Source organism: Cavia porcellus, unplaced genomic scaffold, assembly GCF_034190915.1.
Source record: "Cavia porcellus strain 051 isolate PalLab524CR breed Dunkin Hartley unplaced genomic scaffold, mCavPor4.1 scaffold_5, whole genome shotgun sequence".
Taxonomy (NCBI): Eukaryota; Metazoa; Chordata; class Mammalia; order Rodentia; family Caviidae; genus Cavia; species Cavia porcellus.
This window is the reverse complement of record NW_026947488.1, coordinates 51,832,805-51,969,013: the sequence shown is the minus strand read 5'-3', so window position 1 is coordinate 51,969,013 and position 136,209 is coordinate 51,832,805. Positions and strand designations below refer to the sequence as shown.

Genomic DNA, 136,209 nt, shown 5'->3' with positions numbered 1-136,209 from the left:
TTTGGTCCTCTGTCACGTTTGCAAGGCGGGCAGCAGTCATCTGTGAAGGGCCTCGTGTGCCAGCTGAGGGTCTCGGGCTCTTGTGTGCATGTGGTGTGCTGGTCCCGGGAGGAACAGCGGGCAGTGATGATGCTGGGAACCCAGAGACTCTAGATGGAGACCAAGAACCCTGGACCCCAGTCCCTGCGACACCCACTCTTCCCACCACCTCAGAGGCTAATGGGAAGCTGACCTCATGATGTCAGTTCTGCCACCAAAACCAGCTGGCTCTGGTTCCTTCTGCCCCTGCCTTCTGCCAGGCCTTCCCAAAGTGGGTCACTGCTCTGAGTCCCCAGATCCTTGGTTCCTTCCCACGACTCCACTCCCCTCTCAGCTCAAGTGGCTGAGCCCCAGCATGGAGACAGCTTCAGACTTGCCCTGTATCAGTGTTTTACTAGAGAAACAAATCTAAAAGGTGTACAAATGTATAGGAACAACAGGCTTACAATGCCGGCCACAGAGTTGGGGGAGGAAGAGTGCAAAGGGCGTCTGCACACCGGACCGAAGGATTCAGTCCAAGGTCTGGAGCTCACTGCAGTGTCCTGCTGAGTCTGTATCAGGAGGTCAGTGGGTCTGCCATGGAAGGCCAAAGTGTGTGCTGGAAGCCAGAAGATGACGTCCAAGGGGAAGAGGAAGCCGAGCTCCTCTGAAGAACAGAAGTAGATCCGGCCTTCCTCACTTACCTTGTACCATCCAGGCATTGAGCTACCTGAGGGTGAGTCTCCTACACTGTGGGGAGTGGAATTGCTGAACTGATTTAATTAAGCTTCTGAACTTTTCAAGTTGAGGCAATCAACCATTACATGCCCTGATGCCTGAATGACCCCTGTCCCCATAGGCCCAGAAGAAGAATGACCTCCCCAAAGGGGCCTTTACCTCTTTCCTCCCTTCCACTAGAGGTGATCTGAGTTGAGTTGGGCCTGAAGCACACGCATCTTTATGACATCTGTTTTAGAACACATTACAAATTCAAAAATAGTAGCAGAGGTACATTAAAATACAGTGAGAACACAGCTAGACAGTGTAGTTCAGTAGTAAGCCTATACTTAGCACATGTGAGGCCTTGGGTTCTTTCCCCAGCACGCAAAAAACAAAACAAAACAAAAAACAGCCAAACCAAAAGCACCTAGATGTGTGGTGCACACCTGAAATCCTGAGCACTCAGGAAGCTGAACCAGAAGGACCACAAGTTCAAGGCCAGCCTAGGCACCTTAACAAGGCTGTTTATCTCAAACCAAATACATAAAAAGCCCAGGGCTGAGCTCAATGAAGGTGTGTCCCCAAGTTCAATGCCCAGTGTAGTACTGGGGAAGAAAAGATGGGATGTGGGGGGGTGCATAATAAAGGACTGACAAATACTACAATAGGAAATCCAGAAAAATAACATTTGTGGGTGTGCTGATACATTCCTGTAATCACCTCCCACCGCAATACACCACGCACACTTGTGGCTTCTTACTTTTATGATCTGTAAGGAAAATAGTTTTAGCTGAGCTATAGTCCTAGCACTCGGGAGTCTGAGGCAGAAGAATCACTGAGTTCGAGGCCAGCCTGAGCTATAGTTTAAGGTCAGCGTGAACTATATACTGAGACCCTGTCTCAAAAAATAAAAGCAAATTATTTTTACAAAGTATGTCATGTACAGGTACAAATTCCCTATGATGGACATGATCATTGTATATACCTGAATTATACCAATAAACTTAATTGAATTTTTTTTTTTTTTTTTTTGGTCTTTTTCCTTTTTATCGGTACCGGGGATTGAACTCACCACTGCCTGCTTGCAAGGCAGGTGCTTATGCCGCTGAGCTAAATCCCCAGCCCCAACTTAATTGAATTTTAAAAAAGATTTTATGGAGGCTTTCTTTGGGAGCATATATTTTTCATATTGCAAATAGAAAAATAATTTAGTCCTTTTAAAATACTTTATTGAAATTTGTGTTTTAATTATTAACAGTCTAGGAAAGTTAGTTTTACTTCCTCACTTGTCTTGGTGAATTGTCCAGGGTGGCCTCCAACTTGTAGTCTTCCTGCCTCAACTTTCCAGGCAGCGGGAATTACAGGTCTGCACCACTAAATCGGTTCAGATGAGCTTAATTCTTCAAGTTTTATGAAAATACTCGCCTCTCGGGGCAAACACGGTGAGGCTTCTCCCAGGGAGAGCCACAATACCCTAGCCTAGGGTCAGGTCCAACTCTGCATACTGCGAGGTGCGGTGAGCACCGTTTGCTGGCCCTGTACTGTGATGTGCATGTACATCAATGGCCACGAGAGGCCTGCCCCCCCCCCCACAGAGGGGAGTGAGGTGAACACACTTAAAAAGACAATGACTGGACGGCTGGGGCCTGAAGGACGAGTGACCAGAGGATGAGAGGGAGCTCCAGTCAGGAGCAGCAGATAGCAGTGCCAGGTGGGGGACACAGCCACATTCCCGGAGCCATGAGGTGCTCAGGATTTCACAGCAAAGGTGCTCCAGGGGCAGAGGGATGGGCTGGGGAGGGACAAGTTGGTGACTCCTACAGAGGGCGTGGTGGGTGGAATAATAATTACATGAATATGTCCAGGTCCTGATCCCTGGAACCCATGACTGTGTCACCACAAGTGGGAGAAGTAACTTTAGGATGGGATTAGGGAGAGGAATTTTAAAAGGCGCGATCACTGTGGATTATGTCACAGGCCCAGTGTGCCTCCATGAGTCCCAAGAAAGCAGAGGAGGAGACCAGAGCTGGTTAGAGACTCGCAGTGTGAGATTCACTTGACCCTCCACATGTAGCTTAGGATCCCAGAAACCCAGAGGGTCCCGGAAGCAGGGAGTACCCTCAGGTGACAGGCAGCCCAGAAACTGGAACCCCAGTCCTCCAGCCAGTGGGAATGAACTGCTGCCAACATCCTAGGGTCCCCTAGGACCTCTGGAAGGGATGAAGCCCTGATGATGCCTGGAGTTCAGTGCAGTGAAACCTACATTGGAGGCCGGGGCACAGATTGGAGAGATGATAAATGTGTGCTGTTCCAAGTCACTAAGCTCGTGGTAATTTTGTGTGTGTGAGTGTGTGTGTGGTACTTGGATTTGAATCCATGGCTGCATACATTCTAGGAGAGCACTGTACTACTGAGCTCATCCCCAGCCCAGCGACAATTTGCTATTACTGCAATAGAAAATTAATGATGAAGGGGCTGGGGGTTTAGCTCAGCGGCATAAGCACCTGCCTTGCAAGCAGGCGGTCGTGAGTTCGATCCCCGGTACCGATAAAAATGAAAAAAAAAAAAAAAAAAAGAAAATTAATGATGTGTAATCGCCAGATCTTGGAAACAACCCAAGTGTCCATCAACTGAGGAATGGATAAAAAAGCTGTGGTATTTCTATACAATGGGGTACTACTCAGCTATAAAGAAGGATCACATTGAGATATTTATCAATAAATGGGCACAGCTTGAGACCATACTCAAGCTGAAATAAATCAATCTCACATGTGTGAATACTGAATAGTTTCCCTAATGTAAGTAATGATTCAAATATATAAAAGTATGTGGTAATCATGATTCCCACTATGTGGCCTTGAAGCCTTATAAAGTTTTCATTTATTAATTGGAAAGGCTTTATTCTGGGCTTCTTGATATGGAAATATTTGAAGCTATAGTATATGAAGTTATATTCAAATATTTCAAGGAAAAAGACACTATGGTAACTACTATTAAATCAGGTTATTTGGTGGTGAAGCACTAGGTTGCTGAAACAGTCATGCTTTGACCTGTATTGTTATGTTGTTATGTCCTCTTTTTTTTTTTTTTTTTTTTTTTTGTCTTTTTCCTTTTTATCGGTACTGGGGAATGGAACTCATGACGGCCTGCTTGCAAGGCAGGCGCTTATGCCACTGAGCTAAATCCCCAGCCCCTGTTATGTCCTCTTTTATCTCAATCTCTCCCTTATTCACTAAAAAAAAATTATTTAGTTATTTTTTATGGTTTTTTTTAATTAAGGGGAAAAATTTAAAAAATTAGCAGGATATATTATAGTAACTTTTTTTGATTTCCTATTAACTTGTTTTGAAGTCCTGTAATACTCCCACTATCTTGTTTTGACTGATTAGACTCTGTTCCATTCTGTATGATAGTATCAAGTTTGGGGGTATAGGCAACTACTTTGAAGGCAATAAGATTCACTAAGATGCCCATTCTGGTTTGACTATTATCTCCTTTGGAAGTCCTGTAATGTTTACAATGCTTAGATTTTATTGGTCTTGTTCTCTACTGTTTTGTTCAACTTTATAATACCTAATGAGATAGACAATTCTTTTTAAGGAAACAAGAGACATTATGGTAATCATTGTTGATAACCTTGTACTCTGTTCTTACATCATGTACTATGTCTATCCTTGGTTTTGACTGACAGCTTTGTTTTGCCATATTTGACTTTATTCTCTTCCAAAAAAAAAGTAATAAGGACTAAGGAGTAATAAAACCCAAAATGTGTACATTTTATTGTAAAAAAGAGAGGGGAAAAAAGTGCTCTAAAGGATACAACTGCAAGTGTGTTTAGGGGTGTTAAATAGCTGACCATATTAATGTTTTTGGTTGGATCATTAAACACAACTGTTTGCAGTCTTCTCTGTTTGAATGTCCACTTTGTATGCTTTGATACTGTGACTTGAACAACTATCTCTAAGACGATAATGTGTAATCTATTAACTGGTGATTTCTTACTGTTTTTTTTTTTTTTTTTTTTTTTTTTTTTGTAGTTCTGTATTACTTGTACCCTTACACCGCTCTGTTTTGTTTTATTTTTTCTCTTTTTCCTTTTAAATAAAATTTAAAAAAGTAAAGAAAATTAATGATGTATATAGCAAGAAGAAGCACTACTATAACAAACACCAAAAATGAGGATCTGACCGTGGAATCAGGCAGTGGCCAGAGACTGCCCAAGAGAAGAATACCGAGGAGCAAAACAGAAAAAGTCAAGACAAAGCTGGATGTGGGGCACTTGGGGAAGCTGAAGTAGGAAGACTGCAAATTTGAGCCCTGCCTGGGCTACTTAATGAGACCCTGTCTCAAAACAAAAAATATAGAAAGGTCTAGAGGTGTAGCTCAATGGTAGAGTGCCCCTGGGTTCCATCTCACAGTACTGGAAAAAACCAAACCAAAACAAAATAAAATAAAACACAACGTAAATTTGCCTTCAGTCAACCTTTAGGAGAAATCTGAACTTTAAAAATGGTCTGATGAGGGCTTAGAAGGAAGTGAAGAATATGTTTTTGAAACTTGGAAAGAACAGAAAAAATCCTTGATATATAGTCACAGGAAGTGTGGAGGAATTGTATTTCATAGTATAGTGAAAAGCAGAACTTGTAAATTATGAATTTGGACCAAAGCAGCAGAGATTCCCAAGCAAAATGTCACAGGTATAGCCTGGTTCTTCTTCTTCTTCTTCTTCTTCTTCTTCTTCTTCTTCTTCTTCTTCTTCTTCTTCTTCTTCTTCTTCTTCTTCTTTTTCTTCTTCTTCTTCTTCTTCTTATTTTTCTTTTCTTATCTTTTTGAGACAGGGTCTCACTGTGCAGTTCAGGCTGGCCTTGAGATCACTTTGTACTGCATTTGCAAAAATCCTCTTGCCTCAGCCTCCTGAGTGCTGGCATTACAGGCGTGAGCCACCACACCTGGTTTAGCCTAGTTTCTTCTTGCTACTCAGGGAAAATGTAAAGGCAGGGAGATAAATTGAGGAAGAACTGATGTCTAGACTTGTTATTGGAAATTCTCTACCAACTGTTTGGAAAAGCAGTATACTCTGAATGTTAGAGTTGATGCGATTTTTAATCAACTTATTTTCTTTGTGATTGATAATGTATTTATAGATATAACATAGTAGAAGGGTGTGATTTTTCAGGACAGTGGGTTATGGAGTTGGAGCTTGCAGAAACTACCTGAAACCTCTGTGAACACTGGCCACATGCAGCAGAGAGTCTAAGGAGGAGGCTGGCAGCTTCCGGATATTTCATTATTTCCTATCATTTCAACACTTGGCTAAAGTGGCTTTCCTGTCACAAGGAATTTAAAGAGACAGTACTTCCTTCTCTTCCTTTTGGCAACCAGACATTTAAGAAAATCTTTGTCAGATCATTGACTGATCTCAGAGACAATGGAACAGAAATTTTGGTGATCAAACACAACAAAGAATATATGTTGCAAAATAGTATGGAAGAGCTACAAACACGTGGCCCCAGGTTTCAGTAAATAAAAGTCAGCAACCTTTGAGAAGAGGCGACACATGTAATACTCATAAGTCCAGTTCAGAAAATACTAATAGAAAGGTAGAAAGAAAGAGAGAGAGGAATTCAGGGGCTGAAGAGTGAAATAATTGAAAATGAAAATTTTTCTAGAAGGTTCAACAGCAGCTTGGAACAGGAAGAAGAAAGGATCAGTCTGAGATCAGTAAGAAAACCAATGAATAAAAAGGAACAGATCTTGAAGGGCCCCGAGGACCTGTCAATCAGAATAAACAGGCATTGTGGGGTTTCCAGAAGGAGACAGAAAAAAAAGAGAAGAAACTTGGTGCAGAAGGAAGCGATCCCATAATCAAAGAGGACGAAGGAGGAAGCTAAGCACATCCGAAGCGCAAGATGTCCTCCGGAAGTGCCAGGTGGGCGCCTGACCCTGCCCTCCGGGCCACAGCTCCAGTCGATGCCAGATGCCTGCTCCCTGCAGTGGAAGGAGCACTGTGTTCTTCTGCTAGCTCCTCAGCTTTGTGTCTTCCTCAGAGAGCGCTGTGGGGAGAAGAATGCAAAACTCAATCGCCAAATAATCAGTGTTTCTGTGTTTACCACCTCAGTCATCTGGGGAGGACAGATGCACCCAAGAAGTGAGGAGGACTCAGACCCACGAGCATTCCCTGGGTGTCAGATCCAGTCACACCATTGTTAGGAACATGGGGTCTTTTATTGTCGCTTAATCTTTTTGTTTGTTTTTTGAGAGAGTCTCACAATGTTGTCCAGGCTGGTCTTGAACTCACTATGTTCTGTTTGGTTGGTTCTGGTTTTTAAGACAGGGTCTCAAAAGTCCAGTTCTGTAGCCTGAGTTGGCCTCAAATTTTTGATGATCTTCCTGCTTCAGCTTCTTGAGTGCTGGAGTACACCAGAATGCCCACCTAATTTAATAACAATTTTTTTGAGACACGGTCTTGCTATGTAGTCTAGGCTGTCCTTGAATTCACAGCATCCCGTCTCACCCTCTCAAGTGCTGGCATTAAAAGTGTGTGTCACCATGCCTATTTATTCTAGTTTTAAAATTTTTTATTATTTTATTTTATTTTGAGACAAGGTCTCAGTTATGTTGTCCAGGCTGGCCTCGAACTTACTGTGTAGACAAGGCTAACTCTGAATTTAGGGCAATCCTCCTGCCTCAGCTGCCCTAGTGCTGGGATTACAGATGTATGCCTGTTTTCTTTATTATTATTTATTAATTAATTTACTTATTGTGGTATTAGGAATTGAATCCAGGGCTTTGCACTGAGTTATATTCCCAGAATTCTGAGATTATAAGTGCATGTCACCATCTCCTGCTAGGATCATGGGATCTTAAAGAAGATGTAATTGGGGGCTGGGGATTTAGCTCATCGGCATAAGTGCCTGCCTTGCAAGCAGGCAGTTGTGAGTTCGATCCCTGGTACCGATAAAAAGGAAAAAGCCAAAAAAAAAAAAAAAAAAAAAAAAAAAAAAAGAAGATGTCTTCTCAGGGACTTCTTCTTTAAAGATGATAACAGTTCCCTTCTGCAGGCTCTGAGACAAGTTCAGGGCTGTTCACTGAAAAACCCAAGGAAGTGCTGAATGGCTAGAAGCTGACCAGTGTTAATACCAGACCCAATGTCCAAAAGAGCAAAGAATATATTTCTCCAAGAAGTGAGTCTTAGACCTCAGCAGGTAGCCCTGATTAAAACCTCTTTTGTAGTTTTTTTTCCGCTTAAAACACAAGACTTCAGATTCAGCTAAGATGCAATGTGGTGAGATAAGTCTTCTCCTGTGGGCACTGGAGAGGCTGTCCATTTTCGCTGTGGTGAGAATGGCCTGAGCCATGTTGTGGGGCAGGCATTGGAGGTATATGACACACAAGTCATGGGACATAGCCCATTGTCCTGCTGAACTTGAACTGAGAAAACAAATAATGGCTAAATGCCAAATGTGATGAAGGATATGAATATACATATCCAAGAAAGTCACAGAACTTCATACAGAATAAACTCAAAGAGACAAACAGCGAGACACATTAAAGTCAGACTGAGATTGTCAAAATCCAAAGACAAAACATTTTGAAAGCAATAGAAGTTACTTGTTGTTATGATTTGTGTCTGGATGTCCCCTCACAGCCTCATGCAGTTATGGGGGTGGGCTCCTAGAGTTTGTGATTGATTCATGGCTCAATGCTGGGATTATGGGCGTGAGTGCTACACCCACTTTAGGATGGGTGACATACATACAATATAAAGGACAGAAGGAGTTTCTCTCCACTTTCCTCCCTTTCTGCTCTTGCTGCTTTTGCTGTTTTCTGCCACCATGAAGGGTTGCCCCTGTGCCATGCCACCCTGCCTTGGAACCAGGGATTATGCACTAAAACCTCTACAAACTGCGAACTACACAAACCTTTCCTTCCTTAGTTTTGAGCATTGAGTATTTTGTCTAGCAATGAAAGAAAAGTAACCAAGATACTTATTACATACAGTAATTCTTTTTTTTAATTTTTAAAATTTATTACAGTAAATGATATATTGTCACCCCCCCAAGTATTCCATCCCTCTTAGATATATACAGGAATTTTAAGTAAGACTAATAGCTGATTTCAGAAACTAGGTTTGCAGGTCTGACAGCATAAGAATGACATATTTAAAACAGCGAAGGAAAAAAGTCAATCAAAACTTTTACATATAGCAAAACCTATAGGTGCACACCTATAATCTCTGCACTCTGGGAGGCTGAGGCAGAAGGATCTCAAGTTCAAGCCTAGCCTGGACACCTTAGTGAGACCCTGTATTAAAATTATACTAGTAATAGTAATAAAAATGGTAATACAATAAAGGACCAAGGGAGATGGAAACTTGGGCTAAATTATGAGAACCACAAAAAACCAAAATAGGCTGAGGATGCACCTTAGTGGTAAAGTGCTTGCCTAGTATATATGAGTTCAATACTTAATACCAAAATAAAACAAATCACAGTTTATATGCAGATGGAGGTACACGTCCACAGTGTCAGATACTTGAGAGGCTGAGCAGGGAGACTGGTTGAATCTAGGAGTTCAAGAACAAACTGTAAAACATAGGGAAAATGTATCACAAAAAACAAAAACAAAATCCCACTTGAGAGGCTGAGGTAGGAAGATTAGCACAAGTTTGAGGCCAGCTTGGACAGCAGAGTGAGTTCAAGGTCAGCCTGAACTACATAGCAAGACTCTGTCTCAAAAATGACTGATTTAAAAGAAAAAGACAGAAAAAGGGGGAGGGGGCCCTGGGGATTTAGCTCAGTGGCATAAGCGCCTGCCTTGCAAGTGTGTGGTCATCAGTTCGATCCCCAGTACTGATAAAAAAGAAAAAGACAAAAAAAAAAAAAAAAAAAAAAGTGACCGAACTTAAAAAAATAAGAAAATACAGAACTAAACAGTAAGGACATCCACCTGCCAAAGAATGAAGGTGAGGGCTTAGTGGTAGAACAACTGCATACCATATGCAAGGCCAGGGACTTCTCCCTTACATCATATACAAAATTAACTCAAGATAAAACAGAAGCTTACATTTAAGAACTAAATTAAATTTTAAAAGATGGTAGAGCAGTATGCAGCAGAGAAAACAGCCTCTCTGAGAGTCACTGTCGAGATGCTGGAATACTGCATTGGGCAGAAGACAAGGAAGGAAGTGGGTCCCCTGGGCCCAGGAAGAATCTGCACCATGAGTTCGATCCCTGGTACCCACAGAGAGTAAAAAGGAAAACTTCAGTGAAGAAGAAGGTAGTAGCTGGCGGTGCCTTCCTCCAGAGCCAGATTCACTGCACAAGAGGAGCTGTTGGAACGTGGGGATGCAAGGTCACAAGTCACAGGTGATGGTGGCGGTTGGCAATCCCCAGATACCTCTGCAGAGAAGAGGCAGCAGTGTAGGATGAGTTTTCGGCATGGTTAGAGGACAGAATAAAAAGTAAAGTGGCTTTTATTTTATTTTTTTGTGTGTGTGGCACCAGGGGTCAAACTCACGAACTTGCGCTGGCCAAACAGGCACTTATGCCACTGAGCTAAATCCCCAGCCCCCAAGTGGCCTTTATTTTAAGAATATGGAGAGAACCCCCCCCCCCATCACCACCATTGAGGTCTGGCTTTCTCTCTGCTGGAAATGTGATGTAAGGGTATACATATAGCTTAGGTTTGGGGTGGAGCCTAAGGGCATTACTGATGCATAGGCAGCTCATTGGAATTTATTTTGCACCACAGGTAAATTGCTTAGGGGCGGGGAAGGTGACCTTTCAGCTCCCAGCCTCCCACTGCTGCAGCATCCCCTTTAGGGCAAAATCCTTTCATAGGAGAGCAGCAGATGTGGAGGACTGCACTGGCTGGTGGTGAGTACACAGGACTTAGTCCACCTGCAGGAGACAGCAATAAACCAGGAGTCATTTTGGAGATGGGCTGGCTGAGCTTGAAACCCAGCACTGCTGCCGGCTCCCTCTAGCAGCTCCCAGCTGGGCTCACATCCACGGAAATTCCTTGGACTGCAGCAAACCCAGTGAGTCTGGGTTTGAGGCAGGCCTGCTGAGATTACCCACTACCCCACCAAAAGCTACTGCTGGCTTGCTGAGATAGATCAGCATGATTCAGGACCCTGTCTCCATAGATTGTTTAACAGTAAAATCAGAGAGTATCCTGGAAGTGACTGTTTAGTTTTCTTTATCTTTCTTTTTTTCCCCCTCTTTCTCCATTGTTTTTATCAGTGCGAAAGTGGTTCCTGGGGCTGGGGATTTAGCAGCGGCATAAGTTCCTGCCTTGCAAGCAGGCAGTCGTGAGTTCGATCCCTGGTACCGATAAAAACGAAAAAGACAACAACAACAACAACAACAAAGAAAGTGGTTCCTAACTTCTTTGTGGGTGTGGTTCTCTTCAGTTCTTTCTATCTCTTCCATCTCTCTTTTCCTTCAGTCTTTTGTACCAGTTTCCAAAAGTTGATGTGATCCCTCTTTGTCTTCCAACCTTACTTCTAACCTAATTCTCTTCTTTCACTTCTCTATTTTCTCCTTAATCCATTTTAAATTTTAACTCCTGAGAGCAAAATTGGCACATTAAGGACTTACGCATTGCATATGCTTCTCTGGTTTGGTTTACATTTTGCTGTATAGTCACAAATCTAGTTCATACACTTAAAAGTTGCGACTTAAGAATTAGGTCAGTTTGTTGTTTTCTAGGCTGTGTTTGATGCTATTGGTATCACTATAGCCAAAATTGACATAATTTTTCTAAACAGCTATTGGTTCTGGTATACCATGAATGAGGGTCACAGAAAATAATGTGGCACAGTGCTGAAGAACCAGGGACTAGGCCAAAGAAGTAACAACTTCTCATCTCCAACAAAATGAACAGGAAAGATCTTCTAACAGATTCAAAATCCAAAAACCGGGGCTGGGAATTTAGCTCAGTGGTATAAGTGCCTGCCTTGCAAGCCTGTGGTCGTGAGTTCGATCCCTGGTACCGGTAAAAATACAAAAAAAAAAAAAAAAAAAAAAAAAAAAAAGAAAGAAAAGAAAACAAAATCCAAAAACCAGCTACACCTGGAGGATACCTCAGAGATGTTATCATTGCTTAAGGTCTTAAATACTACCTTAAAGCAATCCACCATAGGCAACTTACACCCCAAGCATCACCCCAGGAAGTAAACTAAAAAACGAGAGAAAAGAAAATGAGAAGATATTTAAGCAAAATGCAATCCCAGGCCACCAAAGGCAAATGCTGTTCACCAAAGGCAAATCCAGGTGGCAAGAAGATGGGACAGTCTGAAAGCCCCACACCTAGCCTCTCTGAAGTGGAAACAACAAAGCAATTGAATGAGGCTCTGGTAAAATGAAATCAGAAATAACCTCTCAAATAACTACAGAGATTACCAAAATACACACCATGCTTAGCGACATTAGAGCAAACGGACAAAAAGTAAATGAGCTTAAGAAAAGTATGGGGGGCTGGGGATTTAGCTCCGTGGCATACACACCTGCCTTGCAAGCAAGTGATCATGAGTTCGATCCCCGGTACCGATGGAAAAAAAAAAACAAAGACAAAAAAAAAAAAAAAAAAAAAAGAAAAAGAAAAGTATGGAAACTCAGCATAGGAAAGAAATGGAATCCATAAAGCAGATTCAAGCAGACATCTAGGAGAACAAAAATTCCACCAAAAGTATTCTAATCAGGTTAGGCTGATGTGAGGACAGGATCTCAGATATTGAAGACAGGTTGCAGTTAGCAATCAGGAAAAGAAAAGATTTCTCAAAAATAGCAAGAGATCATGAGAAATCAATCCAGCAGCTGCTAGATGAGACAAAGAAGAATAACTTAAGATTCATTGGAGTCAATGAAAACGACATTTAACAATGTTTGCAGACATCATGGCAGAAAACTTTCCTGGTAGAGAAAAAGAATTTGGGGTTTGGGGATTTAGCTCAGCAGTTTAAGCACCTATCTGGCAAGTATGAGGTCATGAGTTTGACCCCTGATACAAAAAAAACCAAAAAAAAAACAAAAAAAAAAAAAACAATTTGACATACAGAGAAATGAGGCAAATAGAACTCCAGTTATCAATGATCAAAAATATCTACAGTCAGGCAAATTATAGTATTGTAGTAAGATTCCAGAAATTCAAAACAATAATAGAATACTAACAGCTGTTAAACAAAAGAAATAAATCACCTATGAAGGGAAGCCCATCAGAATTACAGCTGATTTCTCAGCACACACCCTCAAGTCAAGGATGTTTTGGAGTGAAGTACTCCAAGGTCTAAAGAAAACAACTTTCAACCCAGATTGATGTACTCCACAAAACTATTCTTCAAAATTGATGGAGAAATAAGACACTTCCATGACAAAGAACATCTGAGAAAATTTATGACCAACAAATGGCACTCCTAAATGTTTTGAAGGACATTCTAGAAAGAGATAATGGTTACATTCCCATGAACCTCAACAGGAGGAATCCACCAGGAAAGGAAACAGCTAGAGGGAGGGGAAAAAAGAGGGTGCCAACAACAGAAAAATAACAACAAAGGATAAGTCAATACATGTCGGGTATAACTGTCAGTGTTAATGGTCTCAATTCACCAGTCAAGAGACACAGACTGACAGAACAGATCAAGAAGCAAGATCCAGTGATATGCTGCATACAAGAAACACATTTAACTCTAAAAGAAATTCATAGACTGAAAATCAAAAGATGGAAAAAATACTCCATGCAACAGGACCAGAGAAAAGCAGGGGTAGCTATTTTATTTGCAGACAAAGTGAGTTTCAAGCCAAGATTGATTAAGAGAGATAAGGAAGATCACTACATGCTTGTAAAGGGAGCAATCCAAGAGGAAGAGATAACAATCATAAATCTATATGCAACAAATACCAGTGCACCCAACTATATAAAACAATTACTAATGGAAATGAAAAATCAAATAAGCCCTAATACAGTTGTATTGGGAGACCTCAGTACTTCACTGTCACAAAAACACAGATCAATTGGATAAAAATCAATAATATTAGATTAGGAATATTAGAACTACATCAAACTTTTAAACAAATGGACTTAGTAGATGTCTGTAGTGTTCCACCCCACATCAGAATACACATTCTTCTCAGCTGCACAAGGACATTCTCCAAAATAGACCATATAGTGGCTCATAGAACATGCTTAAGTAAATGCAAAGGGACCGAAATTATCCCAAACATACTATCAGACCACAGTGCAATGAAATTGGAAACCCTTGGAAAAAGAAAGCACAAGGGCTTCATAAACACATGGAAATTAGCACCCTACTGAACAACCAATGGGTCACAGATGAAATTAAAGAAGAAATTAGGCAGTTTTTGAATGATGATGATTCAACATATCAGAATTTGTGGGACATCATGAAAGCAACCTTAAGAGGGCAATTTATAGCAGTAAATACCTATGTCAAGAAAACAGAGCAAGTGCATATAAAAACTGAATGGTGAACCTCAAACTTCTAGAAAAACAAGAGCAGGCTAAGTCAAAAGCTCATACCAGGGAAGAAATTATAAAGATCAGAGCAGAAATTAATACACTGGACACTAAAAAACCATACAAAGAATCAATGAATTGAAGAAGTGGTTCTTTGAAAGTTTAATAAAATTGATAAACTTTTAGCCAACCTTATGAAAAAAGGAAAGACTGAAACTCACACAATTAGGAATGCAAGTGTGAAACCATGACAGATCCTGCAGAAATCCAGAAGATCATCTATGCCTACTTTGAAAACTTATATTCTAATAAGATGGAAAATATAGAAGAAGTGGACAGATTCCTATATACATATGAATTACCAAAGCTGACTCAAGAAGATATAAAATCCTAAATAAATCAATGAAATCAAGATATAATTTAAAATGTATCAACAAAGAAAAGCTCAGATCCTGATGGATTTACTTCTGAATTCTACTAGAAATTTACAGAAGACCTAACACCACTACTTTTCAAACTCTTCAATGAAATTGAAACGGGAACAATCTTTGCAAATTCATTCCTGGAAGCAAGCATTACTCAATACCCAAACCAGAGAAGGACCGGAAGAAGAAAGCAAATTACAGACCAATTTCCCTCATGAAACTTGATCAAAAATCCTCAGTAAGATACTGGAAAATAGACTGCAGCAAATTGTCAACATACATAATACATAAACATAATACACCATATTAACAGAGCCAAGGACAAAAATCACATGATCATCTCAATAGATGCAGAGAAAGCTTTTGACAAAGTCCAGTATACATTCATGATAAAAAAAACTTACAGAAAATTGGAATAGATGATCTTTATCTCAATCTGATAAAAGCCATCTATGACAAATCAACAGCCAACATCATACTAAATGGGCAAAAACTGAAAGCTTTTTCTCTAAAATCAGGAACAAGACAAGGATGTCCACTGTCTCCACTCCTATTCAACATAATGCTGGAAACTTAAGGTGGAGCAATTAGATAAGAGAAAGAAATAAAATGAATAAAGATAGAAAAGGAAGAAATTAAACTACTGTTATCTGCAGATGACATCATACTCTACATTGAAGCCCCCAAACACTCCACCAAAAGACTATTAGATTTAATAAGCAGATTCACTAGTGTAGCTGGATACAAAGTCAACACTCAAAAATCAATACCCTTCCTGTACCCTAATAGCAAATTTACTGAGAGAGAAATCAGGGAAATAATACCTTTTACAATAGCATCCAAAAAAATGAAATACCTAAGAATCAATCTAATAAAGGCTGTTAAAGACCCTACACTGAAAACTACGGTACTCTGAAAAAGGAGATTGAAGAGGATGTTAGAAAATGGAGAGATAGCCTGTGCTCTTGGGTAAGAAGAATCAATAGAGTGAAAATGGCCTTTCTTCCAAAACTGTTATACAGATTCAGTACAATCTCAATCAAAATTCCAAACGCATATCTCATAGAATGAGAGAAAACAACCTGAAAATTCATCTGGAACCAGACCTAGAAGAGACCTAGAATAGCAAGGGCAATCCTGGGCAACAAAGACAAGACAGAGGGCATCACAATCCCTGATTTGAAAATACCCTATAAGCTACTATGATAAAAACAGTGTGATATTGGCAAAACAAACACAAAAACAGGCCCAAAGATCAATGTAACAGATTAGAAGATGTAGAAATAACTCCAGACACACTAAGCTACCTTATCTTTGACAAAGCTGCCGAACAGATTTGCTGGAAGAAAGATAGCCTCTTTAATAAATGGTGCTGGAAAAACTGGCTCTACACATGCTGAAGATTAATTCTGGACACATATCTTTCACCATGCACGAAGCTAAAATCAGAATGGGTCAAATATATTAATATTAAACAGAAACATTAAATTTGCTGGAAGATACAGTAGGTAAAACTCAGGAAGACACTGGTGTAGGCAAAGATTTTATGAATAAAACCCTGACTGCACAGGAACTATCACAAAGAATCAACAACTGTGATCTCACTCTACTGAAAAGCTTTTTCACAGTCAGAGAAACCACCAACAGAGTGAAGAGGTAACTCACAATGTGGGAAAAAATATTTTCCAGCTATTCCTCAGATAAAGGATTACTATTGAGAACATTTAAAGAACTCAAAAAACAAAAACAAAAACAAAAAACCCAGTCCTCCCAGATTTAAAGACCCAATTCAAAAATGGACACTTGAGATGAATATACACTTCTCAGATGAAGAAGTACCCACAGCAAATAAGTATGTGAAAAATGTTCAGCATCGGGGCTGGGGATTTAGCTCAGTGGCATAAAGCACCTGCCTTGCAAGCAGGCAGTTGTGAGTTTGATCCCTGGTACCGATAAAAAGGAAAAAGACAAAAAAAAGAAAAAAAAATGTTTAGCATCACTGGTCATTTGAGAAGTGTAAATTGAAACAATACTAAGATTCCACTTCATCCCATAAAGAATGGCTATTATCAAAAAATGAAGACAAAGGAATGAATAAAAAAAGATGTGTTACAAAAAAAAGATGTGTTATTTTTATACAGTAGAGTACTAATCAGCCATAAAGAAGGATAACTGGAGACTTTTATAGGTAAATGGATGCAACCTGAGACCATACTCACTAGTGAAATAAATAAGGCACACACTGTATAAACATCATATTGTTTTATTAGTGTGAAAAGTTGAGAAACATATGTATATGTGTATATATATGTATATGTACATAAAAACTAGTTAAGATAGTTATACCAAAAAATTAAATTTAAAATTCTTAGAAGAAAATGCAGCTGAAAATCCTTATAATGTTGAAGGCAATGCTTTCATATGATACAAAGAGGTAACGAAAGAAAAATACATTCATAAAAAATTTTTAAAAAAAAAAAATGCATTCATTAGACTTTATTAAAAAAAACAACAAGGAAGGTAAATCAGTACTGAAAACATGTACAAAAAAATACGGAAAGGAATCAAAGGATGGGGAGGGCGGAGGGAGGGAAGGGAAAGGGAGGGATGGCACAATCCTGCCTGGCAAGCACAGGGTCCTGACTTCTACTCCCACTACTGAAAAAAAGCTTTTAAGATGTGCTGTGTACATGCACCAACCCCACACAAAGAATGTACATACTATGTACTGCACACAGGTAGTAATAAACTAAAATATTAAAAAATAAAATTATGCTATAAGTTACATTGAAGAAAAACTTTGTATAGCAAAAGATCCTGTTTAGAGCTAATAAAACAATACAAACAACCTAACCAGCAAGGTAGGTGTGCATGGTGATACAGGTCTCTAGAGCCAGAGCTCAAAGCATGAACCAGGAAGCGCACAAGTTTAAACCCTGCCCAGGTGATTCAGTGATTTGGTGAGAGCCTGTCTCAAAATTAAAAATAAAATAATAAAAGCCTGGCAACACAGCTCAGTGGCACATGGCACTGCCTCAGAAGTGTGAGGCCCTGGGTTTGATCACCTGCACTGAAAAAACCAGTACTGAATTTCTGGTACCTGCTATGACATGGATAGATCATGGAGACACAATGCTAAATGAAATTAGCAGACACAAAAGGATCAATACCTTATGATTCTATTTATGTGAGGTGCTTAGACTAGACCATTTCGTAGAAACAGAAAATAGATTAGTAGCAACTAAGATGATGGAGAGCAGGCAGAGAAAATGCAGAATAACTGCTTAATGATTCCCGGATTTCTGTCTGGGGCCATGGGAAAGCTTTGTAAACAGACGATGAGGATGGTGAACGTAATTAATGCCTCTGAACTGTACATTTGAAAATGGTCATGATGGTGAATTTGGTTGTGTTTTACCACAGTACACTTGCTGAACCACGGGTAATCTTGAGGCCGTTCACTGTGTTAAGTGAAATGAGTCGGATGTAAAAGCACAAATAAGAGTTCACTCGTGTGAGGCAGAACACGCAGTCATAACCATCTGCAGTTGCAGAGGCCTTAGGGGGCTGGGGAGGAGAGAATGAGTCAGTGCCTAATGGGTACAGAGTTTCTCCAGAACGCTCCAGAAACAGATAGGGGAGATGGTTGTGCAATATGTTCAACATACTTAACGTCCCTGACCTATGCACTGATTCATAATTTGTGTATCTTTTTTTTTTTTTTTTTGTCTTTTTGAGACGAGGTCTTACTATGCAGTTCTGGCTGGGCTTGAGCTCACTTTGTACCTCAGGCTAGTCTTGAACTCCCAACGATCTTCCTGCCTCAGCCTCCCAAGTGCTGGAATTATAGACATGCACCACTATGCTTGGGCTTTGTTTTGTTTTATGCTGTTTCGTTTGACATCTGAAATTGAACTCAGGACCTTGTGCTTGCCAGGAAGGTGCTTGTGCTGCTGAGCTATATTCCAGGCCCAGGTACCTTTTTAAAGGTAAAATTCAAAACAATAGAAAAAGAAAACTAGCAAAATAAACAGATAAATGTGTCAAATAAATGTTGAGCCCTCGTAGCCATAGCACAACCCAGCAATTAGGATTTAGAAGCTGGGGTGTGTGTGCATGCACGTGTGTGTGTGTGTGTGTGTGTGTGTGTGTGTGTGTGTGCATGTGTGTGTGTATGTATGCTATAATCTCAGCAGAAGGTTGAGGCAGGAGGATCACTGTTCACGGTCAGCTTGAACTACATAGTGAGATCCTGTCTCAATTAATTAAATTAAAAAGGGCTGAGGATGTAGCTCACTATAGGACTATTTCTATGAGACCACACACACACACACACACACACACACACACACAAAGGAATCTCATGAAGACATGGGTTTCATGAGAAAAGGATATTTTGACCCCACCTCATGTCATATACGAAGTAAATTCCAGAAGTTACCAGTGAGTCACCAAAGACTTGCCCAACAAAGTATTGATTGAAATAGTACTGACCTCTGACTTAACCTGCTTGATGTGTTTCTTCCTGGTGCGGAGGCAACTTGACCTTGAACATTTTTTTGAAACACACACCTGACTGTCCCCATCACTGGCCTTCCCTTCTCACCCTAGGGTGCAGTGCTGTGGGGTTGGTGGGGAGGTGGCCAGGTTCTGGGTTATCTGGGGCAGGCATGGGAAGTCTCTAGTCATCTGGCTGCAGCTAGGTGGGAGACTGAGATGGAGGATTGCTGGAGTCTGGGAGTTTGAGACCAGCCTGCTTCCTCTCAAAAAAGTAGGGGAGTTGAGGGGAGTAGGACTTGTCGAAGAACTGGGGTGGATCTGGAGAGTCAGGAGGCTGGGATAGCGCCTGGGTTCTTAACCTGAGTAATCGCACCATTTGCTGAGGGAAGGCAGCAATGAGGACTAGGGGTTTGGGAGGCCAAGGAAAGAGTTTGCTGGCCATGTTCCATTCAGGTGGCCAGAGTACACAGGGAGAAGCCAGGGGAAGGCTGGGTCAGGATGGGTAGGACAGGGGGTGGGTGTGGGAACCTGGAACATGAAGAAAATGTGCTCACCAGGGAGGATTTGGCTGATCATAGTAGAGACAGTTGCCTGCGGAGTCAGCAACGTGGCATTGTTATTTTGACAGGTGTGTGTGTGTGTGTGTGTGTGTGTGTGTGCACACGCATGCGCGTGCGTGTGTACAGAAACACTGAGCTCCATCCCTTACCAGACTGGACATTTTTTCCTCCTCAGCATCCTCATAACACCTACGATACTTAAGAGTTTTTTGAGACAGCAGTTCTCCTGCCTCAACCTCCCAAGTGCTGGGATTACAGGTGTGCACTGGCACTCTAGGCTAGATTTTGTTTTCTTCTAGTACTGGATTACTCATTTGAATTTGCAGTTGTCTTACCTCAGCCTCTCCTGGGCTGAAATCACAGGCATATGCTCCCAGGCCTGGCTTACAAGACAGTTATAAATGAATCCTTTGTTTGTTCTTCCTGATAGGATTTTCGGCAGGGTAAAAGAAAGAATATAAAGTAAAATTGGCCTTTATTCTAACAATGTGGACAGAAACCCCATGACCACTAGGGGCCTGGCTTTCTCTGCAGGAAACGTGGTGTGGGGGGCATACATATAGTTTCCGACTGGGGTGGTGTTTAAAGGTGGCATCACTGATGCACGATTAGCTGACTGGGACTCTTTTCGCACCACAGGTAAGTTGCATAGGGGAAGGGAAAGTGAACCTCAAGGTAAATGTCCCTTGGTCCCATGTCTCACTGCTATAATATCCTATCTAGGGCAAAATCCTTTCATTCTCTTCTTTGTATTATTAGGAAAAGGGTGAAGTTTTTCCACTCTCTTACTATTTCCTGCTGAAAGGGGGCATCATATTGGGGTTTAGGAGAGTTGATGGGATGATGGTTGATGCTCACGCAGAAGCTGATGCCAGGTGTTTCACCCAGGACAACTTCATCATTGGTGAATGCCTGCACGTTAGACTGGAAAAACAAAGAGACAAGGTGTCATGAAGAGGCAGGCCACTATTACATTTAAGGACCCAGGTGAAGTAGAAGGAAAGGTGTCTTTGATTTAGATATGTCATTTAATCAGGATCATGGTGAGGTAGAATTTTGAAAAATAAGTGTGGGGTTAAGAGGAGTGAAGTTATGAGAGGTAATTATTTCCCCATCTGAAGGGTAAAAGTTAAGAGTGTAGGTAGGTAGGGCTTGTCTCTGGTCCAGGAGTCGAGCTGGAGCTGGCGGAGAAAATGGCGACACAGGGGGAGACAAAGAACCCTCATACAGAACAGATGGCCCAGGTGGGGGGGGGGATTGAGAAGTTGGAGACTGGGGAGACAGGATAGGGGGAGGATTAGAGACTCTAGGGAAGGATTAAAAGACGCTAGGGTAAGGATTAGAGATGCTAGGGGAGGGAGGAGGAGAGGAAAGAGCAGCAGGTACAGAAATCTTTGGCTGAGAAGGCTGTAGGGTTTGATCTTGGGAATAGGGAGAAGGGGGAGTTAAAGACGGGGGCACATTGTCTAAGGGGTCTTGAGGGCAGGAGGGGAAAGTTTGTAGTACAGTAGAGCTAGCTAAAAATATTTGAGTTGCTGTACATGATTTAATGAGAGAAGAGCACGTTCTTAGGGTAAGGAAGGCTGGTACATACGGAATTTCTGCTAACTCATAGCCAATGTAACAAGTCATATAAATTTTTGAGAATACAGGGGTCAAACATCCCCTCTTTAGGCCATGGGCTGTTGTTAAGTTCGTAGGTCGGCCAAGTCTCCTGGCAGTAAGATTGTTTAATTCTTTTTTTTTGTCTTTTTCCTTTTTATGGGTACCAGGGATCGAACTCACGACTTCCTGCTTGCAGAGCAGGCACTTATGCCGCTGAGCTAAATCTCCAGACCCTAAGATTGTTTAATTCTTATGGTTTTCTTTAGGCCAAGGGTACCAAGGTTATGAACCAGGCACCCCAGAGGTGTGTTTTTTTGGGGAGAGGAAAATGTATTTCCCATGACCGAATTAAAAGTGAGCCAAAAGGGACAATTTTGTCTAGACCATGGCTAACCAAAAGAGATCATCATCTATTTTGGAAGCATGGTTAAAGGAACAGCTCCAACTCTTGCCCTCTGGCCGTCACCAAAAGGGCACTGGTGGGGTCCCAGAAGACCACAGTAAGGGCTCTGCCTTGGACTGTCCAAGGCACGTGAGAACTGCTACCCCAGTCCAGGGACAGAATGGATAATCAGGCCTGAGCCTGGCCCACGGTCTCGGAGAAACCCTCAGACAGAGGTTGGCTCACCTGAGGTAAATGAATTAGGCCGAGCCAGGCATGGTGGCTCACGCCTGTAATCCCAGCACTCGGGAGGCTGAGGCAGGAGCATCATTGCAAGTTCGAGACCAGCTTAGGCTACAAACTGAGCTCAAGGTCAGCCTGAACTGCATAGAGAGACCTTGTCTCAAAAAGACAAGAAAAAAAAAAAAAAAAAAAAAAAAAAAGAAAGAAAAGAAAAAGAAAAAGAAAAAAGAATTAGGCCAGTGTTGTTTGCAGGCCAGTGGTGACAAGTTTAGCAGCTCCTATGTGTTGAAAAATTAACCCTCCTGTTGAGGAATTAATCCAAGATGCAGTCCAGTCCTTGAATTGGCAGGGAGACTCAAACTGGGGAGTCACTCACACTGCCTTCTCTGTCGAGGAATCAAATGATAGGATTTTCAGCACAGTAAAAGAGAGAATATAAACTAAAAATGGGCTTTGCTCTAAGAACTCGGAAAGAAACCCCATGACCACTGGGGGTCTGGCTTTCTCTGCTGGAAAGTGGTGTGGAGTGCATACACATAGTTTCCAACTGGGGTGGTGCCTAAAGGTGGCATTGCTGATGCTCGAATAGCTGATTGGGATTCTTTTTGTGCCACAGGTAAGTAAACTCAAGGTAAATGTCCCTTGGTCCCGCCCCCCACATAGAACAGGCCCCAGAACATGGCAGGTGCTTAATCAATTTGCAGTGTGAATGAATGGAAAGAGAAAGTATGAAGCAGAGAGACTGGGTATGGAAATTACGAGCTATTGTTCACCTTCAGAGAGGTAAAGACTTTCCCGTGAAGGGGAGGGGAAGAACGATTTGCTCTGAAGAAGCCTCACCTTGAGGCCCTTTTCCTGAAGCCATCTGAATGGAGACCAACTAATGAGATTTCAGCTGTTGGAGAAACCACTGGCCTCCTCTGAGGCTGGATTCCTTACATGCCTTTCAGGAGTCGGGGTTCACCACCACACCCCTCTGGGGGAACTCGCTCAGACCTATTTTTATAGTTCCTTTACTACTGTGATTCCATGTAACCAGCCAGTCAGTCACTGAGACAGCCATTCCGGCTCCTTCTTCATCATTACTGGAGATGGAAGTTAGGGCTTCACACACACAGGCAGGTGCTCTTCTTCTGAGGTTTGTCTCCAACCCTTCTTTCTTTGCCTCCCTCCCTCCACACAGGGTACCTGACCTCCACTTGGCCTCCCACGCCATCCACCGCATCCTGACTCCCATTTTCCCACCTTCCAATTCCTGCTCCCGACCTCTCTCCACACTTCCTACACTAGAAAAGTCCGTCCCCCGTCGTGGCCAGTCCAAGTTCACTCCCCTCCTCCCTCACCGCCACTCCTTATCCCTCACTTCACACGCTCTCAAGGCCCCTCACCTCCACACCTATCCCATTAGTGTCCCCTGAAACTCAACTCCTTTCTCCCGCTGCCCCCATCTGTATTTCCCAGGTGCACGAACTCCATTTCGCTCACCCTTGCGGTTTATTTACCATCCCACAGCGCAGAGCCAGATCTCTTCGCCACACACACTGCCCTTCCTCACGGTTTCCATTTCACCCCAAACCCCTCATGTTCAGCCCCTGCTCCAATCACGCTCCCCTCCCACTCCATATCCCTCTCCCCTGAGCACCCAACACCTGCGCCTGCCTCCTTCTGCCCTGACCCGTCAACCTCTGCACCTTCCTCTCTCGGGGGCTCCCTGAGTACCCCTTGGCCAACACCCTCTGGGGTCCAGAGCCCCTGGGGTACCCTCATACACCTTTTACCAAAGCACCCTCCATTTCCCTGCCGCCACTCAAGGGAACCCCTGCTCGCCACCAGAGCCCCGCTTCCCCTCCGCCCCTCGGAGCTCAGACTGCACCCCACGGCCACATCCCCTCCCCCACCGTCCTCCTTCCCCCTTCCGGTCCGCTCCACGCCCTGCCTTGCACGCAGCCTGCGCGCACCCGGCTTCAGCTCCCTCCGTTCCCGCCCGGGACCCCCAGTCCTCTCCCTCCATTACCATCGCGCTCGCCCCGACCTTCCCAAGGCCCCGGCGCCCCCAAGCCTGCACGAAGGGACGTCCCCTCCACCGGGCCGGGCCCGACCCTCGGATCTTCCCCGAGCCTGCCCGCACCCTCCGCGCGCCCCCAGGGACCCCTAACACTTGCACGGAGCCCCTCTCCGGCACCCTACTCGGTGAGCCCGGCGCCCGGGGCCAGGCCCAGCTCCCCGCCTCGGCCGCCGCTAAGGACGTGCAGCAAACAATGTGGCCAGGCCGGCCCCACCCCGCGCCTCCCGGGATCGCCCACAGCGCAGGCGCCGCCCCCGCCGCCGCCCACCCGCGCCGGTTCCGGCTCTCGCCGCGTCGCCTCGCCCGCCCGCATCTGGGGTCCCTCGGCCTCGAGGCTGCGGCTTGCCCTGGTGGCGCACTTCCATCTCTTTAAATTTTATTCACTAAATTGCCCAGGATGGCCTTGAACTTGTGATCCTCCTGTCTCAGCCTCCCTGTGAGCTGGGTTTATAGGCATGCACTGTGCCCAGTTGTCAGGCCTGATCTGATAGTGACCTGAGAGACATCTGGACTGCCCACTACAAACAATAGATTCTCCACTATTCTTTGTTTTTCCTTCTCTCTTTCTTGTTTTTATTTGGGTCGCACTATGCAGCTCAGGTTGGCCTGGCCTGGGCTTTTTTTTGGTACCGGGAATCAAACTCACAACCTTGCTCTTGCAAGGCAGGCGCTTATGCCGCTGAGCTAAATCCCCAGCTCTAGGACTGGACTTAAAGTCATCTTCGCGCCAGTTCTATCTACACAGCTAATTGCAATTTTGACTTCAAACAGTGCATCCCTGTCCTGCACCGTCAGTGCATCATGACACCACTCTAAACTCTATTATACACTCAGCCTACCCTCCAGAGAGCTGCAGACATCACTTCCATGCCAGCCTGCCTGTGTGTAGATAAATTAAAGCTGATGGTTCCTCAGCCTTGGTTTCTGGGTACTGCCTTTCACCTCCATTTACCCAACACCCATCTATTCTTCTCTTTTGCTCAATGTGTGTACTTAATCCAGTTAAAAAGTAAATTAACACATCCAAGTGTTTGTTCTTTTTTTCCTCAATCTTTTTTTTATTAATGTGCTTGCAGTCCACACTGTTTAGAGTCTTGTGAGGAGTTAGTACATGTACATAACACATCTTAATTCCTATGACTTCTAGAATTTTACCTATCTTGTCTTTCAGTAGGTTAAGTGTTTCTGGTTTCACATTTAGTTCTCTGATCCATTTTGATTTTAGTTTAATATATGGTGAGCAATATGGGTCTATATTCAATCCTGTGCATATAAGTCACCTGTTTTCCCAGCACCATTTTTTTTTTTTTTTTTTTTTTGTCTTTTTCCTTTTTTATCGGTACTGGGGATCGAACTCACGACTGCCTGCTTGCAAGGCAGGCGCTTATGCCGCTAAATCCCCAGCCCCACCATTTATTTTTAATTAAACTTATTTATTTTTGTGTTTTTGAGACAGTGTTTCTCTATGCAGTTCAGGCTGGCTTGAGCTCACTTTGTAGCCCAGGCTGGTCTCAAACTAGAAAAGATCCTCCTGCCTCAGCTTCCCGAGTGCTGGGATTACAGGCTCAAATCATAATTTTAAGTGAAATAAATCAGACACACAAGTTTAAACATTGCATTGTTTCTCTTGTGTGAGAAAATCTAAATAAGGAGCAAAGTGGAGGATAGATATTAGGAAGTAGGAAGAACTTGTTCAAGTGGGAAGGGAAGAGAGGGAGGGAAGTAAAAAGGAATAAAAAGAATGGGTGGGAAAAATGGAAACATTTTGTAAATGGGGAGGGGAAGAAGGCTTGAAGGGTGGGGGGAATCAGGAGAAAAGAGTAAAGACATTATGTACAGATACAAATTCCCTCTGATAAATGTGATCATTATGTATGCAAATATGTGCTAATAAAATAAATAAATTCCAAGTCCTTAAAAAACCTAAAATTTAAAACTGTTTTAAAAACTAAAATTGAGTCAGGCATGACATTGCACATCTGTAATCTCAGCTCTCAGGAAGCTGAGGCAAGAGGATTGGGGCAAGTTCCAGGTCAGCCTGGACTACATAATGAGATCCTGTCTCAAAAAAAACCCCCAAAACCCCAGTAAAAACTAAATTTGAGTGGAGAAATGGACAGCCTAGACAACTGTATTTCTCTGTTTTATTTTGTTTCTGGTTTTGTTATTGCTTTTCTTTTTAGTTCTGGGAATAAAACTCAGGACCTTGAGCTTGCCAGGCAGGTGCTTGTACCACTGAGCTACAGCCCTGATCCAACTCTATTTCTCTTACTTTGCATGTCCAAATCATAATTTTTAACCCATAAAACAGTTAATACACACCAAATACCTTTTTTTTTCTTTTTCCTTTTTATTGGTACCGGGGATCAAACTTACGACTGCCTGCTTGTAAGGCAGGTGCTTATGCCACTGAGCTAAATCCCCAGCCCCTTTTTGTGTCATTTTTATATACATGTCTTAGTTAGTGGAGTGATTTTTTGAAAGATCACAAATATGAAAGCAAAACAAAGCATGTACTTCTGTAAAAATTCAGAACTATGTTTTGTTATTTTGAAAGTAATGCATTTTGGTAAAAATACAGAAGTATTTAAAATAATACAGAAGTGCCAGTTGTGACATCGCACCCCTGTAATTCTAACACTCGGAAGGCTGAGGCAGGAGGATCACCATGAGGTTGAGGCCAGCCTGCACTACCCAGGGAGCTCAAGGCCAGCCTGGACTACAAAGTGAGACCCTGTCTCTAAATAAATAAATATACAGACATGTAAAAATGATACTCTCGGGGCTGGGGACTTAGTTCAGCGGCATAAGCGTCTGCCTTGCAAGCAGGCAGTCGTGAGTTCGATCCCCGATACCGATAAAAAGGAAAAAGACAAAAAAAAAAAAAAATGATACCCTCCTTTCCCTTGACCCACTTTTTGTAAGTGACCTTGCTAAAAGTTTACAGTGTGATGTTATGCTGCTTTTAGTTTAGTTTAGTTTTCAAACAAGGAATCTTAGATCACAAATTTATTTCTAACTTGCTCCTTTTTTTCCCCTTAGCAATCTATGGTTAACTTTTTCCAGGTCAACCATCAGAATCTATTTTTTTCTTTTTTTCTAGATACTGAGGATTAAACCCAGTGCCTCACACATGCTAGGCAAGCACTCTACACCTAGCTAAATCCCACCCATTTGTTTTGTGGTTGTTGTCCAGAGGATTCTCAAGGAGGAACTTGAACTCAAGTTGTCCAAGGTGGACGTGAACTCATGATTCTTCTACCTCAGGCTCTGGAAGTGTCACAGGGAAGTAACTCCCAATTTATTAGATGCCACACGTGCTCAGTTTGTCTTCTGATACCCAAGAATGAACACCAGGACAAAGGAGATTACCAGTAGATTAAAAGAGACAGCTCCTGAGAGAGAGGAGGATTCCTGAAAGTGGGTTGCCCCTGAGATTTTGGCCAAGGGTATTTTGTACAGCAAAACCACATTTTGAGTAGCTCGAACTATAACCAACCAATAGGAATTACAGGAATAGTTGCTTAGTTAATATTGATCCAATAGGGAATTGAGGTACGCAGCAAGAGTGGATAGTGAGCACCGTAAACCTTAGCTGGTCTCTAACTTCTAATATAGAAAGAACAGAGGCATTCCTGGAAAGGGATGGAAGTTGTTAGAGTTTTTGAGAGAGAAAAACATTAAAAAAAAAAAAAAGCCTTTATTGCTGGCGCAGGAAGACAGCTGTAAACTGCGAGGACCCTTGAGGGAGACAAAGCCGCGGGAGTTGCTTTTATAGGGTTGGGATAGGAGGGGAGACTATGTAAGTATCTCAGTATGGGGAGGGAACTGGAGGACTTCTGGGCCCAGGGGGTGGGCACTACCTGAGTGGATGGTGTTCCAGGGAGGATTGGAGGACCTTTAGCACACGCCCCAAAGGAAGGCAGGAAGTTATTTTTTGGGACTAGAAGAACAATGGGAGTTAGTGTAAAAGAGATACGTTGTTGTTTTAGGGGTCAGCGCCATGATAAGACTTGTGCCATGTCGAACCTGGCAGAGTCCCATGCAAGTAGAACCCCTCAGAAGTGCGAGTCAGGGTGTCACTCACCTGAGCATCTATCTGATGCTAAGCTGGGGCCCCTCGACCAGGTGGTGGTAATCACAGTTCAGTCTCTAACTGCTGTTAGTCTCTAGGGACGCCTGCGGGCCTGGCCTGGCCCTTTCTGGATTTGCCTCCAGTCTCAATTTTGACGTCTCTTCCTCCGCACTGACTCTCTGGAGGGCTAATACATCTCTGCCTATTAATTTCTGTCTAACAGCTGTCTGGGACAGTAGTCACCGCTAGGACCCGTGCATACACTGAGGCATCCGAGGCCCGCAGCTGGTAAACGTCTTGCACAGAAGGAAGAGGGAAATGGACTGGGTGGGCTCGTAGGCTGATCCGCAGGCAGGTTGACAGTCACATGCTCACCAAACTGTGTATGGTGATGTAGGTGTGTAATCCCACCACTCTGAGAGTTGAGACAGGAGGGTCACGAGTTCCAGTCAATGCAAACTGAATTTCGCAAATTAAATTTAGCAAACTAAACTCTGTTGTAAAATGAAAAATAAAAAAGAGCTCAGTGGGGCTGGGGATTTAGCTCAGCGGCATAAGCGCCTGCCTTGCAAGCAGGCAGTCGTGAGTTCGATCCCTGGTACCGATAAAAGCGAAAAAGACCGAAAAAAAAAAAAAAAAAAGAGCTCAGTGAGAAACCCCCAGACCCCCAGGGCTGCAAACAGAAATACGACTAGTCCCGTGATAAACCCCCCGCTCCGCCAGGGGGCGGCAGAGCGCCGAGTTTTCCGTACTGCGCCTGCTCCTGAGGCGCTGAGGCATCCATTCTACGCGTGCGTAGGGCAGCTTCGTGCTGACGGAAGCGAAAAGATGGCGGCGTCCGCGGTCTGCCGGGCGGCCGGATTTGGGGCACAAGTGCTGCTACGCCCCGGCTGCTGGGTAAGGTGGCGGCGCGGACGCGAGACTGCGGCGGCCTAGGTGTGGGACCCGGAAGGGATTGGACTGTTAGCGATGGCGGTTAGAGGTGGCGAGGTTGCGGAGCGCGGTCATGAGAAGGTCACGGCAGAGGACAGGATGCGCGGCGCGCTGCCAGTGGGGCGATGGTGGGGGACCGGGTGCTGGTTAGGGTAAGAGCGACTCCAAGCCCTGTCCTCTTGGCGCCGACCCTCTCCGCAGCCGGCCGTGTTGAGGACTGCAGCCTTGCGGGGCGCGGCGACCTTCGCGCAGGCTCTGCAGGCCATACCGGAGACGCAGGTCAGCGTGCTGGACAACGGGCTGCGCGTGGCCTCGGAGCACTCGGCCCAGCCTACCTGCACGGTGAGTAGAGGCCGTGGCCGAGCCGGCCTCCGTCGCCGTCCGGCGGTTGTGACTTTGGGTTGAGTCCTTTGCACCCTGTGTTCTCTGGATGGTCCCCTTTGCGACCTCAGTCCTGTCTTGACTCCACTGCACTCGGCGTTCGTGCACCACCTGCCGCCTGCCAGGCGTCTTTCCCAGCTTCGTGTTCATCCTGTGTGAGAGAAGTGATGGTGAAAAGAATGCGGAAAATGGGCTTCAGAAATGTTTTTAGGTGACTTAGAGGGGTCTAGGTCCGTTACTATCACAGCCAAGTGCAAGAAATGCAGTCACAGCCGTGTGCTGTGGAGAACACCTGTAATCCCAGCTCCCTGGAAAGCCAAGGCAGAAGGATGCCAAATTCAAGCCCAGTTTGAGCAGTTTAGCCACTGAGCCACACCTTGTTTCAAAAACCTGAGATTGGGAGTAAGGATGTAGCTCAGTGCAAAGTCCCAGAATTCACTCTCTAGTACCAAAAAAAAAAAAAAAAAAAAAGGCATTTAAGAGTCTGAGAATGTGATAGAGCTCTTGACTAACATGCCCTGGGTTTGAGCCCCAGTACCTGGAAAAAAAAGGTAGAAATGCATTTGAACATTACAGGGAAATGAGTGATTTAAAAAAAAAACCAAATATATATATATATATATATATATATGTATATATATATATATACATATATATATATATATATATATATATATATTTATTGAGAATTGAGCCAAGGATAAAAATCTTGACTAGGTCAGTGAATACGAGAGAAGATTCCCAAGAAGTAATCCCTGCCACCATTCACCAGTTCCTGGGCCAAATGTTTTTATTGGAAAGTTTTACATTTTGTTTTGAGACACACTCTCAGTATGTAGTTCAGGTTGGTCTTGACTTCACTATGTAGCCCAGACTGGCCTTGCACTCAGAGTGATCCTCTTCCCTCAGGCCCCCAGTGCTGGGATTATAGGTGTCAGTTGCCAAACCCTGCTATTGGCAAATTCAGTTTTCCAGGAACAAACAGTAATCTATGATGTAAATTGTTACTGCACACAGAAAAGGGTGGTAAACAACCTCCCTGTTAATATAAATTGGGTGTGGTGGGGCAAATCTGTAGTCCCAGCCCGGGAAAGCCTGAGGCAGGAGGTCCCCCTGAGCTATTTAGCAAGACCCTGCCTGTTTAAAATAATAATAAAAATAAAGACAGCAACAACAACAAAAAAAGAAAAGACACCTGTATAAACTGACCCAAAACCTGCTGAGACAGCTTAGTGGATCATGTTATATGTTGTGGAATCTGAGAAGCTATAGATTAGGAGGTGTAACACTGTGTTCCCATGCCAGAGACAATGCTGCCAGTTCTCACCAGAGAATACTGGGGGTTAAGAAATGGATTTGTTTTCTAAGGTGCTCAATTTGAAATACATATTCATCTCCTTTCTCACAAAAGTTGAGAAGAAAAAAAATGAAATATATATTCATCTAAGATTTTATTTTACTCATTTGTTTATGGTTTTTTTTTTTTTTTTTTTTTTTTTGAGGCAGGGTCTTACTGTGATTCAAACTGGCCTTCCACTCACTGTGTAGCGCAGGCTGGCCTCAACTCCTGCCCCATGTGCTGGGATTACAGGTGTTTGCTATCACCCCTGACTCGCACTCATCTAAGATTTTGCCACATGCAGTGTATACATCAGCATCTCTTAGGAAAGTAGATGTGAGAAACTGGAGACAGTTGTGAACAAATAATAAACTAAAAATGAGACCATTGGGGCTGGGGATTTAGCTCAGCGGCATAAGCGCCTGCCTTGCAAGCAGGCAGTCATGAGTTTGATCTCTGGTACCGATAAAAACGAAAAAGACCAAAAAAAAAAAAAAAAAAAAAAAATGAGACCATTGTGACTGGGGTTTGTTCCTTCTTTCTTTCTTCCTCAGATTTTATTGGTACATTTTAGATACACTTAACGAACATGGGTATTTCACAGCACACCAGAAGATTCTCTGATCTGGTGCCAAGGAGCTAGTTGGTAGTGTTCAGTGCTGGAGTCTGATTAAAAGCTCTTTCATGGCTGTTGGTGCAGCTCAGTGATAGAGCCCTTGCGTGGCATGTGAGGCTCTGGGTTTGATTCCCAGCACTGCTGAGTAAAGTATTGATGAGGCTATAGACAGTTCTAGCTACTCAGGAGATTGAGACGGGAGGATTGCTTGAGCCCCAGAGTTTGGCAGCAAGCTGGATAGCATGTGAGGTTTCATCTCAACAACAACACAAGTTAGTGGAAGGTTAGTTCCTTAATATGATGAAACATACAGTGCCTAAACAGCATCTTCCTTAGTGGTGAGAGGATACAATCATGAGAATAAAGGCAGGATATTCTTTCTACAGTACAGAAAATAAGTTGTTTGCAAATGGTAAATTTCATGCCCAGAAAAGATAGAAGCAACTGAAAAGCTACTAAATTTAAGATTTTCATTATATAGTTAGGTAAGTTAGTACATACCTGAAATTCCAGTTACTTGAGAGGCTGAGGCAGGAGGATTGCATGTTCAGGCTGGGCAACTTAAAAAGATCCCATCTCAAAACAAAATGTGTAAAAGGGCTGGGGGTGTAACTCAGGTCTTAGAATGCTTGCCATGAGGCCCTGAGTTCAACTTAGCACCCCCCCCCCCCGCCCCACACACAAATCATGGTGGCTGTGGGACCGAGTAAACAGGCATGGCAGTGTCTCTGGTGTCCCTGATGACAGTGATGAAACAGGGCAGGAAGGAGAGGGGGTACAGGGTATAGTCTTTGGTTGCCCCCATGGTGGGATTTTGTGGGGCCTCCCAGCACAGCAGATTTAGAGGGGCACTGCATCCCATATAGGCCTTTGAGCTCCAGGCTGGGGTTCATGCTGAGTCCCTTGGTGGGTTGTGATACAGGCTAGTGTGATCTGTGTGTTTCTTTTGTTGGTGGCTTCTCGTCCAGGTAGGAGTGTGGATTGATGCTGGCAGCCGATACGAGACTGAGAAGAATAATGGGGCAGGCTACTTCGTGGAGCATCTGGCTTTCAAGGTGAGGCTTATGAAGTCTGCATCTTCCATGGGCTTAGGCCTTCTTGTTTTGAGAAGGAAGGTCAGAAAAATAAGCCTCCTGAATAGGAGCCTCAGTGAGTGAGTGACCTCTCTGGCCTCTCCAGAAGAACACGTGGGCTTAGCTGCTTCTGAGTGAGCACTTACCTGATGAGCCCCTACATGAAGTCTCCGAAGCCAGGGAAACCCAAGGGGCCTCAGGAGCCCCACTTGGTACTAGGGCTGCTGGGCCCATGTTGTGACAGTGTACAAATGCATGCTTCTTATGAAGTATCCTACTTTGGTAGTACATCTGTACACCCTTGATTGCAGAGGCCTCTGTGTCTATTAGTGAATAAACAAAACGGGCAGGAGGGTGTGGGATAGGCAGAGTTGTGGAGACAGAACAGGTAACTCAGGCAGCTCCATTGTCATGATTGTGTGTGCGAACATGTGTGTGTATGCATGTGCATGAGTGAGGTGGCACACAGGACAACACCCTGCCCCTGCACACAGTCCCTGGGACTGCATAGGTCCTATAAGGTGACTGCTGGCAGGTGCAGAATCATAAATGGCACAGCTGGGGAGTAAGTCCCATCACTTGAACATGGGGTGTGGGCCTTTGGTATTTGGGGAGTATGGACTCTGGGCCCTGTATCTCCATGGTTGCTGCTGAGGGAGAAACTGTCAAACCACTTGTGAGGACAGGATTTGTGGGCTTTTGTGTGGCTACTGATTGGTTCTCTCATGTCTGGTTCTAGGGAACGAAGAATAGGCCTGGCAGTGCCCTTGAGAAAGAGGTGGAGAGCATGGGGGCCCATCTTAATGCCTACAGCACTCGGGAACACACAGCTTACTATATCAAGGCACTGTCCAAAGACCTGCCAAAAGGTAATGCCTGGAGGATGGGGTGGGAACCAAAGGATTGGACTAGGGGAGTAGGGGGAAAGGATTAGACTAGGGGAGTAGGGGGAATGTAGCTGCAGAATCAGATTACCTATGGGTCGTGGCCATGCAACAGAGTGGGCAACAAAAGAAACCAGGCTTGGGGTGATATGTTGTCATTTTTGGTCTCTACTGGGCCCTAAACATATCTTCCTATGTCCAGTTGTGGAACTTCTGGCTGACATTGTGCAGAACTGCAGCCTGGAAGACTCACAGATTGAAAAGGAACGAGACGTGATCCTGCGGGAGATGCAGGAAAACGATTCCTCCATGCGGGATGTGGTCTTCGACTACCTGCACGCCACGGCGTTCCAGGGTACCCCTCTGGCACAGGCTGTGGAGGGGCCCAGTGAGAATGTCAGGTGAGACTGGCTGAGCTGGCCAGATTTCTTCTTCCAGGACGTGTGTTCAGCTGGCTGCCATCTGTCTATGCTGGTCTCTGATGTCTGCAGTGGGACCCAGGCTCAGCACTGTCATGTCCCTATGAGCCTTCTTTATTTTTTTGGTAGTGCCTTACTTACTTTGATAGTGGTCCTTACTTGAATCTTGGGTATATTTCCATCCGTGTCTTGAAAGTCTGAGGTTGGAGTGTCTGGGTATCCCTTCTGTGTGGTTTCTTGTTGCCTGGGAAATTGAGCTGTGAGCACTGTGACTCTGTTCTTTGAGAATGAGTCCCACTATCAGCTTCTGCCTATCTCAGAGTGGAACCAGATGAGGGTGGGTGTCTGGGTCCTGGAAGATTGGGTGGCAGAGATGGGAGAAGAGGATCAAAGAGGATTAGAGGTCTGCCAGACCTCTGATGAGAATCCATGCCTCTTCCCAGCTCCTTTTGTTTTTTTCTGAGACAAGGCCTCACTATGTAGCCCAGCCTGACCTCAGATTCACAGAGATCCTCCTGCCTCAGCCTACATGTCTGGTTTTCAGCTCCATTTTGTGTGACCCAGCTTGTTATGGATTAGGAAAGGAGCTGATGTGTTGGGCACGTGTCTTGCAGGAAGCTGTCTCGCGCAGACTTGACCGAGTACCTCAGCAGGCATTATAAAGCCCCACGCATGGTGCTGGCAGCAGCTGGGGGTGAGTGAATGGCTCGTCAAAGCCTGGGTATTCTGAGTCCTGCTCTAACCATAGGGGGCCTTCTACTCCAGGGGATCCTGTGCTTGAGGGGAGTGATCTCCTTCTTCTGTCCCTAGATGGAGTAGGCTTCTGTCCTCCCCCCCACTCTGGAACTGGCCACTCGGGGACTGTCTCTCAGGCTTCTGACCCCCTACCTCATCCTGCCCCAGAAGGACTCTGGCCTCTCTTAGCTCCTCCTGCCTGCCTTGTCTTAGAATGTGGGCTGGTAGGGCTTATAACCCCTGTGCCTGTTCCTTGTGGCCATGCCCTTGAAAGGGCCAGGCATTGGCTGTGTGTTGATGGAGTCAGAAGCAAGTCAGAAGCAAGGTGAGGGTGGCAGGGGAGCTTTTGATGGGGAACTCAGCACCAGGGAAAGGGCTGAAGTGTGTGACCTTTGTGCCTGAAAGAGACTGAAAGGGATGGTAGCATGTAGTTCCATGGGGAATGGGCAGCCTGGCAGAGGGGAAGGTCATATGGCCAGATGCCTGAGTAAGGCTTGCTGCATGGTGGGAGCAGAGGAGAATCAGGCCAACTCAAGAGGGGCTGTGCAGGGACCATGTGGGAAGAGAAGTGATACTTTCAGGATGGTTTTCTAGGTCTGAATGTGGGTGGGGGAGCAGGCTCCAGGATGCTTCCTTCCTGCTTATGCCTTAATAGCTGCATGGTAAAAAAAAAAGCAGAACAGAAAGCAACAACAACAAAACAACAATAGGGAAGAGGTGACAGGACCTTGGAGCCAGGAAAGCTGGGACCAAGAATAGTGCAGGTTGCTGACTCCTAGCAGACTTCACTGACTCCTAGCAGGGCTGGGGGCAGGGTGCCCACAGACACAGCACTAGATGTTCCAGGCTCCAGGCTGCAGGGCCTCTTGTGAAGCGAGAGGAGGAGGTCTGGCAAGTGGTTCTGAGGGTGGGGGTTTGTCAGATTACCCTGAGTGCTCCCAGCTCTGGGACCACTGTGCTTACAGTAATCCTGCAGTGCCCCCCTCACGCCCTCTGCTGTGTCCTGCAGGGCTGGCACCTAGATCTGCTTGTGGTGGGGTTGAGGAAAAGGGCAGCAGCCAGGAGGCTCTGTGCTCAGTGAGCACCAGTGTTGTCCTTGATGCAGGTGAAACGCTGCTTCTAAGCTAAGACTCAGCGCTTGGTGGTAGTTTTCTCCTGTCCCAGATGCTAGAGGAGCTGTTTGATTCTGAGGTGCTTGTCCTGCTATGAAGCAAGGTCTCTGTGAGTGACCATCCTGTCCCAGAGTCATGTCTCTCCTGTTGCTCCTGCTGAGATGGGGCAGGGGATCCCTCATTTGTCCGAGGCCCCCACCCCTGCCCTGTGCCGTGGTCCTGACTGGCCAGTCATGCTGCTGTCTGTCTCTGCAGGGGTAGAGCACCGGCAGCTGCTGGACCTCAGCCAGAAGCACTTCAGCAGCATCTCTACGGTTTACCCAGAGGATGCTGTGCCTGCTGTAACTCCATGCCGCTTCACTGGGAGTGAGGTAACCAAGCCCCCCTCTGGGGGGACCTCATCTGCATGGTCATCCTGTGATTCCAGAAGTTGGGGACAGATCTTGTGACTGCTGCCTCACAAACACCAAATACATGTATTAACACAAGTGTGCGTATGTGTGCTCTGTGCACACCAGCCACCCTTTGTTCACCCTGGAAGTCTGGCTGTCACTCAGCCTTAACATGTGCTGTTTCAGATCCGTCACCGTGATGATGCCCTGCCTCTGGCCCATGTGGCCATTGCAGTGGAAGGACCTGGCTGGGCCAATCCAGACAACGTAGCTCTCCAAGTGGCCAATGCCATCATTGGCCACTATGACTGCACTTACGGCGGTGGCATGGTAAGTGCCAGGGCTGAGCATGGGACTTGCCTTCAGGACAGAGAGGGAGGCGGACTGTGTGCTCCTCAGCTTTGGACATAAGATGCTGATTGTCTCGGGCCCCGGCAGCACCTGTCCAGTCCACTAGCTTCAGTGGCTGCAGCCAAGAAGGTGTGCCGGAGTTTTCAGACTTTCAACATCTGCTACGCAGAGACCGGGCTGCTGGGGGTGCACTTCGTCTGCGACCGCATGAGCATTGATGACATGATGTTGTTCCTGCAAGGCCAGTGGTGAGCGCCAGCCTGGTGCTACTGAGTGGGACAGGGACCTTGATGTAGGGTAGCAGGAGGCTGAAGATGACACACTGTCTCTTAGAATGAACACCACGGCACCCCCATCTGTCACCCTGCTTTAGGATGCGGCTGTGCACCAGTGCCACAGAGAGTGAGGTGACTCGGGGCAAAAACATCCTCAGAAATGCCCTTGTGTCTCATCTGGATGGTGAGTCCTTATAACATGTGCTAGCAGTGACACCTGGACAGCCCCAGTGTGGCCACCATTCCTAGCCAAGGTTGGAAAGGCAAACATTGAAGTTATGTCATTCCCTCCTCCCCGACGTACCTGGGGATTTGGAGCTCCTGGTGTGGTTGGGGGTGGAGGTTGGTCCGGGGTCAGAGCAAGGTCCTGAAGGTCCTGTGGGTCCAGGATTGGACTGGGCAGGCCGCTAAGCCTCCCCCACCTTCAAAGGTACCACTCCTGTGTGTGAGGACATTGGGCGCAGCCTCCTGACCTATGGTCGCCGCATCCCCCTGGCCGAATGGGAGAGCCGAATTGCGGTAACGTGGGTCCTCAGGAGCAATTCTAGAGTCCCTTACCACTGGAACGGGTGGCGGGGCCCGACAGAACAGAGGCTGCCATCTCTGGTTGTAGGCAGCTGTCACCTGTAGGGCTGGCATAGTCTGGGCAGGGAGGCAGCATCTGGTGCGGGCACAGAGGGGCTGTGGATACTCTGCTGCCTTTCCCTGTTCCAGCTGGGGGTGGCTTTGTAGGGCATGTGGATGACCTTGGTCAGCTGTAGCAGGTTCCCTGGCTGAGGTGCTGTGGTGCCCATCAGCCACGTTCCTTTTGCTTCTCCCTGAAGGAGGTGGATGCCCAAGTGATCCGTGAGGTCTGCTCCAAATACTTCTACGACCAGTGTCCAGCAGTGGCAGGATTTGGTGAGTGGGCCAGGTCTGCTGTGTTTTCCTTAGCCGTTGTTTAGCCTCCCCTTCTACCTGGGCTCCCTGCCCCCAGCCTGCACTGTGAAAAAAGCAAGTTGAGGGTCCCATGTTGAGGGCCCCATGAAGCTTCCCCGTAGCCTAGCTGCTGGGAGTTCTGGCTTAGAAGACCTGTCCCAGCAGCTCCCCGACTGCCTGCCAAGGTGCCTCCATCAGTGTCCTCACCTGCCGGGTAACGGGTACTCTGGGCGTGGGCTGGAGTGCCAAGGCCAGAGCATGAAGGGACAGGCTCTGTGCCCAAAGGGCACGTTCTCTTCTCTCTTTGCTCAAAGGCTGTCTTGTGCAGTTCTGGGCACAGCTCTGAGCTGGGTGTGGCATGAGGCCAGATGTCCCTGTGCAGGCCAGGCACCACACCCTGATGCCCCACCCTGGATCCCCACAGGCCCCATCGAGCAGCTCCCAGACTACAACCGGATCCGCAGTGGCATGTTCTGGCTGCGCTTTTAGGCAGGAAGCCTGTGCAGGCTGAAGGGTGGGGCTGGGGCTCCTGGTCACCCACACAGACAGCACTCCAGCTCCTCCGGCTGCAGCACTGTACCCACCACCAATAAAGTGTCCTGTGGAGAAGTGTGTTGTCCTTCCTTGAGCACTGGCACAAAGTCTTTTGGGCAGTAGGTGGGGAATAGAGCTTCCCTCAGCTTTCACAGTCCCGCATCCTCCTGCCTTCCTCCTGGGCTGCTGTGTCCTCAGCCAGGGGCAAGCGTTGATGTTTGAGCCCAGATGTTTGCACTCAGCGGGGGGTGGGGGGGAAGGGATGTTCCTAAGCCAGTCTGTCCCAAGAGTGGGGCGTGGGTGGCCGTGGGAACTGCAGCCCCTGCTTGTGTCCAAGTGGGGGTTCCATCCTATAAACTGGGAACTTGGATGGAAAGTCTTTCCTGCAAACCCCTGTGCAGTGGCCTTCGTGAGTGGTCTGCTGGGATGGATCAGAGGGGCTGAGGGTTCCCTCAGAGGAAGCCTTCTTCTGGTGTTTATTCTGAATCTGGAGAGGATGGCCCGGGGCAGTATGCTCCTCTGGTTTCTAACTGCTGCCTGGGCAGGCAGGAAAAGAATCCTTTGCCTCTTTGCCACTGACTCAGGTTCTAAGAATAGTCGTGAGCTCAGTGGGGCCTGAGCCCCTTCCCTCAACTGGGTCTGTACCAAGTCCTGAGCTGTTGGCCCCATGCCCCGCTCCCATCGTCTGCCTAAGGCAGTCAGAACCTCAGCCACCTGGTCCTGTACCCCTGTGGGCCCTGATCCCCAGGGCCAGTTGTCAGGCCCTTCTTTCTGCACAGCTTTATTCCTTTTACACTCAGCTTCCTGGGGAGCTCAAGGGGGGGATGGAAGAAAGGGCCCCAGTCCTTCGAGGAAGTTGCTGGCTGGTGATCACAAGCAGAACCCTGGATCAAGGTCATTGAGAAAGGGGTTTTCAGTAGTCTCCCTAGCATCCTAGTGGAAAAGTAGCCCAAACCAGCCTGGAGTTACTCTTCTTGAGGTTCCTTTCCCTCACAACTATTTCCTGCCACAGGTTTGTCAATTACATGAGATCTGTCAATCACCAGAAGCCTAGGACAGTGCTCTGGGTCATTTCCTGCTGTAGAAAAGCTGTCAGGCAGTGTGGGATCCTGGCAGGCCAACCCTGGCTGTTTATAGCATTGTGGCACCCAGGCAGGGAAAATAATGGCAGGCATGTTGCTCTGAGTTCCAGATCTTGGAGGATGGGGCTGGATTTCCCTTCTAGGTCAATACCTGACCCCAGTGCCATAGGTGCACTGGATACAGGAGGGCTGGAGCTCCTAGGAGTGATCCAGTCTTGTCTGGTTCTTTTCCCTGGAGACATGCTGGGGAGATCCACCAGAATTCACTGTGAAGAGGAGGCCCAGAGCTGAGGTCTATTGGCACTGGGGCTCTAGGGCTGGGTTTCTGTGCTGGTTGTACAGTCTTATGCAGCCTCTATTCCCAATGTATTATTTCTACCCTTTTTTTTTTTTATCTCCATGTATTTTTTTTTTTGTTGTTGTTTGTTTGTTTCCTTTTCTTTTTTTTTTTTTTAAGAGGTGGTTTTTTTTTTTTTTTTTTTTTTTGTCTTTTTTCCTTTTTATTGGTACCAGGAATCGAACTCATGACTGCCTGCTTGCAAGGCAGGCACTTATGCCACTGAGCTAAACCTCCAGCCCTTGTTTCCTTTTCTTTAAATTAAAAAAAAAAAAAAAAAGAGAGAATAGCATCCCAGCTATACTGGGAGAGCCAGAGGGAGGAGTGGGTTGGAGGGGCAGCTGTTCAGCTTTTGCTGTGGTTCTGGTGTGGAATTGAGATGCACAGGACCCTTAGATGTGAGGAGGAGCTGGTGTCATCTGACAGAACTGGTGGCTGACAAGGGAAGAGAATGTCCAAGGAAGTACAGGAGGGAGGTCTGTCTTTGGTGGGCCCACTGCTCTGATGGGAGGAGCTGCAGGTAGGCACTGGGCCCCAATGCTGTGCTTGAGGCTGTCTGCTAGGATCCACCTGCCAACCTTCAGATGGCTGCACCCCTGTTCAGCCTCATGCCTCATGCCTCATAGGAGCTACAGACACATTCATCCCTGAGGAACCTTGCTTTCCCTGCCCAACAAGCTTCCCCAACCCCTCGAGTGGTCCCTCATAGCTGCCCTTCCTTTCTGAGGGTTCCTCGGTTCTGCTGAGCTTTACCCAAACACCCACACTCGCAGCTGGGTCTCTTGCCTTGGGTTGGCCCACCATGTATGGGTATCCGTCCTGTGTGTGCTGTCTGCTTGCCTGCCACTCTCACCTTCCCTTGCTGAGCAGGAGGTGATGGCTCTGGGGACTGACCCTGCCTCTGTCATGACAGCATGGTCTAGAGTAACTTTTCCAGGGATGGGAGATCCTGGACAGCTGAGGAGATCCTGTCCTTGGAAAAAGGTTCTGGATCCCCTGAGGTCACAGCATCATGTCCCAACACAGTTGGTGTGTTGGGAAGTCAGGATAAGGGGTAGCTCCAGCCCTAGGCAACAAGAGAGTTGGCAGTGCTGGGTGGGCCTCACTGCCCCCAGGTCTGGTCACACCAGAGTCTTCAGTCCTGGAGGACTCTAGGGAGACAAATATATCTGCCGTCCTGTCCCCATCTCCCCACTCAGTCCCTAGATCCCAGGGGAGGTAGGCTGCAGAGTCAGGCAAACAGGTAAGGGCCTAGTAGTAGTGGTGAGTGTAGAGTTGCTTTCTCCATGCCCAGAATACACCGGACCGGATTGGGAAGAAGACGGGCAGGGCTCAATTGGGAGGCTGGTTTTCTGGAACTGTGTCTCTGCCATGGCATCACCCTCCTAATAAAGAGATACGCATATACAAAAACTCCTTCAAGACAGCGGCGCTGGACTGGAGGACCAGGATGGGAGACACATCAGTCAGAGGAGAGGGCTGAGAAGTCAGGCTGATTAGGGGAGAGGAGCCAGGCAGTTATGAAGTGGGAGCTACAGGTACCCTGAGACAGTAAGAAAAGGAGACAGGGCCCAGGGTGACCTCAGCCCAGTGGGGGTTGGGTGGAAGGGATCTAGAAGCGCAGCTGAAGGAGGATAGTCCAGGCCAGAATGAGGACATATAGGTGGGGACCCTGGCTTGAGGCTTGGCCAGGTTGCCCCCTGGGGCACAGGCAGCAGGAGATGGATTTCTGAGGGATGAGCTGTCACCGTGGGTGGTCCTAACCTCCACATCTGGACAGGCCCCCACTGTAAACACAGCTGGATGGCATCTGCTTGGGAGGAGATCAAGGCATGATGGGGGGTGGGAGGAGGTAGTGGGATGGACACATAAGCATGAGCATGACATGGGTTCCTTCCTCTTCCTGCTGCCCCCTCCGCGGAGGGAGTGCATTTCTTAGATCCAGTCCAATGGAGCCTGGTGTCCCTAAAATAGGTCCAGAACCCCTGGTTTGCTGAGGGCTGCTCTGCCTGTCAAGGAAGTTGGGGTGGGGCCCTCCTCGGAGGCCCACCAGACCTATGGATGGCTGATTCACAGGCGCGGCGTGAGTCAGGACTCTTGGCCTAAGGCTTGTCTGGGCACCCCCACCAGGTTGGGGGTGACTCATCTCCAGCTGCAGTCTCCCCCTACCTTGGCACAGATACCCCCAGGTCTGAAGGAACCTGTCCACCCATCGGGCTGCAGCGGTCACTCGTCGGGTCATTCCGTGACCCACTTGGATTGGTCGGGAAGCTCCTTCCCTGACGAGAGCCTGGGGCTTCCCAGAAGCCACAAGAGGGGCTTTGACCTAAGTGCGTCAGAGTCTCTAGGGAAGGAGTGGGGGCAGCGACCTCTAGGGAGGTGTGTGAGGCGGGCACTCGTGTCCCCGCCCCGCCCCGCCCCGCCCCCTCCCCTGGGATCTGGGACTTCTACCGAGTTGTGCAGGGCGGGACTGCGGCAGCGGCGGCGGCGCTGGCGGCGGGAGCTGACTGAGGGGCGCGCAGGCAAGGCTTGGGGTGGGAGAGTGCTGGGTTCAAACCTGCCGAGACCACGGGGGCAAGAGGCCGGGGCAGGGATCCTGGGTGAGTGCTTCTATCGCGCAGGATGAGGCCGTGGCTCCTGGTGCCTGTCCTCTGCGCTGGGATCCTGGTGGGGGCGCCCCTACTGCGGGCCCAACCTGGAGAAAGAGGTGGGCACAGCGTCCAGTCACCCATCTCTCCATGTGACCCTCATCTCTGACACCTCGACCTCCACAACCCCTCCCCCTCCTCGGGTCCTCAGGCTTCCCAGGTCCTCCAGTCTAGGCCCCATCTGCATGCTGAACCCCTGCCTTCCGCTGCCCTCAGCTGGTCCCCAGAGGCTGACTTCAGTCCCAGATCCACACTGGAGCATGAATCTCCCTCCCTGCATGCTCTCACCCTTTCAGGAGAGTTGTTTTGGGCCCCATGAGGTTCCCTCCAAAAGCTCCCAGACCCAGGCCACCTTGCTGGGCTTGCCCTCCACCCCAGACCCAGGGCCAGGGCTCCACAATATTGGAGGAGGCCTGTGGACTCCCAGAAAAGGTCATGATCTTTCCTGGGCTCCAGTGACCTGCACGCATCTTTATGCCGCTGACATTGTTTTCCTGCTGGATGGCTCCTCCTCCATTGGCCGCAACAACTTCAAAGAAGTGCAGGGATTCTTGGAGGGGCTGGTGCTGCCTTTCTCAGGGGCAGCTAGTGCCCAGGGAGTGCGCTTTGCCACGGTGCAGTACAGTGATGACCCACGGTGAGTGTGGCCTGGGGAGGTGGGGACCTGTTGAGTTCACCAAGCAGGATAGGGAGTCTGGATGCGCCTGGGCAGGGTCGGTTCAGAAACAGTATTTGAGGAGTCCAGAGAGTCCCTAGCCAAGCTCTTCTCTGGAGAGGGTAGGGATTCACTCTAGAGGGCACTCAGTGCTGGGAGAGTACACTGCCCAACACAGGCAGCTCTGGCTTTAATCTGAATAGGCATGGAAGGAGGAGGGGCCCAGGAGCCCCAGATACCCAGTGCTGCCAGCTGCTCACTCTCAGTGCTAGCTCCCTGACCCCCTTCTTCCTCTCTGTTCATCAGAAGCTCCCTGACTAAACTTCCTCCAGCAATGATCTTACTAAACATACTGTCCCCCTAGGCTGTGAACCCCAAAGGCTCCTGACAGGATGGGCCCAGCCACAGTGGGGCACAGAGGTGTCCCTGGGAATCTGTAAACATGAGGGGATTCAAGCAGGGGAGGAATTACAGATGCAGAGGCCTATTAGGGCCAAGGTTGGGAGAGAAAGGTCCTTATCCTTTTCCTGGCACCATCCCTGCTCCATCAGGACAGAATTTGACCTGGATGCACTTGGCTCTGGGGGTGATGTGATCCGTGCCATCCGAGCGCTCACCTACAAGAAGGGCAACACTCGCACAGGGGCCGCACTGCTCCACGTGTCTGACCACATCTTCCGGACCCAGCTGTCCCGACCTGGCATCCCCAAGGTGATCCCTAGCCCAGCCCTGCCGCCCCTGGTGATTGCAAAGTAAGTGTCTGAGGAAGCCCTGACTTGGCTCCTGCTCCTGCCTCAGATCTGCATCCTGGTCACTGACGGGAAGTCCCAGGACCTGGTGGATGCAGCTGCCCAGCGGGTGAAGGAGCAGGGCGTCAAGCTGTTTGCTGTGGGTGAGTACAGAGCTGCTGTGTGGGTCAGCTGGGCGGGGCCATTCAGGGAACACATGGGTGAGGAGTCCTAATTGGCCTTGCCCTCAGGGATCAAGCACGCTGACTTTGAGGAGCTGAAGCGAGTTGCTTCCCAGCCAAGCAGTGATTTCTCGTTCTTTGTCAATGACTTTGGCATCTTGAGGACACTGCTGCCCCTCATTTCCCGGAGAGTGTGCACAACTGCTGGGGGCGTGCCTGTAACCCTGCCATGTGAGTCCTCACCCTTTCTGCATGTCTGCCAGCTTCGGGCTAGGAGTGCTGGGTCCCTCCCTTGTACTTCTGACACCTCGCCTTCCTATCTGATCTGCCTGATCACCTCTCTCCCTCTGCAGCTGATGACTTGACGTCTGGGCCCCGGGACCTGGTGCTGTCCGAGCTAGGCAGTCAGTCCTTGAGAGTACAATGGACTGCAGCTAGTGGCCCTGTGACTGGCTACCGGGTCCATTACCACCCTCTGTCAGGGCTTGGACGGCCACTACCAAATGAGCGAAAGGAGGTAAAGCTGCCAAGGGTGACGGGTGGGTGGCTGGTGCTGGGTTGGACCAGATAAGGTATCCTGTGACCCTGAGCAGGTGGAAGTCCCAGCTGGCGAGACCAGTGTGTGGTTGCGAGGGCTGCGGCCTCTGACTGAGTACCAGGTGACCGTGGTTGCTCTCTATGCCAACAGCATCGGGGAGGCCGTGAGTGGGACTGCTCGCACCAGTGAGTTCTTCTGCCCACCTTTGACCCCTCCACCTAACCGCTAGTCCCCATGCCCCTTGCCCTCTCCCACTCTGCTAATCTTTCCCCCAGCTGCCCGGGCGGGACCAGAGGTGACCATCCAGAACACCACAGCCCATAGCCTCCTGGTGGCCTGGCAGAGTGTGCCAGGTGCCACTGGCTACCGTGTGACATGGCGCACCCTCAGTGGTAAGTGGAAGGTGTGGGCCAAAGGCACCCCCATGCTGCAGACAAGGCCCTGGAGCCTCTAATCTGCAAGGCCCCTGGAGCCCTCCTCCATTTCCCTCCATTCAGGGGGCACCATAAAGCAGCAGGAGCTGGGCCCTGGACAGGGCTCAGTGTTGCTGCGTGACCTGGAACCCCACACAGACTACGAGGTGACCGTGAGTGCCATGTTTGGCCATAGCGTTGGGCCGGTCACTCCCCTCACTGCAAGCACTGGTGAGCAGGCTGGGTCTTTCTTCAGGCTGGGGTGGGCTGGCAGGGAAGGAGGAGAGGCCACTCAGGTCCCATGTGCCCTGGCAGACTCCTCTGTGGAGCAGACCTTGAGCCCTGTCATCCTGAGCCCCACAGCTGTCCTCCTGTCCTGGAATTTGGTTCCCGAGGCCCGTGGCTATCGGCTGGAGTGGTATCGAGAGAGTGGTGAGTAGGGAGTGGGGTGGGGGGTCTAGGTGTGTCTTTACCTGGCTTGATACCCTTGTTTTCTAGGCCTAGAGCCACCGCAGAAGGTGGTACTGCCTGCAGATGTGACCCATTACCAGCTGACGGGGCTGCAGCCTGGCACTGAGTATCGCCTCACGCTCTATACTCTGCTGGAGGGCCGTGAGGTGGCCACACCTGCTATGGTGGTCCCCACTGGTGAGGGCTCTGGGGGCCAGGCTGAGCCCTGGGGGAGATGGGTGGCCCCAGGCTGCCTCTCATGCTGTGCCATCCAGCAGGGCCGGAACAGCCCCTGGGCCCTGTGAGGGACCTGCAAGTGACTGAACTGCCTGGGCAGCGGGTGAGAGTGTCTTGGAGTCCAGTCCCTAGTGCCACCGAGTACCGAGTCACTGTGCGCAGCACCCAGGGTGAGGGTGAGGTTGGCGGGGAGCTCCCTGCATGCTAAAGTTCCAGCCCGTGGGTCTCAGTGTACGCTCTCCCTGTCTCCTTCCAGCGGGTCCCTACTGCCTCCTCCTCCTCCTCCTCCTAAGGTGACCTGGAACCCAGAATAGCCTCCACTCTGCCTGGCCCCTGCCCTAGAGGCTTGCTTTACCCGGCTCTGTCTCCATTCTTCCTTACCTCTTATGGCATTGGTTTTGTTTTTGAGACAGGGTTTTGCTGTGTAGGTCAGGGTGGACTTTAACTCACTGTGTAGCCCAGGCTGACATTGCACTTGTGGCGATCCTCCTGCCCCAACCTCCCAAAATCTGGGATTATAGGTGTGCACCACCATGCCCAGCTCTGTCTATGGCTCTCGCCCTCCCTTCGCCACCAGCACAAGCTCTGTCACCTTCCCTTCCATCACCCCAGCTATGACCACTGTTGACCCTGACCTCTCTGTTATCAGCCTTTCTGTGCCTGTTGACTCGGATTGCTGTCTGCTGCTGCTGTCATCCTGTGTGCCTTGTGTCTGTTCACTGACCTGTGTCACCAAGGGTTCCAATTTAGCACTGGTTCCTTTGGCCCTGCGTCCTTGCCTCTCATTCACCTTTTTGTCTGCATCCCATTTCTCTGGCCTCTGTCACTCTGTATCTCCAGCCTCCTCAATCTGTCCATGCCTGACTGCCACCATGCCACGTGTCCCTGCTAACCCTACCTGCCAATACTGCCTTCCGTCATAGGGGTTGAGCGCACCCTGGTGCTTCCTGGGAGCCAGACTACCTTCGACTTGGATGACGTTCGGGCAGGGCTTAGTTACACTGTGCGGGTGTCTGCTCGCATGGGCCCCCAGGAGGGTGAAGCCAGCATTCTCACCATCCGCCGAGGTGAGCACTGCAGGACAATGGTGGGGTACCTGATGGACTCACTCCTGCCTGGGGCTTGATCCTTGGTTCTTGTCTGTCTTTAACCTTAGAATCAGAAGCACCTCTTGCCATCCCAGTACTTCAGGTTGTGCTGTCAGATGCAACCAGAATACGGGTGGCCTGGAGCCCCATTCCTGGAGCCAGTGGATTTCGGATTAGCTGGAGAACAGGCAGTGGTCAGTGTGGGGTGTGCAGGAGGATTGCTGAGAGGAGCAGTCAAAGTGTGGGGACTGGCCAGGTGTGGTTGTGCACGCTTGTAATCCCAGCCTCTGGAGGCTTATATAGGAAGATCACCGTGAGTTTGAGGCTGGCCTAGGCTACATAGTGAGTTCAAGACCGGCCTGAACTACACAGCAAGTTCCTGTCCCCATCCCCCCTCAAATGTGGGGACTGCAGGGACAGGTGGGAGCCATGTCACCATGTCCCTCTGATCCTAGGTCCTGAGTCTAGCCAGACATTGCCTCCAGACTCTACTGCCACAGACATCCTCGGGCTGCAGCCTGGAACCTCCTACCAGGTGGCTGTGCTGGCACTTCGAGGGAGAGAAGAGGGCCCCCCCGGGGTCATCGTGGCGCAAACTGGTCAGGGCCTGATCTTGTCCCTTGGTTCTTTGCCTCTAGTGCCACTTCAGACTCTATGCCCCTCCCTCAGGCCCTTCTCCCCAGAATTTGTCCCCTCATTTTCCGCTGCCTCCACCTCAGGGCCCCGCTTCCCTCTTCAGTCCCCAGAGCCTTCCTTTCAGCCTTCCCTTCTTCACCCCTCCCTGCCTTTCCTCTAAGACCCCCATTGTCTTTGGCCTCAGATTCCCTCAACTCATCCCAAAGACCCAGATTTTTTCTGGGCCCAGCTGTCTCTTAGACCTACACTTTCTCTTTGCCAGATCCCCTCACTGCATCCTCACACCTCCACCAGACCACCCCTAGCCTGTCAGACCTGTTGTCTCAGATTCCTGCCACCAGCCACACAGGTTCCCATTATCCTTTCTGTCAGGAGGCTTCTTGTCTGCTCTCAGATCCCCTCACCTGTTAGATTCCCACAGCCTTCTGGTCAGATGGCCCTGCCGCCCTCTACTCAGACCCTGCGCTGATGTCCTGTCCGACTCCTCATGGCCTCATGGCCTCTCTCCTCAGATCCTCTGGGCCCAGTGAGGCAAGTCCATGTAACTCAGGCTGGCAGCTCATCTGTCACCATTGCTTGGACCAGGGTTCCTGGCACCACAGGATACAGAGTTTCCTGGCGCTCAGGACACGGTGGGGACCAGGGCTCTGGGAGGGTGATGGGAGGCAGAGCTGGATAGAGTGTGGGCTGGCGTCTCTTGGGGGTCTGCGTAGGAGGGACACTGTGGGGCAGAGTCTGGCTAGTCTTGGAGCTGGATCCATCTCTGCTCCCAGGTCCAGAGAGATCCCAGTTGGTTGCCGGGGAGGCCACAGTGACTGACCTAGATGGGCTGGAGCCAGACACTGAGTATATAGTGCATGTGAGGGCCCACGTATCTGGTGTGGAAGGAGCCCCTGCTTCTGTGGTTGTGAGGACTGGTGAGTGGACCCTGGCCAGCTGTGAGCCATACTTCCCTGGCTGGCCCCTGCCCACCCTGCTGTGTATTTCTGACTGTTCTGCCTGCCCAGTTCATTGTTGTCCAGTGAATGCCATGCCTGCTGAACTGCCCCTGTGGGTTGAGTTTCTACCCACAGTGCACTCATGGCTGCCCCACACTGTCCAGTCTGAGACACTGACCTCCCTTTTGCCGAGGCATCCACACAAACTGCATCTACCCTTCAGACCCTGCCTTAACTATGCTCACACTTGCCCCCCTCTTCTCTGTGCCAGAGACCCAGGCCTCCTGACCCCTCATTTCCACTCTGTCCTTAGCTCCTGAGCCGGTGGGCAGCGTGTCAAAGCTGCAGATCCTCAATGCTTCCAGTGATGTTCTGCGGGTGACCTGGGTAGGGGTCCCTGGAGCCACAGCCTACAGACTGGCGTGGGGCAGGAGTGAAGGTCTGGCTCCCTGACTGTACCCTTGCCCTTCTTGGCTGAGGTGCCCTTCTGATGAGCCACACCACCCATGACAGCTGACTCTTTGCTCTCCTGGCCAGGTGGCCCCACCAGACAGCAGCTACTCCCAGGAAATACTGACTCTGCAGAGATACAGGGTCTGGAAGGAGGAATCAGCTACTCGGTGGGAGTGACTGCCCTAGTCGGGGACCAAGAGGGAGCACCTGTCTCCATTGTTGTCACTACACGTAGGCAGAGTGGGGCTTGTATGGGTAGGGAGGGATTGCATTGGGGTACTGCAGTTGGAAAAGGCACCATGGATTGAGGGTGAGCCTGTGAGGGCCTGGGAGGAGAAAGGAGGAAGCCTGGGACAGGTAGCAGGGCTTGCTGGGGAGATGCCTGCATGAAGTTCCGTGGGGCCCACATTCTCGTGCTCGCTCCAGCACCCGAGGCTCCCAGCATCCCGGAGACCCTTCGTGTGGTGCAGCATGGGGAAAATTCATTGAAGCTGCAATGGGACCCGGTGTCCGGGGCACGTGGCTTTCGGCTACGCTGGCGACCTGAGGGTGAGTGGTGTCCCAGTGGGAGGCCTAGACTGGTGGGGTGTGGGCTGTAGGTGGGCATATAGTCAGCCCAGTCTTATCCTGGGAACTCCCAGTAGGCAAGGTCAGTTGGGTGGTGGGATCCCTGAGGTCACAGAGAGTGAATGGGCAGGGTCAGTGAAGTGGGCGATCAGTGAGGACGGGGACTCGGATGGTAGAGTCAATGAGGACAGTGGGGGTCAGTGAGGTTCGTGACCCATCAGTGATGCAGGAGTGTCCTCCCACTTGCTTCTGGCCCTTACCTTCATCTTGCCCTAGGTGGTCAGGAGCAGTCACAGGTCCTGGGCCCTGAGTTCAGCAGCTACCACCTGGACAGGCTGCAGCCAAACACACGGTACCATGTGTGGCTGAGCGTCCTGGGGCCAGCTGGGGAAGGGCCTCCCAGGGAGCTGACTGCATACACTGGTGAGCACAGGGGGCCTGCCTGCCTGGTTATGCTCCTCCTACTGGTGACCTGTCCTGATTCCCTGCAGATTCAAGGGACTCCCATCCCCTCATTTCTGTGCCTCTGGGGTGACCTCAGTGTGATCCCCCACGATGAACCTACCCTAGGATCTCAGCTGCTCCTCCTCTGGCTTCTCAGGGCACAGCCTCTGATCCTTGATCTTTGACTCTTCTTTCAGAGTCACCTCGTGTCCCAAGCACTGAACTCCGTGTGGTAGACACCTCAATTGACTCAGTCACTCTGGCCTGGACCCCAGTGTCTGGGGTGTCCAACTACGTTCTGTCCTGGTGGCCAATCAGAGGCACCAGCCACGGTGAGGAGGAGCCAGTTTGGGGTGGGCTGGCAACTGAGGTGCCCTTTTTTAACCAGGTCCTGTTCTCTGCAGATGTACCTACGACCCCACAGCCACTTCCAGGGACTTTGAGCTCCCAGAGGGTGACAGGGCTACAACCTGGGGTCTCCTATGTCTTTTCCCTGACTCCTGTCCAGGCAGGCGTACGGGGTTCTGAGGTCTCTGTCATGCAGAGCCCAGGTATGGAGGGACCTAAGAGCCCAGGTGGGAGAAACCTAAGCAGTAGGTTGGTGAATGACGAGCAGTAACTCGACTGCCTCCTGCAGCGTGTCCTCATGGCCTGGTGGACGTGGTCTTCCTGCTGCACACCACACAAGACAGTGCTCACCGTGCGGAGGCTGTGAGGCGGGTCCTAGAGCGCCTGGTGACTGCACTTGGGCCCCTCGGGCCTCAGGCTGCCCAGGTTTGGTCCAGAGGCAGCCAGACTCTATCTCCTCTTGCCCCTTCCCACCCCAGGCCCTACACAGCCCCTCTAGGTCTCTGCCCCACCATAGGTCGGGCCTTCTCCCAGCTGCCTTCCAAGCTGCAGATTATCCCACCTCTCCTGCCATGCCTGGTGGCCCCTGCTGAACTGTCCTGGTTTAGTTACACCTGCCCTCATTTCTCTGTTTCTCCAGCCCCGGTACACTTTTGTCCCTGCTCTATCATGCCCCCAGTGCTCTGTTTCTCCCACCCCAGGTTGGCCTGCTGTCTTATAGTCACCGGCCATCACCACTGTTCCAACTGAATAGTTCCCACGACCTTGGCATCATCTTGCAGAAGATCCGGGGCATCTCCTATGCGGACCCAAGTGGAAACAATCTGGGTATGGACTTGGGGCTTCCCAAGGGGAGCTCAGTGTCCTAGGGCTCTGATGTGTCCTTCCTCACAGGGGCGGCTGTGCTTGTAGCTCACAGGCAGCTCTTGGCGCCCGATGCACCTGGACGCCGTCAGCAAGTGCCAGGGGTGATGGTTCTGCTGGTTGATGAGCTGCTGAGAGGTGACATATCCAGTCCTATCCGTGAGGCCCAGTCTGCTGGTGAGGAGTATAGATGATGGGGCAGAGGCCTGGGAGTAGGGGTGAGCCCAGTGGGGTCCTCATGTAGGTTGCTGACCCCTCTGTAGGGCTCAAGGTGATGATACTGGGCTTGGCGGGAGCTGACCCAGAGCAGCTGCGGCGCTTGGTGCCAGACATGGACCCTCCCCAGAATTTCTTTGCGGTGGATGATGGCCCAAGCTTGGACCAGGTGGTCGGTGACCTAGCGAGAGCCCTGTGTCAGGCAGCCTTAGCCACTCAGGTTTGGAAGCAGCCTCTGGGGGGGGGGGCTACATGTGGGGTTCCTAGTAGCACTTCTTGGCTCAAAAAGACCTTGTGCCTGCAGCCCCAGCTGGGACCTTGCTCCGTCCATTGTCCAAAGGTGAGTGTCTGGAGCCAAGGGTGTGGGGATGGCTACCACGGGTCAGCCTCTCCAGCCTCACTGGACATGTCTTTCCTCAGGGCCAGAAGGGAGAGCCTGGAGCGATGGTGAGTGGTCCTGCGGGGGTGCAGAGTGGGCTGGCGTCACTGGGGCAGAGGCAGCTGGTGGCATAACACTCGAGTTTCTCCTTCCCAGGGCCCGGAAGGACGAGCTGGGGCCCCTGGCTCCCCTGGCTTCCCGGTGAGTGCCTTGCTGTGCCTGGCCCTGCCCTGACTGGCTTTCTGCTTTCTTACCTGCTCTGCTCTCTCAGGGCAGGACTGGTGCTCCTGGTCCCCCGGGTCCCCCTGGAAGTACTATCGCAAAGGGCGAGAGGGTAAGTGAGAAGACCATCGTGCTTTGCCTAGGGCCATCTGTGCAGTAGTCCCAGGGGATTTAGGAGGAACCAGGAAGCAGAGCCAGAGCCAAAGGCATTCCTGGAAACATGGGCAGAGACTTGGGAAGGCTCTGAAGTGGAGATGCCACAGGGTGATGCCACAAGATCCCTCAGAGAGCTTTGGGTGGCAGCTGTAGGTTCCAGAGGCAGAAGGGCTCTATGTCTCCCCACTGCCATGAGCCTGGAACTGAGATCACTTCAGCTTGGGGAGGCCACTTCTTTACCCCTCTTCTCTACCTGACAACACTTGGATCTGTGGGGTGGGCTCTTCCAGAAAACCAGGTCACTGGAGAGGGTCCCTTCCTGCTCTGACCACTTTGCCTCCTTAGGGCTTCCCTGGAGTGGATGGGCCTCCAGGCATCCCTGGTCAACCTGGGACTCCTGGGACCCCTGGTCTGAAGGTGAGAAAGCCTTACCTCGTGGGTCATAGTGGGACAATCACTCGAGTGGGTATGATGCTTCTGACTCTGTCCTCCATTTATAGGGCTCCCCAGGGCTGCCCGGCCCTCGCGGGGCACCGGTACGTACTGTGCTTTCTTTACCGTCCTAGCATCTTCCCAGGGTTTTCCTCCAATGTGGGGGCCCTGGAGAGGGAGGGCGTTGGCCTGTGGGAGCCTCCTCGGAGACTCATCTGAGCCTGAGAGCCTCCCTCTGCTCTGCTTCATCTTTAGGGAGAGCAAGGGCCTCGAGGCCTGAAGGGGGAGCCGGTAGGTGAAGATGTTCCAGGGAGGGACAGGGTTGCCTTGGGCCAGACCCTAGGCGGGGCCTGAGGTAAGGGGTTGGACATCCTACCTAAATCCTGTAATGGTCTTCTCTGCCCTGTAGGGGGAGCCTGGGTATGTCACTGGGGACTTGGGACCAGCGCTTCCTGGGAGAAAAGGGGAACCTGGACCTTCAGTAAGTCCCAGTGTGTGTGGGGACAGGTGATGTGTGCTGAGAGACTCATGGAGGGGTGAAAGCAAAGTCTGTGGGGTGGCACCTTACAGTCTGTTTGCTCTATCAGGGCCCCCCTGGACCTCGCGGCCCTTCGGGGGGCCTAGGACCTCGTGGCCCCCCAGGGCTTCCTGGATCAGCTGTAAAGGTAACAGTAGGACCCCATATGGGTCTCCACCTCCATATGACTCAGAGATCTGGTGACCCTATTGGAACCCACACATGGTCCTGCTTTCACCTTTAGAGCTGCACCCCTTTCATGCCTCCTCAGTTCCCCATGACCCTTACAGTCCAGTTTGACACTGGGAGCCTCATCCATTGTGTATCTTGGGGCGGGGCATGTCCAGGGTCACAGGATCTGATCTGTCTTTCAGGGTGACAAAGGCGATCGTGGGGAGCGGGTAAGTGAGGGACAAGGAATGCAGGGTATGACTTAGAGTCAGATTCCCCTGGTACTCCCTGACCTGCTGTTCTCTTCCAGGGTCCACCTGGACCAGGTGTGGGTGGCACTGCTTCTGGAGAGCCTGGGCTGCCGGTAAGGACTGAGAGGACATTCTCAGGGGCATGGGTAGGGACAGGGACAGGGCAGCCTTTGGGTCATGGGCTTCATAGCTCTTAGCTCCCATGTTCCTTCCTCTTCTAGGGTCTTCCTGGAAATCCTGGACCCCAAGGCCCAGTTGGCCCTGCTGGAGAGAAAGGAGAAAAGGTAGGACATCTTCCTCTTAATGCTCCAGTTCTAGAGCAGGGTGCTAGGGGCAGAACATACTCTGGACCTTCCCACTCTCTCCTTCAGGGTGTCTGTGAAGATGGAGCCCCAGGCCTCCCAGGGCAGCCTGGCCCCCCAGGTGACCTGGTAAGTTAGAGGCCAGGGTTCCCCATGTGGTGGGCATAGTTCCAGTCCCCACACTTAACCATCAACCCCTCCCCAACCTGTATACCAAAGCTATGTCTCTGAACTCCCAAACTGATCCCCTCCAGGGTCTTCGGGGACTTCCTGGATTCACTGGTCCTAAAGTGAGTGGGGGATCAGATGTGAGGGGTGATATTCTGGGACCCCTGTGGTATAAAGGGAGGCTGGAAGATAAGAAGGTAAAGGTTCTGCTCAGGCCAAGCACTGTGATTTCAGATGAGGACTGCTGGAGTTTGAGCCCTTGTTTGGGGCTCACTGGTTAAGGCCTCTTCCTATCCTCTCTTTCCTCAGGGTGACCGGGGGCTGGCAGGACCCCCTGGAGAGACTGGAGCAAAAGTAAGTGGGACCTGGGGGCTCTTAAGGACCAGAAGAATCTGGGGCCACAGTCCACTCTGACCTCTTCTGTCCCGCAGGGTGAACGGGGACTCCCTGGTCCAGTGGGACCCCAGGTAAGCCCACTGACCTCTACACCAGTGCAAACTGTCAGCTGCCAGTGGGCTCTGTGTCCTCTCCTGGCTTTGACTTTGTGCCCCTGATGCCCACTGGGCCTTCCCCAGCCCCCATCTTCCTCTGACTGAATCCGCTGATCAGGCTTCAGCCCCCACCCTAGGCACCCAGCTTTCACTGTCCGACCTGCTGAGCTGATGTGGTCTCTGCCCTCCTGCTGAGTCTGGCTGGTGCCTCTCTAAACCCGAGTCCTCCACTGCCTCTGTCCAGCTGCCCCAGTTCTGCCCCTTCCCCTATATTTGCCTGGAGTCTCCCACCCACCTGGGGTGGCATTTATGGTTTTCTTCCCCAGGGGCCACTGGGGCTTGCTGGAAATCCTGGAGCCAGGGGTCCTGAAGTGAGTGTGACTGGCAGGGCCAGGCATGGGGCTTTTGTATGGGCTCCCACCCCTGCCTTGAGCTTTTCTTAGGCTCACACTTTATCCCCTCCAGGGGCCACCAGGACCTGCCGGCCGCCGAGGAGAGAAGGTGAGTCACGGGTGGGGTATTCTACCGCTTGGTAGTAGAGATATGGCAGGTGGGACGCTGGGACCCGGGGTTCCCAGATGGGTCTCTGTCCTGTTTCTGCCCCTGTCCTCTTTCTACAGGGAGAACCTGGCCGCCCTGGGGACCCTGCGATAGTGGTGAGTGAGTGGAGAGTGGAAACCCTGTAAGCCACTGCTCCAGGTGGCGACCCCATGGTACTGGGACGCAGGGCCAGCTCAGAGCTCTGTGGTCTCTTTCTGCTGTAAGCTACCCCAGATTCCTGGCTGTGATCTTCTGTCCCCATGACTGCCATACTAGTCACAGGCTTTGTGTTAGCTCATCTTACATCCCTAATAATACCTCAGTGGCCATCCCAGTGGCTGAGCTGGGGCCTGAGCTCTGTGACTTCTAGCTTTGTATAACAACTGTCCCAGTCAAGCCTTGGTCCTCTGATCCCCAGATGGGGCCAAAATGGATCTGTCCTGTTTGTTTTCAGACACCTACTGGTGCTGGAGCCAAAGGAGAGAAGGTACGGGGCTGAGAGGTTGCTGCCGGTTGAGGTCCAGGCAATAAGGCTGTTGATGGGCCTACCTGAGTGTCCTGGGATTGCAGCATGATTTCTGGCTTGGAGTTGTACCTGGAGCTGGGTACCAGCACTGATGGTTTTTGTCACCTCCAGGGAGATGTGGGGCCCCCTGGGCCCAGAGGAGCTGCAGGAGTCAAAGGAGGGCCAGTGAGTGAAGGGAAGGTCTTTCGGGGGTTGGACCTATGAAGGATATTCCCCCTGACTTCCCGTCTTTCTTCCCACAGGGCCCACCTGGGTTGGCTGTTCCTGGAGATCCTGGCCCCAAGGGAGACCCTGGAGACCAAGTGAGTAGATGTGAGGGTGGGCATCGTGACAAGAAATGGTATCTAGAAGCTGTGACTAAGTCCTGTTCTCCTCCTCACCACTTCAGGGTCCCATTGGCTTCACTGGCAGACCAGGACCCCCAGTAAGTATCCATGACCTAGGGTGACCTCAAGGTTTCAGGGATCCCTGCCTTTCAAAGGCTGCATGTATTCCATGTCGCCTCATTCTCGTCTCCCCCATAGGGTGACTCAGGGCATCCTGGAGAAAAAGGAGAGCCAGGGCGGCCTGGCCCTTCTGGACCTGTTGGCCCTCAAGGACGTGATGTAAGAGTTGGGGGAGTCATGGGAAACAGTGGAGCAGGGGGTGTTGGTAGCATCTCTGGGGGGTCTTGGGACCAAGGCTGAATCTCACATCTCACAGGGTCAAGTTGGAGAGAAAGGTGACGAGGGTCCCCCGGTAAGACTTTTCCCCACTGTGGTTTCTGACCCTGTACCCCTAAATTGTGATGCCTGTGGTCTGGGACCCCACCATGGCATCCAGGCTGTCTTCCGCCTTCTGTCCAGCTCATTCCCAGACCCTCTGTCCCCAACCCCTGAGGGAGTTAGTTCCTAACTCACCTGCTTCTATCACCAGGGTGACCCAGGTTTGCCTGGGAAATCGGGAGAGCGTGGCCTTCGGGTGAGTGTGGGCAGGAAGAAGGGAGGTGATGGGAAAACTGGGCATGGGGTGAAAGAAGTGTGGAAGAGGTTGGGGAGACCCTGCAGGGAGGTGTGGGATGATGGGTAACCAAGGTGTGGATTGGGGTCAAGCATAGGGCAGTGTAGATAGGTGTTCATGAGAAAGCCACAGAATGCTCGCAGGATCTTTTCAGACTGGCTGTTCTTAGGGGGTACCTGGAGCCCCAGGGCCTGTGGGTGAGAAGGGAGACCCCGGAGACCCTGGAGAGGATGGGCGAAATGTGAGTCCCAACCTTGGTTCTTTACTCCCAAACCCCACTAACACCAACCCCCCAACCATCTAATTCCAAGCCCTGCCTTGCTACCCCAATCCTGCAGCGTTGGCCCTCACAATTCCCCCTTCCTGTGACTCTTTAACCACAAAGGTCACCAGGACCCCATGAGTCCCTATGTGCTTCTAAAGATCCCCCACCTATTCCCTACCTTGAGTGACCCTGGCCCCTGGCTTTTTGCAGGGCATCCCTGGACCGGTGGGACCTAAGGGTGACCGTGGGGAGCCGGTGAGTGGGGCTGGCCTGGGCTTGAGTAGGAAGATTCCCCTAGTGCCACTGCTGCTCAGTATTTGCACGACGGGCCATCCTAGGCCTTCTGGGGGGTGGCATTGGGGTGCTGTGTGGGCTTTAGGGACAGAGCTGAGCCTGAGGCAAACTGGACTTCAGGGCTCCTGCAGACTGTGGTCATTGTCTTTCCCAGGGCCCACCGGGACTCCCTGGACCACTGGTAAGCATTGACATGGGTCTGGTCTAGGCATCCCCTTCACCTGCCTCTTGACACCTATACCTGTGGCCCCACTACACCTTCGGTAATTCTTGTAGTCCCTCACTACAAGAGGGGCCCTATGTCCCCTCACCAATCCGTGTTCGTCACTGAAGCATTGTTCTCTGACTCACTACCCCACAGGTGGAGGCAGCGCTTGGCGTCAGAGAGAAGGTACTGGGACCTAGGGCAGGATGAGTTCTGGGCTAGGAAGGACCCAGCATCCTCTTACTAGCATGCTTGTAGCTTGAGAATTGTTTTCTTAGCCTGCCTGTCTCTGCCATAGGGAGAACCTGGCGAGCGTGGCCAGGAGGGTCCTCGAGGACCCAAGGGTGACCCTGGCCCTCCTGGAGCCTCTGGGGAGAGGGTGAGTTGGTTAGCCCCTTGGGGTAGGCGGGCCTGGGAAAACCTGCTCTGACCCTGCCTCCTCTTCCTCAGGGCATTGATGGGCTTCGAGGGCCCCCAGGCCTGCAGGTGAGTGCTGCCCCCCACCCCTCAGCCTAAGTCCCCACCTTGCTCTCACCTCTTGTCTGACCCTCTTCCTTCCAGGGGGACCCAGGTGTCCGAGGCCCAGCGGGAGAAAAGGTGAGATGGAATTTCAGGAGGTGGGCTTGGCTCCCAGACCCAGCTCTGTCTTCAAGGCCTCTTGCTTCTCTGCTTTCCTCAGGGTGACCGGGGCCCTACTGGGCTGGATGGCCGGAGTGGGCTGGATGGCAAACCAGGCACACCTGGACCTCCTGGGGAGCCAGTGAGTTGTAGTCAGCTGCTTTTTGATCACTTCCCTGTAGCCCTCAGAGGCCGACTTAGGGTCCTAGCCTCATCTCAATTCTGAGCTCCAGGACAGATGTGCAGTCCGTCTCCAGAACCTGGCCTGGGTGGGACATACTGCTGGCACTGTTGGTCTTGGGTCCCATGAACCAGTGCCAGCAGTCGAGCCCTGGACCCCTTGATCCTGACTTTGACTCTTTCCTCAGGGTGCTATTGGCAAAGCCGGGGAGCCAGGGAGAGACGTAAGTGAGGGGAACCCTGGATGGAGGTGGCTGAGGGGTCCTCATGGTCACAGCACCCGTGACAGTCCCCAATTTGTAGTGCTCTGAGTTTGGGAGAGGCCTCAGCTCCAGGCTAGCTGGTTTTAGTATAGTTTCCCTTTCTAAAGTTCTTTGTCCTAGGGTTCATAAGAAGCTCCCAAGTTTGGGAGGTTTGTCCCTTGGGAGTCTCAGCAGGGGATCCCCTAACCCATGTATCTGTGCCTCAGGGAATCGAAATGGGATCTCCCAATCCTGGGGGGGGTCTCTACAATGGAGAGTTGTTGGGGTGGTCCTCCCAGCCCATGGGGTGTTCTGGAGAGATGTCTGTGAGGCCCTCTCAATCCTAGCCAAGACTTCTTCCAGGGGCTTCCAGGCCTCCGAGGAGAGCACGGGCTCCCTGGCCCCTCTGGCCCCCCTGGAGCACCGGTGAGTCCTGCTGCCCTCTGTCCCCTTCCTACCTTCTGCTGAATGGTGACACCTGACTGATGTCCTGTTCCTGCAGGGAAAGCCGGGCGAGGATGGCAAGCCTGGCCTGAATGGGAAGAATGTAAGTTCAGGGCAGCCGTGGCACACACAGTCCAGGCACAGATAGCACATAAAGCACTGCACACCCAACCGCACGTCCCAGTGTGCACACGGGCAGCTGTGCAGACACACATGGCTGTGACCTTGTGCCTGAAGGGGCTGACCCAGGCTGAGATAACCCATGAGCATGCACACAAGTACAGGTGGGGAGGGACAGACAGATAGGGCTGTGTCTGGCAACACCTCCCACAGGTGTGTGCTAAAACTTGGACCCAGGACTGCATGTGTTGAGATACAATGAGACACACATCCATGGCAGTGCCCTGTGACACACTTAGGGACATGCCGACGTGCATTTTTATCAGCAGTCACCATTCCCAATGCAGCATGTGAGATCTGCAGACAGATGCCAAGGCACCCGCGACCTGGGTGTACATGTGGAAGCCCTTGCCTATGTGCAGTCATGGGTCAAGACATGTATTCATACTAAGCTGCAGTCACCTTCTAAGGCACTCAGACTGCGGGGCACATATATAAAACACCTCCTAACACACGGGCACCCTCATCCCAGACACGACGTGGGGGACATGTGCAGGCCATGCAGAGGTGAGAGGCTCACCATCTGGGCATGCCATGGGGTAGGCAGCAGTGCCCTCAGTTGGGCACACACCACACTCTGAGACCAGCAGAGCCATAGTCAGGCACAGACATTTGGTCATGGTCATCTGAAATATGCTGAGATGGTTTCTTGAAGCCAGGCACTAGTGACTGTTTGCTAATATGGGTCTTCTGCCCCCAGGGACAACCTGGTGACCCTGGAGAAGCCGGGAGGAAGGTAAAGCCCCTCTCCTGGGCCTGCTCTACTCTTGGTTTGGACAATGTCTGAAAAACTTTTCTCTTCCTTAGGGAGAGAAGGGAGAGTCAGGTGCTCCCGGGAGAGAAGTGAGTGCTGAGTCTCCCTTATCCTCTGAGCCCTGACCCTGACCTTGTGAGATATGGTGATACTCTTTTCTGGGGCATCAGAGTGCTGATACTGGCTGCATCCTCTACAGGGTCATGATGGCCCCAAGGGTGAGCGTGGAGCTCCTGGGGGCCCTGGCCCCCAGGGCCCTCCAGGTCTTCCAGGGCAGGTTGGCCTTCCTGGCCAGGTGAGTGTCCAGGGCAGTTCTGGGACTTGGTTGTGATGTTTTCGTGATCCTCTGTGACCCTTTTGTGCCCTATCATATTTCAGGGTTTTCCTGGTGTCCCAGGAAGCGTGGGCCCCAAGGTTAGTGCGTGTGCTGTGTAGGGGTCATCCATGGGGCTGGCCAGGGTCAAAAGACATTTTCTCTACCTCATCATTCTTTGTTCTCAGGGTGACCGTGGGGAGACTGGATCTAAAGGGCAACAGGTAAGGCCCCACCTTTCTTATCCATAGCACCCACATATGCATACGCACCTCCCAAGATGGATCCTAGAAGCCTGTCTGTTGATCTCTCCAGGGCCTCCCTGGAGAGCGTGGTCCCAGAGGAGAACCTGGGAGTGTGAACCCGGCGGTGAGCTGACCTCAGACCTGGCCCTTGCAGTTGTTTGCACACCTGTGGAGAACCCCCTGTCCACCGCTTCTCCTTCCCCTGCCACACTGGGGTTCTTGCAGCCTACACTCAAGGGAATGGGGACAATGGGACATGCCAAGGAGGGAATCCTGGTGGCCTCTAGCCAGGCCTCAACAGAAGGCTAAAGAGGCATGGGCAAGAGGGAATAGGGGTATTTTTCTGGGGTTAGGTGGGCCAGGAGGCAGAGGCTTCTCTTCTGTGGGTACTCCCTGACTAGGCTTTTGTCTCTAGAATGTGGACCGGATACTGGAAACTGTTGGCATCAAAGTAGGTCATTCAGGGCTGGGTGGGAGCAGATAGGGGAACCCTGGGGGCAAACAGTACCCATGGGCTTGGGGGTGGGTGTGGCAGCTTTGGTATCTGTCTTCTGACTCCTTACTGTACCTTAGACCTCTGTCCTGAGGGAGATTGTGGAGACCTGGGATGAGAGCTCTGGCAGCCTGCTGCCTATGCCAGATCGGTGTCGAGGCTCCAAGGGGGACCCAGGCCAGCAAGGTCCCCCAGGCAAAGAGGTGAGAGGTGGCTGTGATGTGGGCATGGCCTTGGAGGGCACATGCTCCCAGCTCCCAGCATTCACTCCTCTGCTCTCCTAGGGTCCCATTGGCTTTCCTGGAGAACGTGGACTTAAAGGAGATCGTGGAGACCCTGGGCCCCAGGGGCCACCTGGTTTAGCCCTTGCAGAGAGAGGGCCCCCTGGACCTCCTGGCCTTGCTGGGGAGCCTGGAAAGCCTGGCATTCCTGGACTCCCAGGCCAGGCTGGAGCTGTGGGAGAGGCAGGGCGGCCAGGAGAGAGGGTGAGCCTGGGACTAGCCAGGTGGGCCAGGGAAGTGGGGTCAGGGGAGCTTGGGATCCCTGTGGACACAGGTCCCTGTTTGCATTTCAGGGAGAGCGGGGTGAGAAAGGAGAACGCGGAGAACAAGTAAGCTGAGTGGACGGCACAGGGCGAGGCTGCTTGGAGGCTGCGTTGTGTAGCTACATCCTTTTCTTCTTTTCTGCAGGGCAGAGATGGCCTTCCTGGCCTCCCTGGACCCCCTGGCCCTCCTGGCCCCAAGGTGATCACCCCAGCCCTACCCTGTAACTGTAACTGCTGTGATTACTGTGAATAATGACCCGGAAACCACCTGTGTTATCTCTGACCTCATAGCTTTCTGTGATCCTGTGAGCTCGGGTGACCCCTTTGATATCTGTAACAGACTCACCTCTCCTCCTGGACTTGTGCTTGTAGGTGGCCACTGATGAACCAGGTGCTGGACTTACTAGAGAACAAGGACCTCCTGGATTCAAGGGTGCTAAGGTCAGTGTAGATCAGCCTGGGGGTTCCCCCACCATGAGACCCTGGCCTGACCCAGCATCTTGCTCTACAGGGGGAGCCAGGCAGAGATGGTGACCAAGGTCTGAAAGGAGACAGGGTGAGGCCTCCTACCCCACCATGGTCCCCTCCTGTATGGAGCATGCCAGGGGTGGTGTATGCCTGTCTGTGGAAATACGGCAAGGGTTGGAGACTCAGAATGGCTGCTTGCAGGGTGTGCCAGGCATCAAGGGAGACAGGGGAGAGCCTGGACAGAGAGGTCTTGATGGCAGCCCGGTGAGTCCTTGTCCCGTGGGCCTCGTGTGTGCAGGGACGTGGGTCTCACGTGTTTGTCCTATGTGTGGGGCTGGAGTTGGCGCTGCCCTGGACTGTCTGGCCTCTGTCCAGCTGTCTGGCGGGGAGGAGAAGCTAGCATTGGGCACAAGGCCAGTGCAGCCTTAGACTCGTTCTTTCCAGGGTCTGCCAGGAGAGCGCGGTGTGGCTGGGCATGAAGGGAAGCAGGTGAGTGAGGCAGGAGTGGCCAGCCCAGCCCTGGGGCCTCTGCTGTGTGTGTTTCTGTACAGGTGTGCGTGTGTGTGTTCCTAGTGAGAGGGGCAGGGCTGTGCCTTTGAGCACAGGTTGGTGGTGCCTGTGAGAGGCTTGCTGTCTGTGGTATGGTGTGTGTGTGTGTGTGTGTGTGTGTGTGTGTGTGTGTGGACCTGTATGTGCTAGCCTTGAGGGGTGTGGTACATGGCAATGGGGATCTAGGAGATGGGATTGTGGATGTGGGCTCCAGAAGGTGGGAGCAGCCTGAATGAGGCCCGGATGGAGGCTCATCAGCTCCTTCCCTATGCAGGGTTTGCAGGGCCCCAGGGGAGCCCCAGGCCCAGTGGTGAGTACTGGGAATCCTCACTTTGGCTCTCGCCCTACTCCCATGAGCAGGACTTGGTCATTTTATGGTAGAGTGGGGCTGGCTGCCTTCATCAGACTTTCCCTAACAGGGTGGCCACGGAGACCCTGGACCACCTGGTGCCCCAGTAAGTAACAGGAGAGCACTGCCTGGTGGGGGTATATTGGGAGGTGGTAGGACAGGCATTGGTCACTGCCAATGAGCTGGGCCTTGTTTCTGTGAATCTCTGAGCCCACACAGACCATGCTGACCCCTGTCCCTGCCTTGACACTTTTCTCTAGGGTCTCACTGGCCCCGTGGGACCCCAGGGACCTTCTGGCCCGAAGGTGAGTCAGGCCTGTGGGGTACGTGGATGGAGGAGGGAGTCAGTCCTGCTCACACCCAGAGCAGTGCCTGCCAACTTTCTGGATGGTCATTGCCTGCAGTGGAGCTAAGAACCAGGAGCCCTCCTATGTTAGCTCTGCTGCTGAGGTCTCTGGGTCCTTTGCAGGGAGAGCCTGGAGAGACAGGACCCCCGGGACGGGTGAGTGGCCCAGCTCACCATGGAGGCTCACAGGGAGATGGCGGGGTGGGTGCTGCCCTGACTGTGTTTTTCCTCCAGGGCCTGCCTGGACCTGTGGGACCTGTGGGACTTCCTGGCCCTCCTGGCTCCTCCGGCCTTGTGGTGAGTCACCGTGGCTGCTGCAGAGGCACCTGACTCTACCCCAGGGTGGCCTGTCCTCCTGTGTCCTATGCTCCTTTCTCTGTGTCACTCATATCCATTCTCCCTCAGGGTCCGCAGGGGGCACCAGGTTTGCCTGGACAAGTGGTGAGTCCTGGAGGTCGGGGCTGGCTGGGTTCCAAGGGTCAAGGGTTAGCTAGTGGGTCCTGCCTGAGCTCTTCTCTTGCAGGGGGAAACTGGGAAGCCAGGAGCCCCAGGTCGTGACGGTGCCAATGGGAAGGATGGAGACAGAGGAGGCCCTGGTGCTCCGGTCCGTGTTGTGGGGGGAGCTGGGCTTGTCGTGGAGTTCTGTTCCTAGGTGTATGCCTGGATATGAGGAGTGGGGCACCAGAGACAGGGTGGGGTGCAGGCTCTGACTTCTTCACATTGCTCTGCTGCAGGGGTTACCAGGCCTGCCTGGCCCTGTTGGACCTAAGGGAGAGGCTGGACCGATGGGGCCCCCTGGACAGGTGACCTTTGATACTGCTTTGCTTGCTCCAGCAGCTCCTCTGTTGCACCCCAAGCCTCTGTTTTTGAATCCTACCTGAGGTGGCCGGGTGGGAGCAGGGAGGAGAGGTGGCCGAGGGTCACTCAGCATTCCCTGTAGGTGATGGTCGGGCCTCCTGGAGCAAAGGGAGAGAAGGTGAGTGAGTGGGAGCCCAGAAGCAGGGCTGGAGGTGGGGCGGAGAACCTCAAGATCCCCTCTCCCTCATCAGGGAGCCCCAGGAGACCTTGCTGGAGACCTGGTGCGAGAGCCGGTGAGTGTGATACCTCCAATGGCAGGAGACCTTTGGCTCATGATTTACCAACCCTTATGACTCTTGACACCTGTAGTATGTCCCACATTTGACCCCTGGGCTCATGCCACCCTCCTGAAGTATCATCTCTCTGTGTGATGCCTGTGTTGCCTCCTGACCCTTGTGGCTACAGGGGCCCAAAGGTGACCGAGGACTTCCAGGGCCACGGGGCGAGAAGGTGAGTGGGCCTGGTTCCCTGGCCTGAGTGTTGGGTAGATGGGGGAAAGGCCAGTGCCCCTCACTATCCTTTCCGGGCAGGGTGAAGCTGGTCGTGCAGGCGAGCCTGGAGACCCTGGGGAAGATGTGAGTCTGGGGTCTGGGTGTGTCCACGCTTGGCTTGAGGAGTGTGACCATGGAGGGAGAGGTCATTCTTGGGGTGCTTGGGACCACATGAGGGTCACACTCTCTTGACTTCCACTTTCCGAGGGGCCTGGGACCCCAGCCTGGCTTCTCTATGCCTATCTTCTCGTTCCTCCCTGCCTGTGAGCCCACACTTGTGTGTTCCTGTTTGTTCTCCCCGGTCTCTCCTTGGTCAAATGTTTATAAGTTTTCTTGGCTCCTGCTCCATTTGTCTAAAATCATGTGTGGCCAAACCTGGCACTTCCCATCTGAGCTCCCAGGTCCCCATTCCCATGCCTGGCTGCTCACAGATATGTGGTCCTGTCTGAGCTTCCCTCAGCCAGTGCCCTCACAAGCTCAGGGTCTCATCTGAGCTCCCACAGGCTTGTCCTTGGTCACATGTCTGAGTTTCTGGGGTTCATGATCACATTTGAGTTTCCCTGGGAATATTCATGGGCCAAGGCTAGGCCTAGTGTTCCAATTTCTACCTTTTCAAATGCGGTTTATTTTCTTCTTTCTTTCTTTTTTCTTAGGGTCAAAAAGGGGCTCCTGGACTGAAAGGTTACAAGGTATATTTACCTGGAAGCATCTCTGTTGGGGATTATGGTCCTGAGACTCTCTAAACCTTGTATAACTCCTCTTTCCTTCAAAGGGTGATCCAGGAGTTGGGGTCCAAGGCCCCCCTGGGCTAACTGGTCCTCCAGGAATAAAGGTAAGTCAACACCCCATCACCAGCCCTGGGGCAGCACTGGGGTGGCTCTTGGCGGTGAGAGAAGAGGGAATTCTGGCGCTAATCTTGGGAAGGGATCCCACAGTGACCTCTTCTCCTTTTGCCTTCTCTGTTTCAGGGAGACCCAGGCCCCCCTGGCTCTCCTGGTGCTCCTGGAATTGTTGGGCTCCCTGGCCAGACAGGCCCTCGAGGAGAGATAGGCCAGCCAGGTCCTGGTGGAGAGCGGGTAAGGGGGCAGAAGCAACTTGTGGGGATTTTGTGACTTTAAGATCTCTGAATCTGATAGTGGGCGAGGAGGTGGGAACGTAGGTCTTACTGTGGAGGCTCCTAATCTTGGGGGAAAGAAAAGCAGGTTCCAAGTCACTCTCGACTCATTTTCCTGTAGGGTTTGGCAGGACTCCCAGGCAGAGAAGGTGCCCCAGGCCCCTTGGGGCCACCCGGACTGCCAGGGTTACCGGTGAGTAGAAGTGATCCCATGTTCCAAGTCTCTCCATGTGTGGGAGGATGTGTGACGGACTAGGCCCCACTGCTAGACTCTGTGTGTGCACACGTGCACGTGTGTGTGCATGTGTACGTACGCGCGTTTTAAGGACTACAGGATTCTCACCTCACTCTGACCCGCAGGGAGCGCCTGGAGCCTCTGGACTCAAAGGAGACAAGGTTGGTGCCGTGCTCCTGGCTTTCTTCTGTGCCCTGTCACCCCTCCACCCTCCCCCGGCCTCCCATAACATTCTTTTCCTCTCTAATTCCCCTCATTGATCCCTGATTCCTTGCTGATCTCCAGGGAGACCCTGGGATAGGGCTGCCCGGGCCTCGAGGAGAGCGTGGAGAGCCAGGTGTCCGGGTATGTATGGCTGCTCCTAGGCCAGGGAGCTGTGGCCTCGGTTCCTTCCTCACAGGTCTTACCTCAGATTTCCAGCCTCTGAGTCAGTGGACCTCATGTAACCACACAGGGGGAAGATGGCCACCCCGGCCAGGAGGGACCCCGAGGACTCATGGTAGGTCACTTTGGGGAACATGCTGGTGACGGCCCTGCCTGTGTGCCCTGTGTCCTTAGGACACCACGTTCTGCCCCAGCCCCTTGCCCCTTCCTGTTTCCCTTGGCTCCCCTCCTTCTTGCTTTGTCTTCTCCTGCCGCTTGAGTTACTCCTCACAGTTGCCCCGAGATTGCTCAGTCATTTTCTCTCATACAGGGGCCCCCAGGAAGCCGGGGGGACCAGGGGCAAAAGGTAAGCATGTGGGGAAGGCATGAGTGGGAGTGGGGATGGGCCTTCAGCACCGGGGATCTCTCGCTTGGACAGGACTCAACATTCCTCTGCTCAATAGGGTGACGCTGGAACTGCAGGCCCAAAGGGTGACAAGGTATGTGTGGGCATGAGTAGGCAGGAGCAGGGCACCGCGTTGCTCGTTGCTCATTGCTCCTCTGACTGCTCCCTACCTCTTCAGGGTGACTCAGCTGTGATTGAGGGGCCTCCAGGACCGCGAGGTGCTAAGGGGGACATGGTGAGGGTTCTGGCTCATGTGTAGCCTGGGTCCCTGAGGTGTGGGAGGGTTCCTGGGAGCTTGGCCAGAGGCCCTGAGAGCTCAAGACTCTCACCTCCCTGGAACATGAGGGTCTTCTAGCACTTGACTCTGACCTCTGATCGCTGCTCCAGGGTGAACGAGGGCCTCGAGGCCTAGATGGTGACCAAGGACCTCGGGGAGACAGTGGGAACCCTGGTGACAAGGTACAGGGAGGAGAGAGGGGATTCCGAAGCCAGTCTGGGTGGGTAGGAGGTGCCGGCAGGAGGACCTGTCTTGGAGGCCCATGGGGAGGGGTTTCTGGGGCTGAGAGAGTGGGGATGCCAGTGAGGTCCTCCAGTAAGACAGGAAGGGAACTCCATGGACTGTGGCTCCTTGGCTGTTGGGGGTGCTCCAAATGGGGTTAGGGGCCCAGAGTAGGTGGGAGGGGCCCTAACACAGGGTGCCAGGGTGAGCAGTGAGTTACTCTGGGCACCCCAGCACCAGCTTCACCCTGCTGGAGCATGGGTGGGGATGGAGGAGCTGTGCCCTGTGAGTGAATGCCAGTCACCCTTGGAGCCTCTGCCCGGTCCTGACTCTGGCCCTCCCCTGGTTGCTCCTACAGGGTGCCAAGGGAGAACCTGGTGAGAGGGGCGTGGCTGGGTCAGTGGGAGTTCGTGGACTCATGGGACCCAAGGCAAGCCCTGCCCCAGCCCCAGCCATGCGTCACACACATCTGCCCTGGCTGTCCCTGAGTATGGGAGGGTTCCCGGGTCCCCTGCTCCTGGTGTACAGGGGCCTGCAGAGGACCTGTGTGCAGACTGGGTGCCAGCCCGGATTACCAGGCTGCTTCTCGTGAGCTCAGTCAGCCTGGGACACAGTCATCCTGAAGGGCTCACCCCAGTCTCTGTGCCCACAGGGTGAGCCTGGTGCTCCAGGAACTGCTGGTGACCCGGTAAGATGCCATCTTCTGTCCCACAGGGGCCCCTTCCCCTCCCCCTCGGAGGTCCCACCCGTGTAGCCTCTGACTTTGTTAGGAATCTAGTATCTTGTGGTGGGCTCCTGTTGCCCAGGGTCCTCCACCTCCACAGCGACCCTGTAGGGGTCCTGACCACACCCATGGTGACCCTTGTTCCCGTGGCAAACCTTGCCCTTCCTATATCACCCCGTGGTATCCCCTCTCTGCAGCCCAGGCTGGTCCCTTGATCCCTCACTGATTTCTGTTGACCTCATATTGACCGCCCTCCAGGGACCCCCAGGAAAAGATGGAGCGCCTGGTTCCCAAGGAGACAAGGGAGATGTTGGCTTCATGGGTCCCCGGGGCATCAAGGTGGGATTTGCTTTTTTTTTTTTTTTTTTTTTTTGTCTTTTACCTTTTTATCTGTCCTGGGGATCAGGCAGGCACTTATGCTGCTGAGCTGAATCTCCAGCCCCGGGGGCATCAAGGTGGGAAGGGAGAACAGCTTTAGTTTTTTTTTTTGGTTCTGGACTGGAAGGGTGCGGGATGGGGCCTTGAACTGGAATCCCCAGAGGGCGCTATGAGCATCTGCAGCTGATTGACAGAACTAGTTCTAGGGTCCAGGGCTCTTAGCAGGAAGGGTCTGAAAGTCACTTTGTTGCTGTTTTTCTCTCTCAGGGTGAACGAGGGGTGAAGGGAGCCTGTGGTCTTGACGGAGAGAAGGGAGACAAGGTACAGAGGTGACACAGCTGTGGGGGAGCGTGGAGCTGGGACCTAAGGCTGACCCCTCCTTCCGATGCCTGCAGGGGGAAGCTGGTCTCCCAGGCCGCCCAGGGCTGGCAGGACGAAAAGGAGAGACTGTGAGTTTGGGGCACACCCCCCCCGCCCCAACCTCAGCGAGGATAGGATGGGCAAGCCAGGCCCAACCTCACCGTTTTTTCTTCTCCAGGGGGATCCTGGTGTGCCAGGCCAGTCTGGGGCACCTGGCAAAGAGGGCCTGATCGGTCCTAAGGTACAGTCTCTCAACTGGGGTGATACTGGGGGTCAGGCTGGGCAGGAGAGGTCAGCATAAGGTCATGAAGGCGGGGATGATGGCACATGACTGTAATCCCAGCACTCAGGAGGCTGAGTCATTGTGGGTCATTGCAGGAGGGTCATTGTGAGTTCAAGGCCAGCCTACACTATATAGGAAGACCCTGCCTCCCAAAAAACAAACGAAAAAGGGGCTGGGAATTTAGCTCAGCGGCATAAGCGCCTGCCTTGCAAACAGGCAGTTGTGAGTTCGATGCCTGGTACCGAAAAAGACAAAAAAAAAAAACAAAACCAAAAACGAAAAAGCACACATACACAAGCCCATAAGGCCAAGAAGGCTTAGCATCAAGGAAGGCTGTGGAGAGTTGATTACTGAGGGAAGTTGGGGGCCAGTTGTAAGATTTCAGAGGCTGGAAGTATGAGCGGGAGGTTACGTGCCTCAGGGCTTGGCATCACAGAGACCCCAGATGCTCACCTCACAGAAAGTTCTGGGCCCTGGCTCAGGTGTTCTGGAGGTTAGGAAGGTGGGAGCAGGGCATCTCTCATGCTCCCTCTGTCCCCAGGGTGACAGAGGCTTTGATGGGCAATCAGGACCCAAGGGTGACCAGGGTGAGAAGGGAGAGCGGGTGAGTTGAAGTCAAGGCTGTGGTGAGTTCGGACACACATTCTTTGGGAGTGGGCTCATCTTTGGGGGCTCTGCTCATGGACTCTGTCATATCTGTCCCCAGGGATCCCCAGGAATTGGGGGCTTCCCAGGTCCTAGGGGCAATGATGGCTCCAGTGGTCCCCCAGGCCCTCCTGGCAGTGTTGGTCCTAGAGGCCCTGAAGGACTTCAGGGCCAGAAGGTAAGGGTCCCCACTCTGACTCCTGACCTTGGACTTCGTTACTCCCCCTCCCCGAAGTGTGGGGTTGGCCTCTGTCCTTCCCAACTCCTGGTTTCTGCGGCCCATCCTCCAATCTTCTGGTCCTGTCTCTGAAGCTGTGATCCCCAACTTGCTTATCTTCTGATCACCGCTGACTGACTCTGCTCACTCATATCCTCCTATCTGACAGGGTGAGCGAGGTCCCCCTGGAGAGAGTGTGGTGGGGGCCCCTGGGCCCCCTGGGACTCCAGGCGAGAGAGGGGAACAGGTGAGTGGGGATTCCTGGACTTGGGCTCAGGGACTGGGGTGACTCTGGTGCCCCTGAGACCTGAGGTCACGGTCTGGTCCCATCTGTTGCAAACAGGGGCGGCTTGGTCCTCCAGGCCCACGTGGTGAGAAGGGAGAAGCTGCATTGACGGTGCGTGCAGCCCTGGGGCTGGGCCCTGCCTCGCACACCCTGATCCCCGTGTCTTGGGCCCTACTGAACTGGTCTCTCCCCAGTCCCCGAACTGTGGGCCCATTGCTCCTATGATTTATGGGTTTTCCTCGTCTCTGTGGTCTGGTGTCCTAGGAGGATGACATTCGGGGCTTTGTGCGTCAGGAGATGAGTCAGCACTGCGGTGAGTGGGCCTGGTCTTCCCCATGACATCTGGGCCACTAGGAAGGGGTCAGCTGATCCCAGAGCTTAGGGAGGAGCAGGGTCGTGAAACACAGGACAGATGTGTTGACAAGATCCTCCTTGGTGAGGGACTCACACAGGCAGATGTGGAAGGCTACCACGCATGGTGGGGAGGAGGGAGCAGGGCTGGGCCGCTGCCCCTGATGGGGAGGGGGCTACAATGACCTTGGCAGCATCACAGGTGGAGCTGTGAGGTTTCTCAGCCTTTGTGACTTTGCTCACGGTCTGTACTCACCTGTTTCTCTGCATCTGCATCACCTGCCTTTGCTGGCTGTCCCCACTTCTCGTTCCTGTCTGCCTTTCTTCCTCTTTCTTCTTCTGTGCCTCTTTCCACCTCCTGCCCTCTCTTCTTCCTTTTGCTTCTGTCACTGTCTCTGCTGCTGTCCCTCTGTCCCTCTCAACCTGCTGTGCTCTCTGGGTGTCTTCATCTCTGTCCCTGAATCTCTCCTCCATCGCCCTCTGCCCTTGTCTGTCCCCTCCAGCCTGCCAGGGCCAGTTTATCGCATCGGGATCCCGTGAGTAGTCTCTTGTACCCAGAACTTTCTTCCCCCGGGCCATGGCCTGAGTCCTCTGGGCAGGGTGTGGCTGGGTGGTTGTCCCTGAGAACCCTGGCATGTCACCGGGCGTCATTACCTGCTCTGTGCTCCAGGACCCCTCCCCAGTTACACTGCAGACATGGCTGGCCCCAAGAGCCCCCGGCTGGTGCCTGTGCTGCAGGTCTCCCACACGGAAGAGGGTGAGGACAGATGGACCCCGGGCCTGTCTGGGTGGGGCGTGTACATGTGCATGGGTGCTCTTGCATGCCAGGCATGTGCCAAATACGTGAGTTCCACGTACAGGGCAGGAGTGCAGGTACCTGTAGGTACAGGATGGAGGGTCAGCACTGCCCACCTGTCCTGGGGCCAGCAGCTGCCCTGTCACAGCACACCCACCCTGCCCGCAGACCAAGTACCCCCTGAAGATGATGAATTCTCCGAATACTCCGAGTATTCAGTGGAGGAATACCAGGACCCTGAACTTCCTTGGGACAGCGAAGGTGAGGAGGGCTGGGCCAGAGGAGCTCAGATGGGGCCAGGTAGAGCCCTGTCCTTGGCCTTCTGCTGAGCGCCCTCAGGCCCACTCTGACCCCCTGCTGACCTGACACCATTGGCCCCAGACCCCTGCTCTCTGCCGCTGGATGAGGGCTCCTGCACTGCCTACACCCTGCGCTGGTACCATCGAGCTGTGCCAGGAGGCAAGGAGGCCTGTCATCCCTTTGTCTATGGTGGCTGTGGAGGGAATGCCAACCGTTTCGGGACCCGTGAGGCCTGTGAGCGCCACTGTCCACCACGAGTGGTCCAAAGCTCCAGAGCAGGTAAGGGCCCACATCCACCTCAGCAGGGCCTGGGCACCCAAATCTATCCTGGGTGCAGAGGCCTTGGACAGGATCCTGGCTGAGAAGCACTTCCAGTTGCAGGACCTGGGACAGATCCCCAGATCAGAGAACTGTACCCAGAAATGCATAGGTGAAGCCTCCTGCAGGCCCCCTCTGAGCCAGACGCCCCTCCCTGCCCAGCTCAGCTCCCTCCATGCTCCCCTCTCCTGGGCTGACCTGGGTGAGAGGATCACAGGACCAATGGCAGTTTTTATCCCCTTTCCCCAGGTGCTGCGAGGAGCTAAGGCCACTGTGCTGGGCTGGTGTTCAGCATCCCCTCAAGGGGCCATGTGTGGTCTTCCCATTGGTGCTACGAAGCCAGTGTGCCTGTGAGCATGGCGGTCATGTCCGTTATTTCAGTGACTGGGTCCTGCGGGTCAAGGACACACACAAACCCCCATTGTGGCAAATGATGCACGGTGGGGTCAGCGGTGGCAGTGAGCAGATGTGACTAGTGTCTGATGGTCCCTGGACCCAAACCCGTGATACTATGGTGCTGATTCTGGGGAGGCCATTAAAGCTGCTGTTTTTAAAAGGCTCTTGGTGTGACACGTTTTGTGTGTGTGACTCTTTGTGCTGGGGACCCATTTTCTCTGGCGATTGGTCAGGATTACTATGCATGGGTAGAAGTCCTGCTGCTAAGCCCTGGTCATCGTCCTGTGACCCTCAGTGTCCCACTTGTCCCCCTAAGAAGGAGAGGAAAGACATGCCCTCTCTGTTCCCAGGAGGGGTTGAGTCACGGGGGGGGGTCTGCCTCATGCCCTGAAATACACCCCAGCTCCCGCTTCAGGGATGGGGGAGCTGAAGGGGCCCTGAAGAGGAGCAGAGGGTTGGGCCACAGGACGGCGTCCCTCAGAGCAGCCCAGAGGACGACAGCAGTGCAGCAGGCGGTGAGTGGACCCGGGAGGCTCTGCAATCTCGGGTTCCTTCTCTGCCTCTCGGTTCAGCTGGCCGCTCCCTGGCTGCGTCCCTCTCCCTCTTGTTTGCTCTGTACTTCTTCTCACTTTCCTCCGTGTTCCTACTTTGTGCTGTCATCATCCAGCTCAGCCATCTGTCTCTGCTCTGTGTCTTCTCACGCACTCTCTCCATCTCTTCCTCTCTCCTACATCTCTCCGTGTCTTCCTTCCTCCATCTGTTCCTCTCTTCCTGCATCTTTCTCTTTCTCTCCCTCCTCTTCCTCTATCCCTCTATCTCACCCTCTCTCCATGTCTTCCTCTCCTTCTGCATCTCTTCCTTTATCTCTTCCACACTCCCTCCATCTCTATTTCTTCCTCTATCTCCTCTTTCTACCTCCATCTCTTTTCACTTTCCATTTCTTCCTCTCTATCTCTTCTCCTCTCCCTCCATCTCATTCTTTTTCTCTATCACTTCCTCTCTCTGTCCATCTCTCCCTCTGTCCATCTCTCCTTCTCTCTGTCCGTCTCTCCCTCTTTATCCATCTCTCTCTTTCTGTCCATCTCTTCCTCTCTGTCCATCTCTCCCTCTGTCCATCTCTCCTTCTCTCTGTCCATTTCTCCCTCTCTGTCCGTCTCTTCCTATCCATCTCTCCCTCTCTCTGTCCATCTCTCCCTCTGTCCATCTCTCCTTCTCTCTGTCCATCTCTCCCTCTCTGTCCATCTCTCCCTCTCTGTCCATCTCTCCCTCTCTCTGTCCATCTCTCCCTCTGTCCATCTCTCCTTCTCTCTGTCCATCTCTCCCTCTCTGTCCATCTCTCCCTCTCTGTCCATCTCTCCCTCTCTCTGTCCATCTCTCCCTCTGTCCATCTCTCCTTCTCTCTGTCCATCTCTCCCTCTCTCTGTCCATTTCTCCCTCTGTCCATCTCTCCTTCTCTCTGTCCATCTCCCCCTCTCTGTCCGTCTCTTCCTCTCTGTCCATCTCTCCCTCTCTCTGTCCATCTCTCCCTCTGTCCACCTCTCCTTCTCTCTGTCCATCTCTCCCTTTCTCTCTGTCCATCCCTTTCTCACTCTGCCCATCTCTTTCTCTGTCTCTCTCCATCTCTTCCTATGTCTTCTCTGCTCTTGCCAGCTAGATCTGTATAAAGCTAATCAGAACCTTCACTCTGAGTGTGTTTGCAGCCAGATGCCACAATGTCCTGGCAGGCTTCGTGGGTGCTGATGGTCCTGATGTTGATCAGGGTCCTGGTTGTACCAGTGACCCCCTTCCCAGCTTTGCAGAGCTTCCCTCAGGAACGTTCTCAGACCACTCCTTATCCTGTGGCCTCAGTGAGTCCCTCTGCTACAACCACAGGCCTGTCTTCTGCCTGGGGTCACCCCAGCCCTGACCCCCGCCTTGGCTCCCGCATCACCCTCTCACTGGACGTACCTATCGGCCTCCTGCAGATCTTACTGGACCAGGCCCAGACCAGGGCTGCCATTGGCTGCTGCCAATGCCCACATCCTGGCATGTGTTAGCCGAAGCTGAAGAAGAGGACATAAAAACTGGGGCGACACCATATGGGAAAGTCCAGAGGATGGTGACAGCTGGACGAGGATACATCTGGGAAGAGTGTGCCTAGATACTGTTTCGGGAGCCACAGAGCGTCATCCCTCATTGGAGCACCCACAGATGCAGTGTGTCTGTGTTGGCTAGACCTCACTATGTGGCCACTGCCGTGTGGCACCCTCTAAGCCTATGGGCTCCCTGGATTTACGGAACGTCTGCAAGCCTGGACAGTACCACATAAGGTCCCTGCCATGTGGAACCCTGCGTGTTGGGGCAGCCCACAGCCACTGAACATCTGTACACTGTCACACTTGGTCACAGTTGTGTTCCATCACTTTAGGCCCAAGGTGTGGTTCCCTGGGTGTCCTGCAGAGAGAATGCAGGAGGGTCATATGCATGCTTTGTGCAGATAGACGGTTCCCCTGAGGCATGGCCAGCCAGCCATACATGGAAAGTCTGGCTACAGCAGCCTTGGGTCATGAATGCCCGTGCTGCCTATTACAAGCTCCTGTCAGCGGTGTGTATGAGCAGGGAGGGGGTGCTCACCCCCCAAGCCTGAGTGAAGTGCACATGACAAACTGCTGGCCACCGACTACCCTCACCTCTGCACATCCAGCCTTGACACACGTGGCTGAGGGGAGGGCGCTCAGTTTGCCAGGGCTCCAACCCAACTCTGTCCTCTCCTCACTAAAATGTCCTGGGCAAAGGTGCCACCTTTCTAAGCCTCAGTCTCCTTATGTGTAAAGAGGGTGATGCCACCAAGCTTTGCATGCAGAAAGTCACATAGTGTGCACGAAGGTGTGACGAGCTGCCAGCGGCACTCAACAAGCGTCAAATGATCGGAGGACAGGGTGGCTGAGATTACTCCATCATGTACACAATGGGGCTGAGTCCATTTACTTTGGTGTTCTGTCCACCTCTCCGCCACACATTCTTAACCTACGCAGCCCCTTAGAAGTTTAGGGGTAGGTGCTACTGTTTCACCCTCCTCCCACCATTGTCGGGCAGGAGCTAGCTGATCAGGGCTTGTGGGCAGGCCTGCCTCTGCACATAGGGTAGAAGCTCCGCCCAGAGATGAGGGAAGCCCCTGGGCAGCTTTGACTGGAGAGAGGCAATACCCACCCGCCTGTGTGCAGCTGCCTGCCTGGTCAACCTCACAGTAGTAAGCGGCCCTGGCAGGCGGGCCTAGGGTGGCCAAGAGGCGGAGCTGCTTCTTTAGAGTCTGCCTGAGGCAGGCAAAGGCGGGGTTACCCTATTCCCCGAGCCACAGGGGGCGGTGGCCCTGGCCAGTTTGGTGGCAGGATGGACAGAGGCACGTTACGAGGCAGCTCTCTGACCAACCCAGGGCCGGGGAGCGGCAGGCAGGGTAGGCACTGGGCAGTGTGGGGAGGATGGGAGTTTGGGGGAAGACTGGGGTGCAGGGAGGGAGACTGAGAGGGTTGGGTGCATCTCCGCATGTTGGGTGCTCTGAGAGGACATCAGTTTGTCAGTGGCCCAGAGGAGGGGAGCACTGTCTTGCAGGGCAGAGGGGGCTGGGCCAAGGAGAAACCATAAATAGTCTTTCTTCAGCCCAGGGGGAGGGGCAGCCACTGGAGCTGTCCAAGGCCTTCCCACTCTGTCCCTTGCTGACCTCCAAGGGGTTATGTTCATCTAGATCCTCCCCAGGGGGTCACCCAGAGTGAGGAGGCCCAGAGGCTTGTTTGGATACTTGTTCATATCATGTAGCCTTAGCCTGAAACCAGTGTTTCTAAGTACCCAGTGTATGCCCTGTGCTGATCCCGAGCATCTCTAAACGCCTTCTGCGTACTCTGTCTTGCTCATGAACTTTTCTGAGCCCCTTCTATGTGCACTGGCTGGTCCTGAGCCACTCTTGAGTACCCACTGTGTGCCCTAGGTCAGGTTGGAACTAGGAAGTGCAGATCAAGGGGACAGGCTGTAACCAAACACACAGTTGGAACCTCATACTCTGAGCTCTGGGCCCAGGGAGTCACTGAGGACAGTTCTTCCTGGAAATGGCCAGAGGAAGCTAGGATTCCTGGCAACTTCCCCTGCCCCTTGGTGACTGACCTGCAGGATGGAGAAATAAAGACAAGAGGGCAGCAGAGAGTAGCAGGCCCTGCATGGCTTGCTGGTCCCAGCGCTGCCTGGGTGCAGGGCTTGCTCCTGGGTGTGCTTCTGTGTGTTCAGTGCATGCTTGTGTGCCACGGGGTATGGACCTCTGTGGCAGCCCTGAAGTCCTTATGCTGTGAATGATGGACTGGGCAGCACACATGGGATTAGGGAGAGTTTGAGTCTTGAGAACTGAGGGTTGAAAACTTGGGCCACCCCTTTGTTTCTACTCCGGGACCCTGGGAGGAGGTTCAGTGGTGAGTACAGAGAGTGCCCTGGGAGCCAGGCAGGGTCAAGCTAGGCAAATTCGTGGAAGAGAAAGACTGAGCTGATATATTCATATACTTCCAGTGCATGGGACAGGGTAGCTGGCACATTTTGGGATGCCCTGAGGAAGGAAAAACCATGACGACCAATTATTCTATTGGACATTTACTGATGCTGGGGGAGCAGAAAGCCAAGAGAGCATTTCAGTGGAGCCTGGGTGTGAAGGTGGGAAGCATAGCCATGGTTCAAAGTATAGGGGTGAGGTTCTGTAGGCTGGCAGTTCTGCTGAGTCTGCATGTACTGTGGGCTGGCTCTGTGACCTTGGACCTTTCTCTCTATCCAGAGCCTCGGTTTCCTACCTAAGAAGTGAGGCCATGAGAGGAGGTGGGAAGTATGCTCAGAGATGTAGACCCTAGCCTTGGGGAGGGGCCCTGGCTTCTCATGGTGACCTCTGTCCTCCCAGCAGGATGTATAGACTTGGAAGGGTGTGTCTGGGCAAGCCCAGGGTCAGCTAGGAAAGGGGCGGAGGTACCAAGTTGTGCCATTTCCTGGGAACAAGGCTCAGGCTGTCTGGTGTGGAGATAGCCCTACCTCCTGCCTTTCTTGGCTGCTCTCACTCTCAGCTCTTGACTAACATCAAGAGGGGCTGAGGAAGAGGAAAGCAGGTCTGATGAGGGGCTGGGTGCCTGGGGATGTTAGAGGGGGAAACTTCCCCCATGAAATGCTAGCCGTTGGATAGGTTGTGGCAATGAGTTTTCTGAAGCTTGGACAGACGGCCCCAGGATGTCTGGGCAGTGGCCAGAAAACAGGAGTGCTGACTGTGTCAGGAACACAATGGTGACTTTGAGAAGCAGGGCCAATTGGGTTATCGCAGGGACCTGGAGACAGGCTTGGGGGCAGGTATTGTAGTTGGGAAATGAGGAAGAAGGAAATGGTTTAACCTGCATGAGGCAGGGCATTGTGGAGCTAAACAGCTAGAGCTGCTTTTAGAGGGGGTCCAGGTGGGCTTCTAGCATATGGATCTCCTGAACCTTTATTTCCTGTAAAATGAGAACCACTTGTGTCTGTCATCTTTTTGTTTTGTTTTGGTTTTGAGATCAGGTCCTGTCTTGTAGATCAGGCTGGCTTTGAACTATGTAGCACGGACAATCGTCTTGCCCCAACCTGGATTACAGTCATGTGCCACCACACCTGGCTTATGTCTGTCATCTCAATGGTGCTTGCCAGGGTTTGAAGTGTTGGGTCGTTTGGAGGCTTGATTCAAGGCAGGGGCTGGCGGTAGTGCTACACCTACTGCAAATGAGGGCAGCCTTGTTTTCCAAGGCGCTCGCTCCTGTCTGGGTACACTTTGGAAAGAGACAATTTGAGGATGCCAGGACCTGCTAGGGTGTGATGGGGACATTCCAGAAGGCAGCTTAAACCCAGCTGGCTAGGACTGTAGCAGAAAGTAGCTGGCAGACCTGAGGCAAGAGCCCACATGGGTCTGGTGGGGCCAAACACAGGACAGTAAGCAAAGTACTTCTGAATTTCTGGAGCTCTTCCTGGCCTTTTGTCAAGGTCAGGAAGGAGATTAATATAATGAGAAAGAGTGAATTTCTGAGACTGACACATTCAGTCCATACCATGATCCTATAAGACCGATGATCTGTGCCCCTATTTTCCTGATGATAGCATAGAGGCTCATTTAAAAAATTAGCTTCGCTTGGTAGCATAAGCTTGAATTCAAGCAGGAGGATTGCAAGTTTGAGCCCAGCCTGGGCAATGTAGCAAGATCTTGTCTTTCAAAAAAAACAAAAAAACAAAAAACCTGGGTTGGGAGGCCGCTGGTGATGTGGCTCAGTGTGAAGCCCTTGGTTCAATCCTGTCTTTACTCCCTTATGCAAAATACATAAACGCACGATGAAAAATGTAACTGATAAAAATAAAATTTGGGGAAGGAAATTAATACACTGTCAGAGGTCAGGGAGTCCACAGACACCTTGGTCTCGAGGTCTCATAGCTCCAGGTAGCAGCAGTTTAGTGTAGCTTCCCCGGCAGCCAAAGCTTGGAGACACACGACCAGTTCTAAGATTTGCGCTATGTCCCTGACCATCAGACGAAGGATCTTTTCTGGCGTGGTTGATCAGGTAGCCCCCGTAAGAGGTCAGAAACTTGGGACTCTGAAGAGGAGAGGGCCTAGCACCAGGCGGGAGGTAGGGGGCGGGAGCGCGACGGTACTGACAGCCGGCGGGGACAGCAGGCCAGTTACAGGGCCGCTAGGCCTGCCAGGCTGATCCTGATCACTGGGGTCCGCAGAGTTCTGCAAGCCCCGCCACACTGTACGAACCCCTGGCCTGCTAGGCACCCAACGTCAGGCTCTGCCGCGGGCGCCGTGGAAGTAAAGCTGCAGCGTCCAGGGCGGGGCCTAGGGTGACAGCTATGCAAATAAGCACAGTTGGTTTGCGTATCTGCATCCGGGGCGGGGCCTGCATAATACGGGCTTTGCGCTTATTGGGCAATGAGCACGCTCATTCTCGCCCTAGTTTGAGGGCAGGCTTGCGCTTGGCCCAGAAAGGGATCTTAGGTGAGCTGGGCATGCGTAGTCGGAGGCCTGGGCCTCTTCAGTTAGGGCGGAACCTATTCACCCTGGGGCGGGGCTTAAAGGAAGATGGATAGCGCGATCAAGTCTTGAAAAGGGGCGGGGCCCGAGGGGTGGGACCTCGGGTGGCCGGAGGTGGCGGGGCTCCTGGGTCCTAAGCTGCCGCAGCCGGACTCTGCTGCGGGATGGCGTCCCCGCGGGAATTGACCCAGAACCCCCTGAAGAAGATCTGGATGCCCTATAGCAACGGCCGGCCCGCTCTGCACGCATGCCAGCGCGGTGGTGAGGCCGGGTCCTCGGAGAGGAGGGTGGTGCGCCATATGAGCAGATGAGAGGCCTTGGGAGGGGCCAGGGGACAAGTGGGGACCCGGGTCAGGGGAGGTTGTCCCGTGACTGGTGGATAGAGTCGGGGACAAGTGGTGGCCTCTGGAGGAGTGAGGTGGCAGTGACAATAGTGGGCTGAAGATAAGTGTTGGCAGAGCAGGGGAGTGGGGACAGGTGCGTGGGGCCATTGGGCTTGGTAAGAGTCAGGCCTGGCCACCATCATCTCCAGGAGGGGATGGGTCTCTTTGTTCCCAACTTTGCACCCAGTGGCCACCATCAAGGAGGTCTCCATCGACATGGCCCCTGTATTTCTGCTTTGCTTGCCAGAGAGTGGGCACATAAGCAGGAGGGAACTGAACTATATAGCCCTAGAATCACTTGGCCAGAGCCTAGAACTTGCAAAGAATTAATCTGCATGGGCTAGGTCTCTGGAGTGAGGATGGTGTCCTTTCTGGAGGAACGTAGGGAAGTGTAGATGTGGTTAGAATAGATAGGATGCAATGCTGTGTGATCCCAGTTCACCTCTGAAGATACGCAGGTCGTTCAGGGGAAACATTCCTTAACTTTCTGCTTATCTTTAAATGAGTCTGCAACTTTCTTCACCACAAAAAAGAAAGGTCTGTTGTAAGAGTAACTGAAACAGTGTAATGAAATTGCAACTTGGCAGGACCTCAGAGGACATCTAATACAAATGATGGTACAGCTGTGGGTATGGCGTCCCGCAAGGTGTGTGTGTGTGTGTGTGTGTGTGTGTGTGTGTGTGTGTGTGTGTATGTGTGTGAGGTGCTGGGCTTCGGACCTCTGCTTCTGCAGGGGAAGGGAGAGGAGTGTTCTGTGCTCCCAGCTTAGCCTGTAGCAATGACTTTGATCATAAAGTGAGTCTCCAGAGAGAGATGCATTTATATCTCTGATCACACCATGAGTCCTGGTAGGGGTTGCCATGGTTCCTGAACTGTGTTCTGATCCCCAGGGCCATGGCCTTGACCTGGCCAGACCTTCTCACTCTTTTAGGGGTGTGGAGGCTGAGGCCCCTCCGTCCTGGGCCAGTGGTCCTGATGAGGGTGTCTGCTGTAAATACAGAAAGGATGATGAGTGAGGACCTGGACTTTGGGAATCAGGAACATTCTGCTCTGTGACCTTGAGTAAGAGCTGACCATCCTAGGCCTTAGCTTCCTTATCTGTGGGATGTGATAGTCATCATCCTTTGCCCTATGAGTAGCTGGAACTCTCTAACAAGTGGGTCCTTGAAGAGTGGAAGAAGGTAATTCCTCTTCACCATTGCTTTTCCTTTGCTTCTCACGACATCAGAGTTGGTACTGATGCGTCACTGAGAGCCAACACCCAGCACAGGTGAGGAGGGCGCCAAAGCCCGTTGGGAAGAGACTTGTTGAGTCTCAGCTGCTGATGCAAGGTTTGCGTTTCTTCAGGCTTGAAATGTGGCATTAAGGCATGGCTCTGGTCTGAGCTTGTCTTGTGTTGAAGTAGGCTGACTGTGGGCCCAGACCTTCTTGACACCCAAGAGGTCAAAGAGGAGGCTGCAAGGTTGTGTGGGGAACTGGGCCCCTCTGAGGCCCCAGAGTTTCTGGCAGAAGGTGGCCAGGCAGTCAAAGTGGACCTAGCCATGCAGCCCCTCGGGTTCCTGGTGCTTGCACTGGAGCAGGATTTCCCTTCTTGTGTAATAAGCTTAGGGCTAGGCTAGAAGACTTTAAGGATGGTGAAGACCTGTGGGTGGGAGAAGTTGACTCGGTTACAGAGTCACTTTGTGGGGAGGAGGAAGCAGTTTGTGTTTTGTAGTAGGTTTTCTTTGGGGTGTGGTCCCCAGTCCTCAGGACATGGCTGATTAACTGAGAGGTCCTGTGCCACTGTCACCCTCCACTTGCCAATAGCAGTTCTTCTCCAACTGATAAAATTCAGAGCCACACCCTACTGGCCTCTCTACTCAGACCTGGAGGATCTGGGGGCAAGGCATGGAGAGGAGACTCAGCCACAAGCATGGCAGGAAAGATGCTTCTCTCAGTCAAAAGATGGCAAGTGACATAATTTTTAAAAAATTTTAAAATGTTAACATTTATTTATTTGTTTTTTGGGGACATGGTCTTACTATATAATTCTGGCTGGCCTTGAACTCATTATGTAGTCCAGGGTGGCTTCCAGCTTGCAGGGATCCTCCTGTCTCAGCCTCCCAAGAGATGGAATTACAGGTATGTGTGTGCCATCATGCCTGGCTATTATTAAAAGATTTTTAAAATTGCTGATACTAGAAATTAATACAAAGACCTTGATACTGAGCTATATCGCCATCGCTTCTCGGCCTTTTGGCTGACATCAAGTGAGCTATATCTCCAGGCCTTTTTACTTTTTAAATCTTGAGACAGGGTGTCAGTAAGTTGCCTAGGCTGGGCTAAAACCTGCATGCGCCACCACATCCAGTTTCTGGTGTTTTATTCCGTAGAATTCTTCCTTACCCCGCTTAGCTTAGGAGTTGGGAGCAGGTGTAACTAAGAATCTGTTCTGGCATCTGCTCCAGGGACTTGTGGCTGCCCCTCTGGTGGAGACGCCAGGAAGTAGGAAGAAGGCACTGCCCACTGGCAGGTGTGTCTCGGGCCTCTTGATTCCTGTACCTTCAGCGTATTTATGGGAAAGAGACCAGTGAGGGAGCTGCTTCCTCCTCCCCTCTCTGTATGCTTGGTGTTGCAGACAGTGTGTTCTGCTGTCCTGTTGCTTGGCATTGGGTACTTGTGGACTCAGAGCTGTAGTTCTGGCCCCATGCTACGGCTCCCTGTGCCAAGGGCTCATATGTGCCCTCCATGTCATGCCTCTGTTTGCTATTTTCTAAGTGTTTTGTTGCTGTAAGCAGAGCTGCTGGGAATGTACTTGAACTTTGGTTTTCTTTGGGTCATCTCTTGGGCACTTATCTTGGGGAGCAGAGGTGACAGCTGATTTATTGTCCTGTTTTGTGTCAAGGCCTGATTTGCTGCCCTGAATGCCCAGTTGTCTCCAAAGGTTGTGGGAGGAGGTTGGGGCCCTGAAAAGAGCCAGGCCATCTCTGAGAAGACACAAAGTGTAGAAGCCCTGTGCTGAGGCTGCGTCCCTGATGCAGTAGTGGGAAGGCATAGCCTCAGCATGCGGGCCAGGGCCAGGGCGTTCTTCTGGCAAGTGGCTGACACACTGCCCTGGACATGGTTGAGGACCCTGGCTAATCTGGCAGGAATTGTGCAAACCACGCAGGCCTGAGAGTGCAGAGCATTGCCTAACTTGTTTTCTTCTCAGCTTACCTAGTACTTACTAGTTTTCCTGCAAGTTTTTTCTCTCTTACTCATTGTAAGCCGTACTCTGAGGTCTCCTCCTTCTCTCCCCTGGGGCCCAGGGCTTGGGTTACACAAAGGCCATGTTTAAGAGTGATGGAGCCCTCACTGGCATGCAGAGCCCTTTGCTTTTAGACAGGACTTGTCTGGACCAGGCTACTGTCTCCTCTATAGCCCAAGCCCCAAAGGCATGGGGGGCAGAGGGCACGGTTTCCTGGAAGCGCTCTGGCTTACACATGGCGGTAAGGGTAGATCTTCTGCAAGGGATTATTATCCCATTTGCTAGGTGAGGAGACAAGTTCAGGGTTGGACCCATGGCTCAGAGGGTACCTGCCCTCTCAGGGAGCATATAAGTCCCTGGCCATCCACGCAAGGAGAGCTAGTGAATGAAAGGCCCTGCAGAACCAGACGAGCAGAGAAAGCCACTGGGCACAAGTCTTATCTGCTCTGGTGTTGTTGGCCCAGGTCCTAAGACTGAGGAGAGGGAAGCTTTTGAGGCGAAGCCACATTTGACTGCACTGAAAGCTGAGCTGGGTCAAAGGAGGCTGGCAGGTCTGCTGCTTTGCTATGTGCCCCAGCCAGCTGGGGCTCAGACTCTTCCCTGCCTTCAGCTCCATCAGCTTCTCTGATTGGCACACTGGCCTGGTGGCACATAGAATGGTGGTGGCAGGCTATCAGAGGGACTGTCATGGCGAGTGCTGTGCTGGGCCTCTGGTCTCAGCCCCTTGTAGCCCTCACTCTGCTGGCTTTCTGGATATCTCTCTGCTCCTGATCATAGCTCCCAAACACTAATGCCTTACCAGGCTGCCCTGGGCCTTAAATGGCTCATACACTGCAGGGATGCTTCCAGCACAAGCGCTCAGTCTGGAGAGAACAGACTCAGTGAGGTGAGAAGGATGAGGACAAGGGTGCATCAGTTGGATGTGGAGGCTCCTTTAGGAAAATAAAGTCACAACAGGGAGGTCAGACAGTAGGACTGGGGGTGCTGGAGCATTGAATGTAGGGCAAAGTGAGAACAGGTAGAGTGCAAATTCCTGAATGGCAGAGGCTGGCACTGAGTACCCTCTGGGTCTCCCAGGGCATGATCTGTGTGGCCTATTGAGCTTTTCACTGCTGGTGCATGTCAGGACGGGAAGGGCTGAGGAGGTCCTTGCATTTACCAGAGCCCAGATAGCCCTGGGGAAGAGGGTCATAGCAGCTCAAGACTGGGTCTAGGGGTGCCCAGGGCCCTGCGCATGGCAGGAGGTACAGGTGGTATCAGTTTCATGTTCTGAGGCTGAGAGGTAGATGACAGGCAGAGGGGCTGACACTGTGTGCTGCTTGCCTTCCAGTTTGCATGACCAACTGCCCGACACTCATTGTCATGGTGGGCCTGCCTGCCAGGGGCAAGACCTACATTTCTAAGAAGCTGACCCGATACCTGAACTGGATTGGCGTACCCACTCGGGGTGAGGCTGTGGGGGACACTGGGGACTTGTTGGGGAACAGAAAGGGAAAGGGGAGGCCAGATGGTGGGCAAGCCCTGGGGAGGACCCTATCAGGGCCCAGGGCGGTCGCCACTCTGTGAAAGCTGAGAGCTTCCTTTCCCCCAGAGTTCAACGTCGGCCAGTATCGCCGGGACATGGTCAAGACCTACAAATCTTTTGAGTTTTTCCTCCCAGACAATGAAGAGGGCCTGAAAATCAGGAAGTAAGTGTTGGGGTTCACCGTTGTTGAAATGGCTGGCTGAGAAGTCTCCGAAAGTTCGAGCTGAGCTGCTTATGTGTGGCTGCCTTGCTCCTAAGCCTGGCCCTGGTCTGTCACTAGCACTGTGTGACAGGGCTGGCTTCTTGAGCGCTTAGCATGTGGTTGAGTTGGAATGGGGTGGGTGTGGGGGTGAGAGGAGAGGCTGTGTGGCCTCCTGGTAGCTGGTCCATCAAGGTTGAGGTATTGAGAATCCTTGGCCAGGAAATCTTGTGGGAGGTGACGGGGGAGCTTCGGGGATGGGAGGGAAGTTTCAGTAGGGCAGGTCAGGTCTGTGCTCCAGGGTTGGGGAGAACAGCCTTAGAAGGCACTCTGATTCGGGCCTCAGGGATAGACCAGGGTGAGGTTTTCCTCTCTTGCCCCTTCTGTGTATGTGTGCCTAGGATGATCTCGGCGTGTGCGGGCTGGGCCCCAGCTTTGTTGGAAGTATCTGGGATGCTGCTGCTGGGGGAGAAGTTCCTGCTCTTGCTGGTATTCCTGAGACTGGGCTTGCACATGATACCCTGCCCTCCGCCCCATTCAGATGCAAGGGCGTCTGCAAGGCACCGAGTACCACTGGTGGTCTGAGGAGCCACACCACGCCCTTCTCTCTTCTCGGCAGGGGTTAGCAGGGCCAAGAAACCCCTTCTCAGCCTCAGGTGGCAGAGACTTGCTTGGGTTCAGCCATCATGGCAGGAAGGTGAACAGCGTTGACCCAACTCTAGTGACTTGAAAACAAGCCTGGCCTCAGGGCAGAGGCCACACAGCAGCATTCACCAGGCTGTGTCTTCCTTCTCTGGTCACCAGGGGGCAGGTGCTCCTGAGTGTGCTCTCCTACTTGGCCAGGCCACATTCGAATGGTCTTGTGCATAAAACTCAAGGCTGAGTCCTCTGGTGATATGGAGCCAGATAAAAGGGGGAGGACTGACATCTGAGCCTCCTGTGGGCTGGTGCTGGTGGCCATTGTCACATGCACAGGCACACACACTTTACACATGAGGAAACAGGCTCAGAAAAACCAGAAGCCTCACAAAAGTTATTTTACAGCCTAGTCTAAATTGACTTGAATCTAAGCTCTTTTACCACCCTTCATTCCAAAATTACCCAATTAGTAGGTGAAAGACTATACCAGATGCAGGTTTTCAGTCAGCCCCGAGCTGTGCGCATGGGCCAGCCAGCTTGTCTAACCTTCCTACACCTTTGGCAGTTGGGACTGGTGCCTTACCTTCCCACATGTGGAGGCTGGGTCAGGACAGGATGGCGCCATCTCACTCTGTGGGGCCATTCTGAGTGTGAGTTTGAAACCTGGCCTCGCTGAATCCAGAGTGTTTGTTGGGAGACCAATGCAGCTGGCATCCCCAGGCCTGCCCTCAAAGGTAGAGAACCAGAGTGGAGGCACCAGGTTCAGAGAGGTTGGAGGCTCGCCTAGATTCCCTCAGTGGAACACAGGACCCCGTGATATGAGCGAGGGGCAGGTTCATGAGCTACCTTACCATTTTGTAGACATAGTCTCTACTGTTTCTAGAAATGCTTCTTCCTATAGCTGAAGCCTGGATCAGACCAGAGGGCTGTTTCCTGTTAACTAGGCCCCAAATTTCCTAAGCAATTAGAAAAGTAAAAAGGATCAGAAGTTTTTGAAATGAACCGGGTATGGTAGGGCACACCTCTAATCCCAGAACTTGGGAGGCTGAGGCAGGAGGATCTCCATAAGTTTGAGGCCAGCCAGGAATACATAAGATCAAAGCCAGTCTGAACTATATATTTCAAAAAAAGAAAAAAGTTTTAAAAGTGGAAAACCTGGGAAGAAAGGGCTGCATGTTGCAGAGGTCCAGTTACTCACACATTGCTAATGACCCTAAAGCCACACAGTGCTAACACTCTCCCAGTGGAAGATCTAGAAAAGTGTATATGTGTGACAGTCACATATACACATGTCAGGATACATACATGTGTATGCCAACTGGTGTATTCACAAACACTTCATGCACACATATCCTGGCTCCCCATAGGTGTATATGCACATTCCCTGTACACACACAGAGACTGTACATGAAGGTGTGTGCGTATACATGTGGTCATTTATAAATATGCATACTTGGGCTCAATCACATATGTGCAGTACTGCTCACAATCACACCTCACACAAGGGCAAGTGTACGCACAGACACACATGTGCTCACCCATGTGTGCACATATATACCTGAGCACACTCAGGGGTCTTCCAGACACTCTTAGGCTCGTGATCTCTAGGGTGACTCCCAAGACCTGGCGTGTCAGTGGACCAAGGTTTATAGCAGTTAGCCATCCAAAGCAGAGTCAGCAAAGCCAATAGGTGTGTGGTGCAGTCAGAGCGCCCTCCCTCCCAGAGTCACACGGGATGCATTTAATTCCTCTTCCGCTGAATTATGGGAACACATGTAAGGTCTTGTCTACCAGGAAAGTCCCTTTCCATTTGGGGCTAGTCACATAGTCTGATGTTTTCCAAACTTCCACGCTTGAAAAGAAACCAGTTATGCAGCATAAACCATGCTGTTTATGTGAACAGTATGGACATAGCGAGTTCAGGGAGTTTTATGTCAGTGCAGGGAGCTGCATGTGGTGTATAACTCACGGGCACATACACACTTGGGCTCATCTTGTATGTACACGTGTCTGGGCACACATGCATGCCAGGCACACTCATGGATGTGCTTACACAAAATCATGTACTGCACAAAAGCATGTTCACACCACTCTACATATATGCATATGGGTAAACACATCATATGTGCTTGTACACACACATACATACCCTGGGTACACACATGTGGATACATTCCCCCAGACTGTGTCCACTCAACCACATACTACACAGGAGAGGGTGGGCACACTCATGCATGCCCAGCTGTGCTCACACATGCACACTCACAGACCTAAATGCCCACACATGGACAGCACACTCACACACACCCACCCATACAAATAAATGCCCATGTGCATCTACTCACACTTACACCCAGGTCTGACTGGACCCTGAGTTCCCTCCCTGGAGCCCCAGGCAGAGAAACCCTGGAAAGATCCTTGATTAGTATTTGGGGCCCCACATGGGCAGGAAGATAGGCATAGCAATGAGGGGTTTGGTTTTTCTTTGCAATGAATTTTTTAGATTTTCAGAATTCAGAGGTTTTGGCAGAAGAAGAAAGCACTTTGAGGATTAAGTGAAAGACCTTTTGGGGCACCGAAAGGTCACAGGCAGGCATGGGAGTAGGACTCCTTGAAGTGACCTGGATTCCATGTTCTCACTGGTCTCTTCATGTTCCCAGCAGACCACGAGGCTTGCCAGTCTCTGCCCCTTAACACCCTGACTTACGAGGGCCTATGTCCCTTAGCACCCTGACTTTATGAGGGCCTCGCAGTGTAGATCTCTGACTTGACACACAAGGAGCTTATGCGTAAAGCCCACAGGTCAAACCCGTGGCATGAGATCTAGCTTAGCTCTTATGTTGAAAAAGTGAAGGTAACAGACAAAAATAAAAGCAGTGTATGTCTCTAGACTTATAGGAGAAATGGACAGAAAAGGAAAGACCTTTCCTTGTGCCAACCCATTTTGCAGGGATGAGTAAGAGAACTAACGTTCCAGAGACAGTGCCGTCCATGTCCATGCTGTGGCGCTGAGGAGGGTTACAGGTTGCAGAGGTCCGTGAATGTGGACCCAAGGGCCTCACAGTGACCCCTTCCTCCAGGAAGTGGTGCGGGGAGGGCTTACTCCCAGGACAGAAAACGGAACATGAAGCTTAGTTTTGTCCTGGGTAATGGCCAGAGTGTCTCCCCTGTCCTGTCACTAGCTATACACACATGCACACGCGCACACACACACTCTGACCCTGACCCACACATCTGACTATAGCTACTTATTTTGATAATTGGGAAATGTGCAACACTCGGGAATCACACTTATGGAGAAGTTGGTGCACCATGAGCAATAAGGCAGGTATAGAAAAGGGGTTTTAAATTATCGCTAATGCCAGGTCTGCATTGCCTTCCGCCTTACAGAACTGTGTTACAGACACTGAGAAGAAACAAAATTTTACTGAAAATGGAGGAGAGGGGACTTAAGGGGACTTAAGGGGAAGGAGGGGCATGGAGGCGGTCCCTCGCTGGTCTTGGGTAGACTGTACCTCTGTCTCATGCAGCCGACCAGCACTCCACTGACTCTTTTCTCTCTCAAAGGCAGTGTGCCCTGGCAGCGCTGTGTGATGTCCGGAGGTTCCTTAGCGAGGAGGGAGGCCACGTGGCGGTAAGTGTGACGCCTGGTGACAGCGGGAGGGAGATGCGGAGTCTGCGTACATCTACCCTTTGCTTCTCAGGCCAGCCCTGGCAGCCCTCTAGGAGGACACCCGGCTGGGTCAGGGGCTGCCCTCTGGGCTTGTGGCTGCATTGGACCCTGCCAGGCTTCTCTCTTGGGCTGTCAGGACACTAAATCTTTCGTACGTGTCATTTCTGTGAGGGTGGTGAATCCTGCCCAGTGCTCACTGGCTGCTGGGGGACTTGGTCGAGGCCAAGGGAGGGAGTGTGCGGTGGTCTTGCAGTCAGCCGGAAGGCGGAGATAAGGCCGAGCTCAGGCATAGAAGCCATTCTTTCCCCTCCATTGTCATCTTGGTGTCTCTGCGCCCGGCTCCAGTCTGTGGCACAGCTGCCCGTGGCACAACCATCATCTGGGAGCTCTTCCTCCTCTCCCTGGACCCCGTGTGTTCTCTTCGGGTTATGGACTGAGCAGCTTCCTGAGAAAAGCTGCTTGGGAAGTAAAGTATGCCTTGCGTACCAGAAACAGCTTTTCAAAATCTTTGCATTCGGTTGCTGGGTGTGGAATTCTAGGCAGAAAAACTTTTTGCTACAATTTCCAAAGCATTGCTGCGTTGTCTTGTGGCTTTCAGTGTGGCTGTGGAGACATGTGATGCCTTTGATTTGCTGATTGTCTTAGTTACTTTTTACTTGTCACTGGGACAAAATACCTGATACCCAAAGTTGGGAAAGGAAAGGTTTATTTCTTACTGTTTTTGGAAGTTTCAGTCCATACTCAGTTGGCTCCAAGGCAAGGTGGCGTGGTGGGGCCACAGTTCATGGCAGCTGCAAACAGCAAGGTAGAAACTGGCAAGAAAGACCCACCTTCTTCCTGCCATTACATTGTATGCTGGCTCCACCCCTAGGCGGGTGTAGCACTGTCACCATCAATTCAAACACTAGGCAATGAACCAATCACAAATGCGCAATGCAAATGCATGAGGCTTGGGGGCCACAACATACGAGATGACACTGATCTTCCCACGAGACTTCTAGAGAGAGCTGGGTTTCCTTTCACTCTTTTTCCTCCAGGCAGCTTTGAATCTTCAAGGCAGTGTGCCTTGTGGTGGGTCTTTCAGGCCTTTTCATCTTTCCCCTCATTTCCCTTGTCTTTTTTTGTTTTGAGAGAGATTTTCTCAACATTATCTGACAAGTATTTGGTTGAGTTTTTCTTTTTAATTTCAGTGATCATCCTTGAGTGAGTATTCCAATTTTTAGAATGCTATTCTTTAATGGTTACTATATCCTTTCATATCTCTCTTTGCACTTTTTATTTATTTACTTAGGAGAAAGGGTCTCCCTATGTAGTTCAGGCTCACCTTGAGCTCACTGTGTGTCCCAGGCTGGCCTGAAACTCATAGTGATCCTCCTGCCCCAGCCTCCTAAGTGCTGGAATTATAGGCATGTGCCACCATGCCTGGCTCATATGTCTTTTTGAGTAATGATTGTAGGGTTTTTTTGTCCTGTTTCTGTGTCCTGTTTTTTTATGCCCTCCAAGTTTTTTTCTTTCTTTCTTTTTTTTTTTTTTTTTTTTTGGTTTGATTGATTTAGTCTCTACTTTTCTTGTGAGAAGTTTTGCTGGAGTTCCAGGGAACCTGATTGATGCCCCCCTTTTTTATTTGTTGATGTTTTCAGTACTGGGTATTAAAGCCAGGTCTCCCACGTGCTAGGAAAGTACTATGTCACTAAATTACATCTCTAGTCCACTTTTGTTTTTTGTTTTTGTTTTTTTCTATTTGTTTTGTTTTTCTGAGGCATAGTCTTGATAAGTTGCCCAGGAAGGTCTTGAACTATGATCTTCCCACCTCTATTTTCTGTTTCTTTCTTTCTTTTCTTTTTTGGTCTTGGGAATTGAACTCAGGGCCTTGCGCTGGCCAGGCAGTCCCTTACGCTGCTGAGTTATATCCCCGCCCTTTTGATTCTTTTAGTTGGTTACTAGGTGTCTGTTTTACATTTTTTTGACATTTCCATCTCCTGCCCATTTCCATCTCTTTGTCCTCTGTTCCCTTGTACTGGAGTTTCAGAATGGATTATAAATATGGGGACATTCAGTTCACCAGACATTAGGCTATTTCTCATTACTGTAACAAAATCCTTGAGAGGGACAACTTTATAGAGAAAAAAGGTTTTTTAGATCCCAGTTTTAGAAATCGAGTTCAGACTCAGGCAGCTTCCTTGGCTCAGCCTCTGTTGAGGATCTCATGGCATCATGGCTGGAGCCTGCACTGGAAGATAAGGTCACATCTGAATGGCATAAGCCAGAGAACTGGATGGCTCAGGCTTACCTTTTTCTCACAGCCCTCTTGGGGGCACTACTGTACCTGGATCTCAGGTGATCAGCCACGTCTAAGCCACAGTGCCAGGGTTAACTGGTTTCTTTGGAATTTCTGCTGGCCACACACGAAGCACTGCCATGTGCACAGCACTGCAGAAAGTGTTCCTCTGTGCAAGTCTGGAGGAGACTGGCCAGGGTAGTGGCCCAGTTGGACCTGGTAAGAAGCTCAGCACTAGCAAGAGCTGCTCATGCTGTGGCCCTCAAGTGCCTCCTGCTTCCCAGTGCCAGAGCTGAGTTAATGTCAGTTTGTCCTAGGTTTTTGATGCAACCAATACTACTCGAGAGCGGAGAGCGACCATCTTTAATTTTGGGGAACAGAATGGCTATAAGGTGAGGCCTCTTCGGTGCCCCTCCTTGGCTGGGCACATCCGGGCCTTCAGGAGGTCTTTTTACCTCCTTCTGATGCATGCAAGGCTTTGGGCGGGCCTGGATTCCAGATGTCACATTTGGGGTGGGAGGGGCTGTCCTTCTTCTCTTGGACTTTTCTTTTGATGCGAGGGTCCTGATCAGTGTGGGATCTCCTTCAGTTCCGTGGTCTTTAGCCCTGCTCCTTAGAGGAAAGGCCGGAGGGAGTAGAAAGTGCTGGGAACAAGGCCCGGGGTTCCTTTCTTCCTGCCTACCGGGGTGATTCTGGCCCTTGTTTCAGACCTTCTTTGTTGAGTCCATTTGCGTGGATCCTGAGGTCATAGCTGCCAACATTGTGGTGAGTGTACATCTGACCTTGTTGGGGACGGTAATGAAGTAGGAGCTGACAGTGATGTCCTTTGGGTTGATGCCTGGCTGCCCTTCATCTGGGTTTCTTGAACCTTGTGGAGTGGAGAAGCAGTCTAGTCACCAGCATGGATCAGGAGAGCCTGTGCCCCGAGGGTCACTTGTATGGCAGCCTGCTTGGCCCTCTTGTTCTTCCTTCTCTCCCCCGATGGCAGGAGAGGAGCTTCAGCCAGAGCTGAATGGTGCAGATTTCTGTTCCACTCCTGACTCTGTCCCTTGCTCTCTCTGAAGAGAGCACCATGTGGGTTTGGGGAGATGGGACATCGTAAGGAAGGCTTCAAGGCCTTCCTGACCACAACAGTGAGGGACTCTGGACGCTGCATTGGGAGAAGCATCCAGCAGCCCTCTGGGCTGAGTCTGCACATGAGTGTCCTGAGTTCAGTTTTCAGCCCCAGCCCTGGCCCAGCCTCCCCATCCCTGCCCAGCTGTCTCCTGGATCTCTGGCCTAGCTTGGCCTCTGACTCTGATGTGTCTTTCCTCCTGTGTGCCTGGGTGTGGCAGCAAGTGAAGCTGGGCAGCCCTGACTACGTGAACCGCGACAGTGATGAGGCCACTGAGGATTTCATGAGACGGATCGAGTGCTATGAGAACTCGTATGAGTCTCTGGATGAGGACCTGGACAGGTGAGAGAGGAGCACAGCCGTGGTGACTGCGGGCAGGGGTTGTGTTTAGCTGCCTCCTTCTGGTTGCCCTGTGGTGGTGACTGGGGACCACACCAGGAAGCAGAACCCATCTGACCCTTTTTGTTTCTTCCCTTGAGGCAGAGATCATTGGCCAGAGGTCATTTGCAGAACACCTGTTACCTCATCTGGAACTGCGAGTCAGGACTGCCTACTGTTCCAGCACAGAATCAAGCCTGATTTCTGTGCGGAGGGACCTCTGGGGCATTGCAGATATCACATGCTCATGTCTCTGTGCAGTCTGCGAGGGGGTGGGGGTGGGATGGCGCTTGCTCCTGCAGACAGGAAGAGCAGAGCAGGAGGGCGGAGTGGTCCATGGGAGTGTCTGGCTGTGGGGTCAGCAAGCATTTTCTGTAAGGGTCATAGGGTGACTCTTTAGGCGCTGGAGGATTTATGGTCTTCGTGTTAGTCAGCTCTGCTATTGTTAAGTACAAAAGAAACGGGATGTAAATAAATGAGCATGGCTCTGTGCCAATAAAACTTTGTGCCAGCAGCCTGTAGCCTGTCTTTGGCTTGCTGGCCATAGTTGGCCAACTCCTGTCTCTCAGCATAAGTGGTCAGGGGTTAGGTAAATAACAGTGTAGCCCTTGGTAAAATATTATACCATCCTTGTAAATTATAACTACAGAGAGACATGAGGATACCTACATTGCATAGCACTAAGTGGAAGACTGAGATAGAAATGTGTACCTGGGTCCTTTATAATAGCAGAAGAGTGTGTAATGAGTATGAACCAAGGTACACACACAGCCATGAGAGGGAAGGCTTATGAGGGGCTATGGCAGAATTGTCCCTGAACCGCCATGGGACGAGACATCTGTCCCTCCCCGTTTGCTGGGCTCAGGAGCCAGCCCAGGTTGGGGTCCAGCAGAATGACCCTGGGCCCCTGCTGGTTTCAGTGCTTTTCCTTGTCTGCCCCCCACTTCTGTTTCTTCTCATTGCTCTGTGACAAGGCTGCACTAGCGGGGTCTTGTCTGGAGCAACTCCTGCAAACTTGGCCCTTGTTTTTTCTGGTGGTGTCAAGGTACTGACCCTAGATTGAGACCAAATGGTCCACACAATAAAGACCCAGAGGGGACCATCTGGATGCTCTGGGGCTGAGTTGGAGTTGGCCCTACCCCTGCCAGCATAAGTGAGCTCTCCCAGCTGCAGCACTGCCACGGCCCAGGGCAGAGAGAAAGCCGAGCCAGGCTCATGGTCCTGTGCACTCCCTGCCTGGTGTGGGGTGTGACAGCTGCTCAGCACACCTGGGTGATCTGGGCTGGGTGGGACCACAAGGGGCAGGAGAGCTGACCAAGAACTCAACTGCCAGCCACTCCTAGGCCAGCCTGTGGAAGCTGGCTCTGTGTTCAGTGTGCAGCCTGTGTGTTGAGAGCTCAGGCATAGACAAGGAAGGGTTGGACACGTGTGAGCAGCGGTAGCAGTCATGGCTGGTCACTGCTTTGGATGTCACCTCCAGAAGCATGATGAGTGCTGAGCACTTCTCACAGGGCCTGTCTGTGTGTCACATTGGCATGTTGCTCCTGCCTCCCACCATCACTTGCATATCGGCTGACGGTCCTGTGTGTTGTGACTCAAGCCCAGTGTTCATGGATGCAAGACCTTGCTCCTGGTTGCTGCGGTGGGCCAGATGTGCTCTGAGGGCCCTGGCTCCACTCACAGGCCTCTGTCTGCTTTCTCTCTGGAAAGGGATCTGTCATATATCAAAATCATGGACGTGGGGCAGAGCTATGTGGTGAACCGAGTAGCCGACCACATCCAGAGCCGGATCGTGTATTACCTCATGAACATCCATGTGACGCCCCGGTCCATCTACCTCTGCCGGCATGGGGAGAGTGAGCTCAACCTCAAGGGCCGGATTGGTGGGGACCCAGGACTGTCCCCGCGGGGCCGGGAGGTCAGTGTGTGTGTTGTATGTGCATGAATCTGTTCAGTGGTACTCAGGGGTTACTGGATAGATAGATGTGTGTGTACAGATGTGTGTGTACAGGACCTGTGTGTACAGGACCTGTCTAGCTAGGGTCCACGTGCTGGCCTTCATTCAGTCTCAGTGTTCTTACTCTGTAGGAAAGGTCCCAAGCACCAAGCACATGCCTGGATCTATGGTCTCCACATGAGGCCCTTTGCTGGCAGAGTCACTTTATCCTTGCAGTGACCACAGCTGTGGAGCTCATAGCTGTGCCACGATCTAAGGAGTCTTGGAGCCTTATGGGGAGATTGTGTGGGCCAGGGCACGTGGACTGCCATAGGGGACTGAGGAGGCATGGCTGGAGCTGTCTCTCTCTGGGGAGTGCACAGGATTAGCTTGTGGTCTGGAGGCTGGAGGACCGGGCAAGCTCTGTCTCTGTAGTCTTTGGAGGGCTGCTCCAAACCTGCGGTCTCAATTGGCTCATTATGCCTTTCAGTTTGCCAAGCGCCTGGCTCAGTTCATCAGTGACCAGAACATCAAGGATCTGAAGGTCTGGACGAGCCAGATGAAGAGGACGATCCAGACGGCAGAGGCGCTGGGTGTGCCCTATGAGCAGTGGAAGGTCCTCAATGAAATCGATGCGGTAACCACCATTCTGTCCCTGCCCCGCTAGCCTCCTGAGCAGGAGCTGAGGGCTAGGGAGTTGGGCCTCCTCCTTCCCTCACCTCACTGTTTTTGGGTTGGAATTTTTTGTTTGCTTACTGAGAATCGACCCCAGGGAGTGCTGAACTATACCCCTCACCTTTTTAAACTCTGGGACAGGCTGTCACGAACTTGCTCTGGCTGGCTCAGTTTGTCTGTTTGTTCTGAGACAGGGTCTGCTGAGTTGTTCAGGTTGTGGTTGAACTGGGAGCCTCCTGAGCCGTTGGATCGTAGTGGGTGCTGCCTGTCTATGAGCTTGGTTATTTCCTTTGATTCCTTACTTGCTTTTTTTGTTGTACTGAGGATTGAACTCATGACCTTGTGCTTGCCAGGCGAGTGCTGAGCTAAATCCCTGGCCTTACTTGTTCTTTTGGATTTAAATTAGACCAACCAACATTTATTTTGGTGTTCTCACAAAGGCCTTAGATCTGGTCTTGTTCAAGTTAACTCATCCAGCTGTAACCATCTATCCATGCATTTCCCATCCACTTACTTTACTTCTCTATGAAATTCTTACACACAGTGTGTGTCTATTCAAGAGCCTGAATCACCTGACTGTAATTTTGGTAGATCCTGTTATGTTTCTTTGCTGTTTGGATATCTTTGCTTTTTTTTTCTTCATGCTTTTGGGTTATCTGCCTTTTTCTTAATGATTTTTGTGAGTTATTTGAATATTCTGGATCTGATCCAGATGTGAATGTTTCAATTTGTTTGTTTTTAGTACTGGGCATTGAACCCAGCAACTGCTGAGCTATATCCCAGCCCTTTTTAAAATTTTATTTTGAGACAGGGTCTTGGTGGGTTGCTAAAGCTGGCCTTGAGTTTATGATTCTCCTGCCTCAGCCTCCTGAGTAGAAGAGATTATTGGTATGTGGCACCACACCTGTCTCCTGCCTAATAATTTCTGAATAGATACTGGACATTTCACAAGGACAGTGGTACAGGTGACTTGAAGATCTGGTTAATATTACCTTTCTCTGGGGAATTTACTTTTGCTTCTGGCAGATGGTTAAGGATGGGTTGCCTTAGTCAGAGATAGGGTTGTTTCAAAGCGGTGCTTTGACTTTTGTAAAGGGTGCTCATTTTTCAAGTCTCTTCTACCTCTAGGCTATAGTTCTAACTGAAACCCTTTAGGCCCCAGGCGTATACTTTTCCTATTCTTCCTCTTTGTTCTCTTAGCCAGGATTGCTGTAGTTCCGTCAAACTTCTGCCCAGGCTTAGTTGCTCTGTACTTTCAAACTGGTCAAACCGCAGAGCAGAAAGTGATATCACATGTCACGTTCACTCTGCTCTAAGGTTTTGGCCTTTCAGTCCTCTGTGCCTATGATGAAGTCAAACTGATTAAACATGATTTCTGTATGACTTTTCTAATTATTTTACTGGTTTTTTAAATTTTTTTTGAGACAGCATCTTACTATGTAGTTCAGACTGCCTTGATCTCACTACGTGGTCCAGGCTCATGTCTTGGGACCTTGTTGATCTTGGGAAGACCAGGCCAAAATATTGGCTGTCTTCTTAGCCCATCTATCTTTCTAGTTTTGGTCTCTAAAGCTCAGATGTTGAATACCCAGAAGGGAAAGTTAATAAAATTACATTGTAGTGGGAGCAGTGAGCTTAATTATTAAAATTTTATCTGATGCCAAGGATTTAGTTCAGCTGCATAAGCATCTGCCTGGCAAGCATAAGGTCGTGAGCTCAATCCCTGGTACCAATAAATAAATAAATAAATAGAATTTTATCTGGATATTAAGCATTCTGAAATACAAAGTACAGCCAGAAGACTGTTATTTCTTACCAACCATTGTTGTTCTAGTTGAATCCTTGTAGAGTGTCAACAGACAACAATTGTAATTTACAAAGAAAACTTGTGAGTACATAGGAAACACTTATCTAATTTGCTGTCCATTAGTGGAAAGTTATTGAAGACGTTTGTGACAGTGTGTGGATTGTTTAATAGCTAAACATCTCTAAATGTTAATAACATGTGTAACATAAACATCATACAAACCTTTTCTCCCTTTTGAAATTAATTGTTGATAAGTGGGCTCATATTGGCTTGGCATGAATCTCCTATCAGAAGTAACTAGAGCACAGAGAAAGGCAGATATCTGAATCTGAAAGAAAAGACTTATCACCATAAATAATCTGTTTTATGTTTTAGAAGACCTGGAAGGCATGAATACATTTAATGTATCATGAGATCAGCAATAATGAATTGTCATGCTGTATGAAAATTTTTTCTTTAAATTTAATTTTATACCAAGAGCACCTTTTATTTAAAAATTTTTTTGCCATTTTGAGACAGAGTGTTGCTATACAGTTCAGGGAGGCCTTGAGCTCACTTTGTAGTCCAGGATGGTCTCAAACTTGCAACAGTCCTCCTGCTTCAGCCTCCCAAGTAAGAGCATCTTTTAATCAGAAAACTTTATCGCCTCATTTTTAGAAAACTTAACCTTTTGACAGTGACCAATATAAATATATCATAATGATATATATTTTTGAGGGGGGCATAATATATTTATTGAGAGAAAGAAAGCTTCTGTTTGGGAGAGAGTCAGCAGGTGTACCAAGTGGGTTGCCAAAGACTGTCTTTTCTAGGGAGTTTTATGGAGTAAAACCACTAGGTGAGATGCATCCAAAATTTAGAAAACATAGGAACTTGCCAGGCAGATGGGCATGAGGTGGGACAGAACTATGGTCAACCAATAAGATTAATTGTTGAGGTAAAATTGACCAAATCAGGGACAAATGGGGACGTGAGTCACATAGTAAGTGGCATTCTTACAGATTAGTGACTCTTCCTGTAGGGGTTGGGAGGTGACTCCTGACTTCCTCAAGATGATCTATACTATACTCTGTGTAGATGACAAGCAGAGATAATAGTCTGGCCAGACGGAAGAGAGACCAGTGTCCCAAGGCTTCAGTCCTGCTAGACCAGCTGATAGGAGGGGTCTGAACTCTGAGATCTTGGCCTCAGAGGGCAGTCTGACCTCCAGTGGTCACCTTTTACAATCAGGGACTGGCTTTGGGGGCTTCCTAAGGCAGTCCCTCTTGAAGTGGCCTGGCCTGTGGCAGCAATAGCAGGTCGGTGTAGTCTTCATCAAGCTCTTCCTGGAGCCCCAAGAATCAGACTTAAGATCTGTTTCTTCTTGTAATCCACAAATGAGCCCCCAAACTCGAGTTCAAAAATTTTTTTTGTCCTCAGTTTGGCAAGCTAAAGGAACACAAATGGGCCCCAACACCCTACATGAGCCTAGGTCCCCCACACGGGCCTCTTCCATACACACTTGCCTAAGCCCTACACACGGGCCTAAGCCCTCACTTGGGCCTAGGCTACACACATGGGCCTAACCCCTATACATGGGCCTAAGCCCTTCACACGGGCCTAGGCCACACACACGGGCCTAAGCCCTCAATTGGGCCTAGGCTATACACACGGGCCTAACCCCTATACATGGGCCTAAGCCCTACATATGGGCTTACGCCACACTCACGGGCCTAAGCCCTACACATGGGCCTAAGCCCCCACATTACAAACGGGCGATAGCCCCCAAAGTCCGGTGCAGAAGGAGCCCTAGCTCGTCTGCAGTCACTGTGCACATCCAATTACAAACGGGCAAAAACCCCCACATGGACCAAAGTCCAAAGTTATGAATGGGCCCCAAAAGCCCTAAAATACAAAAAGGGGAAAAAGGGCCCCAGAAGTTGTCTCATTTTATCTGCAGTTATAAATGTGTGCACTCAGATTACAAACAGGTTAAAAAAAAAAACAAAAAAACAAAAACCAAAAAACAAATACTTACAGATGTTTAGCTGAACAACTGGTGAAAAAATAATTTGGGGGGATCCCCCAGTAATCCCGAGCAAGCCCCCAAATCTTGTAATCCACAAACAAGCCCCCAAACTCGAGTTCAAAAAATGAGGCAAAAACATATTTTAAAAAATGTCGGGAGTGTCTAGTGCACTCTGAACCCCGGGAAGAGACACACACACACCAAGTCGGGACACGGGGGGTGCAGTGCGAGGAAAAGAAACAGAGAGACACAGCAATTGCAACTACACCGCACTGCACTGCACGCTAAGTCTTTATTCCAGGGTTCTTATGTAGTAAACTGGATCAACTCACAGAGCACAGACGAATATCTTGAAAAAGCATTCTTTGTGACAAGCTACAATGTGACAGACTACAATGTTTATCTAAACTATCTAAGTGGAGCAAACAAGCAAAACCAGTTCTTCTAGCCCCTCTAACCCAGGAGGAACTTCATTAGCCCAAGAATGTTGTTAATTATGTTTGTTCCTAGTGTCACAATGGTGGTCGACCACTTCCTCATGACTCTGTAAACAAAGCCAAGGCACACAGCATGGGTTCAGAGGGGGGGAACATCCCCACTGAGAACAGGCATTCCTGTCCCGCCTCTGTCTCACATACCGGGGGCTATTGTTTACTGCAGGTCCCAAGGGGGCCAGGGCCTTCAAAGTGACTCCTCATCCCCCACAAAAAAAGCAGCGCTAATTTATTTTATCCTGGGCCCAGTGGCACAGTGCAGTTGGAGATTGCAAAAGCTGTGTGTTGTTTCTCTATACTTGCAGCCTTTATGTACATACCACAGTTTATAAAGTAAGGGGTTATGGGCATGGATCAGGAAATCTGCTAATGAGGAAAACCTTTGTTTTCCTTACCAGAGGATAGAGTAGTCTAGCAGTAATTAATAATTCTTTGTCAGCTTATTCTAGCACCACATCTGTTATTTGTAGGGGGGCAACAATGGTTAACATATCAATTAGGTAAGATTTTTAGGGATTTACAATTGTTTACAGAGGAGAGCATTGATTAACATATCAATTAGGTCACCCAGAGGAAAAGAAAAAAAGCATACAGAACAGTAGGCAGCGTTATAGGTACTTTGGCATAACACAAACATAATGAGCAATAACAAAGCTCTTTTTGCTAGTGTACAGCATTCTTTAAGGCCATAACAAAGTCAACCACTTTTTGGTCTCTTTGTTTTCTCCCTTTGGCTTTTCCCAGTCCTGGTTGTAGAATACTAAGAGGCCATTTTTACTAAAGAATCAAGTGAACTGTCTGGAGCAAAGGCTGTTTTATATAACTTTTTCTAATATCTGGAATTGACTGGATAATAAACTTACCTTTAAGAGTAATTTGTCCCTCTATCAAATTGGGATCTAAGGAAGTTTGCTTTATTAGTGTCTCTAATAAATGATCTAAGAAGTCAGAGGGGTTTTTACATCTCCCCGAAAAATAGCTGACAGTTTAAAATAACTAGGGGGACTAAGTTTTTGTCCTTCTTAGACCTTCAAGAGTACTCACTTGAAAATGCTTCCTGTTTTAATTTCTCTGGTTGCTAGGCCAGTAGGGGTCTTGGGTCAGAGCTGCTTGTGCCCCAGTGGGAACTGGTGGTTCCTCTGGCTGTCTATCTTCTGGCCTTTTAAAATTAACAATATGATATTCATCTCCAAATGCAATAGCAGTTGTAATGCTGTTTGTCTCTCACAGGAAGTCAGTGTTTGATTTAAGAGTAACGTTACATCTTTCCAGCCTAGGTCATAAGTCTGAGTAAGTCCTCTAAAGACATCGATGTAGCTGGGTGTGGTGGTGCATATAAATAATCCCAGAATTTGGGAGGCTGAGGCAAGAGGACTGATGCATGTTTGAGACCAGCCTGGACTACAAAGTAAGCTCAAGGCCAGCCTGAACTGCATAGCGAGACCCTGTCTTAAAAAGAAAAGAAAAGAAAAAAAGGACATTAATGTACTTGTCAGGGTCATCTGAAGATTTTCCTAGTTCTAGCTTAATTTGCTTTCAGTCACTGAGAGAAAGAGACCTATGAATAGGAGTGGTCTCAGGGATTATAATTATACCTGGAGCACAAATAAGAATTATCTCTTAATATAAAGAAAGTTTCAACATAAAGCAATTCTAACCATTTTTCCTCTTACAATATGATTTTTGATAGAACTATGCGGGGGGGGGGAGGAAGACTGGTGGTGGCGGCTGAAAAGATAAGAAGTATAAAATATAAATAACCTTTATTTTGGGAATGTGGGGAGAGACACCCCCAACCCCCTGGGGTGTGGCATCTCTACCCCGGGGCTGGCGATCTCTCTGTGGAACACGTGGAGTGAGGCACATAAGTAGCCTCAGCCTGGGGTGGAACCTAAAGGGCATTAGGGATGCACAGGTAGCCCATTGGTCTTAGTTTGGCACCAGAGGTAATTCCTAAGGGTGGGAGAGATAGGAGCTCCTTGGCATTACCGGCTATAGTATCCGGCCTGGGCCAAACCCCTTTCATATCCTGTCTTATGATTATTATGAAAAGGGGCAAAGATTTTTCTCTTTAACTACTTCCTGCTGGCTGAGGGCGCTGTACTGGGGTCTAGGGGAGTTGACAGGATGACGGTTGATGTCTAGGTAGAAGCTGGTGTCAGGTGTTTTAGCCAGGACAACTTCACTGGTGAATGTACGTATGTTAGACTGAAAAAAACAAAGAGACAAGATGTTATGAGGAGACATGGCACTGTCATATTTAAGGACCCAGGTGAGGTAGAGGGAAAGGTGTCTTTGATTTAGACATGTCATTCTATCAGGATGATGTTGAGGTAGGATCATTTCCATGGTAAGGCAGAATTCTGAAAATTAAACATGGAATTAGGAGGACTGAAGTTATGAGAGGTGCTTGTTCCCCCATATGAAAGCATAAAAGTTAAAAGGTAGGTCAGTAAGGCTTGTCTCTGGTATATATGACATTGGAGTCTGTAGGCAATACTGTTAAAGAATCCTGGTGTAAAAATGATCATTAATAGAATGTAAGAAATTAGGAAGCAAAGTGGATAACAAAACATGACAACCTGTGAGTCGTGGCTGTGAGGCCTTGGTAAGGCAGAGATGAAGTACGAAAAGGATGGTTAGATCTAGGGCCTGAGTGATGTGAAACCAGAATGGCAGTCTAGCAACTTTGATTGCTGTTGAGGTTATCAAGAATATCAGGTATGGGTTGCTGTAGCCTGGTTGTAGTCCTTGGAATGCTTTGCTGCAACAGAATTTTAGCAAGTATATCAGCAGTTTCCCTGGTTGTGAGAAAGGATTTTATGTATTCTGAAAAAATATAAACGAAGTGAGAAGACAAAATGTATCTGTCAGCCTGTATAAAAGGGAATAAAAGCATTTTAAGATTTAGGACTGGGACCTGCACAAAATAGGCCCTGTTTGTAGATGACATAGGTTGACCTTTAATACTCCATCAGACATTGAGGATTTATTAAAGTAGCTTGAAAACTCAGTAAGAATTCTGTATATATGGCCTCTATGTCCACAAATATAGAGAATGTCTTACCTTGAGAGTTTAAATGTGACTTGGACTCTGAGACAGACACCCACAAAGGCGGGTTGTCATTGGCCCTTAGCCCCTCTCAGTCTTCAGCAGCAATTTTTGTCAGTGATGAATCTGGCAGTGTCTTGTGAGGGCTAGAAGTTAGGATGGCCCACCCACTCTCTGGTGGCCAGGACAGCCTAGCAGCCAGCACCCCAAGAACGCCAGGATGGGGCATTTTTTTGCCCAATCTTTTCTGCTGCATTTGAGCATGGCCCATGGTGGGGGTGGGGGCAGGTAGCTCCACCTTGTGTAGATTTGTCTGTCTCAGAACTACAAGTGTTGTTTAAAATATGAAAAACCATATCAAGGTCTCTGTGGAGCTTGAAGGTCAAGTTTTGCCTTGTTGCTTGAGATCTGGACTACAGTAAAAGGTATCTGTAGAATTAAGTAAGTATGTAGGAGCTTGATATTGGCATTTTAGATTAGAAAGCAGGCTTTATCTGGATGTTATAATGCTTTTTACAGGGTGCCATGTGGAATTAACAAAAAAGGCTTTAATGGAAACATTTTGCAGTAAAGGTTTATCAATCTTATGAATAAATTTATTAACAGTATATACTCTCAAGTTATTATAACTTAGTTGTTAAACAGGAGATTGGCAAAAACACAGTACAGTAGAAGCAATAAATTTAGAACAGAGAACATTACTGGTGGTGGACAACATTAGAATATTTAACAAAACCCTTGTCTTGGAACAGAGCTAGTGGTTTCCAGCAAAAAGGAATTGATAAATATCTCTTAATTTTAGTGGTTAAAACAGGAAATTAGTGTAGGCTTTAATTGATAAACAAGGCTGGTAAAATTACCAGGTGGCCACTAAACTTGAATAAATGGTAGAAAATTGTAATAAAAATAGCCTCTCTTGAGTGGAACTGAATTGTAAAAAAAATATGTTTGACCGGAGCCTCAAGATGTTGTATGTGTCTGTGTTGAAAGAAGAGGTTGTATTTGGGAGAAGCCTGTCTGGGAAACTCGTAGAGTCTGAGGCAGTTTGGAACTCTGAGAGAGACAGATCGCGCCTATATAGAGAGCACAGTCGCGCTTGGGGCGGGCAGAGATTATCTGGCACGCAGTGTGTAGGTGGAACGTGAAGAGTGAGCGGGGTGAGTGTGGTGACACAGCGCGCAGGGCTGGGCTGAGATGGAACATGCAGAGTGGGCGGGGCGAGCGCTGGGACACAGCATGCAGGGGCGGGCCAAGATCGCACCCAGAAAGGCGATGATGGCGTTGGGATGGCGTAGGGAAATATGTAATTGAGCTGTGATGGCGGGAGAGGGGGGGCAGTGCCGGCCGTGGCGGGACCGTGGTGCAGGGGCCACCCGCTGCCAGTGATGGAGCCGGCGGCGCGTGGCACAAAGGGCAGCAGCAGCGGGGCGGGGCTGCGGCAGTGGCGGCAGCTGTGGCGGTGGAGGCGGGGTGGGCAGTAGTGGCCATGGCAGTGACCGGCTGTGGCAGCGGCGGTGGCGGGGCTGGGAGACGCGTCACAGCTTTTAGTCAAGTGTGGCTCTGCTCTCAGAGGCGTGCGACCGGCAGCCGGCAAACGGTAACCCGCAGGAGCCGCACTCGCAGGGAGCCACACTCGCAGGACGCGGCACCAAGAGCTGAACCCGTGGTGCGGACAGTCCCGCGTGTATCTCTCAATGGCCAAATGGGCCAGCACCGGCACAAATGGGCCAGTGTAGCGGGGAATGAGTTGGATTGGAGCTTAGTCGCCACGTGGAGCTGAAACTGTTTGTGGGGTGCACAGAAATGCCGACCCCATGTGGACCTGGAGCGCCACATGAGAGCGGAGATACTGCACAGAATTGGAGTGTGGTGTGAGAATCAAAAGCTGTTTAAAATCTAAAGCAGTTTTATGTGAATCTCTTAACATTGTCTGTTCTCATTTTTTTTTAATCTCGGTGGCTGGGGATGGGTTGGTGCGCACGGGAAACAAAGGGACACTGGCAGCGTGGTGGGAGGAGGGTTAGCTGGGAGGAAAGGAGGCACTGAGAAAACTCCAAAAGGCTGCAAGGGAAGACGCTGTTATCTCTTTAAGTGCGGGGAGGGGGAGGGATCCTGGAGGAGACAAAGGGACAGGGAAGCTGGCGGGAAAGGGGCACATTCCCGAAACAAAGATAAGAGAGTTTTGTAAGCTTGTCCTCAGTGTGATAAGCCATAAATAGGTATGGTTTCTGGGGAGGGGACAGGAAGTGGTCCCCGAGATAAAATCTGGTGTGGGGTCTAGCCCATGGGGCTACAATCAGATGGGGCAACTGACCGTGGTCTGTCGTCACACTGTACCCCAGGCCGATAGGTTGGCTCTATAGCTCTAAACTCTTAATAATTGGCCGTCACCAATATTAAGAGTGGGATTTGTGTGGGCCGAGTAACCGCTCTGCCATGAGAACTTAAAAAGCTCTAAAGTGAGGGTCTGTCAGTGTGGGCAGTCCAGAGTGGACATCAGCTTGCCCAGAAAGGCCTTGATTTGGGCTGTCTAAAAGACATGAAAGGGACACGAACTCACACAAAGGGGGGAGAAAATCCACGTGAGCCTGGCTCAGTGGCTGTCTCTGGGGAGTTGCTCACCTGTGGTAAATTGGTGGGTGTTGTTTGTGAAGCAGCAGCCAAGCTTACAGTTCCTAAGTGTAGAAGTGAGGAATTAATGCAGGATGCAGTCTGGTTGGTCCTGAACAGCAGGGGATTCAAAACTGGGAACCAGCCCCAGGAGTCTCTCGCCTGATGTTCCCAGTCAGGGAACCATCTGATAGAACTGTGGGGAAGGAGGACTGGCAGCGGCTAAAAAGATAAGAAATATAAAATATAAATAACCTTTATTTTGGGAATGTGGGGAGAGATACCCCCACCCCCTGGGGCGTGGCATCTCTACCCCGGGGCTGGCGATCTCTCCGTGGAACACGTGGAGTGAGGCACATAAGTAGCCTCGGCTTGGGGTGGAATCCAAGTGGGCATTAGAGATATACAGGTAGCCCATTGGTCTTAGTTTGGCACCAGAGGCAATTCCTAAGGGTAGGGGGAGATAGGAGCTCCTTGGCTTTATTGGCTATAATATCTGGCCTGGGTCAAAACCCTTTCAATTTTACTTGTAAAAGAATATCATATTAATACTTCTCTCTATTCATTTTGGCTCTAGGGAGGAGGTAGGCCATGCACACATGCAGAGAAATATCAAACAGCTCTTTTTCAACATGGGAGGGTCAAACATCTTCCAAAGAGTGAGGGGCTTTGGCATTGTGTTGCCCATGTCTGTAACATAAAAAGCAAGACATAAGAGATGAATTGAACTCAGGACCTTTTGCTGAGCTGTGTCTTTAGGCCTGTAGTACATGAAACTTTGACACTGAGCTACCTAACTATGCAAAAAAGAGATAATTAGGCATCCCTTTTTTATTCCTATTTGATAAATGTCCTCAAGGCGTCCCTTAGGTTGAATCCACTCCAGGGCAGGTAGATGCCATCTGGAGAAAGTGGAAGGTCAGTTTGGTCAGCCTAACCACTGGCAAAGTGGTGTGCAATCTTATCCCCCCAGGTCACTTGTGAACTTTGTTTCTGTAAGCCTAATTGTGACAGGAATGCTCAAAGAAAGAAGCATAACTTTATAAGCTATTGCTGTTTGTTTATTGTAAAAGGATGAGGTAGAGCATTTCTGTCTGTTCTGTGAAGGAGATTCCCTTGGAAATAGATAAAGACAAATAAACCTGAGGAACTCTGCCCTGGGCCCTTGGGCAAAGTCTCCAAGGCATTTGTGTCCTCTATCTAATTACCTAGGCAATGTTTGCTAGCAGCAGGACATGGCTATGCTTTATTTGAAGCTCACAAGTTAAACATTTAACATCTATCAATTATATTTTACCTGTTAATAAAGGCACATCAGTCTTTTAAGTGCACAGAAAATGTTAAAGGAAATCTCTTTTTCTTAGTTAACATATATAAGGCATAAATGTAAGTCATTCCCTATTAGCTGCTGTGAAATGTAAACAATTGTTGCAAACTCAGCTTAATCTCTGAAGGGAGGGTAGTGTACATGCTCTAAAAATCCTTTGAAAAGCTTAAGGAGAGTTCCTAGTCTGCTAGCAGAGAAATAAGGATGATAGATAAGTGGAGATTTGTCTGTAATTGGGGAACCAGAAACCATGGGTGTTCTGGCCATGACCCCTCACTACTTCTCAGTCTGTATTGGCCCACACAACCAGAGGTCAGTCTCCAGAAAGAAATCCAGTTGTCTGTCTGGTCAACATTCCATTGACTCCATTGGCCACTGGCTTCAAAGGGACTCACCAAACAGATGCTGGGGAACCTGTCCTCTGCTTTTAAGGGTGGCAGCTGCTATGATTAATTAGTTGGCAGAGTAACCACTATCTGTCAAAGTTCTATAAAGGTAGTCAAAAGCCTGAGCAAGATCATTACCTAGTGCTCTATAAATTTACAATAAATGTTCTTAAGTCCACAACTTGAAAGGTTGGAGAGCCTCCTTAGTCTAAATGTGTTTAGGTCCCATAAGTGCTGCTTTTGGAAATAGCTCCTTCTGGTTTCACACAGAAGTTGGTTCTTTCCTCTGTGTCTCAGATTCAGTCTCTGGAGGAGACCTGCCCAGAGCACTAAGCCAGGACATGGCTTATATGTGTGTTTTCCTGGACGGGCAAAATTCCAATGTCTCATCTGAACCGGGAATGGGGCATGTGTCCCTCATCTAAGGTGATTTTTGCTGTCTTTGGTGTTAGCAAATGCTCATTTTCTGTGGACTTAACTTAGTAGGAGAAAACATTGGAGGTTCTTTCTAGATTTTACATGCCTTTAAAAAAGAAAATACAAAGTGGGGGGAAAGATAAGAAGTAAAGCCAAAGAAAGGAAACTGAAGCAGAACAGGCTTGACATTTCCTCTAGAGTGTAGAGGAGGATCAGAGCCAGTTTGTCTCAGTGAAACCTGTCCTCCAAGACTTTGAGGCCAGCCACCAGCCTAGCACTGTTTAAATGGTAAAAGGAGTCACAGGCTTATTTTAAGCATGTGTAGTTTTTAGGTCTGAGCTAGATTTTACTTAAGAGAAATATTTTACAGAAGTTTATATTAAAATCTACCAGTGGCATTTTAATGTTACTCTCTCTAGCACTATTGTTTAAATAAAATCAAGCAAGGGGTACCAGTAAATTTAGTAACTAATTGAAATGCAACATGTACTAGAACAAAATAAGAATAAAAATGTCCCATTAGAGAATTAGCATAACCTTATAACCTTCCCATGTTTTACCTTAGATTTATTATTATGTTTACAAATCTATGTAAGAGATAAAGCAATTATCAACAGTGAGCAAAGACAAATCACAAGCAATGGGCAAAAACAAGTCACAAATTATTATAAGCAATGGGCAAAGCAAAAGCAAAATTTGAAGCATAAAAATTTGTTACCTAGATGGGTCCCAGTCCTGAGTCTATGGAACAAAAGCAAACCCTTACCTCCATCCTCCAAAATACATAGGGGAATGAAACTGCCAAAGCACCAGATGTCTAGTCATGTTCTCCAAAACTGAAGAATGAATTTTAGGAACAATGGAGGTTAAGAGCAGAATATATTTATTGAGAGAAAGAAAGCTTCTGTCTGAAAGAGAGACAGTATATATATATATATATATATATATATATATAATTTTTTTTTGGTCTTTTTCCTTTTTATCGGTACCGGGAATTGAACTCACGACTGCCTGCTTCCAAGGCAGGCGCTTATGCCACTGAGCTAAATCCCCAGCCCCACAATGATATATTTTTAATAGCATTTAATGGGGAGCCTCCCATAAGATGATAAAGATTATAGGGGCCTCTGTTAATGAACAAAGTGGGAATATAATTTTTCCAGGCAACTACTCCCTTATTCACCAAAGAGAGTCCTGTCCACTAGTTTCCTCAAGCTTTCAGGGTCCCCATTTATTTACCATAACAAGTCTTTTATTTCTAGTTTTTTTTTTATCAGTACCAGGGATCGAACTCATGACCATCTGCTTGCAAGGTAGGTGCTTATGCCGTTGAGCTAAATCCCCCCATAACAAGTCTTTTATGACTTATAAAAACCAGATCATAACATTTATCACATAATTTTGATCAGTGACAGATTTTTTGAGTCATTATATACAGAAAACAATATGTATTATGTTTATAAGTCAGTTTTAACATCATTTTGACCATCTGGCAATTAGGTAGTGTTTCCAGGCCCCCTCCAAAATGTGTGGAGCTCAAATAAAACAGCTATTTATGAACTGGATAGACAGATAAACAAATACACAGAAAACCATTTGGTTATAAAATCAGAGTGCATTCAAATATATTTGGTTAAATTGAATTATAATAACTTACAGTTTTTAAAATTGTTACTATATGTAGACTAGTCAGAACTTTTGTAGGCTAATTACTAGTGAGCACTCATAATAAGAATCAGAAGGCATAAAACTTTTTATGCCTGTGAAAGCAAAGCCAGTTATTAAGATAGGCCCTAGGCTGATGGTTTATCTGCTTGGAATATCTAGGTGTACAGGATACTCACTGTTACTTTGATAGCCATAGTTGTTGGATAGTCACAGCTGATGGCAAGGTAATTTTAACTATTTCCAGGGGGGTGAGGAGGCCAGGTTTGGGTGCAGACAGAAATTATCTCTGAATAGTGGCTGGCTTGTAAGATGTTCTGGAGGGACATCGTGATGTGAGGCAGTCCTCTGGGGACTGGGGCTGTGCCTTTTTAAATATCTGTTCTTTTAACAGAGATTTAAAGTTAACTTTTGGCAAGTGGGATATTAAGAGTCTGAAGAGAAAGAGCTCAGATTGGCAGGGAGGGAGGAACAGGACAAGGGAGTAGCAGTGTGAGTTGGGTGTGTGGCAGAGTGGTGAGTGGGTGTCCTGGGCTTTGTGGCCGGGGAGCCTTTGGAAGATGGCTCTGGGTGGACTCAGCTGAACATGGATTCGTTCACTGGTGGAGGCAGCCACAGTTGGGGAGGGGAGGGGCACATACAAGGTACAGGCCAGCTAGAGGTTGCCATGGCCTGGGACACTGGCAGGCATGGCTGTGGGTGTGGCCTGCTGCGTTTGGGGTTTTGCTGGGAGATGGGGTAAGGGTGTGTTGTGCAGGTTAGCATTTTTTCCAGTGTTTGATCTTGATTTTTATGGTGGCACCAGGGCTGTGAGGGTGGGCAGCAGGCCCTGGGCAGGGCAGGCAGGACATGTTAGGCATGGGCATTTGGTACTAGGGTCACACAGCCTGGGATCCCTGGCTTGGGATGGGCACATGAGCTATGGTGCAGGGCCCCTGGGTGTGTGTCTCAGAGAAAATGGCAAACAGTGGAGGTAGTGGGAGAGAGTCAGCCAGGGAGAAGCCAGGGAGGCGTCAGCACCGAAATCATTACCTAGAACTTTATAAGTTTACGGTAAAGGGTTTAAAGTCTAAAACTTATTGGCAAAGTGCTTCTTTTACATGTCTCTAGAGAGGTAAAGTAAAAGCAGCAGGAAAAGTGAGACCAGACCAGAAGGCTCCAGATTTCCTGTAATGTAGAGGAGGATCAGGCCAGTTTGTCTCAGTGAGAGCTGTCCTCCAAGTCTTAAGAATGGCCACCGACCTAGTGTCATTTCACTGGTAGAAAGAGTCCTGTGCATTGTTACAGGCATATATATATATATATATATATATATATATATATATATATGATTAAAACCCATAGCAGTTACAAGTCAAACTCTCTAAGCAAGTCTAAATATAACATACATGAAACCAAAATCTAAGATTCATCCACAAAAGTAAAGCATTCTTTAAAAAAGCATCATAAAGTGCTTTATAAATGGCACAAACAGTGGCGAACAAGCATGATGGTTATGATTGCCTAATAAAATTCAACAATTAAGAAATGAGTAAATTATTATTATCTCCTGTTAATTACTTGCTATGGAAAAATTAAAAGTATTGTGGTCACTGAGAACCACTTAGGCTTTAGATCAGGAGAAAGGTGAAGAAGTTTGAGATTTTGCAGCAGGCAGGCTGGCAGAGGCAGGGGGCGATGGACACCTCTCCATCTGAGTACAGAGCAAGGTGTGGGAGAAGAAGGAAGGGGAATTTCCCACCGGGAGCAGGGAAAGGTGACTGTCACATCTGGGGTGGCAGAATGAGCTGCAGCAGCACCTCTGCTGAACATCTTCACTTAAAGGACATGGGTGAGAAACCAAGGTCAGGTGTCACCACACTGGACCAGTCACCTGGGAAACCAGTGTCCTCACCTGGTGTCCAACCACGACTAGCACTAGGACACCGAAGGAGAAGCAAGCCTTTTTCTGACCCAAGGGCTGAGAGAAGGGAGCAGAACTGGGAAGCTGTCACCTGCAAAGAGGAAGGAGTTTCAGTGGAGAGGGGGTTAAGTTTCAAAGGGAAAAAGAGGCTGCCTGCACAGTCATGTGTGTGTGTGTGTGTATACATGCGCGCGTGCACACGCACTAAAGGTGCAGAGAATGTCAGAAGCCTAGAAGGAGAGTGAGCTTACCCAAGATCTGGCATGGCAGAAGCTGTAGGGATGGTGGTCTGGTGGTCTGGGGGTGTTGCCAGATGGGCTTAGCTGGGTGAAGGTTCAAGAGCATTTAAAGCCTTTCGAAGAGAGATTGTCTCCCTACCAGGTTTTGGCACCAAAATGTAACTTATGTAAGCAGCAGAGACTACAAGACTTGTGCAAAGGCAGCGTGGCATGGAATGTATTGTGCCTGGGTTCAGGTTGAGAGCATGGTAAGACTGCCTGCCCCAAACAAGAAATGTGTCCCTTTCATAGAAATGGAGAGAAGGCAGGGGACATTAGGCAGGAAGATCCCAATGAACATATGTAGTTAAAATTTTCCATGAATCTTGCATCTCAGTGAAGAGTCCTTTGAAGTGTCCGAGGTAAACTTTCAGGTATCCTCAGATGTTTCCAGGACCTGCAAAATTCCTTGTTATCTCCTTTCTATCTTATCCTATCTTATCTCCTTTCCGTGTTTGCTGATGACAACTTTAGTACTGAGCTGAGTTCCCTGCGGACAGTAGTGCCTCAGCTGGCAAGCAGATTGGGGCTGGGAGAGTCAGGCCAGGTTTGGGACTTACCCATATGTCTTGCTGAATTGCTAACTTGCCCAGACTAGACTTGAATTTTCCATTCTCCTGCCTCAGCCTTCCAGAGTGCTGGTATTATAGGTGTGTGTCAGCACCCTGGCTTAGCATTTATTAATAAGTGATATTTGTCTGTTGTTTTTCAGTTGTCGTGCATTTGGGTGTTCAGAAACCTGAATTGTGCTGATCCTAAAAAATGAATCTGGCATATTTTCAGGCTTTTCTGAGTCTTTGGAATTAGCTTTTTGGCAAAGGTCTCTGACCTAGGGCTTTGAGGTAATTATTTATTCTTTTTTTTCTCTCTCTCTCTTTTTTTTTTTTTGTCTTTTTCATTTTTATCCGTACCGGGGATCAAACTCACGACTGCCTGCTTGCAAGGCAGGCGCTTATGCCACTGAACTAAATCCCCAGCCCCCAATTATTTATTCTTTGAGGTAATTCTTTGATGACAATTAAAGTTTATTCCTTAGTCCATTTTTTTTTTATTTGAAGAAAGGTCTTGCGATGTAGCCCAGGCTGGCCTCAAATTTAGAGCAATCCTCCTGCCTCAGCCCCATAATGCTGGGATTTTAGGCATGTGTCATTACTCCCAGCATGTTTTTTTGAGACAGGGTCTGTTGTTTCCGCTAGTCTCAAACTCATGATCCTCCTGCCTCAAGGTCTATTTCTAAAATCATATGCTTGAGTTCTCCCCTACTTTTGGGTCTTTTTGAGACAGAGTTTCACTGTGTAGTTCAGGCTGGTCTCTAACTCATAGCAATCATCCTGCCTCAGACTCCTGAGTACTAGGATTACAGACATGTGCCACTACCACACCTGGCCTCCCTATAATATTTTATGAAAAGTCTCAAATAGCACAATTGAAAGGCTGATATGAATATGAATATGCTCACTGTGTTACATATCTATTGCTATAAAACCAATTACCACGTACTTGATGCCTTCAAAAAAGTACACATTTACTACCTCACAGTTGCTGCAGTCAGAGCCTGGCCAGCAGGGCTGGGTTCTCTGCTTAGAGTTTTATCAGGCTGAGTTAAGATGTCTTAACTGGGGCTCATGTTTTTTCCAAACTCACATGGTTGTTGTCAGATTTATCTACTTATAATTTGTAGGAGCAGGGTCATTTTTCCCCCCAACGCTCCCCAGAATCCAAGAGTGTTGCTAGGTGGCTAGCAACATCTCCACCCCTTTCTAAAATTCTTTAAAAATTTGAGATTTAATCTTTCAAAATTTCCTAAGTTGTGGAGATTCCTAAAGAAACTAGGGCTGAGGTCCCATTCAGTTCAGCTTTTCCCCTGCTGGGCATTTTCCTAGAATTGAAAACATTATGCCACAGCGATATATGTGCACCCATGTTTATAGTGGCACAATGTGTAATAGCTAAGTCTTGGAAACAACCCAAATGCCCATCAACACAAAATGAATAAAAAGATGTGGTATTGGGCCAGGGATGTAGGTCAGCAGCACAGCACCTGTGTGGCAAAGCACAAGATCATGAGTTCTATCCCCAGTACCAAAAAAAAAAAAAAAAAAAAAAGAAAAGTGGTATTTTAAAAAATATTTTGCCGAGGATTTATCTCAGCAGTGTAAGCAAGTGTGAGATCATGAGTTTGATCCCCGGTACAAAAAAAAAATTAAATTTTTTAAAGATGTGGTATTTTTATACAATGGAGTATTATTCATCCATAAAGAAGGATAAATGGATGCAACTTGAGACCATACTCATAAATTACATAAATCAAACTCACATGTATAAATATTCTATTGTCTCCCTAGTGTAAAAAAAACTGAAAGGGTAATAATTTCCAAAATGTGCGACAGATATTGTGAAAGTGAAAGAAAATGCTTAAAAGGAAAGAACAACTGGAATGGCGAAAGGAGAAAAGGAAGAAGGAAGAGATTATATATATAAATATACATATGTATGTGTGCATATATTATATATACACACACAAGATAGATAAATATACCACTAGTGTTTGTAAGTCCATCAAAAAGAAGTTTGTGTTATTGTTTTTATGTCTAAATCTTGTACCCTGAATATTTACTTCTTTTTCTTTTTATTATTATTTTTATTTTAAAGAGAATAAAACAAAGCAAATCAAAACAAAAGAATGAAAGCATTACATGACTTCAAAACAAGACAAGAGGAAATCAACAATGGCTACCATAATGTCTCTTGTTTTCTTCAAAATAGCCATCCATACTATCACATATAATAAAATCAAGTAAAACACAACAGAATAAAACCAATTAAACAAAAAAATGAAAGCATTATAAGACTTCAAAACAAGGTAATAGGAAACCAGCAGTGGTTACCATAATATATCCCGTTATCTTCAAAATAGCCACCCATACCATTAGCCACAATAAAATCTAACAAAACAAGACAGAACACAACCAATCTAACAAAATTATGAAAATGATACCAGACCAAGACAAAGACAAAAAGAAATTAACAGTGAGGGAAGTTACCCCCTTTCCCTCCTAGGCATTTCCTCCCCTATCACTTTCATAGTATCTAGTGTGCTTTTTGGATCTCACTATTCCTTCAGTTTTTTATGCTAGGAAGACAAATTGGTGTTCACCCTTATGAGTTCAAATCATTTCACCTATGAACATGCTCTCCAATTGCATCCATGTAGCTACAGGAGCCTCAAGATTATCCTACTTTATAGTTGGGTAGCTTTCCACTGCATGGAAATACCGTATCTTTCTTATCCATTCTGTGGATGATGGACAAGTTACCCTTGCTTTTTTCTGGTCTCCTGTCACATGGAACAATTGTTTACTCTCCTTTGATTTTCAGTCTATGAATTTCCTTTTGAGTTAAATGTGTTTCTTGTATACAGTATATTGATGGAGCTTGTTTCTTGATCCTTTCTCCCTGTGTTTCTTTTTATTCCTGAATTGAGGCCATCTGCATTAATAGTTACAACCAGCATACACTGGTTCATCTCTGTCATGCTATCCTCCTGCTGTTGGTTCTTTCCCCCTTCATTAGTTGCCTGTCCTGTTTGGTGATCCTCCTCTGCTGCTGCTCCTGGAACCATGGTCATCTTTATCTCTCTCTAGAATATCCTTTAGCACTCTCTGTAAGGTTGGTTTGGTGGTCATGAATTCCTTTGGTTGTTTTTTATCATGGAAGTATCTTATTTTTCCATCAATTTTGAAAGATAGTTTTTCAGGGTACATCAATCTGGGTTGAAAGTTGTTTTCTTTCAAAGTGTGAAATATTTCATTCCAAACTCTTTTTTTTTTTTCCTTTTTATTGGTACTAGGGATCGAACTCACGACCGCCCACTTGCAAGGGAGGTGCTTATGCCGCTGAGCTAAATCCCCAGCCCCCTCCAAACTCTTTTTGACTTGATGGTTTGTGTTGAGAAGTATGATATGATTCTGATGGGTTTTCCCAGATTATAGGTGATCTGTTTCTTTTTTCTAACAGCTTTTTTTTTCTTTTGTCTTTTTCCTTTTTATGAGATGGTACCAGGGATTGAACTCACGACTGCCTGCTTGCAAGGCAGGCACTTATGCCGCTGAGCTAAATCCCCCGCCCCTTTCTAACAGCTTTTAATACTCTGTTCTTGTGCTGAATTTTTGGAATCTTGATTATTATATGTCTGGGTGTAGATTTCTCTTGGTTATGGTTAATTGGGGTCCTATATGCCTTGCTTATCTGTTTTCCAGATCCATTTCCCGTGTTTGTGAAGTTTTCTGCTATTACTTCTGTAAATAGCCTTTTTATTTCATTTATGTTGATCTTTGCTTCTTCACTGATACCTATCATTCTTAAATTATTTTTCTTTGCACTGTTTTGTAGCCATTAAATTGTTATTTCCTGGTACCTTGTTATTTTTGAGAGATCTTTCCTTTTCATGATTGCTAGCTGTGATCCTGTCTTCAAGGTCTGAAAGTCTATCTTTTTTTTTTTTTTTTTGTCTTTTTGAGATAGGGTCTCACTATGTGGTTCAGGCTGGCCTTGAGCTCATTTTGTAGCCTAGGCTGGTTTGGAATTCATAACAGTCTTCCTGCTCAGCCTCCAGAGTGCTGGGATTATAGGCATGAGCCACCTGAAAGTTTATTTTTAGTCTCTTTCAAGTGATTTTGCCAGCTTTCGATTGACTTTTTAATTTCCTGGATATCTCTTTGAATCTGTTTCATGCATTATAATTCCTTCCTATATTGTTTGTTCAAGGTTTTTATCATTTTCCTATGCTCCTCTGTTGTTTTAATCTATATCTTCTTTAGATATTCTCAGCAATTCTTTCATTATGCTTGTGATTCCTTCTTTTACTTGAGATGTTATTTCTCATCTGATCACTTTTACAGTCTCATGAAGTGGTTTCCTCATTTCAGTTGCTATCCTCTCAGAGATTTCAGGTATGTGACTTCCATTTTCTTCCATGACTGTATCTCCCAGACTTGTTCTGTATGGGCTAAAGGTCTGAGATTACCTTTTGCTCCTTCGTCTTGACATTTTTCTGGGTTTCTCCCAACAAGCCAGCTGTGGGGTCCCAAGCACTTCCCAGGCTGCTTCTCCATGATGTAAGGGAATAGGACAGGCACCTGAGTTTCTCTGACCCTAGGTTATTGTTATAACTTGGGCCCCGGTATAAAATCCAAGGAGGCAAGAGACCGAAAATTTAGGTGGCAAAGGCTTTATTTCCAGTCCTGGCGACCAGCCTCCGGGAGCCAATTTGGAGACTGTCCCCCAGAGACTGAAGGGAGGACTTTAAAAAGAGGCTGGAGGAAAAGGGTGGGGGGAGACAAAGAAACCTGCAGAGCCATCAAACTTGTTGACCCGAGTCTGGAAACTGTATTGCTGTCCACTTAGCTCTGACAACCTCGGGAGTTCCTGGTGTTTCTCAAATTACTCCCATCCTACAGACTGACATTATCTCGGAGTGGCACATCTGCAGCAATATTTGGAGAAGAAAGTGGAGAGTTAATTATCCCAGGACAGCTTGTCTTCGCTAGTGAGTGCGAAGGGGTCACGAGTTATGAGACGCTGGAACTTAAGTTTTACAAAGATCTGATATCTAACTCATTTGATACATACAGAACAAAAGGAAAGCACCAATCGGGGTTTGGACCATAGTATTACCTGGTAATTTCTTTAAGCTAAGCAGTTCTTAAAATTGGGGCAGGCTCATTTTATGACAGATCATCACCGGGTCAGGGAGAGGTCACCAGAAACCCAAATTCTTTATGGCCTAGATAGATAGGTGAGGGGAGAGGGAGGCAATAAGGCGCCATACAGAACAGAAAACGGCGGTTATGTGTCAAGGTCAGGGTAAAGGGTTAAACTCATACACAAATCTCTCTGCACACAAGCAGGTTACTTTAAACAAATGTAAATTAATTGGCCATTCTAGTTTTCTTTAGCTCTTTAGCGGAGAATAGAGGCGCCTAACAGTGATTAACAACACTTGTTAGCTTGTTTTAGCACAACTTCTGTAGTTTGTAGAGGGCAACAATGGTTAACATATCAATTAAGTGAGATTCTTGCAATTCTTTACAGAGGAGAGTATTGCTCAACATATCAATTAGGTCACTTAACATATCAGTTAGGGAAAAAGGATAAAACAAACACATTTAGTAAGCCACTTTACAGGTTTGCTATAATACACATATAATGAAGCTATTTTCTTAGAGTACAACAGTTATGAGGAGGTAGCAGGGTATGGGTTGGGCTTCTCCAGACCCATGCAGCAACACTGGGGCTTCCCTGATCACCAGGGGTGCATTGTGGTGGGGCTGTTTCTCTCAGCCTGTGTGTCTACACCAGGACTCCCCCCATGGCAGGAGGCACACAAGGGTGTGTTTGATTCACCTGGTGGGCACTGGCTACCTGAAGGAAGCAAGGGTCTACAATGGTTGCCCGTGGGTACCTGGGGCTTATCTGGCTGCATCTCCCAGCTTACCCTAAAAGTCCACAGCAAAGAAGCCTTCTGATGGTGGCAGCCAACAGAGGAAGATCTGGCTGGGTCTTGCTGCCTGCAGAAAGCAAACAAGTAACTACTTCTAAGACAGCAATGTGCAATATATTTGCTAGTGTTAATTCCCTACTATTTTTAAAAGTCAGTATCATTTCTAGCTTTTGTTTTTAAAATAAAAGGAAATTGCCCAGGTTGGCCTTGATCTTATGATCTTCTTGCTTCAGCCTCCTGAGTAACTAGGATTTCAGGTGTGCACCACTGTGCCTTGCATGCCCCAAGATCACATTTTCTTCCTAGCTTTTGGCTGAGGGTGCTGTAAGCCCCTAGAGCCCACCCATATTCCTTGCCACATGGCCTCTAATAACAAGCAACTTAAAAGCCAGTATGAGAGAATTCACACTCCCACTAAGCTGGAAGCCCATGAAATGACCATGAGGTTGACATCCCATCGCTCAGCCCACAGGCTGTTGATTCGGCACAGATCACAGACCCTGCTTGCACTCAGAGCTGCCTCCTAAGGATCACCTTGGGCTGCATCCGTACCTCACCCCAGATTCTACTCACAGCCTCTCACTACCTGCTTCACTGCTTCATCTTTATCATGGCCTTTGGCTATGGCATCATTTACTGCAAGGTCATCCAGTTGGTCAGGGAATGAGGAAGCAGGTTTGAGCTTAGTTTGAACAAACTGGCAGCTACTTATGCTGAGAGATGGCTGTATGGGCTCCTTACACTATTGTCTTGGCTTTTCGGTGTGGCTGAACATTTCCGTGCGTTTGTACATATTACTCGTTAATTCCTGCTTGTTTATATCACTCAAACTTTGTGTCCTGATTTTTTGACCAGTTGATTGTAAAGTAATAGTCTGTAATTATATCTCTGTTTTTCTTTCATTTCTATTTTGCTGTGCATATTTTATCCTCTTTTGGCATTATATATTTTGAGCTTTTATAAAGTAATTTAAAACTCACGGCTTACTGAGTTTGAGGCCATTGCTTATGAATATGTGGAACTTAAAGGAAACCATCACTCTGGCTTGGTTGATTTGATAAGGGCTCAACGGGATTATTTACAGGGTAAGAGCAGGGTTCACAAAGCACAGGGGCTGTTGCATCCTCCCTCTTATACTGCTCCCCTGGGGCAAAGAAGAGAGAAAGAGGCCCCAGGGTTGCAGGAGCCCGAGGAGTGGGCAGCCCCGGGGATGGTTCCCGGTGTAGGCCTGGGCCCTGAAGCCTTACACTAGAAAGGAACCACTAGCTTTGCTCCCTCCCTGCCTGCTGTCAGGGTGCTCATACCTTGTAGGTGTAGCCCACCAAGCTCAGCTTCCTGGGGAGAGCTGTAGAGAGGGGCAGAAGGACTTAGAGGTGCAAACGAGATGAACAAGCACAGCATCTCTGTGAAGATATCATTCCACAGTCTGAGGGTTGCCTTGGTTCAGAAAGAAGTTTGTTATGCTCATCTTTGCTCTTCCCTAAGAATAGACTTTCTTTTTCTCTGACTTCTTTCCCTAGTACTGTAGAATGGACCCAGGGTCTTGCACATGCTAAGCAAACACTCTACCATTGAGCTGTATTCCCAGCTCTTTTAAAAACATTTTATTTTGAGACAAGGTCTCCTTAAATTGCCCAGGCTGACCCTGAAGTCACAATCCTCCTGCTTCAGCTTTTGGAGTAGCTGGGATTAGACCTGGGATTAGCTGGCTGTCTTCTTTTAATATTGTATTCTCTCCTCATTACTGATTTTAGTGTTAGATTATGATGTGCCTTGGTGTAGCCTTCTTCATGTTTATCCTTCTTGGGGTTGACAGGGATTTTTGATTTCTGGATTTCTAAGTAGAAAGTTCAAAAAAAAAAAGGCCAGGGGTGGTGGTACAGGCGTATAATCCCAGCTCTTGGGAGGCCGAGGCAGGAGGATCACTGTAAATTTGAGGCCAGCCTGGACTACATAGTGAGCAACAAAGTGAGTTCAAGGCCAGCCTGAACTGCATTTCTTTGCAAAACAAAGACATGTTAGCCATCTTTTCTGTCAATATATATTCTGCCACCTTCCCCCCTCCCCGCTGGATTCTAACAGTATGTCTGTTAGACTGCTTGATATTAACCCGCAGGTCCTTGAACTTCTGTTTTGCTTTTGGCTGTGTTCATGTTTTTATCTGTGGTTTTTCCTTCCTGAGTTTTAGTGTGGATAGTTTTGACTGCTGTCTTTCCAAGCAGCAGTCTTCACTGATCTTCACTTCTGCTTTTGTTTGCTTTGGTTGACAGCTGACCATGTTGCTTTGGGGGAAGGTTCAGGAGCTCTCAGTGAGACACATCCTCCTCTCTGTCACAAGTGCCAGGCTGCTGGATGGTGCTGGCCCCGCGGATGCCGGGAGCACGCTGTCCTGCAGTTTCTGGTTGGCTGCTGCGGTGCTGCGGTGGGGGGGGGGGGGGCTTCTCGCCTTCCTGTCAGCGCGGCAGGTAGTGGAGGGGACCTGGGGCTCCTCGTCTCACGGCGAAATGTCCCATTGCAGGGCAAGGAGCTCCGGCCCTCGGTTTACCGTGCTCAGGCCTCTCTCTCTGTCCACTGGGGCGGTTCTGTGCCACTGTCACGTGCAGGCACCCAGAATGTGTGCCCAGTGCAGCGGGGCTGAAGGAGTATGGGGGTGGCGGCTCTGCATTTTTATTAGGTGTGTTTGCTCTCTAGATGCTGTATCTTTGAGCTCCAGGAACTCAGTTTTTTTTTTTTAATTGTTATTATCATTATTTTTGTACCTTCCTTCTCCTTCATTGTATTCTGGTCTGAGCGGGAAGTGTCTGAGGACTGCACTCCTAGACCTCCCCTTCTCAGGACTGTGGCCTGCTCTCCCTGCTGACTAGTGTCTAAAATGCTTGTTACCTATATTCTGCCCTCTTTAAAAAGTTGATAATATTGGGACCAGAACAAATCTGGTATCAGTTACTCTATCGCGGTTTAGTCTTCATTTTGGGTTGTTCTTTTTTTCAATATGAAATGCTTTGCAACAGGGGTTTGTAATTTGACCTATCCCTGCCTTTGCTTTTTTTTTTTTTTTTTTTTTTCTTTTTTTAAAACAAGGTCTCATTGTGTAGCTCAGGCTGGCCTTGAATTCACTGTAGCCCAGACTGGCCTTGAACTCAAAGTGATTCTCTTGCCTGAGCCTTGTGGAATGGTAGGGTTATAGGTATACACCACAATGCCTGGCTGCTTTTTCTTTTTGTTTTCTTTCTTTCTTTCTCTCTTTCTTTCTTTCATTTTTTGGGCTTATTTTTGCTATTTGTTATTGTAGTAAAAAATACTTGACATAAAATTTACTCTCCTCACTTTTTTTTTCTCAGAGAGAGGGAGAGAGTCAGAGACAGAGACAAGGGAGCCTGGTGATTGAACCCAGGGCCTTTGCACTGAGTTACATCTCCAGCTCTTTTGTATTTGGAGACATGGCCTTACTCCATCAATGATTTGCCCAGGCTGGGCTTGAGTTTGCAATCCTTCTGCCTCCCAGGGCGTTGGAATTGCAGTCACGTGCCACCACTCCCATCTTTTAACTATTTTTGAGCGTACATTTCAGTAGGATTAAATATATTCACACTGTTGTTCAGCCACCACTGTTTTCCCTCTCCTCCACTCTTTTCATCTTATAAAACACAAATGCTAGACCACCAAGTAATAATTCTCCATTCTCCACCAGGTGGGACGGTGCAAGCCTGTAATCCCAGCACTCAAAGGCTGAGGTGAGAGGAACCATAAAATTTTGTCTTGTGGCAGCTGGTGTATATCACTTAGCCTGGCTCCACGTTCATCCGCGTTATAGTACGCAGCAGGCTTCTCCTTAACTCCAAGGCTGGGTAATATCCCATTGTGTGTGTATTCTCTGATCCATCCACAGATGTTTCTCCAGATTTTAGCCATTGTGAAGGATGCAGCTCTGAGTAGGAAAATACAAGGATCTGTTTAAGATGTTCCTTTCCACTCAGTTCCTCTCACTATCTAAGTAGACCTAGAATTGCTGAGTTGTGTGGGAATTCTGTTTTCATTGAGAGGAGCTGCTGTGGTGTTTTCCTCAGTGGGTGCACCACTGGGCATCGTCACCAGTGCTGTGTGGAGGCTGTAATTCCCCTACACCCCTGTATTAAACACACTGTGTGCAATGAAGCACATGGCTGCGCTATTTTTCACTGGTTAGGAAAACGCTTCCTCATCACTCGTCTTCACATCCCTTGACATAAGGTCGTACTGACTGCAGAAATTCTCTGCTTCCCTAGCTGCATGGACATGACAGCACCTGGGCAGCCCTTGCCTTGATGGTACACATCTGGATGTTCACACGGGCTCTCCAGAGATGAGTGACAGGGGGTGGATCCTGGTACAGTGGTCCAGATCCTGCCCCTGGGTTTCCCAACAGTGGAACACAGTATTTTCTGGCTTTTCATAGTCACCGTCTTAATGGGTGTGAGATAGTATCTCATAATTTTTGGTGGGTCAGCCTGCTTTTTGTCCATATATTTTGGTTATATTTCCATTAAATTTTTAATCTTTTTTTTTTTTTTTGGTGTATCTTTTTAAAAAGCAGAATATGGGTTTAGGCCAGGGAGCACTGACTTAGATATGTGATCTCCTCCCTCTTTTATTTTATTTTTAAAATTTTGACACAAAATCTTGCCTACAATGCCTCAACATGTGACCCTCCAGCCTCAGCCTCTCTAGTAGCTGGGATTACAGATGTATGCCCTGGAAGCTGGCATGTCATGCTTTTTAGATAAAAGAGTACATTTAATTTAATTTATTTATTTATTGTTCATTTGTTTGTTTGTCTTTTTGAGACAGGGCCTCACTATGCAGTTCGGGCTGATCTTGAACTCACTTTGTAGCCCAGGCTGGTTTCAAATTTGCAATGATCTACCTGCCTCAGCCTCCCAAGTGCTAGGATTACAGGAGTGTACCACCTTGTAAAAATTTAAAGAGAACAGAGAATGAGAATAATCTTGGATTTCAAAAACAAGACAGTAGGGAATCAACAATAGTTGCTCTTATATTGCATACTGTTATCCTCTATGTAGTTGCTCAGACTACCAGGTATAGGCCTGCAAAGTCAATCAAACAATCCAAGCCCTAAGTTGTTTCTTTACTCCAGTTGCTATCATCTCAGAAGTTTCAGGTGTGTGGTTTCTAATAATTCTCCTGGACTTGTCTGGGTGGGCCGGAAGTCCATGAGTGCGCCCTGCTTCTTTCCCATGTTCCTCCGAATCAGCGTGGGTGTTTCCTGCACTGGCTCCCCACCCCATGGTGCAGGGTTTGGGCTGGTCAGAGGCCCTGGGGTAGAGGAGAGGTGCGGGCAGTGGCCTTCCAACACTCCCTGGCTGTGGCCTCTTTTCTTCCAGGCCACAGTGGTGGGCTCACTGATAGAGTGTGGCTTCCTGGGCCCACAGTGGGCGGCTCACTGCAAGGCATGGTTTCCTCTCCTCCCTGCCTGCAGCAGAGGGCTCACTGGGGTTGTGGCTTTTTCTTAGCCCGCTGCAGGGGGTTCACTGGGGGTGTGGCTTCTCCTCTGGTCCAAATGGGGCAGGCTCACTGGGGGTATCATATTTGGTTTCTTTTTAACCTGACAATGAGTTTTTTCACTAAAGGATCTAAATCTGTTACATTTATTGTTTTTTTTTGTTACATTTATTGTTATTATTTAATTTTTTTTTGACAAGCTGGGGATTAAGCCCAGTATCTTTTGCTTGCTAGGCAAGTGTTTCACTGCCTCATTCCTTGTTATTATTGTTACTGTTACTGATGTGGTTGTTTTCCCTTTCTTTTTCTTATTTTCTTTCTTTGTTTCTTTGTTTCTTTCTTTCTTTGTTTTTCATTTTTTGAGACAGGCTACTCTTGAACTCACTATGTAGCCCAAGTTGGCCTCGAACTCCAGGTGATTCTCCTGCCTCAGCCTCTCGAATGCTGGGATTATAAGCGTGTACCACCACACCAGATGTTTTTTTAAAGAGAGCTTTGCTATGTAGTTCAGGGTGGCCTTGAACTTACTGTGCAGCCCATGCTGGCTTTGAAATTGAGGCAATCCTCCTGCCTCAGCATTTCAAGTGCTAGAATTACAGTTGTGTACTACATGCCTGGAAGTTCTTGTTTTCAATATCATGAAATTTTCTTTTCAGTTTTTCTCTGTGAAAGTGTCTTTTCTGTGATTTGGAAAGCAGGCAGTGTTCTTATTATAAAGAACACTACTTTAAAGCTTTCAAAGATGTTCCTAAGCAAGATCACATAAATAGAGAAATAAATAAAGTACACTGTAGAAGTTATTAACAGGAAAAAAATTTACTTAGTTCCTTTCTGCTGTTTTTTTGGTAATGTAACTGGGTAGAGTTCAGTGTTACAGTTTTGTTTTGCTCTTTTTCTCCTTTGCTCTTTGTTCTTTGTCTCCTTTGGAATATCTCTTTTAAAAAACAAGCAAAAAAAAAATGTTTTATGAGACAGGGACTCCTTATGTAGCCCTGGCTGATCTTGACTATGGCAGTCCTCCTGCCTCAGCCTCCTAAGTTCTAAGATTGCAGGAATGTACCACCACAGCCAGTTACCTAAGTGTTTTTAGTTAACGTTCTTCTTTGCTGGTTAGATGACTTCTGTTCTGTTTGGTTCTCACTTCTGTGTACAGGAATCTGTGTTGTGTGTGTGTCCTGATGCTATAAATGATGTTTGCATTACAATTACTGCAGGACAGAAAAGATATGGCTAACATTCTTGTTTGTTTTTATGTTATAAGCCTGATGGATAGGTGATAGAGGGTGGATGGGAATGGTCCTGGTAGCTTCTCTTTATGGTTGTTGTTGTCACTGTTATTTTGAGGTAGGGTCTCACTGTGTCGTTCAGACTGGCCGGGTAGCCGAGGCTGGCCTTACACTCATGCTGATCTTCCTGTTTCTGCCTCCCGAGTACTGGCATTACAGGCATGCACCACCTGCCCTGTCTCCTCTGGCAGCTTCTTACAGACAGGCAGCTGCCACCATGCTCAGGGGTCTGCAGGACCTGCTTTTCCAAACAGTCCAGGCTTCAGAAAGCCCAGGAAGTACCCTGGGAACTGTCTCCTCTGCTTGCCACCCGCCGAGGCTGTGTAGGCCTGCGGTAGAACGTGTGATGTCTGTGCATCTCCCCAGGGTGTCTGTGAGGAAATGACCTACGAGGAAATTCAGGATCATTATCCACTGGAGTTTGCCCTGCGGGACCAGGACAAGTACCGGTATCGCTACCCCAAAGGGGAGGTAGGTGGGTCAGGGGACGCAGTGCTGGCACCTGCTGCCTTCCTAGGCTGAGGGCTTGGGTGTGTCTGAATGTGAGCTGAATTGAGTGGCCCTGGCTTTCCTTGCACTCCGGGGGTAGCTCAGCGTCGGCTGGCATTCCCAGGCCAGCCCTCCCCAGGGCACTTCAGTGGCCAAGGAACTGGGATGTGGTGCCAGGCCTGAGATTCAGGAGTGGCCTGCCTGTGTCCCTGCCCCAGGCCTTCATCTTTCTTCTGAATGCTCCCCTTGCCACACAGTGTCCTCCGTGCAGCTTCAAAGTCACGAAGTCTGGGTTCTAGACCCAAGGAGACCTTCCCCAGACAAATTGCAGCCACCACAAGCAAGCTGCCCTTGTGTCCTTTCCTCAGACAGATGCCTTGGTCAGCCAGGCCCAGGTCAGGAGCCAGGGTCCCACTGACTCAGGCGTCTGCTCTCTCTTCTGGGAGCTGGACTTGGACAGTGATCAAGTAAAACTCCCCCTAGGGGAACTGAGAATGTGGCTCAGTGGTAAAGGCCTTGCCTATGAAGCAGTGTGTCGATGCTATAGCCTGGTTAAGAGGACGGGACACGCTCAGCTCAGCTGCGGAGCCTTGTTTTGAAGGGCTGCACTGTGCATAGGGGAAGGAAACTTCCCTCACAGGAAGGCCCAGTTGTCTGGTAAAAGAAATATATCTAAATCTGCCAGCTGAAGTGTAGCCCCGGGACCAGTAGAGGTCCAAGTGCATGTTACCACGGCGATGGGGAGGGCACCCCACAGGGAGACTGTGGTTTTCATGAGGACCTTGGATATTTCTGACAGTCCAATTTCAGGAAGCTCTGTGACTTCTGATTGCCTCCCCACTGCCCCTCTTCACCCCGTCTGTGTTTTCCAGAAGCCACTGTCACCAGTACAGGAAGTTCATACTGGAGGGTTTGGCACAAAATTCCTGGGTGGGCAGGGTGGGAGCCTGAGGCTAGGTCCTTCAGTCCTCCCAGATGTGACTCTAGGAGCAGGGAGGGGACCCTTTCTTAGGTGGTCCATCCTTATAGTCAGCAGCTTCCTCATCAACCCAGACATCTCATAGTGTCAGTGTCCTAGGACAGCTGGCCACATGTCCTGAGTGGGGGGATGGCCCACTGTCCAGGGTGCTTTCGTTTCTACCCCTGGAGCCAGCCGTAGGGACACCTTCCCTTTTTGCCCTTGCAGTCCTATGAGGACCTGGTGCAGCGACTGGAGCCTGTCATCATGGAGCTGGAGAGACAGGAGAATGTGCTGGTCATCTGCCACCAGGCTGTGATGCGTTGCCTCCTGGCCTACTTCCTCGACAAGGCGGCAGGTGAGAGCCTTGCCCTGGGGAGGTGGGGTGCATGTGTATGTGTATGTGTACGTGTACGCGCAAGGGAGTGTACCTCACTGAGCATGCCCTGCTCATCAGCGCTCCCTTCCTGTCCACAGAGCAGCTGCCCTACCTCAAGTGTCCACTGCACACAGTCCTGAAGCTCACGCCTGTGGCCTATGGTAAGGGAGCCCCTCATGCACTGACCCTGGGTCACTATGACCCTGTCTGTCTGCAGGGTCCCAGGCCTTTTGACAAATCCCGGTCAGTCCCATTGGACCCCCCTAACTACTCTTTCCAATGTGCTTTCTAAGTTGGTGATAAAAAAATTTACATGTTTGGGGTGTAGCTAAGTAGAATTCACACCTTAGTGTGCATAATGCCCTGTGTCCAGTGCTGAGCACCACAGATGAAAAGTTTATGTGACTATAGGAAGCCCCCAGGGGGCCATTCTCACCTGCACATGGGGCTTTCCTACTGTTGTTTCTGAAACCTCCACAGCACCAATGGCTCCCAGGGCTGGGCCTTAAACTATTCAGGGTACAGGGCAGTTTGTGTCCACATGGTCTCCCACTACACCAGCGGAGACCTCAAGCAGCTTCCTGACCTTTGGGAGACACGAGTGGTCATGGGACGCTGTAGCTCGATGACACCTGGTGTTATTCCATGGTACAGTAATCCCTGCATGTCCTGCGTCCTCTGGGCAGTGAGCATTCAACTCAACCCAGGCTGAGAGTGGTTGGATCTTGTGTGTCAGGCTGGGGATGTTGGTGGCTTTGGGTACCAAGATTAGTGTCGCCATGTTGAGCAAGACCTATTCCTGCCCTGAGCATCTGCAGTTCCTGGCATGGGTGGCTTGGGGGTCTGTGATTGCACGGTCACCCTCCCTCCCTCCCTTCCTTCCTTCCTGGGGCTGCTTGAGTTGAGGGGCCAGAGTGCCAGTGAGTAGCCCCCCTTATCTAAAGCCCCAGCCTGCTGTGTCTGCTGTGCTTAGGCTGCATGCCTGGGTCGCACTCGACTTGCCTCTTCCCTTTGGCAGGTTGTAAGGTGGAATCCATATTCCTCAACGTGGCAGCCATGAACACGCACCGGAACAGGCCACAGGTAGCAGGGGGGTCCTCACTGGGTGCAGGCCTTGCCTGGGGGGCTCAGACTCCACACCTGTGGCTTTTCTCTTGGAGCTTTCCTCTTTCTCGAGCCAGAAGGAGCAGGAGTTTTCTGGCAAGGCTTTGCTCTGCCTCAGCAATCTGCTGTCTGGCGGGCTGAGCTCGGTTAGGTGCTCCAAGGCCAGCTGCCTGCAGGTGGAGGAGGTCTTTGATGCTGGGCCACTGAGGGAGTCAGAGCCTGAGCCTGGGTATGGTTGACTCCCCTGCAGTATCACCATGGAGGTCTGACAAAGAGGAGGTCTCCACTGAGGAAGAGGAGGAGGATCTCAAGGGGGGAATTTTCCATACATGCCACTCCAGCCTGGACATCACAGGCACCTTTTCTAATAGGGACACTTTACAACATTAAAGTGATATCATTGGGCATGCAATGCCTGTCATCCTAGCTCTTGGGAGCTGAGGCAGGAGGATTGCTGTGAGTTCGAGGTCGGCCTGAACTGCATAGCAAGATTGTCTCAAAAAACCAAAACAAAAAAAAGTTACCATGCCTTGTTGGAGATGTTTTTGCAGAAGGGTGTTTGCTGCCTGTGTTGTCTGAGGTCCTTCCTTTTTTGTGTTTTGATTGTTTATGTTTTGACCTTTAACCCTTAGCAGTCCTCTTGCCTTAGCCTATCGAGTGCTAGGATTTTAGGGGTATACCACCATGAGTGGCTCTGAGGGCCTCTTTCAAGACAGAGGCTCTTGAGGTTCTTCCCAGAACCACTGCCTCACCTTGCAGCAGAGTGGGCGAAGCCTGGCTTTGGGTCATGCCTCGCCTATCTGCAGTGGAGCACCCCTAACTCTATCCCATCATCTGAGTACCTGCCGTGTGCCAGGAGACCATGGCCCTGCACTCTTAGGTCAGGGCTGAGACCCTGTGGCTCAGGCTCCAAAGATAGGCTGTGGCCACAGAGGTAAGGAAATATGTAGCATGTGTCTCACCTATTTCTGCTACAGAAAGAATGTTCTGTGTTCCTATCATTGTGCAGAATGTGGACATCTCTCGGCCTCCAGAGGAAGCCCTTGTCACAGTTCCCGCTCACCAGTGACCACATCTCATCCACTGTGAGGCCTGGACGTGTATAGATCTCTGTGGATGAGGTCATTCCAGCCCCCCACCAGAGCATACGACAGTGACCTTACAGGAATACTCAAAGCTGTGTATGGTTGGCAGCACCCTGAACCCCTGGCGAAGGCCATTTGGATCCTCGATGATAGGGACAGGGTTGACTTGGCTGCTGACTTGCTTTTAATAATCCCCAGGCCAGATAGTGCTGCATGGGAGGGCAGGAGTGCCAGCCACGAACTGCTGTGCTGCCTCTCTCAGGTGGTCACTTTCCGGAGGCCAGCTGGCTTTTGGAGCATATAGCCCTGAATGTGAAAGGGAAAAGTCTCCCTGAGAGGTCCCCACTGGAGCCCGCTGCCTGCAGTGGACCCTGCGAGCCTCTCCTCTCCTCTCTGGGGCTCCATGCTGAGCCAGTGGCCAGGTCTTTATGGGACCCTGAACCTCTGCTGCTGTAGGTGACAGGGAGAGTCCTCCTTGAGCTTCCTTGCCAGGAACCAAGGAGTGGCAGCCACTGGCTAGGCCCTGAGACTGTGCCACTCCAGCGTGTTCTGAGGTGGAAGAAGCACATGTGGGGGTGAGGAGTGAGGGCGGCACTGTGTCCCCCCTTCTTGACTGTGCATGCACTGGATTGGGAGGATCCCGTTCCCAAATGAGAGGCTCACAGTGGAGCCGCACAGACAGGGCAGCTGTACACAGGCAGGCAACCAGGCAGCCTCTGCTGTGGCTGCCTTGTCTACAGAAATGGCCCAGGAATGTACACTGGGTCCAGAGATGTGCATTCACTGGAATGCTGCTGAAACCCCATGGTGGTCCCAGAAAACCTGTGCCTGTGTTTGTTGGCCTCTCCCTGTGGGACTGTGGAAAGGGTAGAGCTCAGAGAGGACCCCTGACTAAGGGAGGATTTCTCTAGCTCTGGTAACAGCTTGGGTTGTACATGTGTGAGCCAGGTGAAAATGGCCTTACAAAGCCTGGTATCTGTGCTGCCCCTGAGTGCTTTCAGGTCCAGGCAGTTGGTTCTGGTTCCAGTTCAAAGCTGGACACCAGACCAGCCAGTATGTTGTGGACTGGGGCCAGAGAATACCTAGACTAGAAGTTGAGGCCCAGCTGTCCACAGGTGGCTTTCATGGAGTTGGGCCTCTGGTTCAATCTCACTTGGTACCAGAACCTTCCTAGGCCTGTTCCCAGCAGAGCAGCCAGAGCTTTGCAGGCTGCCACCTGTCCCCAAGGAAAATCAGGACACCCGTCCCCAGCCACTGCCCTCTCGTTTCCACTCACTACCTAGGACAGGGCTGGGGTGGGATCTTCCTCCTGGAGTCACCTGTCTGAGCTCCGAGCCCCACCCAGGATCACAGGCCACACATCTGGCTTTGGGACATGGGGCTGTAGCCTTTGATTGTCTCTCTCAGGGCTTGATGACTTCAGTCACCTGGATATACTCACTTGTTAGCCATAGTCCCTTTGCTGAACGGTTGCTCACATGCATCTGGATGTCCCCTAGGACAAGTCCCAGAGGACTTTTTTCTCTGTGTACAGAGTGAGGGCAGGAGTTACTGGACAGGATGTTCCCTGGGGGTGGGAGACAGAGCAGAGGGGATTCTGGGCCAGGCATACACAGATGCAGCCTCTCCCCACCTGGGCCCTGGAGCAGCCTCTGGGTGGCAGTCACATGCCCAGGTGGCTGCCAGGTTTTAGCTGGGATGGTTGATGTGCCCAAGGTGCAGAGGTCCTGATTTCCCAGAAGTGAGTAGCATTGGTTCTCAGACACAAATTTGACTGTGTCCAGGGCCAGAGACGTAGGTCACTGGCACAGTGCATGCCTGGCAAGCGCAAGGTGTTGAGTTTGATTCCTGGTACAAAAAAAGAAAAAGAAAAATTAAAAATGCAAATTGGACTGTGTCTAGCATCCTTTTCAATAAATACTTTTTAAAAAAGCCTAATGATTTACGTTTATTTTGTAGCCAGTTCTCCACCCCCAGGTATTCTTTCTGCAGCCCCATAGAGGACCCATGTTGAGGTCTTTCTCATAGCTCTGAATTGGAACCCTGAGTTCAGCTCCCAACCCTAGTAGCACCTTCACTGGAGAGGAACTGTGTCACTTTGGAGTGAGGCCTGGGCCGAGAACACATTGGGCACCTAGGTGTCCACCCCACTAGGAACTGAGGGGAGTCCTTTCTGTTTCAGTCAGCTCTCTGTTAGTTGGGCTTCAGAGTCTCTTTATCTAAGTATTGGGGTTTCAGGAATCTAGAGCCCAGTAGACCAATTATTTGGATTATCTTCAAGCCTGCACACTGTGGTCTCTGCACTTCTCTTGTGTGGCAGCTCAATACTGCCATGGAATCCTTGTTACCTGGGATCCTGGTCTCTACATTGAAATTTGGAGCTATTTCAACTCTGGTGTCTTCCATTGTAATCCCTGATCCATGGTGAACAGTGACTTTTGGAAAACTGAATCCCAGCGTATAAGAACTGGCTGTCAAAGGTCAAAGGTAGTGTAAGACCGAAGAAAGAGGTAGACAGGCCTAGGAGTGCACAATCTAAAATTCATTAAGAACATAACCAGCAGAAGTACGTCTTGGGGCAGGGTCCGCCCGGTGCTGGCTTCTAGGTGGCACAAGCACCGTGGGGTGGAGGATTGGTTTTGCAGATTATCGGTAAGTGGACGTGTTTGCTAAGGGGTCTGGCAAAGGGCACAGAGAGAGCCTGGGGCTGTCAAATCCCATTGCCTTCCACCCAGCATACCAGCAATGCCCAGCTTTCACCTGAAATCAGAGGGCCTTTTCAGTCACTTGCGAGCACCGTTCTGTCAGATACATTAAATGTTTGAGACAATGAAGACAGAAAATTTAAGTATCTTTCTGGCATTCATAATCAATTTTATCTATGTGGTCAAGGTGTTTTTTTTCCTCTGCAGAACCTCCACTTGTCTGTGCCTTTCCCCCTGCTGGACCAGGACTTATACACTGATGTATGTTATCTCCAAAATAAAAATAGGCCCAGGGAAAGAGAGCCTGCCTGTCACACTAAAGGCCCAGGTTTAACAGTGCAGGCCCATTCAGTTAATTTCTCTCCTTGTTGGTCTGGAAATTATTGCTACAACAAACAGGAATAGCTGGTCTAACAATCTCTCTCTCCTACTATTACTGCTTAACTCAAGTTCTACCTCAGAGCCTTGAGAAGACAACCAAGGCCACTGTTACCTTACAATCCCAAATTGGTTCTCTGACAGTATACATCTTCCTAGGAAAAAATGAAGCTAAAGGGCTACTGAAAGAGGCCTCAGAAATTAGGCCACATGAGTCTGACTCTTGGACTAATGTTGGGATGAACCTCATGGCTCCTTCCCTGAGCAGGACAGTTAGTCTGTATAACCCTCCTCCTCTTATTTGGATCCTGTTTATTCAGACTCCTGTGACAGTTCTTACCAGGTCCCTCTGAACATCACTAATCAGCAGTTGTTGCTTCCCACTGCTCCCACAAAACAGTTCCCCAAGGTATTTCTTCTCTCTGGTGTCCACTCAGCCCATGTACCACACAGGAAGCAGTTTCAACACCCACCTTCCTTTTTCTTCTTCTTTTTCCTTTTTGTTTATAATAACAAAAAGACGAGAATGATGTCACGATCACCTTGAGTGGGACTAGCACCCAACCCTTGTCAGTAGTGGCATTGTTCTCAGAAAAACGGAAAACAAAAAACCCCCAGCTTAGTACCAGTGATGTTGCCCTCAGTAAACACCAGAAAGGAGGTCATAAGGAAAAGATGGAACGCAGAATCTCCCAAGCACAGAACATCTGCAAACATCCACACATTTACAAGGAGTGCTTTGAGGACTTTGAAAACTTTGACCATGGATGTTCATTCAGATCTCCTTATCTGAAGCCCCTGACCACTTACCAGATACCTCGCTGGTCACCCAGACTGGCAGGAGAGCATCATGGGAAATAGGATTATATTGGCTAACGTGAATGGGTGCATAGAAGGTGATTCCACTCTGGAGGCAAGAAATAGCTGAGATGTAGCACTAACAGAATGGAAAAAAGAATACACAAAAAAAAGCACAAGAGAAATGGGTTGTCTGAGGTCTACCTCATATGTTGTGGACCTCACTGGGCCTCTTGAATTTGAGATTGTTTGAGAGGAATAAGAGAGATTATTTGTGATTCTCATGATGAAGGCTTAGGCAACCTGTGAGTCGGGCACAGCTTCAGTGGAGAGAGATGAATCCATTGAGGAGGGTGTCTCCTAGGCAGACAGCTGTCAGAGCCCTGCAGACAACCAGGAAGGATCTTCTCCACTTGGGTTGACTGGACTGAGAGTTTAAGTCTTTGATTAAAACCCATTTATTGGTTAAGCCATCCTCACACGGTTGAATGTTGGGAAAAGGCAGAAATTTAGCACTCCACCTTATGTCTTTTTGGACCTGCTGTAAGACAGGAACATGATCTCTAATGAGTTAGGTTCTGGGCCAAGATGTTAGACTGAGCAAGAAGGTACAGCTGTGTAAAAGCTCAAGTGGGCTGTGCCCCAAGGTTCCCTGGCATCCTGCCTTAGCTAGAGCTGTGCAGGTAGCCTTATAGGAATTCTCATCCATAAGCCAAGTGTGATGAGAGGTAGAGAAGGGGAAAACTGAAATATGAAGCAAGGGTGAGGTTGTCAGGTGAATGCGAGATGGACTGTTGTGTGAATCTGGCATCTCAGGAGACAGAGTGGGTAGAACAGGAGAGATAGGGTTAAAGTTAGCATCGAAGGCAATAGTTACCCTGGGAGTTTCTACAAAGAGTGCAGATGACTGTAAGTGATGAAGTGGGTAGAAGATGACAGAGGTGAGGAGGATATGAGACTCTGAAGGTTATGGGCCAGGGATATGGCTCAGTGGCACAGCACCTGCCTGGTAAGCATGAGGTCATGAGTTTGATTCCCACTACCAACACAAACAAACAAAAAAACAAACAGCCAAGATTCTGAAGTTTATGGAGGGGTCTAGCATGATTGATGCAGGTGTAGTAGTTTTTAGAGCTTCTGTAAGCATTATACACACAATGGCAGCTGCTCCTAGGCAGAGCAACCAACCCAAGACAGTGGGATCAAGTTGTTTGAACAGGAAAGCAACTGGGCATCTGCTTGACCCCCAGACTAGAATGTTAGTGTGGTAAAGCCAGAGCTAGAGCTGCTTTTAGAACTTTTTATAGAGTCTTTTAGAAGGGAGAGTGAGGAAAATCCCTGTGATCTAAAAGCTTTTGTGAGCTTTGGCTGGGGAGTTAGCTCAGCGGCATAAACGCCTGCCTTGCAAGTGTAGTTGCGAGTTCGATCCCTGGTACCAATTATTTATAAATAAATAAATAAATAAATAAAGGCTTTTGTGAGCTTATATAAGGGTTTGATAAGTAGGGTACAAAGCCAGTAACTTAGAAACAAAAGTATCCCATCACCCCAAGAAAAGAGAGAAGTTGTTGCTTTGTAGTGGGGATTGGAATCTGAGAAGTTAATTGGATATGATTGGGAGGAAGGGTTCAGGTGCATTCATGTAGGATAACATCCAGATAAGTGACAGAAGACATTTGAGCTTTGGATGGAGAAATGGTAGCCCTTTGTGTCTAAGAGCGGGGCGAGTATCCTGTGTGGAGAATTTGTAAGAAGGCCTGCGGAGAAGGAGATCATCTACACATCAGAGGAGGTGGGAAAAGGCCGGTGGAAGAGGAGCAAATCATCGGTGAAATAGGGCCGTCTTGGGAGCCCTGTAGGAAGGGCTCAGGTCAGCTGTTGGGACTGATGAATGTTAGGGTCCTCCCAGGTAAAGGTGAAGAGAGGCTTGAGGAGGAATGTAAGGGAGTAGTAAAGCAGCACCCTTTATATCCAAGACAGAATAATGAACAGTGGAGAGAGGGATGGAAGATAGCAGCATGCCTGGGTTAAGCACTGCTGAGTGGTTAACACCAAACGAGACCTGTGTTAATCAAACGATCTCTCTCTGTCTATCGGGCAAGTCTCTTTCTTTTTTCAAGTAAGCCTTTTTAGGCATGACTCCTAGAACCATGTTTGAGCCTCTCAGATCTTCTGTGTGTCAGCTGCCAGGATGGGTCATGGTGCTGCCTTACCATGTTTTTCTGTTAAAGGATGGGAGTCCTCCCAACTCCTTTGACGTAGTGTACATTTGTTGGTCTCTGTCCTCTGGGGTCCAGCAGTCTCCTTGCTGAGGAGATTGGGTCACTCACCGAGATTGCAGAATCCTGTAGAAAAGGTTCTTTCCCATCCTAGGTCTCTGCCAATCTTGGAGTGCAAGCGCCAAAATATTGGCTGTTTTTGTTTGTTTGTTTGTTCCCTGGTTACCTCTCTAGTTCTGGTCTCTAAACTTTAATTGCTGAACACGCAGAAGAGATCAGTGATCTTACTTAGCATATGTAATTCACAAGTGTAAACTGTTTTTTGATAGCGGTTGTACCCTGTTAAAGGCAAAGACTTGTTTGAAACTGTGTTAATTTAATATCTTGGAGAGAAGCGTGGTCTTTAATCAAGGAGTTTAAAGTTAACTTTTGGCATGTTGGAGAAAAACTGGGATTTCTACCTTACTAGTAGGGAGAGAGAAGTCCAGATTTATAGCTCAACTCTGGATGGAGGCTTAAGAAAGAGCTCTAACAGCATTGTTTCAGGTCACTCAGATAGAGGATAGCTGATGATCACCTCACTGAAGGAGTGCAGCTGGAAATGATATGCAAGTGGAGATTCTCAGTTGATTCCCCATAAGAGCTGCCAGGAGCTGGCTTCCCCTGAGGGACCTCTGGCTGCCCAATGGTGAGTTGTCCTAGCCATGACCCCTTAGTTGTCCTTTCAGTTTTCACAGTTCTATGCATTATTTTCCTCTGGAAAGGAATCTAATTTCCCATCTGGTCATTATTTACTGGCTACTACTTTTAGTGGGAACAGGGATTCTCCAGGGGATACTAGAGAGACCTATCTTCTTCTTTGAGAGTGGCAACTTTCCTAATGGTGATTGCTACCTGGCCCAGTAATCACTGTTTGGTTTTAGTTTCTATAGAATACTGATAAAAGCCTGCGCTCACTGTAGAGATTTTTAAAAAAATTTTATTTAAGGAGAAAAAAGAAAAAAAAACAAAAAGGGTACAAGTTATACAGAATTTCAGAAAAAATAAACAGTAGGAAATCACTAGTCAATTACATATTGTCATCTTAGAAATAGTTGTTGAAGTTACAAAATTAAAGCATATAGAGGGAACTTTCAAACAGTGAGACTGCAAACAGCTTTGTTCAATGATCCAACAAAACTCTGTAATATGGTTATCTACCTTATACACTTAAATATATATGCAGTTATATCTTTTAGAGAACTTTCTTTTCCTTTCTTTTGTACAATGACAATTACACATTTTGGGTTTTATTACTCCCACAGTTCTATTACTTTTTTTTTCTTTGAAGAAAGTAAAACCAAATGTGACATACAAGGCAGAGTCAGTCAAATCAAAAGAATGGACATAATACATAATGTAAAAACAAAATACAAGGTGATCGGCAATGGTTACCATAATGCCTCTTGTTATCTTAAAAAGAATTGCCTATATCATCAGTAATAATAAAATTGAATAAAACAGTAAAGAATAAGACCAATAAAACCAAAACATTGGAGACATTAGAGGAATTCAAAAGAAGATAATAGTCAATCAGAATGGGCGCCACAATGAATCTTATTGTCTTCATAGTTGTTGCCTATACTTTCAAACTTGGTACTATCAAGCATAACAGAATAGAGGAAAATCAGTCAAAACAAGATGGTGAGAGCAATACAGAGTTTCAAATCAAGTTAATAGGAAATCAAAGTGGGTTACTATAATATATCCTGCTATTTTTAATTTATTTTTCCCTTAATTAAAAGGATAAAATTGAAAAAGTAGATAATAAAAAGGAGATTGAGATAAAAAAAAAAGAGGGCATAACAACAAAACAGCGCAGGTCAAAACATAGCCATTTAAGCAAAATAGTGTTTCACCACAAGATAATCTCGACATAATAGTAGTTACCATAGTGTCTCTTCCCTTAAAATCTTTGGGTATAACTTCGTATACTGTAGCATCAAACGTATCAAGACAATGTAAAACCATTCAAGAGAATGACAGTATTACAGGGTATTTAGAATCAACTAACAGAAAATGAACAATGGTTTCTGTATAATCTCATTGTCTATAAAAGTTTTTATTTATATTATCACATATAATAAAATCCAATAAGATACAACACGTTAAAACCGATGGAGACAGAAGAACAAAAGCTTGATGGGACTTCAAAACAAGAGGATATTAAATCAGCACTACCTATTATGATGTCTTGTTTTCTCCAAAATGGCTGTTCTTACCATCCAACCT

The 136,209-nt window shown here is 49.3% G+C and overlaps 4 protein-coding genes and 1 long non-coding RNA gene across 16 annotated transcripts; 4 read left to right on the top strand and 1 right to left on the bottom strand.

Moving 5' to 3' along the window:
• Positions 1-20,160: 20,160 nt before the first annotated feature.
• Positions 20,161-28,673, bottom strand: LOC134476079 (uncharacterized). Its single transcript, XR_010047550.1, has 2 exons — positions 28,085-28,673; positions 20,161-20,626 (listed from the first exon to the last, which is right to left on the bottom strand). It is a non-coding gene; the product is annotated as an uncharacterized LOC134476079 (long non-coding RNA).
• A 136-nt stretch (positions 28,674-28,809) lies between these two features.
• On the top strand, positions 28,810-38,109 carry LOC100726689 (cytochrome b-c1 complex subunit 1, mitochondrial). The gene is made up of 13 exons (XM_003476644.5): positions 28,810-28,969; positions 29,207-29,347; positions 32,310-32,396; positions 33,154-33,283; positions 33,501-33,699; positions 34,332-34,411; positions 35,820-35,935; positions 36,143-36,286; positions 36,395-36,555; positions 36,681-36,766; positions 37,013-37,101; positions 37,407-37,482; positions 37,925-38,109. The coding sequence occupies exons 1-13, from the start codon at positions 28,901-28,903 to the stop codon at positions 37,987-37,989; spliced, it is 1,443 nt and encodes a 480-aa protein (XP_003476692.1). The 5' UTR covers positions 28,810-28,900; the 3' UTR covers positions 37,990-38,109.
• A 3,905-nt stretch (positions 38,110-42,014) lies between these two features.
• Positions 42,015-71,684, top strand: Col7a1 (collagen type VII alpha 1 chain). 8 transcript variants are annotated; one of them, XM_023560102.2, is made up of 118 exons: positions 42,017-42,160; positions 42,558-42,738; positions 43,308-43,467; positions 43,555-43,648; positions 43,736-43,897; positions 44,020-44,183; positions 44,260-44,389; positions 44,480-44,596; positions 44,702-44,848; positions 44,933-45,049; positions 45,116-45,265; positions 45,346-45,474; positions 46,228-46,371; positions 46,461-46,586; positions 46,848-46,991; positions 47,541-47,660; positions 47,802-47,945; positions 48,280-48,405; positions 48,504-48,650; positions 48,846-48,968; positions 49,263-49,409; positions 49,628-49,762; positions 49,835-49,981; positions 50,068-50,204; positions 50,480-50,606; positions 50,673-50,819; positions 50,906-51,078; positions 51,163-51,198; positions 51,279-51,305; positions 51,394-51,438; positions 51,509-51,571; positions 51,961-52,032; positions 52,116-52,151; positions 52,303-52,338; positions 52,457-52,528; positions 52,635-52,712; positions 52,939-52,965; positions 53,046-53,099; positions 53,208-53,270; positions 53,358-53,417; positions 53,543-53,578; positions 53,766-53,810; positions 53,888-53,923; positions 54,274-54,318; positions 54,413-54,448; positions 54,568-54,603; positions 54,942-54,974; positions 55,125-55,178; positions 55,256-55,315; positions 55,402-55,437; positions 55,538-55,618; positions 55,716-55,751; positions 55,929-55,973; positions 56,182-56,253; positions 56,488-56,532; positions 56,726-56,752; positions 56,933-56,962; positions 57,075-57,155; positions 57,227-57,262; positions 57,338-57,373; positions 57,456-57,536; positions 57,763-57,798; positions 58,180-58,242; positions 58,319-58,363; positions 59,141-59,176; positions 59,248-59,283; positions 59,394-59,489; positions 59,573-59,608; positions 59,696-59,731; positions 59,823-59,876; positions 60,168-60,203; positions 60,326-60,448; positions 60,530-60,730; positions 60,820-60,855; positions 60,935-60,988; positions 61,162-61,230; positions 61,301-61,345; positions 61,459-61,521; positions 61,702-61,746; positions 62,081-62,116; positions 62,226-62,261; positions 62,416-62,460; positions 62,625-62,657; positions 62,736-62,798; positions 62,907-62,942; positions 63,025-63,105; positions 63,236-63,304; positions 63,442-63,477; positions 63,551-63,592; positions 63,765-63,809; positions 63,890-63,934; positions 64,504-64,539; positions 64,623-64,682; positions 64,819-64,926; positions 65,086-65,157; positions 65,325-65,360; positions 65,485-65,544; positions 65,654-65,698; positions 65,894-65,929; positions 66,027-66,062; positions 66,147-66,203; positions 66,356-66,427; positions 66,826-66,897; positions 67,120-67,155; positions 67,450-67,530; positions 67,837-67,890; positions 67,965-68,018; positions 68,108-68,170; positions 68,754-68,816; positions 68,919-69,035; positions 69,244-69,321; positions 69,418-69,471; positions 69,625-69,673; positions 70,215-70,247; positions 70,382-70,468; positions 70,676-70,768; positions 70,889-71,086; positions 71,375-71,684. In XM_023560102.2, the coding sequence occupies exons 1-118, from the start codon at positions 42,076-42,078 to the stop codon at positions 71,389-71,391; spliced, it is 8,823 nt and encodes a 2,940-aa protein (XP_023415870.1). In that variant the 5' UTR covers positions 42,017-42,075; the 3' UTR covers positions 71,392-71,684. The 8 variants fall into 8 exon arrangements, 6 of the variants coding, with proteins under 6 accessions (XP_023415870.1, XP_023415867.1, XP_023415869.1 ...); XM_023560099.2 differs by having other exon boundaries at positions 45,346-45,480; XM_023560101.2 differs by having other exon boundaries at positions 45,343-45,474.
• A 1,549-nt stretch (positions 71,685-73,233) lies between these two features.
• On the top strand, positions 73,234-73,567 carry Ucn2 (urocortin 2). Its single transcript, XM_005008356.1, is given in 2 exon segments — positions 73,234-73,517; positions 73,519-73,567. Coding segments are annotated over 2 exon segments (333 nt in total).
• Positions 73,568-74,847: 1,280 nt separating this feature from the next.
• Positions 74,848-129,607, top strand: Pfkfb4 (6-phosphofructo-2-kinase/fructose-2,6-biphosphatase 4). Of its 5 annotated transcripts, none has more exons than XM_013159974.3 (14): positions 74,848-74,954; positions 83,503-83,619; positions 83,764-83,860; positions 88,103-88,169; positions 90,804-90,878; positions 91,195-91,251; positions 91,821-91,942; positions 93,689-93,896; positions 94,405-94,551; positions 124,190-124,294; positions 125,499-125,628; positions 125,748-125,810; positions 126,668-126,732; positions 127,763-129,607. In XM_013159974.3, exons 1-14 carry the CDS (start codon positions 74,891-74,893, stop codon positions 127,820-127,822), a joined length of 1,377 nt encoding a protein of 458 aa, XP_013015428.3. In that variant the 5' UTR covers positions 74,848-74,890; the 3' UTR covers positions 127,823-129,607. The 5 variants fall into 5 exon arrangements, with proteins under 5 accessions (XP_013015428.3, XP_003476691.1, XP_013015427.1 ...); XM_003476643.5 differs by lacking the exon at positions 74,848-74,954 and adding an exon at positions 78,634-78,824; XM_013159973.3 differs by lacking the exons at positions 74,848-74,954; positions 90,804-90,878 and adding an exon at positions 78,634-78,824.
• The last annotated feature ends 6,602 nt before the right edge of the window (positions 129,608-136,209 follow it).

Coding starts and splice junctions, on each gene's coding strand:
- LOC100726689 (XM_003476644.5), top strand. CDS start 28,901: ATGGCGGCGTCCGCGGTCTGCCGGGCGGCCGGATTTGGGGCACAAGTG. Junction 28,970..29,206: donor TGCTACGCCCCGGCTGCTGG/GTAAGGTGGCGG, acceptor CCCTCTCCGCAG/CCGGCCGTGTTGAGGACTGC. Junction 32,397..33,153: donor TGGAGCATCTGGCTTTCAAG/GTGAGGCTTATG, acceptor GTCTGGTTCTAG/GGAACGAAGAATAGGCCTGG.
- Col7a1 (XM_023560098.2), top strand. CDS start 42,076: ATGAGGCCGTGGCTCCTGGTGCCTGTCCTCTGCGCTGGGATCCTGGTG. Junction 54,449..54,567: donor CCGGCCGCCGAGGAGAGAAG/GTGAGTCACGGG, acceptor CTCTTTCTACAG/GGAGAACCTGGCCGCCCTGG. Junction 70,248..70,381: donor GTTTATCGCATCGGGATCCC/GTGAGTAGTCTC, acceptor TCTGTGCTCCAG/GACCCCTCCCCAGTTACACT.
- Pfkfb4 (XM_003476643.5), top strand. CDS start 78,728: ATGGCGTCCCCGCGGGAATTGACCCAGAACCCCCTGAAGAAGATCTGG. Junction 88,170..90,803: donor AGGAGGGAGGCCACGTGGCG/GTAAGTGTGACG, acceptor AGTTTGTCCTAG/GTTTTTGATGCAACCAATAC. Junction 124,295..125,498: donor ATCGCTACCCCAAAGGGGAG/GTAGGTGGGTCA, acceptor TTGCCCTTGCAG/TCCTATGAGGACCTGGTGCA.